The 144,179-nt window shown below is 40.7% G+C and overlaps 8 protein-coding genes across 19 annotated transcripts; 5 read left to right on the top strand and 3 right to left on the bottom strand.

Moving 5' to 3' along the window:
- Positions 1 to 3,748: 3,748 nt before the first annotated feature.
- cmss1 (cms1 ribosomal small subunit homolog) lies at positions 3,749 to 32,026 on the top strand. 2 transcript variants are annotated; one of them, XM_063887279.1, is made up of 10 exons: positions 3,749 to 3,907; positions 28,614 to 28,756; positions 30,160 to 30,231; positions 30,323 to 30,455; positions 30,549 to 30,608; positions 30,691 to 30,793; positions 30,882 to 30,942; positions 31,041 to 31,128; positions 31,215 to 31,303; positions 31,690 to 32,026. In XM_063887279.1, exons 1-10 carry the CDS (start codon positions 3,859 to 3,861, stop codon positions 31,771 to 31,773), a joined length of 882 nt encoding a protein of 293 aa, XP_063743349.1. In that variant the 5' UTR covers positions 3,749 to 3,858; the 3' UTR covers positions 31,774 to 32,026. The 2 variants fall into 2 exon arrangements, with proteins under 2 accessions (XP_063743349.1, XP_063743351.1); XM_063887281.1 differs by having other exon boundaries at positions 30,326 to 30,455.
- On the bottom strand, positions 7,636 to 10,398 carry LOC134867880 (filamin A-interacting protein 1-like). Its single transcript, XM_063888750.1, is given in 2 exon segments — positions 7,636 to 8,902; positions 8,904 to 10,398. Coding segments are annotated over 2 exon segments (2,226 nt in total). The 5' UTR covers positions 10,167 to 10,398; the 3' UTR covers positions 7,636 to 7,939.
- A 358-nt stretch (positions 32,027 to 32,384) lies between the features above and the next one.
- Positions 32,385 to 35,482, top strand: tmem30c (transmembrane protein 30C). The gene is made up of 7 exons (XM_063887278.1): positions 32,385 to 32,725; positions 32,989 to 33,105; positions 33,331 to 33,438; positions 33,969 to 34,059; positions 34,130 to 34,273; positions 34,352 to 34,564; positions 34,766 to 35,482. Exons 1-7 carry the CDS (start codon positions 32,534 to 32,536, stop codon positions 34,951 to 34,953), a joined length of 1,053 nt encoding a protein of 350 aa, XP_063743348.1. The 5' UTR covers positions 32,385 to 32,533; the 3' UTR covers positions 34,954 to 35,482.
- A 611-nt stretch (positions 35,483 to 36,093) lies between these two features.
- dcbld2 (discoidin, CUB and LCCL domain containing 2) lies at positions 36,094 to 51,671 on the bottom strand. Its single transcript, XM_063887277.1, has 15 exons — positions 51,301 to 51,671; positions 49,096 to 49,320; positions 46,981 to 47,118; positions 44,769 to 44,820; positions 44,608 to 44,680; positions 42,240 to 42,373; positions 42,004 to 42,044; positions 41,508 to 41,717; positions 40,791 to 40,915; positions 40,108 to 40,255; positions 39,881 to 40,012; positions 39,691 to 39,784; positions 39,299 to 39,348; positions 39,079 to 39,210; positions 36,094 to 38,039 (listed from the first exon to the last, which is right to left on the bottom strand). Exons 1-15 carry the CDS (start codon positions 51,401 to 51,403, stop codon positions 37,630 to 37,632), a joined length of 2,067 nt encoding a protein of 688 aa, XP_063743347.1. The 5' UTR covers positions 51,404 to 51,671; the 3' UTR covers positions 36,094 to 37,629.
- A 17,721-nt stretch (positions 51,672 to 69,392) lies between these two features.
- On the top strand, positions 69,393 to 81,598 carry col8a1a (collagen, type VIII, alpha 1a). Its single transcript, XM_063887276.1, has 3 exons — positions 69,393 to 69,487; positions 77,401 to 77,691; positions 77,992 to 81,598. The coding sequence occupies exons 2-3, from the start codon at positions 77,535 to 77,537 to the stop codon at positions 79,926 to 79,928; spliced, it is 2,094 nt and encodes a 697-aa protein (XP_063743346.1). The 5' UTR covers positions 69,393 to 69,487; positions 77,401 to 77,534; the 3' UTR covers positions 79,929 to 81,598.
- Positions 81,599 to 83,403: 1,805 nt separating this feature from the next.
- On the top strand, positions 83,404 to 87,747 carry jagn1a (jagunal homolog 1a). The gene is given in 3 exon segments (XM_063888117.1): positions 83,404 to 83,538; positions 86,226 to 86,329; positions 86,413 to 87,747. Coding segments are annotated over 3 exon segments (702 nt in total). The 3' UTR covers positions 86,876 to 87,747.
- A 537-nt stretch (positions 87,748 to 88,284) lies between these two features.
- On the top strand, positions 88,285 to 101,890 carry tfg (trafficking from ER to golgi regulator). Of its 2 annotated transcripts, none has more exons than XM_063888535.1 (8): positions 88,285 to 88,455; positions 90,573 to 90,786; positions 90,999 to 91,082; positions 93,688 to 93,834; positions 94,846 to 95,013; positions 95,108 to 95,257; positions 100,487 to 100,588; positions 100,705 to 101,890. In XM_063888535.1, exons 2-8 carry the CDS (start codon positions 90,603 to 90,605, stop codon positions 101,055 to 101,057), a joined length of 1,188 nt encoding a protein of 395 aa, XP_063744605.1. In that variant the 5' UTR covers positions 88,285 to 88,455; positions 90,573 to 90,602; the 3' UTR covers positions 101,058 to 101,890. The 2 variants fall into 2 exon arrangements, with proteins under 2 accessions (XP_063744605.1, XP_063744606.1); XM_063888536.1 differs by having other exon boundaries at positions 94,846 to 94,995.
- Positions 101,891 to 102,600: 710 nt separating this feature from the next.
- LOC134867189 (target of Nesh-SH3) lies at positions 102,601 to 128,590 on the bottom strand. Of its 10 annotated transcripts, none has more exons than XM_063887568.1 (23): positions 128,100 to 128,586; positions 121,286 to 121,465; positions 121,069 to 121,137; positions 120,834 to 120,966; positions 119,462 to 119,652; positions 118,740 to 118,780; positions 118,007 to 118,055; positions 117,133 to 117,198; positions 116,866 to 116,943; positions 114,302 to 115,288; positions 113,748 to 113,825; positions 113,157 to 113,345; positions 112,358 to 112,420; positions 109,657 to 109,725; positions 108,334 to 108,465; positions 107,868 to 107,957; positions 107,515 to 107,724; positions 106,841 to 106,946; positions 105,806 to 105,885; positions 104,812 to 104,841; positions 104,509 to 104,667; positions 103,831 to 103,953; positions 102,601 to 103,746 (listed from the first exon to the last, which is right to left on the bottom strand). In XM_063887568.1, exons 1-23 carry the CDS (start codon positions 128,200 to 128,202, stop codon positions 103,631 to 103,633), a joined length of 3,342 nt encoding a protein of 1,113 aa, XP_063743638.1. In that variant the 5' UTR covers positions 128,203 to 128,586; the 3' UTR covers positions 102,601 to 103,630. The 10 variants fall into 10 exon arrangements, with proteins under 10 accessions (XP_063743638.1, XP_063743639.1, XP_063743640.1 ...); XM_063887569.1 differs by having other exon boundaries at positions 108,340 to 108,465; positions 128,100 to 128,578; XM_063887570.1 differs by lacking the exon at positions 116,866 to 116,943 and having other exon boundaries at positions 128,100 to 128,584.
- Positions 128,591 to 144,179: the final 15,589 nt, after the last annotated feature.

The raw sequence follows: 144,179 nt of genomic DNA on the forward strand, positions 1-144,179 counted from the left end.
TACCAAGGAGAAATCATCAATATTAATAATACAATAGTTTAAAACATATGATTGACCAAACATGAGGTGACCAAAATACATAAGAGTGCACCTGCTTTGGAACATTAAGTACATTTTGATGCCAATACTTTTTTTAATAATTTTGAATTTTTTAGTATTATTCCAATTCAGTATTGCTTGTTTTAGTAACCTAAGTAATAGATCCAAGTACTTCTTCCACATTTTTTTAATATTTAAATATAATTAAGTCTTGACATTAAGCTTCTGCAACAACTACATTTTTGCTCTGTGTTTATAATGCAGCATATCTCCATGCGGGTCAGGCTCAGCCAGATGCTCATGAATACAGTTGTAACTTGGAGACCTGCAAGTTTACGTGTGCTGAAGTTTACGAAAGCTCAAGGTCACTTCCTGTTTATTTGCACTTGGTCACCGAATTGCTGTCAAGCTGTTGACTACTTGCTGACCCTTGGTTTTACCTGCAGCATATGAACATGACAGTTACTGTATTTCATTTTATATTCATTTGAATCATCATTTTTGTTTTTCAAACCTCATTAAAATGTATTTTTTTATGCATAACTTTATTCTCCTTGGATTGTTGCCTGATAACTAGACAAGGTTATACTGCAACAAAATTATTTAATGTCATTTATTGTATCATTTAACTGACATAGACCACAAAAAAATGTGCATTGCCTGATCAGCCCTTAAACAAGGTTTTTCAAAAAGTGAAACAAAGGATAGTATGCAAAATAATGACTGTACTAATCTTAGATACGGAAGAGATGCTCTAATTTTATCTCGGTGTAAATACATGGTCTGAGAACAGGTAGGAAATAGATGCCTTTAATGATGCGTTATAATCAGCACTGAACTTCTTCAAAGCCATAATTACTCCGAGTCCATTCTCACTTTCCTGAACCTCCCTCTCTTTCTTCACGTTCAGCAGCAGCAACAAATACTCAAATACTGTAAAAAGAACAGAAAGGAAACCAAAAACAAGTCCTTGTGATCATTAAAGAGAGAACGTGGAAGAACAGCTGCTTGCATGAAAAAAAAAATGGGATAACACCAATGCTCCACAGTGTGCAATCACAGAGGCCAAAGGAGACAGCTGTCCGCCTTTAATTACAATGAAGCTCATCATCGCTTTCACTATTTTTTAGCATGCTCGAAAACTTTTCAGACTTCTATGTTTTAATTTGGATCTCTTTGCATCTTAATTAATTTGTCCTGTGTTGCTACAGTTTTATTATAAAAAGTGTAATATTTCACCCATATAGATGTGAAGATCAGCATAGAAACAGCTTGGCTCTGTACCTATCCAAATAATAAAATCCTCCTACAGCATCTTGAAAAATGCACACGTCTAATTTGTTACTTTTATATGTACAAAAACTCCACCTGTAGAAGAATCGAGTCGATGTTTTTCCAGGGAAATATTAATCCTCTTATCTTCATTTTGTGTTTTCCTCAAGTCTATTTCCCAAAAATGTCAGACTTAATTTGAAAACACATGTACAAATAATCACAATCTTCTATTACAGCCTCTTCGTCAACAATAGATCTCACTAAGAATAAACAAAATGTTATCTCAACTTATAAAATCCCAAAGAATGAGGGTGATGTCAATGTTCTCTTTGTGTTAAAAGAAAAAATGTTTATCTGACATTTTATGATCATTTTAAGAGTGAACCCTCCTGTGGAGTTTACCCTTTTTATAAAACGCACTTTCTTTTTTACATATTTCACATCCAGGGTGTCTGATTAACGCAGGAAAAGCTGATTTTAAAATTTCACGAGTTTCCCTGGGGTCCGGAGAAAAATAACTGTGCTTTTGTACCGCATATTGTTCCTAGTGAATATGCAGCCAAACGATGAACAGAGAGAATGACAAATGAGGTGGATGCGTGGGTTTTACAGGAATGATGCTTAATTACATACAAAGCTGCCATTTAGAGTCCATTGTCCTCCCTGAATGTTGGCAGACCTCCGCACAATGTGTTGACTGTGTCCTTCCTTCTCTTTCTTGATTTGTTTTCTTCCCCCATTTTGAGGGTTATACAGCATAACCATTCCAAACCCCTTATAATTTCTCCAGTAATCAGTCTGTTCTTTTTCGGTGGCAAAGCTCTAATCAAACATCTCATAGCCTCTACCAGCCAGAAATGTGTTATTCCGACAGAAAAACAAAAAAGCATGCAATTACTCCCGGAGGACCAGTCCCTCCCTTCGCTACAGCTGCAGAAAAGAGGGCACTATACCAGACACGTCCTCCTCCTCTGCTCTTTTCCCTTTCCTTTCTTCTGTGTGACTGAAAATAAGACCATATATACACAAACCATAATGACAAAAGATTTCAAAAGTGTTGCGGAATTTACAATGTATAGAAATACCCAGTAAATTATTTCTCTCCTCATCTATAGAAACGTCACCTTATGAAAAATAATGAATGTCTTTTATAATTGCTCCTTTCAATATGCACATTTTCATTATGCAGTTTTATATCATTATTATTTATTGCAGTTTTTAAGTATTTTGAAAAGAGATCTATACATAAAATGTATTATCAATATTAGTATTATTATTATTATTATTATTATTATTATTATTATTTGAGGTTTATAATCTTATAGAGATCCTTTATGTGGTATCTAATTGAGTTTCAGAGAACAAAGGTAACTGAAGCAAAAGGATGCCTTAATTATTCATTAATTTCCAGAACAGGCAATGCACTAATATGTGGCATGTGATGGAGAGGGGACATTGTAAAAGTACACATTTAATATCATTACCTCAACAGTCATGTTTTTCCTAAGACAACTGATTCAATATATAACTGCTAAGACCTAAAGTAACTTTAACACAACATCTAGTAAATAATTTCAAGGTATTTATTTGGCAAAAAGACAAATCAATGAACACTTTTTAAAATTGTATCACACTTCATCAATAGGGCCTCAAAAATGGCCATCTCCTAAAACGTGTCTTCCGAAATCAAATGTAGTGAAGCATCCATCCTGACCCAGGTAGTAAAAAGAACACATTTGTAAAAAATGTAAACCCTTTTATCTTAAGTCAAGTCAATTGTATTTGTTCAGCCCACTGTCACAAATATGCCTCACTATTACTATTTTTACTTTCTCCCAATCATGTGGCTCATTTAGCAATAATAGTTCCTTTTAGCATATCGAAAAAGACTGTTGCTCAGGCATTCAGCTTTCTATTCTTTATCAAAATAAGACAACTACTCATTACTGAGATAATGGGACTTGCAGCATCGTAGTGTACACCATACTGTTTATAAAGATGTGTATTCATCTCGACATTTTTAATGAAAGCAGGCCAAGCAAAAGTCTCTCGTACATAGTAAACGTTAAAGCCCCCTATGGCCATAGTCCCATAACCTCGGAACAGTTACTTACCACAATAGGAAGGTACACTCTTATATGGTCTTCTTGTGTAAGGTGAAACCAATCATCATAACTATAAATTAAATAGTGTTCAAATGGTACTGTGGGGGGGAAATCTCCCGTTTTATTTGTTATGGTGTCCAGTTGACGTTTTAAGCCACATGTAGCCTATTTAGAGGGCCTTGATTTCGGAACACTTACTTATCACAATAGGAAGGTACTTATAAAGTCTTCTCGTGTATGGCAAAAACAACCCTATATCTATATTAAATAGTGTTTCAATTTTACTGTGGGGGAAAACAAAGTCACCCGTTTTAGCTTTCATGGAGCCCAGTTGACGGTTTTTAGCCACGTGTTTCAAACGTTGTGCTTGTGAACACACCCCTCGCATAGTCTCAGCGGCAGATTCGGATTGGACAGACTGCTAGCTTGTTTCAGGAAAATGGGAGACGACCTGGGTGACGAGTGGTGGGCACACGAGAATAAATCAGGTATATGGCTTGTCTTAAGCGTATCTATGTGTTGTGTGTTTCTCAACCGTGTGGTCCGGGAGGTTTTTGTATATGATTAAAATCGATTAGCTTGTAGCTTTGCGAGAAATATCGGTTGCTAACTGTAAGCTAACGTTAGCTAGTGAGTTGCTGTTAACTTTAGCTAACAGTAAGCGTTCATTCTGTAGACGTTGACGTCAGTAACCATAGTGACACGTTTAATACGCAACACCTGCGAGTTTCTGTACAACTTACCTGTGATTTGGACGGACAGAGGGAGTTAGCGTTGGTAGCAAGAGTTGGTACCAGGTGATGTGTGGAAACACGTGTGTTAGTTGTGTGTGCGTGGGTCATGACATGTTATGTTGTTCTTAAAGTTGTTTGTCATGCTCTGTAACGTCCATTTAACTTCCCAGTTAGCTGTTCTCCTCTGTCTTTGCATTTGTTCTACTGTGTCCATCTTCTTCTTAATACATCAACACTGATAGTTCCCTGCGGCTATTCTTTCATAGCTTCATGCACTCTGCATACCAATAGAGGGCACTCCTGTTCCTTAAGGATCATTGGCCTGATTACTTTGGACAGCGGTGTTGCTGAGTTTATGCTGTAGTGTATTTTCAAGGTAATACAAATCCAACGTTGTAATCAGTCGACAAAACAGACATATGCTCTCTGTCTCTTACTGGCATACAAACAAACCAGGGGTGAGTCAAGTGCTTTACTTATTGCAACGTACCTTTTTTAAATACAAGTTTTCCATTTAGTGTTATAGCTCTCCATAACGTTTCATAGGTGCTTGACATATTTAAGTATATTATATTTGATAGCATAAATGACTTTGTACATCAAAAAGCTACTCAGAAAAAATGAGATTCTCAAATGATATATTAGGGGTTGAACTACAAAATAATAATGTATTTTAGGCATAATCATATCATAGTAATAAACAGATAATATAGCAAATGATATAAATAAAGCATTATATTGTATCTTCTGCCTTATGAGTACTGTTATTTGGGGTAGTATTTGACTTTTTTTTCTATTGCTTTTAGTGAAATCACATTGAATAACATCCTTTTGGTGTACGGTACATATTCCATCTTGTTAATGGCTCCATTGCATTGGTTGAATGTTCCTCAAAAACAGGTTAAAATTCAACTCTCCTTTGAATTTGATCCATGGCACACAGTAGGGTATACAATAGCCTTTATTTCACATGGCAATTATGTATTTAAAATGACAAATGCCTTCATCATGCATGCATGCACACCTGAATGACTGTATATTGCACTAATTTGTGGTGGGAGCGGCGGTTCTCTGTCAATGTGCTGGCCTAATTAGACAAAAACAAGAAAGTGATACACCATCAATCGTGACGGGAAAGAAGGAATGAATCCTCTTGATCCTAGCCTTCCAATCACAATTCTTTAATCTACCTTTTTATTATGAAAGGTATTAATCTGAATCATTGGGCTGAAGTGTTTAAACATGTTGTAATCCCATGTCTGTTGGACATTCACAGCGGGGGTATTTTTCATGTATGCACTGAGATTTCCCATGTATCTGTCATGTATTGAAAGCTTGGCAGTTTGTTTAATTAGTTAATCCTTTGGTCCTGGGACTCCTTGTTGGACCAGGCGTCTTTACAGACCCTGGAGGATTGTGATTAGAAAAAGAGGATTAACTATCTGTTGTTTACCTAATGTTCGCCCGTGCAGACTGTCGCTTTATTGTGATAAGATGTCATAGTGTTAGACCTTTTTTAAAGCATCTATAAAAGCATCAATAGCATAATCACATAAACCAATGTACTTTTATTATTGATAGATGTGTATAGCTCTTATTTTTCTAGGTTAGTGCCTTTTCCCTGTCTGGCATCTCATCCCTGCTTGCATTATTTAAGCTGTTTGACAGAAAAGGCTGTGAGGCTGACTGAAAATTGACAAGACGGAAAAGCGAGTTGAAGTGTGTTAGATAGAGCATGGGACTGACTTTGAAGTCTTGAGAATGAAGAGGAGGTTCCTGAGAAGCAGTATGACTGTTGTGGCGATGTGTCTTGTGGCTAAATGCTCACACTGATGACAAAGACTCTCATGAGGCCTCTGTCATGCTCATGTCTGCCCAAAACTGTCATCAAATGCCTCATCCTGTTTCCTACTTGCCAACCGGTGATGTCAGTGTGGCTGATGTTCTCCAGGTTTGTCATCATGTACCTGATATCTTCCACCCTCTGCTACCCAAGTCTCAGGTTGTCCCCCAATACTGTGGGCTAGTTTCTTTTTTAGATGACACAGCTCATCACAATTCATATCAAAAGCTATTTAACGGGCAATTTATTCCAGCCACTGTAACCATGTATTTAGTGGTGTTGACCCTTTTAAAAGTTAGTCTCTTGTTGACTTAAATCCATGAATGCTGTCATTAAGGTTTTAGGGTTGATGCTAGTCTCTCATTTATTTAAAGACATTGGCTGATCTCAATACATATAATTGTCAAGTTGGCGTATTTATAGAGAACATTTAAAAGCAAATGTTGACCAAAGAGCTTTTAAGAGAGATAATGTTATGGATGATTAAAATGAAAAAAATCAAGACGATCATTTTGTCTAGAAGCCTACAACTTGTGAAACTCCTCGCCCTTACCTCATATGTGGGTTTGTTTAGTTAGTTGGATACACTGTGAAACAATATTTTACAACATAAATGATGTATACTGCTCCTTTATTAGCGTGCTACATCATTTCATTATTGTTGGCACCCACATTCATCTTTCCTCTCAATGTTCTAGATGGATATCCTTTTTTCTGCATGCCTTACAGAGCCATTTCAACTCCAGCAAAAAAAGTTGTTAGAAGTGGTTTAGTTTAAGTGTGTAAACATCGGATTAACAATTAAGTGAAACCTAGACCACTGACTAGTTTGATTCTTGGACTTTTGTGTTTCACATTCACAGTGAATGGTTATAAAGTAAGCAAATTGTCAAAACCATGACAGAAATGGTATCATTTTACTGTGTTGGGAGGTTTAGCTGGCAACAGGAGATGTGCAGATTGCTTTGCCTGCTGTGGTAACATAAGTGGCCACATAAGTGTTTCTTTGACAGTAAATTGAGGAAAGGCTGAGAAAATGTGTTAATGGATATATGCTAAAGTTGAAAATGGATTTGTTTTGTATGTCAGCTTTCAATTTTAAACATGTTAAGACTCTGATAATTACAACTTAACTTTCATAAGTTACGCTCAGGGAAGAATGTGCTTTAAATAGTCAATCCACCATAAAGCCTGAACAGACCACCACTAGGTATTCCAAGTTTAATTGTCAGAAAAACATGAGCTGAGTTTTCCAGTACATACTTTTGGGAGGTGTCACACACACACACACACAAACACACACATGGAAAGACACACACACACACACACAGTAATGAAGTATTTGCTGTGGTTGAGATACTGGCTGATTCACCCTTTTGAATGAAGTTTAGCACATAACCCTTTTCAATGGCAGGAGTTCTTGGTTTTCTCCCTTTTTATTGCATGTTTAAAATGTGTTAAATTAAGTCCTTGATGTGTGGTACTTTTAAAGTGTTGAGTTGGCCCTGGAGGGAGAAAACATCAAACCAGGTTTTTTTTTTTTTGTCTTTTCTGATTCCAACTATTTTCCACACCGGCCGGATAAATTATCAGCTATATTGATGCCAAGCTGCTCTCAAAAATAATCAGGGTAAATAAATAAAATCAACACAAACACTTTTAATGAGCAGGAAAAAAACCACATTAACGAAACTTGTAAAAAGCACATCACATATTTGGCTGCATTGAGGTCTCACATAACTCGCATACAGGCACTAAACACATGTCTTGAAGACACACTAACTACACAAAGTAGGCTTTACAACGGCTCTTATAAAACCCACCACAAAGCAATTATTTCATGATTGTTACAAAATACAACAAACTAGATTCTCGTTAAGCAAAGTGAATTGTTTTAGTTGTGTGATACAGAAATGGGACTGAGAGAATATATACATTCTCACCTAATCACAAAGGCCACTTACTGTTATATTTGAGGAATGTGCGGCTGTAGAGGTAGCAGGGGATATAGTGATGCTACTTGTAATTTTACCAACACCTTTGACATGACAGCCACTGGCGAGCACTTGAGTCCTTTGCTCATGCCGGAGATAGTATGGCCCAACAGGCTGCGGGATGCTGTGGGTAATCCCTGTCAGGGACTGGATGTACGGACTCCCCAGATGAATATGGATCTTGCTATCCTCTGTGGCGGTGATGCCCGGACTTGTATCGGTGCTGTTGGACCTCTGGTGTTGCCAGCTGTTTTGCCGCTCCGGCGTCTTGCAGTAAGCTTGACTTGCGGCCTCCATCGGCTCTGGAGAACAGGTCCGGACTGTAACGATCTGAATCGGAGAGTTGCTTTGGTCCGGTGTCGCAGACCGTGATGAATTTGGACTCAACACCCGTGAGATGGGTGTACCGTCAAGTGGAGAGATGGTGCGGTCGGGGCTTGAAGGTGGGGTTTTACAACTGACTGCAGACAGAGCTGAGTTCTGTATGATGGTTATCCTCTGTTTAGGCGAGGCTCCGCTTGTTGGAATGAGCGCCGTGCTGGTGTAAGACGTAGCTGCGTCTCCAGTGGGGCTGCTTATCTCCAGTGTGGCTGTGTTGAGGATATGATGCGGGGTTACTTTGATGTGCAGGGGCTGCCCTGGTGTGTGCGTTAACATCATCACCTCTCCGTTTGGGGGCATATCGACGCCGTCGGGCGATGGGCTGCTGTATGGGCTTATGTTATTATTTGCACTGTTCAAGCTGTTCAGGCTGTTGAAGAGGGACCTTCTTCTGTTCATGACTTCAGTGTTGTGGTCCTCATTCTCGCTTTCTTCATCCTGTTTCTCGCTGTAGTCAGGCGTCAGGCTATCTGCTGGCTCAGTCTGCACCTCTTTGGTGTTCTGGCACAGCTCGGTAAAAGTGTTGTCTGTTTGCACCAGGTGTAAGATTCTTGATTTGTCTATGGCGGTCGATCTCACTGCTCAGTTCCTTCATCTCTCTGGCCAGCTCTCTGTTGCTGGCCTCCTGCTGGGTCAGTTTCCTCTGCAGGGTGGAGTGATCTGTCTGAACCCTGCAGATGGACTCGTCTGTTCCCGTCAGCTTCTGGAGTTTCTCCTTCAGGGTATCCACCTCTCTGCCCAAGAGTCTTGACTTAACCTGCTCCTTCTGAAGCCGACAGAGGAGAAGGTGCTCCTGGTTGACCTCCTGCTTCTCTGCCTGCTCGTACCTGGAGAGCTCTCTCTTTGCCACCTCTAGCTCTTCAGTCAGAGCCTGAGACCTCTTCTGTTCTTCCTTGAACCTCTTTTTCAGGGATGCAAAGTCCTCCTCCACCTTTATTAGCTCTTCTTCCATCATCTCCTTGTCTTGTAGTCTCTTTTGCAGCATTTCTAGCTCCCGGGTCAATTCTTTGACTTTGTTGTCCTCTGTTTGGCAGTGGTGGTTAGCGTTGTTTGGAATTGAGCTGTGCGTATACTTCTCCTCTTTTTCTTTTCTGTTTTCCAAGAGCTGTAACTTTCTCTTCATTATGATTATTTTGTTTTGTAACTCTATGTTCCTCTCCTCCTCTGTTTTGAGTCTGTCTTGGAGCTCGTGTTTTTCCTCCGCCATACCCTTAATCCTTTCCTCTAACTCTGCCTTGGACCTCAGTGCCTGCTGCTTTTCCTCTCTCAGTCTCTCTGTCATTGATGTCAAATTGCTTTGCTCATTCTTATTCCCCTCCTTCCTGTTGAGTTTTTCCTCAGCCTGCCTGAGCTTCTCGGCCATGGTCTTCCTGTCCTCCACCAGAACTACGGTCAGTGTCCTGAGCTTGGCCAGGTCCTGTCGAATCACCGCCTCGCTCTTTCCCAGCTGGCCTTCAACTCCCTCTAGCTCTCTCACTCTAACTTTCAGTGTGTCCAGCTCACCAGACAGCATCTTTCTATCCTCTCTCTCTCGCTCCAGGCTTCCCTTCAGAATACTGCAGTCCTGTCTGCTCTTGCCCAGCGCCTCCTCTACCCTGTCCAGTTCAGTGATTCTGCCATTGAGTTTATCCACCTCAACTTTCAAACTGCGGCAGTGGCTGGCCTCCCTCGCGAGTCTGCGGTCCAGCTCTCGACACTGGTCCCACATACGAATCAGCTCCTCGTCCTTTCCCTCCATTTCTACGACCCTTCTCCTCAGTAGCTCGACCTCTGACAGCAGGCTCGGGGCTGTCATGGTGTTCTGGCTTTGGTTTAGGATGGAAACTTGATTTTGGTGCTTGTCCTTCTTCGCTCTGGGGTGAGCGGCACTAAACTCCTGCTGGATGTGATCAGTGATGGCGGTCAGTTCTTTGATCCGATGTCTCTGCTCCTCCAGCAGCTCGCTCAGACACTGTTGCTCGCTCACAACCAGCAGTGCAAAAGCCTTCAGTGAGGTCAGCTCGCCCTTTAGAGTAGACACTTCTCTTTCACTTTTCGTGTCCTTTATCTCCTGGTATTCTCTCTCCTTCACAATCAGGAGCTTGAGCCTGTGGAGAAAAAAAAAGGTGTTAAACTGAATGGAGTGGCCTGGATGAAATGTGTAATTGATTCTCATTTCAGCCTCCAAGGACACATCGTAGTATTTAAACTTAGCCTCTTGGCCACCCCTTTTAAACACAAATCATTTCCTAAGTGGTGCATTTCCAGCATATTTCAAAGAGAATTGAAATCACAATTACTCAAACATCTACAGAAGCTAGTCATATTTTCCTTTCTCTCTTGTACATCTGGTCTGTGTTTGTGCCCACCTGTAAAACCTAACTATCTCCCTGTAACTCTGTTATTTTGCACCTCTCTCCAGGCAGCGTAATGTTCCGTACATTGTTTAGACGATCACAGCAGATGGTCCCTTGGCAGGGATTGTTGGTTAATTAAGAAGTTCATCTCCCCCTGAGTACCCTCGACGATGCATCCAATCACCCTCCTTCTGTGCACCTCCAATGCTACCCACATTTCCCGCAAGGAAAGGCCGGAATTCCCCCTTGTTTCATAAGTAATTACATACTGGCTACATTCACTAAGTGCTGTCACTCCTCACATTTCCCCAGATGCGTACCAGTACTGTAGAAATTCATTTCATACATTCATGTGTTATTGCAATAGGGGCACACTTCAAAGACTTCTCATTCGAGGAGCGAGTGACTTTCTGGGAGTAATCTCACACAAATATGCCGACTGTTTGCTGATGGTGTGTGGACAAACAATACAGTGTTACATTTATGTATGTTCAAATTGACCTACTCTGACACATTTTTTCCTTTGCCAATTGTTGAAAACATTCCCACAAACTTTATAACTTTTTAAAAACATTTGATAAGTAGGAGGAGAGTTTTGTAGAAAGATATTGATTCAAGTTTTTAGGGCAGATTATATTCAGTAAAACATGAGACTGCATATTGTTTCTAAGTGAACAGCATTTTTTTATGTAATATTTAGAAACGGTATTGTTGCCATTAAGATACACATCACCTAATGCTTTAATGTGTATGTGGGAGTTAAATTGACAAAGGTCTTGAACTATATGGTTTATTTCTGGTATTTAGATAGAAAGCTACACAAACTGGAGTAAAGTCTTGTCAAAAAGACTTTTAATTATCAAGAAATTGTAAACAGTGATACATTTCAATTAGGTTACTATGTAGAGTTTCAGTCAGACTTACATAGTTTTTTGAAATAGGCAACATATTCTTAAAGTTAACTTTAGTTTTGTTTTATAGAAACCGGCGTTGTAAGAGGTTCTATCTAACAGATCTGAGCAGAACAGGACAGTTCTCACAAACCGCTCATCTTGCAGTTTAAAAGTTTGCCAATGACAACGTTTCTAAATACACTTTATATCTTTTCAGCTGTTAACAAGTCTTTTCACTGTTCCTACCTGTGCTTTGCCGTCAGTCTCTGTCCTTTTAAAATCCTTAGAGAATAAATTGTCTCTACTCTTTCACCTCTCCCTTTCCCGGAGATCCGAGTGATGTGGACATTCCATCCGGAAAACCAAACATTATGAGAAGTGCTCTGCACACTGAGACTCACTCGCAGTCAGTGGCGCCCATTACATCATCAGCAAGTCCTTATATGGGACTGAACAGGCACTTGTGTGTGTGTGTGTGTGTGTGTGTGTGTGTTTTTACTGGAGTTAAGCCCATTCCAGATGAGGTCATTGTGTAGCCATGCCAAAGAAGCTAATGGGAAGGACAGAATGTGTTTGTGTATGTGTGAGTGTGCGGAGAAAAGTAAAGCTTCAATCACAATTCAAACTTGAGAGACCAACACTCTCAGTTTGCACGATAAGCCTCCCAAAGATGTTAATGCGTCCTGTGTTCTGCGAAGTGTGTGAGTGTGAGTGTGAGTGTGAGTGTGAGTGTGAGTGTGAGTGTGGTGTTCCCATGTGTTTTAAGAAGAGAGACATGTTTTGTGAGTTGTAGCTGCTTTGCCTGGGGCCTGATAACCTGACTGAGAGATGACATCATCAGTTCATAGGCCCTCAATTACATCCATATGTCTCTCTTTCTTTCTCTCTCCTCACCACACTATCTCTCTATCCTTCTTGATGTCATTTTCTTCCTAACTTTACCTTATTGCTAGAAGTTATGAATTGCAATTTAGTTTGGGTAGTTTGCTATTTATACTACTTCCTTGCTATCATCAATTTCTTCTGCGTTCTCTTATGCTATTACTCAAATCAAATGTATGAGCTCAGTGGAGCAGGGAGGGATGACAGATTATACTCTCATTATTCTCACTGCTTGTCTCTTCCATCACAACAAGAGTGACAAAACTCATAATGGGAAAATAAATGATATTATACCGCGCTACTTGATGGTACTACCAGCGCTGCAGGAGAAAAATAAACATATAGGTCTGTGTGTGACGCACTTTCCCCTCCGGGAGCACTATGGCTCCTAGTTCCAGCTTTCACTGGGAAATATACCTCTGATGGAAAAAAAAATCTGTCGAGCAAAACCATCTAGTCCCCCAATTAAAGGAGAGCTATTTCCCCTGTGTCACGTCGTCATCACAAAAAAATGTACCAAACGGCCAAGGAGACACACTTAAACTTCATTTAGACATTTATGTTCTCAAGCATTTTTACACCAGGCATGGAAATCTAGAGATTGCTCGTATATGTTCAAAGAAAGCAAAGAGAGGTTGTGCAACAGTGCCTAACCTCTGTGGAGAAGAAAATCGGACCATAGTTTACAAATGTGCAAACAATGTCGCCATGGTTATTGAAAGTTTCTGTCAACAGCAGATTCAGCAGCCCTGTACTAACAAAACACATGTTCTAGAAGAAGAAAAGTTTCTAAGCCTTTAAAACGTTAAGATACTCTGTCATCTCTTATCACATGGCGTGATCAGCTTTCACTTTGACACCTTTGTTTCTATTGCAACACACTTAATCAGTTTGTTAGGACAACAAAGAAGTGAAAGGTAGAGCGTGGGTCTACAGCGTAATATCCAAATCTACTGTGTTTAGTCTCCACTCCTGGGCCTGGAGTTACTGACCACAGCAGTTCCTTGTGTTCATGCTGAAAGGCCTGTACGGTTCTACTTGTTGGCATCCCCTTAAACCCTTTTATCGATTCATTACAAATGTGACTGCCGGGTTTGAAAGCACCAGAAGTTCTAGAGGAGACGGTACGGTTAATACATCGACCTGCTTGATAACTTTGACGCTAATGACTTTATTATTTGTAAGAAAAAGGTTTCAGTAAGATGAGATAGTCCTCTGGCTGTGGAATGTGAAGGAGAAATCCTCATTCCTTGCCATTCCTTTCCACAGACAAACTCCCAAGCCAGAGTTCATGAGGTCCTGCTTTGCTTCGAGGAGGGGTTGGCATCCGCGTCTCTTGTCCTCAATTACAAGCACGATCGGATCCCTCAAAGGCTTTTCCAAGAAAACCCTAAAGACATTGCCTCTTATATTGAAGGAGCACTTTGGCTGCTGTTGTGTTAGCTCCTTTTTCATCCAGCAAAGTCATTTCGGGATATTGAGTTTTTTCTGTTGGTGCTTTCAACATATCCTCCAGTTGTACTTAACATAATGCTGTATAGGGTCATAGAGAAGGCATAGGGAAAGAGAAGCAGCTGCTCAGGCTCTTTTTCCTGGCTTTTGTCTCCTAATTTATCAGTATGTTTAATACAATTGAAGGAATGGCTAAACTGACCTCATCTCATTGGTACAACTAATAACAGCTTGTGTTCAGAACAGCGGTTCTGCTCTGAAGTGATGCACTGCCAAACTCCTTTGGTAATTTATACACTTATTCTTCCGACACATTATTGGCTGAGGCTGCAGATGGTGGATGTGTGCTGAGTGAGAGGGATGGACAGAACAGCTGTCAGTTTCCGCTCCGGCACAGTCAAGTTTACTTTGTCCTTTTCCTTTGAGCGCAATTTATTAAAAGTTTCCTCCACCACGGCCTACCAAGCCAGATTGTTTTTTCATCGACCGCTTGTTAGCCATGCTCGTGAGGCTCGAGTCCACATCGCACAGGACAGGAACCTCACATCGCAGGATGTGTGATGTCAAGTTAGGCACGTTATGCAACAAATCTGTACCTACCTGATACAAAAGAAAACTTTTTCCGTGACTAATTTACGCAACAAGGATGTCTGATATAGCTATAAGCTACTTGATATATGGACCCTTGAACACATGAAGTAAAATAAAACTCCAGGTTTGAGCTCATCCAAAAAAAGATTCACATTGCAATAACACATGAGAACAACATTTCAATGGCATTTTTGTTAGTGCAAAAACTAGGAAGAGGAGTCTGTCCCATGACAATAGGTGTTCCACCACAACAGTCAGTCCCCTTTTTTGAGATTGTATTTTTGTTGCTAATTTTTGTTGCTAACCAGAGCCCCTTCATTCTCAGACGTTGAAGTAGTTACGCACCAACATTAAACTGCCCAGATAAATGACTGCTGACTTCCTACAGCCTCACAGAGCCGCTAGCATGGCTGTAGACTTTGTACGTCTTTGTAGAAATGTTTTTGTAGATCGTCCTTTCTTTCCCTTCATTTTTACACACTTATTGATGATGTATTGGTGAGAAGGCCACATCAGTCTGGGAGTGAAACCTAATCTGGTTTAAAAGTGGTTTGTGGGCGTAGGGTAAAGCATGTGAAGAGTTTGTGATTCAGAGCTGCAGTGAACAGATGAGAGCAGGGATGTCTTTGGTGTGTCGAACATGTGTGTGTGGTTAATGTTGAGATGCTGTCAGCCCAGTGACAGACTATAGGAAACACACACACAGACTGAGAGCATGCTCTGATAGCTGAGGTTGGAACAACCAGATTGCTGCATTGTGATGTGCAGATGTAATCATCCTTTGACACGACACCCGGGATCATACTATGGCAAAAAAAGTGATTACATGCCGTGACTGGAACTTACCATATAGCTCACTGCTGAAACGGTTCATCTGCTGTGCACATGGCACCTTGTGGAGCTACTTTTGTAGGGAAATGAAAAAGAGAGGGTTGCTGGTTTTAAGCCAGGCAGAGTGGCTCAGAGCGTACGCTTTGAAAATAAATGGGGAGGGAGATTGCAATATAGTTGAAGAGGATTTGAAGTAGAAGTGGAAACTCTTTCAGTTAAATATTTAGGCTACTGCAGCACAGGATGGAGAGGCAGATGAAAGGGACAGGCTGTATCACCATGTGCCTTGTGTTGTTTACCCTGTAGATATATGCGAGCGTTGACTCGGCTCAAACGTTTTCGTGCCAAGCTCAGAGAAGCTGAAGCGCAATTGGGAACACAAAGAAAGGGAATATAAACTCTTTTTCAAGAGTCCCCTACAACACAGATAAATATACACAGGCACTGGAGCGTTGCTGTGTGGAATGATTGTGCAATGAGCACTCGGTTATTTATTGTATGTTAAGTACAGACACAAACTAAAACCTGTTGACGCAAGCCACCGACCAACCAATTAAAAATTATGTGACAAATTCAATTGTGGGTTTTTTTAAAACGCATGTTCTTAAAAGGAATTCATAAAGGAGGGCAAACCTGAGGTTAAAATCCTCTGTGTTCCAACAGCCAGGAATGTGTGAGCCACACAGGGTTCACACTGCACCACAGACATGCTGTCTACTCATATATTAATCATCATTAGGCCAAGATGAACCTCAAAGCTTTTATGTGTGCATGTTTAGGGCTTCCACATTACATTTGAATAGACAGAATTTCTAATAAACTTAATCACTCGACTGGCATGGCTATTTTTAGTCTTTAATTGTGTGTGTGTGCCTGTGGTGGATCAGTAAACGTTTTCGCTTTGGCGCATACATGCAGACAACTAGTCTCCTCCCAAGGCTGCGAGCCCAGAGCGGGTCCGGTCTCTACTTGGTTAGATTACAGAGTGGACTCTGACGGTACATGAGCTGAGGCAACTCGGGACATCAACACAACAGCCCCGATGCGGGCCTCAAATTGCATACTCTAGAAGAGCCAGAGACCACTTTCACGTTAGACCTAGCTGTACCCATAGGCCACATCTAAATGTGCTCTCTATTTCTGAAGGGAATCTTCGTAGCCACAAGCAAACCATTTACTTGGTTCAGAAGTAGGCTTCGTCCTGTGCTGTGTGGTATTGTTGAATTGGGCAGAAGGGTGCCACTTAAGACTATACGTGTAATTGCATGTGAGTGCATGTTTGTCTGTTTACAAGGGAGAGTGAACAGAGCCAGACTGGCCGCGAGGTTCGACCAAGGCCAGGATGCAATGGACTGTGTCTGAGTGGACTAACTCAAAGTAATGTTTTGGGGTCACATACATTGAGAATGGTAGAAATGCAGCAGCCACAGGTGCTTTTGCTCTGTCGCTCAGCCAGGAGAGCTTTACAGACCAACATAGACTCAAATAATGTAGCCTGTACAAGTGCACATCACAGAGCTCAGATCTGGCTTGTTCCAGTGTGCTGAAATACTTTAATCCATTAGCCTCTTTTGCCCTCGCTGTGAATCCTCATCTCTTCTACATCATAAGGGATTCTGGAAAGCATGTTTCTATAAGTCTAACTGCAAGGCAGTCTTCCATGTGGGAAATAGGAAATATCAACCTTATCTCTGCTTATGCATTGATCTTAACCTCTATAAAACCAACCTCTCTCTGTCCTCCTCCAGTAGAGTAGTCAGGCAGGTGCTCTTGTTGGTAGACTCCCTGTGGGTCCTGTCTTGCTCCTCAAGCCTGTGTAGGGCGTCTCTGTGAGAGCGGGACACCTCCAGGAACTGCTCCCGCATGCGTTCGGAGGAGCGCTTCTGGGCCTTCACCAAGTGGTTGAGCTAAGAAAAATGGGGAAAACAACACAGAGGAGAAGGGAACGCCTCTATGTATTTAAATTTGGCACATAAAGCTCTTGTTACTGTAAAACCACCTTTTTTTTAAGGAATCATTTGACCAAAGTTACAATAGGATGCATTTTCCCATTAAGCCAATGAAGTATGTCCTCTGAAAAGTTAGGTTTTGGAGATTAAAGATTACGGAGAGCTTCTTGTAAAAGGTTGTAATTTTTCAAAAGCATAAAACTTAACTTCTTTCACTTTTACAGGGAAACAAATCCTTATTATCACAAGTTTTATAAACGTTGCAGAAGAATAGATCCAGCACAAGTAACACCTGTAAATAGAAATAACAAATGTGTGCAACGATGCATCCGTAATAGATGCTCCTTTGTCTGACAGTAATGCATTCCCCTCATTTAATTTGATCACCCGCTCCATATGGTGTCTAGTTTCTTGCTGTAGGTACCTCAGCAATTGTTATTTTGTACACATCCTGCAGGTGGTCCTGCTGGGTCCACGGAGAGTCTCTCCGCAGGGCACGGAGCACCTTCTCCGGTCTGCTGAAACCATATTGGGCCCCCAGTCGAGCTGAATCTGTCTTCTCTGATTTCAACACGGCGATTACCTCATCTCTGGCCTACAGAGACAAACATTCAGTTGCTGGCTTTAATTTCAGTGTGTTGAGAAACTGCAGTCTGCACAGTTTGTGACTTTACATGAGCTGGAGAATTAATGTGCTTGTAGGCAATTAAACAAATCCTCCTACCTGCAGTTCTCCCTCCAGAATACTCAACAGAAACAACAAGTCATCGCGCGACAGGTCTTCTTTTTTGTGTCTGGCCTCCAACCTCTCTCTCTTGTCTCGTTTATGGGCCCTCTGAACAGTGATTTTAGGGCTCTGCGTCGGTTGGAATGGAGACTCTGAGTTGTGTTTCTTTAAATCATTTTGATTCCAAGAAACCATTTTGCCGCTTTTACCAAGTGGGTGCATGACTTTTGAGTTTACCTTGGAGAAAATGGAGAAACAGGGTAGATCAAAGGAGGCGGCTTAACAAGAAGACAAAGAGTAATGTGTGCTTCCGATCTAAGAGGTTAAACAAGGTCCTACACCGTGTCATTACAGTACAAGTGGTTATTGTATGTCTTTAATAAGGGACCGGCTGATGCAGATTATATAACTCTTTGTGGGCTAATCCAAAGTCAGAAGGCTTCTTGTCATCACAGTTAGTGTTACTGAAACGGAGAGGCCTGTGCCTGGCATTACTTTGTGTGAGGCTTATGTCATCTCATATTCTTACTCTTAGTACATTCACAGCAATCACTGTTAGCTTGGCAGACAATAGCGCTGAAGGTTGCCAGAAAGTAGGTCCATGATTACTAACGACATGAGAGCCAGAGATGTGTGTTATTGAAGCAAATCACATCAGCGAAACCGTGTTAGCTGGCCAGCTTCCTCTGACTTGCTGTTCTCATCCCATATTAAGAGAAAGAAAGAAGGCAAGCAAGCAGGTTCATATTAGCGCACGATGATGTAATCGTTCTGCTTTTCAGCTCTGCTTCTTCAGTCCAAGCTCTCACAGTGGCTGGGAACGCCTTTTATTCCCTAGTCGTTGATCAGGTTTCCTTAGTTAAGTTACTAAAGGCCCTTGTTGGAAAACACAACAAATTGCAAGATGATTGTGAAAAGCAAGTATCAGAAATGTCTTGAGAGGTACGACATTTCACTGCAATTGTTTTAAGGCTTTTATTGAGAGCACCTCAGACCTTTTAGGGGTGTTTATACAAATGGTGGCATTGCTTTCCTGTTTAGTAACAGCATTTCTCTCTCTCCCCTCTCTTTATTTGACTCAGCCATTCCTTCTCTTACACAGACACACATAAACACAGACAGGCAGCATCTTCTTCTTGTCATCATGGTCTAAAAGCAGCCTTGAGTCTTTCTTAACAAGATCAACTCCGGTGTAAAAGGGACAAACATTGTGAAAGAAAAAACACAGAACAGAAAGCCTTTAGCTGGTTCAAACTGTAGCCAACACCGTCCCTCGAATCCTTGTGAGAGTGTTGGCTTACTTAATAGATGGTGTCTACATAGAAGTATTTTCACTCGGCCTCTGTGTGGAAAGAAAGAGTGACGATCTCAGCCTCCCTCCCTTCCACTTGATACCCTCTCGGTATCAATCAGGAAGAGGGATGAAGCTGTCTTAGCTGTCCCTACGTTCCTTTATTCTACTTCTTTCCAGAGACAGGAAGGGGTGATACTGAGGCTCTTAACAGCCTGAGGAGTTTTCAATAGGTCACTTTTAGACTATCAAAACTGAGTCTTTTCAACATGCAGCATCAATCCCTAATGATAAAATGTACTGCCTTCACTCAAAAGTATTATATATTTGATTCATTTGGCATTCTTTTTCAAGACGCTCGGGTTTCTAAGAAAGAAGACGGTTGAGGGTGTAGATAAAAAGATAACGTGCTTCAGTCAGCCTTAAGAGGTTAAGTGCAGGGTTGGTAGATCAAGGAATGACGACATGTATGGAGGTGATGTGAGCTAATGATCGATGGCGTGTTTTCTCTGTGGGGGCCTGGGGCCTGTTGTCTTTGGATGTGAGTGTGTGAGTGTGTGTATATATTTTTCCTTTGTCTGATGGTTCTGTTAATGCGAGCAGTCAAGCTAAGACACGTGCCTCTGTGTCCTTGCTCTTGGCCTTCAATTGACTAATGGTGATGGTGTCTGAACACCTCACAATTCTCACACACGTGCACACACACAGATGGCATTAGTCAGACTATGTTCTTCTTTAGCGTCTAGACGAACACACACACACACACACACACACACACACACTCCCACACAATGCCAGGCATGTGAAAGTACCTCCAAACTTAAGTTCTGGCTCTGAGCCAGAGCCTGTCTTAATAATGGTTGCCAGCATTGTCCCACCGAGGGACGTCCGCTGGCAGGCAGGTTGGCAGCCGCACATGTGGCTGGCCATCTCTTGTTTATTTATCTGAACACCACCCAGGGCAGCATGCCTGCATCCCTCCTGCCTGCCCCTGTCTAGCTCACAAAGCCACCGGCTTCTCTCGGAAACATCCATTAACTCTTCCATAGCAGTGTCTCTAAATGAAACAGGGCCGTGGGCTGGGACGTTTGAAATGTCCCAACTCTTCTTTGACATTTCAAAGCAGCTCTTACTCAGCAGTTACCCCAAATTAGGGTCCCTCAGCTTTACGTAGAAATCACAAAAGCGCTAAGTTGGCACGTTTGTACACTTCGTCTGGCGCTCAGGGGTCTCAGACTACTGGCTCAGGAAACTCCCCTACCATACAGACGCATTTTGTTTTCACACTTGAACTTGTTGCCTTTTTTTTTTTCCAGAGTATTTATGTAATCGTCCACTAAGGATCCAAAAACTCAGGACAGAAAAATGACTGTTTCACATTGATCAAACTGTCCATAGCATGGCAAAACTCTTTCTTTCTCTCCTCTAAACCTAAAACAAAAAACACTGGACCAACAGTAATATTAAAGTATTTACAATCATTATGACTATTATAGATGTTTTAAAGACAAATGAGGAGTTATGGGCATTCTGTGCAGTCAACATGTGGAAGTGTTGTTGGTCAAGATACCTAAATTGCTCCTGTAGGCATATTCATGGTGTTGAAGGTAAGTGAGAAATAAGTGCAAGGACTAATATGGATTTGGAAGAATGTCTAGCAATCAGTCTTGAAGTGGTTTTATTCTGCTAAACATGCAGAACATTACGATACAAGGGAGTAGAAAGTGAGAGAGGAGCACAATATATATTTCCCATAAGTATTTCTCCCGCTGTCGGAGCAAACATCCTTGCACACGACCCCCAGGTAATTTAAATTGGAAAACCTCTGCCGAAGCCATTCATTTCCCACAAACAGCTCATATCCACTTTATATCCACCTGTCATTGGAGGCCGGCTCAGGCTATGCCCTGGAGTCCTCTTTGGCTCCCAGTTTCCACGGTCAAGTTGGCACATCACTCTGTAACGCGCACTCGGTATGTCTGATGTATGCTTTGGCAAGCTAGCAGTACTGCAGACATGGCTGGTAAGAGCGCTGTAAGGAGATAAATTATACACTCGGCGAGCCAGCTATGAGCGCAGGAGACGCACAGCAGCCCTTACATTCATTTTGTCACTGGAAATGTCGCCGTTGTACTTTATGATTATGAGTTTGGTTAGGCTGCGAGTGTAGAATAAAGACGAGGCGTATTAAATCACTATCTAAACAACATTCACTCCAAATGTTATCGTCACTACTAACTCATTTAAGTCTGATTTAATACCACGTACATAATATTTCACTCTTATTTGTCCATCTTAATTATAAACGAAAATAAATGAGAGACCACAGAATGCTTTTGGAAATCATTTTTGGCGTCTTGGCAACCAGTCATGTCACACATAGAGCAGATATGATTTATAAACATAGTTATTTTCTGCTTTAAACATCGTTCCCTTTCATTATTTGGATGTGTTTTTATTTGATGCGCCTGACAGAGAGTGTTAAATATTTGAGTATGGCTCCCATTTCACTTTCATTGCCGTTGATACGTTCTAAGTGCCAGATGTGGCGGAGTTCCTACTCTCTCTGCTTTTTAAAGTGCTCAAGGCTTTCACAAATGTTTGGGGTTGAGTTTTTAAGAGTACAAACACTTTTTATGATATAGATCGCTATGGTATAAGCCCTCAGAATCAAATATTACTAGATCTGTGAAGGAAGAGCGCACTTCAGGGCCATCATGTTCGTCTTTATTATCTTCCGTTATGATGGGGTTGGTTGTTGAACTACAACAAAATAGTGAGGGTGAGCCAAACAGTTTTATGAGTATGAGGTAATGTAGTACTATGCTGTGATTTTTATATAACTGAGCTTAACTTGGCACTCTTTGGAAAGTAATAATATTTGATTTATAGTAACTAGATATTTGAAATGAGACATAGCATCTCAACAAATGATGTTTCCCTTGTTGTTGTTGTTCTTCTTCTAAATTGATGCATTTGGTCATTTGTTTTATATGGTTTTGGATGTTCATAGGTGGTCTTTATACAATGCAGTGACTGAGCTCTATAAATCAAATTGTAATTATAGCCGTGGAAAGCAACAACAACCCTTAGTTGGTCGATGATGTAATGAATGATTGTCTTCATTGTTTTGTAATGATGTAATGTTAGTCCTCTAGAAGTTATTTATGTTGAGCAAGACTTCCTTGACAGAAGCTGATGATAAATTCTACTATTTACCGTTGAAGATGTGTGCTCTGGTGTCTTTGCTCAGGACAGGCGTGCACTTTTCACACAGACACATTTCACCCCTCTTCCGCACTGTGGTGTCAAGACGCTAGATTCCACACGTATTTTATCAGTCGTTTGAGAGATGAAAGCTTAAATGAGCTCTGGCCACAACGTTAAAGATTACATAAGTTGGAATTTGGCAAGGCAAGGTAAGAAAAGGGTTTCCTCATTTGGCTCTTGTTGAGGCTTAAGAGCTCTGGGTTCTTTACGTAACCCTCATGTCTCTGATTAGCACCTCCTGAGTGACATCATCCGGAGCTGCTTTCACACTCAGCCAGCCAGGACTCAATCTCATGAAGGTCAATGTGACTCCTAACAATATATGTATGAACCAGACCATTAGTTTAACTGTAACTACCAACACGTATAAGATAGACCTAGTCAAAGTCCTACTTTTTATAATTAATGGGCTGATAGAAATAGTTTGCACTGTGTCTTTAAAGTTGGTTGTGCATAGGTTGACTCAGTGCCATTTAGAGTTGGCTTACTCAAATTAGTGCCTGTTTCTTTTGTAGGAAAGGCATATCTATAATGGTGTTGTCCATTATAAAATATGCTTCAAGATTACTTTGTGGCAAGAAATCCATTTGATCCAGTTTTCTTGAGTAAATGAGACAAGATGTCCTGTCTTGTATATCCAACATATCTTATAGGTAATCATTGCTGGCCTTATTATGCATCCAATACTCCTCCTGCTGGTGATACTCCATCCCTGCACTGCATCATGTCCTAAGAAACCCTAGAAAGAGCGAGGATAGACAAATAACAACTCCTCCTACCCCTCATTTGGAAAGCTTGTAAATCTATTTAGACACCCTTCGAGGACTTAATCTAATCTTTATTTCAACTTCATTTAGGCAGTGTGAAAAGATGTACCATTAACAAGTCCCTGGATCAGTGTCACAACAAGGCAACAAGTGATTTGAATCCAAAGTCAAAATGTTAAGACAAGGAGCTAAATGGGCTGGACAATGAGTTTGTAACCATGGTGGGTTTCTACTCTGCCTCTCTGCCATTCCACTGCAGCCTGCTTGTTAATTGTGTGCATGCAGCCTTGAGTCCCCATTGATTTAACAATAACACATGCTCAAATTGTGGCTTAAGAGAGGAAGCTGCAGGCCTCCAAAACCAATAACTACTACACCCACTTGCCCACCCGCACCACTTCTAGGATCAGTCAATATCTCATGTCTTGGGAAGTGTTATTGATTGTTTACACTAGTGCTGATTTTAGTTTCATAGCATGATATTGTTTTTTTATAGAAGCACACAGCATAAATATTAGAGTCTCTCTAGGGGTGGAGGTCACCAGGACTGTAATGGGACTGTTTGGAGGATATATGGTTGGTCTTATACCTCTGTGCAGGCTACATTGGTAAAACCTATAGAGTTAAGCAATATGGCCAACATTTTTTATCCCGGTTTCATATTCCAATTACTTCATACTCTAAAGGAAATAACAACAGGGTAAAGCCTATTTTTATTAAATTCCTGTATGTCCTTTTGTAATTTAATTAAGAACTTTATTGCAAAATGAACACAAGAAATGATTGATGAAATATAAATGCATCTGTAAATGAATGATCATGTTGAATTATTTCCCAGCCCTATTAGGCACGGTGCCAGTTTACACGAGTGAGCACACCCCCCTTAAAAATGACTAACCCTATCTGAGTGCTATTTGTCTGGAACTGAAAATACCCACGGTTTCCTGTAACCAGTCGATTGATCCTCTTTACATCCAGTCAGCGCCACTGACCATCCATTAAAACATGTCACCCCTATTGATCTTCCATTCAAAAGAAGCCGAGTGGCCCCATTTTCCTGCATTTGAGCCATTGACTTTCATTGATCTATGGTTATCTGATCTGCAAGCACATCGCCCTGTGTGCCTCTGAACGCACTCTCTCTCCCTCTACTGACTCCTCCATCTGGAGCGATTGTGCCATGGTGTTCATCGTGGGTAAGGTTAAGGGGGGCCTTGTAGTCTGAGACCTTCTCATAAATCTGGTGTCTTTAGTCAACAATTAAGACGTGTTAAACGAGGTTCTGTGCACATCTTTCTTAGCTGATTAAGGTGCTTCTTAGTTTAAAAAAAAAGAGGTGACATCCGAGAGTAAAGGAGCAAACGAATTGAATATTTCCAGCCTTTTTAAAAGAGCAAAATAACAGACTGTACTGTTTCTTTATCAGAGTCAAAATGGACAAAGACACAACACCAATCATTGTGCTTCAGTCCCATGTTTCCCGTCTCGGAGCACTTTAGACTTAACTTGATTACCATTTTATTAAATCTAGTTTGCATTTAGTTTAACATCTTTGTCACAACTATCCATTAACCATTTTCAAATCTACTCTATTAGTGTTTATGTTAGTTAAGCCGTTAGCATCTGGTATCAATCTGAATGCAAATTTTGCAGTACGGCAACTTTCTTGCCCTCTAACTTAACAATATCTGCAAAATCCAATGCTACCGTGCCAAACCGTGGTGGTGAATTATTGGAAAACACTTAAACATCTCGAGTGTAACAGTGGGAGAACTTGGTCCAACAGTGCTTTTTTACCACTGTCATAAATATTATATGAAGTTATATATTTTGTAGAATGGTGTTTATCCCTCCCATAAAGAATTTACGAATGAGCAAATCTTTTTCTGGTGGTCAATGGCACCTCAACACCTTATTAACCTTTCTTTTTTTTACTCTAGCAGTGATGTATAGAGCCACTTTATGGCCGTGTTAACTAATCCTGATGTGTTTTACTTCAACCCCTTTATTGATCAGCTAAGCACATCTTTCTCAGCTCAGTTTTCTTGTCATTGGAACTGCACCGCGTGTCATTGATTAGTGATATGTGTCTTTCGTCCATGCGTGTTTTGAGGCTTTAGTAAGTCAGATGCTAATTATTGACCGATTGGATGTGATGATTTGATGAAATTACTTTAAATTGGACCCCGAAGCCTCCATAAATGTAAAACTCTCCTATAAAATGTTTCTGCCTTGGCAGCATTTATGAAGATGGAGAAAACCAAAGCTAATTTTCAGGCTATTACCCCTAACCTCTGAATGACCTAGCTGTAAATGTTGGGCTCTCTTATCTTGCATACAGGCAACTGTCCTTAAACAACACTTTACTAACTATAAATATAAATGGCCTCCATGTTAAATCAGCAACACATCACCTGTAAAGTAATACCTAATGGCTCCTTGACTAGTGTGCTGGAATCGTCCTTGTGCTATTGGCAGGATTAGAAATGTGTTTCAGGCTTAGCATCGCTATAGTCGCCCTGTCAGCAGCTCCTCTGGTGGTATTGGTTCACTTCTGAGCCCGGAGGCTTTTTGTATTGATGAGTATTTCACAGTTCAATGAGCACAAAACGGTCAAGTCAGGTGATTGCGTTCTCAAACTCAAACGCATCAGTTGTGCCTGTAGATATTGCAAATAAAACTAGAAAGGTGAACTTGTTGCGAGGTTTGTAGAGGTCCTATATACCAAACAAAGAATATTTTTCGAGTTTGTACTAAATTAAGAATGTGATTTTGAAACATGTTGTCCTCTGATTTAATGCTGATATACAAGTCCTTAAATGTCCACTACTTGTTCAGCTCGACTATTTGCTGTAAAATAGTTGCTAATGGGTTCCAATGTCAAACTTCCTCTCAGTTAGATCCTTTTTGTAAATACCAGCAGGGAAATACACTTACCTTCTGAAGGACCAGGGGAACCTAGACAGCGCAGTGGTCATATATAGACCTGGTCTTGGTCTTGATTATAATCCATTCATCTCCCAATATGTTGAAGTCTTCCTCACCTCAGGGATTAGTTCTCCGTCCTCCCTTTATCCTCTGGTCAGTGGCACCTGTGTATCCTCACTTTATTCGTCTTTAGAGAGAGAAAGGGATGAGTACTCGGAGTAGGAGAGTGGGGTAATGATTGCTTTGGCCCATCAATAGTGGGAGTGGTCTCTCAGTGTATCGCTGGACAGATGACTGCAACAAATAAGGCTGAAGCTCTTGGAGAGAAGGATAAAGTGGAGAAGAGGCGTGGTTATTGAATGATGGAAAGAAAAGGACCTGTGAGTGAGAATTACAGAGCAAGAGTGGATTAATTACCCTCATCAATGCTTCACATTGTCCTTTCTCTTTATATGGTCCTTGGCTGTAATGGTCTCAAGGAAGAATTGTTGTCAAATAAAAAGGAGAGGGATGTGATTATAAAGATTGGATGGATCAATCGTGAGATTGGAAAATTAGAGGACAAGGCAGGAAACCAGGCGTCAGATATCAATGTCTTCTGGGAATGCTCTTGAGCAGTAACTCAATATGGCCGCTGATCAGAGACATGTTGAACTGTGTAATCACTGTTATGCTGAGCTGTCATCGTCTTAAAAAAGGTTATTCTTTGAATGTGTTGCTTCAGTACAACGGATTAAGAAACGATGCTATCAGCAAACTTGATAACCTCCTTTTTATATTCAGATTTAGTAGTTTATCTCATGGTCACTGACTCTGCTATCCTATACTAAAATGGGTGGTCTTTATGGTGTCAAATACACAGATGATGGTGTTGTGATTGTTTATGAATTGTCTCAAAATTCATGTTCAATCATGGCAATACATTTGGTTGTAACGTGATCCTGTCACTGATTGTGGATACTATAATTCATAAGGCTGTATCTAACACTTGAATTGAACTGGGCTTGGTGTGCTTTCATTTTTTCCAATACATATCGTCTGTGTCCCCAAAATTCCTGATAACTCTCATTTGCTGTTACAACTCAGTGGATGGTGTGAACTGATTCAATTCTAAATCATTTTAGGTATCGAACTGTTGCTCTCTGAGGGTTGAGATGTTGCTCTGGCCACACCCCTCCAGTGAGAGCTCAGCAGGTGTTTTCCATCAGAGGTTAATGATGCAACAACCTTTTCAAGTGCTACTGAGAAGTAGGCTTAAATACAACATTCTTCACATTTCAAACCAACAGCCGCACATAAGGAGATCTCTCAAACATATCCTCTGTTGTTTTCAACCTCTCACATATTTTGTAAGCAACCGACTTAAAGGGACACCAAACCACAGTTGCTCCGTGATGAATGGACTCTTTATATTGATTTGATCGTCTTTCCCGACCACTCAAAGTGCTTTCACCCATTCACACACATTCATACAGAGGCTACCATACCATGTGCAATTCTCTCATCAGGAGTTATAAACATTCACACACCATTGGCCATGCCATCGCAACCAATTTTGGGTTCAGTGTCTTGCTAAAGGACACTTTTACTTGTTAATGGCAGGCATATTGAATTGTACATACACTCTCCAATTGGTGGAATAGTACTCTACCTCCTGGGCTGCAGCTCAGCCACACCGTCAATTTAGGTCCTCTAAAAGTTCTTGTTTTTGCCACTGACCAGCCGAGATAGAGGCGATGTCGACAGGATTAACTACAAAGAAAGCATGAATTTAAAAAATGCATGTTCAGGAAGAGCACTCTAATGAAATGCACAGATTTATTGCTTAGTTTACCCCGGCATCTGTTTTTAAAGCATTTTGAACAAGCATGCCGATATGCCAGAGGGTCTGAGCATGACGTCATAGCATGAGGCGAGAGGTATGCACAGAGAAGTGGTAGCAACAGAGAAGCTAAATATAACCACATGCTTGGCATCGGGGCATTGTTGTTGTTATCTTGGGGAAAGTTTGTGTTTACCTGCTTTTTCCGTAGTCACCAGAATGTGCTGGCCTGCAGGCAGACACTGACACCTGATGAGACGTGATGTGCAAACGCCAAATCTCTGCTACACGGGCCAAACTCTGGAAACAGAATCTAAATCTTTATGAGCTTGTAACCATGGGGAGTATGTTTTAATAGCAATACCGGATTTTGTCTTAAGTCGAAATGTGCTCCGTGCTGACTCGTTTTAATAGTTTCCTAATCTTGCACTTCTCCCTGTCGCAAGTTGACCAATAAATCTAGATGTGTAATGAGGTCATTTCTTTTCTTTTTTTCCCCCCAGATGCATCTGATGCAGAGGAGGAGACACAACAACAGAAAGAGTCAACAGAAAAAGGCCCTAAAAACACAAAGGCAAAACCAGAGAAGAGGAAGAGTGTAACGGAGGGAACCGTTAAAGCCAAGAAGAAGAAAAATAATGAACAGGTATCATCGTGTTCTTCCAACCCATTATTTTAAATTGTTAAGACGTTATCCTGACAGATTGAATATGTATATACAGGGTGCGATTTGACAAAAAAACAGAGGGGGGGATGTTTTTTTTTATTTATTCATAGACAAGAACATTGGACTTTTAACTTTTTATTTATCTTTTGCATTTTATTTATCTTTTGCACCATGTATGTTGAGTTGTTGGAGGAGCACGCGACATAAGATTTTCATTGCCAACATATACGCTGTATCTGCTGTGCATATGACAAATAAAACCTTGAAACCTGAAAACTTGCATAACTAGGGAGAAAAAAACGCTAAAAGTAGACAGGCCCTTTTTTCGGGTCCGTGGATTAGTCCCCATCACAACATGGCAAAACTTTTAATAACCCATACATGGATTTCTATTCAACGTCACAAAAACATGCGTACGCACTAACAGGCAGAAAGCACCATAGAACAGCATCAATGCTCTCCATGAAAAGACCCTCCAATTAACTTAAATCAAACACTCAAAATAATTCACTAAATAGCACAACGTGCTGTCAACACTCAGGGACAGGTCTGGAAAACTAGACAAAGTAAACAGTCGGCTCTGGTGACAAATTTGTGGTGGCTTTTTCATTTTTCCTATCGGGGCATTGTCTGCAGCATTTCGGCCCTCTTCTATCCACAATTCTGCAAATGGGTCCTGTAAAGTAAGATGATATGCTGCTCTGAACGCGTTTCATGTTTGGTTCAGCGCTGTTTTTCCTGCGAAGTTCCCGCACAAAAATGTTACAATGTTTTTGTGTTCGATGACGTTCAGAAATATGCACCGTCTGCCAGAAGGCTGCTGAATAGCCTACTCTGATGTAAAGACACTGAAGATCGTTAGATTTCAAGAGTTTAAGTAGGCTAGCAGTTAAGTTGCATTCATCGCTATCAAGGGGGGGAAATCCTTGTCCCCACCGGAGATAAAAATAATTTAGCAGAGGTAGGGATAGGAAAACCAGAGGGGGGGAAATCCTCACCATCCCCCCCTACAAATCGCACCCTGTGTATATATATTAAATGTAGTATATTAATAGAAATCTTCCTGTTATGCGGTGTCATGCTGTGTTTTCAGAAAATTTGAAAAATTAAATAAACCAAATTATTAAATGAGAAAGTAAAAATGACATTAACTGCTAGTAAAAATAGTAATTAATTGAGGTATGCTTATTTTAAATATGTTTTTGCATTTATAGCTCGGTAAAATATATTACATAAAACACAACTTAATAATTACAATTTAATTTAATTAACTTTTGCTATTTTTTTCCACTGAGGATTAATTAGGAATTATTTTATAACTTATTTAAAATGCTTCCAAACATCTGGTTAATATGTATTGTATGTGTGTATTGTTCTCACAGAAAGTGTCTAATATTCCTCCAAAGAAGGAGACAGAGGATGATAAGTCAACAAAACCCAAAAGAAAGAGGAAGGTGAGTGTGGGGACCCCTGCTGCTGCAAGGAGGGACAACATTGGGCTTTATCTCTGAGCATTACTGTACATGACTTTATTTTGTTTACCAGAAGAAGACCATTACAGATGTCTTGGCCTCTTCGGAGCCAAAACCAGGCTGTCCGGCGGACCTGCAGGACATGGTGACGCAGTACTTCTCCGACAAGCGTTCTGTGATCGAGCAAGAGGAGCTCGCACTGCAGGGTGAGTCAGATCAAGCCCCCTTTAACTCTGGAGCTCAGTGAATAGCTGCAGAAACACTGACTCACTAAGGTCACTGTGTCCTGCTTCCTCCAGACTCCGGCTTCCTGTCCTGTAATGACCTGACGCACACACTCTCATCTTATCTGAAACAGGGTAAGTGGTGTGCCACACTGAAATCCTCCATTAACTTTTGAACACACATCTAACTTTTATTTCATCTCCTTTATTTTGTAAGTTTGTCCCAAGTGGTCGAAGATTCAAAAGCAGCACAAAGAAACGAGTTCAGTGGTTCTGCTCATCGTCTGTAGTTCTGCCCTCCGAGCCATCGAGCTCCTGAAGTAAGTCAATCATCTGATGTGTATGTAGAGTATCTAACGTGACACCTGTTTTACTTTATTTACATCACTATTGTTGTCTTATTTCCAGGCAGATGACAGCCTTCAAAGGTGAAGCCAAAGCAGTAAAACTTTTTGCGAAACATATCAAGGTACGAGAAACTGTGGTTCATTGTGATGCATTTTTTTGTGTAGAATGGTACGTTTCACAGCAACGATAATCCCTCAATGTCTGTGTTTGTCTGTGCAGATAGAGGAGCAGGTGAAGCTGCTGCAAAAGGGCGTCACACACGTCGGAGTGGGGACACCTGGCAGGATCAGCGCTCTCATTGAGAAAGGTAGGTGTGAATGTGACAGTCTTTATTTAAAATAAGACCACAAGGGAGTTGAAGGGTATTTATGGAAACTGTCGTATTTGTTCCAGATGGTTTGAGCTTGAAGGCGTTGAAGTACGTGGTTCTGGACTGGAACTGGAGGGACCAGAAGCTCAGGAGGATGGTGGACGTACCTGAGGTGAGATACTGCCCCCTGCTGGGCTGAAAGATAATGAGATTCTTATGTATGTGTACTTATGCAAGGTGTTAAAATGCAGTACTCGGTAAGAACGGAGTACTTCTCCCACCACTGAGTTAAATGTGTGTGCAGGATAGCAACATGCATACAGTGAGAACAGTCTATTAGTGAAGTAGACCAGTTGGTGGCTTACTTCTTGTACAAAATTAGCATGATTTGAAATAAAAATAATTGGGATACTCCTATATTCTTGAGCCATAAAGAAGGGCTGTTTTTATTTTTTCATCAAAGTTTTTTGTGGAATTAAACCTAAATATGTTCTTTAACATACAGTATGTTTGGGATGTCTTTCATTTTTCAGTTTTAATTGTACGTGTCTTTTTCAGGTCAAGCTGGACTTCATGAAGCTGCTGGAGAATGGTATCCTGAATGGATGTAAAGAAGACAAAGTCAAAATTGGACTATTTTAACTGCACACACACTCTGCTGTGCGCTGATATTCCACACAACGCATTCATGTTTTAAAGCTCCGCACTGAAGTCTGATCACTACGTGCCGAGGGGCCTCATCCTGTTTGTATTCCCTTTGTGTCTCTGTGAAATCTGCGCTGTGCTTTTTTATATTTCCAGAGGCCGTTGTCAAATGTGTGCTGTTGTTTGTTCACTGTTGTTGTCCCAACACGACACCCCAGTGTGATGGATTGAATAAACGGACTGAAAATGAAACCAGCATCCTTTTGTTTGTTTAGTCTGACCTTGGGAAGTCCCTCCTACTGAGAATGTGAGGTCATGAGTTTACTTGCCCACTAGGATGGCCCATTTATCATAACATCCTTTGATAAAGCATTTTAAAGCAGCACAAAGGGGGGGTCCAGAACCAACAATTACCTCTGCCAGCAGATGAGATAAAATACACATCTGAGTCAGTGTCTAATGAATAAACAGGAACCTGTTGGTCCTGTAGAGAGGAAGCCAAAACACAACCACAAAATGAAGCAACAGAAAGAGTATAGGATTGTGGTTAATAAGTAACAGGCCACAACGGTCTCCCCCGCCCCGGCAAAGCCTGCTGGGTAAATCTCTTTTGGCAAGCAGAGTGTGGTGTGTGTGTGTGTGTGTGTGTGTGGAGGGATATCGCTGAAGTTAGGAACAGGAAGAGAAGACAGCAGTGCCTTCTCTGACAAACCTTTTCGAGCTCTACTTCTTCTGTCCGCATCCAAAGGTCCCTCTCATGGGAAAAGTGAAGCCTGGGCCACTGTCTCGGAGGCCGGACAACTCTGCCTTCAAACAGCAGAGGTTACCTGCCTGGTCTCCCATGCTAACGGCTAACACTGTGCTGCCTTTCTTCTACTTTATGGCTTTGATATGCATGCTGCTGGGAGTATGGCTGCTTCTCACAGTGCAGAGCACACAGGAACTAAAGGTGAGCGTGGGTGTTTCTACAAATGTCACTTTGGTATTTAGTAGTTTTACATATGAGGAAGTATCAAATAAGAGGAAATACTTTTAGTAAAGCGCAAATAGTATATGTATGTTAGAGGGAATAAGAGAGGAAAAGACCCAAGGCCCTTGTGTGCAATAAAAAAGGGAGTGACAAAGATAGGAAAGATCCAAGGTTACATTTTGAGTTCTGTAAACAGGAACAGTTTATTCATTTTACCAATTAACTCTCTCCTGTCTCTCCAGCTGGACTACACAGAGGCTGGTACGTGTGATATATGTTTTGAAAAGCGTAAAAATGTGAGCAACGCAGACCAACCCTGCTCCTGCACCGTGGTGTTAAGCATCAAGAAAGCATTCAAGGTAACAAGCTCGAAGTTTGACAACGTGGTGAACAAGCAACCTCAACCTTAGGTTAACTACCAAGCTGTTTGTAGACACCCAAGTAATTCTAAGGTCAAGTGTTCATTTTCACACCCTATACCCAACATGATCCAGTTCCAGGGCTTTGATTTCTTATCCATGCTGTAAATCTTAAAGTCAGTCAATGACAGAATTCAACCTTACATGTGAATCCTGCTGCTCCAGGGAGATGTCTTTTTCTACTACGGCCTCCAAAACTTCCATCAGAACCTCCGTAGATACATGGACTCCAGAGATGATGCTCAGATGGTGGGCAGGAAGAACAACTTAAAGGTAGCTCCACAATCATTTGCAGAAACGTATCACAATAACCATTACACTTTATTTACTTTGCGTGTTTTATGTAGACAAAAGCTGCTCCCGAATAGCTTGATGCAAACTGAAATGTTGTTTAGCCTATTGATACAGTCGTGGATTAAGTTTCAGTGCTTCTAATTAAGTAATATTACAGTGGTATATATTCATTTGTGCTTTTCAAAGTTTACTTAAAAATGAAATGTAGTATTTATGCCGTTCAGTTATTATTATTACTTAAATTCCGTAGAAGTAGAATTGTCATCTTGGAGTTTGTGGATGTTTAAGTTACTTTCTATACTGTTAGTATAATAAGAAACACATATTATTATTATTATACAAATACAAATAGTTATAGAATCATAAGGATATATAAAATCCTATGCAAGTAAAGTTCAAGCACTTAAGCACTTATACTAAAATTGTATAAAGTACAGTTCTTGATTACATGTAATTAGTACACCGCTGCTTTGATGCTTATTTAGTAACGTCTTTATCCTGACTGCTAGAGCCCGAGTACATACTGCCTGCCGTTTGACAAAGACAAAAATGGACTCCCCGTTGCCCCCTGTGGTGCTGTGGCCAACAGTATCTTCAATGGTAAGCACCTCTCCTCACATACGCCATGAATCATCACATCCACTCTCTTACCTCTCCTCCGTCCTCCCAGACTCCTTCACTCTGAGGTATATGGCACCCAGCGGTTCAGTGCTGGTCCCTCTGTTACGCAAAGGCATCTCCTGGTACACGGACAAAAATATCAAGTACCGCAACCCATCGAATGGAAACATGACGCTGCCTCAGGTGTTTGAAGGTAAATGAATGATGTAACCTTTGATCACACACAGAATCGGTATGAAATCATCATGTCTGATTTGAGATTACTACACAGGTACAGGCCGGCCTCTGTACTGGCAGAAGCCCGTGTATGATCTGGATCCCCACGACGCGACCAATAACGGCTTCATCAACGATGACCTAATCGTGTGGATGAGAGAGGCAGCCTTCCCCAACTTCAAGAAGCTCTATGGGGTTTTGTACCGAGCCAACAAGCCTTTTGTTAACGGTCTGCCTGCGGGGAATTACAGCGTCGACATATCTTACAGTATCCTTTCACTGCAATCAGATGTATGTTTTTATGGGAGCTTTGGTTAAATGCCCCATTGTGTGCATTTGTTTCCTTTGTCTTATCTGCAGCTAAACAGTTAAACACAAGCACATAGACAAAGACTATTTTAGCCTGGCTTTTTCCATTGAGCTTCTCTTTGTGATCACCTGTTGGCAGCCTTGACCTCTGCCTTTCCAGACTTCCCTGTGAAGTACTTCCAAGGCAGAAAGGAAGTAGTGTTGACCACGCTGACCTGGTTTGGAGGTCAGAATCACTTCCTGCCCATTGCTTATCTCGTCACCAGCTGCCTGATCCTACTGATAGCCGTCATCCTCACGGTGGCCTGGTGTAAGTTTGGGAAAAGTGGTAGAAACATGGAGGAATGAGGGAGGAAGACGTGCTCTGGCAAGCTGAGGAGTGGAAAACTATCCAGCAGCTAAAAAAGTAATAACTGTCGTGCTGCTTTCTGGACAACAAATATTAAAGGCAATGAAAGTTAAGGAGAATGGTTAAAAAGTACAGTATATATGTTGGAAAACCAACAAAGAATTAAGTTTGGCATCTGGTAAATTCATTTCCCTTTCAGCTGAATGACCTGCATGTGTTTGGCTGTCATTGTGATAGTGTTGCTCTGAAAACCCGCTGAGAGCTGGGTGTGTTAGCACAGGCGTTAAGCTTTCTTTACATGTTGATTTTACTTGTATTTTTTTAATACACACCGTGTTGTTCATGCACTGTTGATATTTATTGACATAATTATCTATTTCGTACATTATTTTATCAATAATGAACTCAAAACAGTCACTGTGCTGTGCAAACTGCACTTACAATGAAAGAAAATAGGTAATTTAACAGAACACTAATAAAAAACAAAGCAAAATGTCATTGTAATTAAAAAAATGTTTTAAAAAATCAGTTGATACCTTTAATTGAAGTTTATTTTGAATGTGTTTAAATGTTGGAAGAAACAGGAAGATAGCCGCTTGCTAATGCAACGGCACGCAAACCTTTCCCAACGCTCTCCGGGTATGTTGGTTCAGAATGGGAAGGTCTGGTTTACTTCTAAGGGTAGTTCTCAAGTCATGTATGGATACCCAGATTAGGGGCAGTATATCCTATTGAGCTTGGATGTGACATAGGGTGGGGAGTTTTTACCTTTAGGGCCCGCTGAGTCCCATCTTCTCTGACCTATGTAGTAGCCTTAAAGAAACAGATGGGCTGACTCCAGATACCCCAATGTTTTAGCACATACACTGAAAAGGATGTTTTCAATATGTCCACTTTAAGCTAAGGAATCATTTTGTGAATATCTGTCACAGCAGGGTTAGCAAGTGCTTAGGCCTTGTTATAATGTATACTAATTTAAAAGTGCACAGCCAGGCTAGCAGCTCTGTGAGGCTGAACTTTAGGCACAGCAGTGCTTTGAGCTGGATTAGGATAGAGGTGTGTTTACGAACCATTTGTACTGTCTGTTGTTGCATATATTTCCTGTTGCAGGCAAAAGCAAAAGATTGTAATAAAACCTGTTCTTTAAAAACTCTTTATTTATCTATATACAATCAGTGAGAGCCACATAAACACACACCTCTGTGACCAGGGAGCACCAGAACAATGTATGAAGATCGCCTCTGTTATTGAGCATAACCAAAGCAGGATCGGTGGCACAGCTGTGGGAATAGCGCCTTCACCCAGGTGAGGTTGTTATTCTGTGAAGTTATAAAGCAGCTTGTTCCATTTTTCTCCATCTGCCCTCCTGCCACAGAGCGTTTGGTCATTAGTACCACAGGAGAGGAATGCAGTCTAACTGGTGCTACAGACGATGACTGAACACAAACTACAATACAACTATAAGCCGCATCGATAGCCAGTCCGAAAACACAAAAAACACACGGGACTGAAATATCAGCTTCACACACATACAGATGTTGATGCACATAGATAGGAACACTCAAATGCATTAAGGACATATCAAACACCCATTTCAACACGAGACAATCACCACGATGCACAAAACCAAATCTAAAAAGTTCAAGACAAACAAAGAAACTCTAGGAAATGATCAGCTGTAACAGATTAACCCATCTACCTATTTGCTCTGTACCATTCACTATCAACTAGGCCTTTAAACACTTTATTTTCTACTTTTAAGACTGCTTTCATAGTTATTTGGCTAAACGTGCGCTGAATTGTGAAAGGTGGTTCTGTTATGAATTGCATAAACACAGAAAAAGGGAACATTTGGTCTTCAAAATCACTGGATTGATCTTCCCGTTCAGCCTTTTCAAGTTGACGTCTCTGAGAAGGTTCATTAAAAAAAAAAAGGTAACGTCAGTACGGCGTCCACAACAGTGCATCCTTATTCTTTGATGTGTAATCAGTGAGGGTAGTGGTGGGCGATTTTTAATCAGAGTTTCTCCTCATCAGCAGGATGTAAAATAAAAATAAATATCAGTAAATCATCTGAGAGTTTGAACAGGTTTTGCAGTAATGGGATTACTAGATCTATACACAATTTCAAGTCATGCTTTTTAAAACAAAGTAAGACAAAAACGTACCGTGGAAAACTAGAGCTTCTCTAGAAAAGGAGGAGTTCATGGACCGTGGATGGGGGCAAACTTAATGCAACTAATTCAGTAAGAGAACACTTTGGGTTTGATGATTGTAAATCATCGGGTACATTTCAGTTTGTAACAGAGGAATAATGGAAATCACAGTTTCACAGAATGCAGGAACTACTACGGATCACAGAACAGGGACAGAGTCTTTATCGAATAGTAGTCAGCTTCCTCCTCTTCATCCATCCCTCCCCCTCTCACACCTGGCACACACACATTCATCTTTGTGGTTTCAGTGATAGGACTGTAATGGCACTACACAAGCAGATTGTGACCATGCAGAAACATTTAGGCAATACAGACATCTCCACATGAATCTAAAGCTAAGGTAGTGTTCATTCAAGACTCGAGCCCGGGCTCCGGGGCTCACAGCTTCACACCTCCTCCGCTAACAACCCTCCGCTGGGTCGTGTCGGGGCAGATTAACGCCATGTGCATCCAGACTCTTCAGCTCTTTCCTTTTGGCTTCTGAGTGTTCCTCTGAGGCACCTGGTAGGTCTGATCCTCAGGGGGCGTGGCCTGTCCAGTGGCGTTCTTTGGCGTATCGTAGGCCGTCCTCCCTGAGCGGCCGCTGTCTGTCCGAGTGAGCAGGGAGGCGGGCCCGGCACCCATGAAACTACAGGGCTGGTTCAAAGTGGAGCCCCCTGATGGGTGGCAGCCCATATCCACCACAATGGGCGTGGCGTATTCTGATCCAGAGGCCGGTAAGGGTTCTGCGTAGGCGTGATACACGTCCTGTGAGATGGGAGCGTCGTACAGGTCAGGATCCGTGTATCCCGGGTCCGGGCCCTCATCTGGTTTAAAGGTTGACCGGGCACCTAACGTTGTGACGCCACTCACCAGGGGCTCAGCGTAATCTGAAAAGAGACGTCATTAAGTATTCATTTTATTAATATATGTAAATATGTAACCCTAATTCACTTACAGTGTATTGGTTACTTAATGTACATAATTCAAAGTAAGACCCAAAAACACAACATGATCATTAAAAGGCTCCTTGTTCAGATTCTTGCCATTATTGCACCGCAATGCAATGTTGTGATGAGCAGCTCTTTATTGTTTGTATCACAGATGCTATCCTAGAAACATTCACAGGTTTTATTCATTAAATAGGCTACTGTTTATTTATGTCGAATGTAGCTTTTTTTGGAGATAAATCTGACCTTTTCTGTAAACATCTGATCAGTGAATAGCTAGCCCTGCATTTCTAAAGGTACCGAGTGGAGATTAAGCAGCGTAATGGAGCAGCATTTTGATTAAAGTGCGCTGCTGTAACATTGATGTGGAAATATTAAATGTTTAAATTACAAAAACTTGCACTTCCTGCCAGGAAGTGCAGTCAAAATCAAACAAAACACAAACACTGGTGAACTAATGAAACAGCTGTTTGTCATTCCTTGTTGCAACTCTGTATACAACCGTTGGTGACTGTAATGACCTATTAAAGAAATAATTGCTGCAATAAAGGATGAGAAGAACAAGAACACCGCAAGCTGGTGCGAAAAAAAGCTGATTTCACAACATTCAAAACAAAGGTTTTGCAATAAACTGAAGACACCCCGTGCTCAGCAGCGCTTCTCCCCTGGGTGCCAGCTGGTGCCGGGTAAATCAAAGTTCAGCGCACACCAGGATACAAACTATTTTATTAACAGATTTATTAAAAAACATGAAGGAGCAAACTACACTTTCAACATGTTTTAGGAACGTTGATTTCTTCTGGTTTTGAAATAGTTTTTTGCACTGATACTTTGAGAATGAACTGAAGCTGTATTTTAACAACTGAAACTCCACAGGGTGCCTCGAGAAGCAGCTGAGACCTCGACAAATCTCAAGGAAAACAACTTGTCTGAATGCAGCGACCCAGTAGGAACAGCCACCACGTTGCACAGTTTTTACCTGCAGGTTCAGCATGTAGTCTGGGTACAGCCCCTCTCCCCAGCCGGCCCACCTCACTGCTGCTGTACCGAACTGAATCCTCCGTCTCTACCATCTTGGAGGGCAACAGCTGCTTCATGCTTTTCCACCAGTCTGCAGCAGAAGCACAGTGAGCTACAGCAGAGAACCCTCAACCAAACACATGGAGACATACGGCCTGTGCGGCAGACACATTACATACCTGTGCGGTCCCAGTGAGGGAGATCATATGTTCCGTCTGAGCTCTTTTTCCTATGAGGAGAGAGGAATAAAGTCAGACAATAAAACGTGTTTATTTTGTGTGCTGTCTTTTTCCTTCATATTTCGCATGCTGTGTACATTTTTCTGAAAATTTCACAAAATAAAATCCATGCTTAGCTGTGTTATGACATGTATATGAATCTGTCTGGGATAGGAGCTAAAATAATTAATTTGGATCATTTTAATGTTAGAAAAGTCCTTGAGAAATCTGATAAACCTTGGATTGTTTTTGAAGGTAACCTTGCATGACACAGTATGTTTCTCACTCCTTATTCCACCCATGCAATGAGCAAGACATCAGTTTTTTCTTTACATGATAATGAGAAAACACACCTGCTCCTGCAGTGCCAAGCACACACCACAATCAGGATGAGCGCAGTCAGAACCATGACCAACACGGGCACCAGAACTGCTGCCAGCGCCACATCTAAAAACGGGGCAAAAATGCCACAATAAGCATCAGACGACAAATCTGGGATGAAACAAAGAAAAAAATGCAATCGAAAATGTGGCGCCCCTTTACCAGCGGGAGGAGGCATAGTGGTGTTTCTGATGTCGGGGGGGTGAGTGGTTTGTCCAAAGAGAGGGGGACGTTTTGTACCCGCAGAAGGTGGAGTAAGACGATAGGGGGGAAACGACCTTGGTAATGGCCTCACTGTAAGACACATTTGTTCATATTAAATTACAATAAATGTTTAAGTTATAATAACATTTAAAAACAGGGTATTCATTTTTCATAATTCTACCAACCTGGATGAATTTCGCAGCCGACCAGCTCCAACTTGAGTGCTATTCTCTGGTGCCATTGGGTCGGATTTATCCTCACAAACCGCGCTTCGATTGGAGGAATGAAGTTATTCCTCACCTCGTGCAGGTAGTTGATGTTGCCTTGGAAAATCTACGAGAAAAAAAGAGAACAAACTCTTTATTTATGGCAGAGATTTTAACCCCATTCAAAGCCACGTAGTAGTAGTAGTAGTAGTAGTTAAGAGGGGGAAAAAGTGCTTGTTTCAGACTGTGTGAACGACTGCACTGTAAGCCATAAGCTGATTATTTTCCAACTTGGCAACTGTCCCCCCCCCCCCCACCCCCCCACACACACACACAATAAGAGCCTGAGAATCCCAGCAGAGAGCAGCTCCATCCCGACAACCCGCCACTAAATCCATATCCATTCATTATTAATGCCCGAGTGTCCCGACTTGTCTACCACAGCACTTAACTCAAACCACTGACGGCTATCATTTCCTGCCATAAACATCTCATAGTCAATACCGGTTGCTATGGAAACAGTCCAAGTATGTGCCCCTGCAGCTTTTCCAGTGACATTTTTATCCATTTGCACTAATTTGAAGTAAAGAAAAAAGAAAACCTAAAAGCCCATGATGCAATTGTTCAGCAAACAGGATTTATTGATTTGGTGATTGCATTACCTTGTCTTGTGTTGAATTTGCTTCCCTGTAGCTGAGCCACTGCTGGGCATCATTACTGTGCTGCACCCGGTACGCTGAGACGTAGTACTGGTATTTTCTGAGGGTGGAGCCGGTGGTGCTGATACCTGGATGAAAGGAGAGAATAGAAACAGGAAGATGATGTACAGTTTGGCTCTGGAGTGAAATACAAAGAGTCAAAGGCATGCCATCAGCGATGTGAGGCTGTTCTTAGGCACAGTGCTGAATGCTAATGTCTGCTTGCTGATGTAGCATGTTCACCACCAGCCGGTTAGCATGAAAAATGACGTCCTGGTTGTGCCAGAAAAAGTCAGGGGATCGCCAAACATAAGGATTCTTCCTCTGGGCCCGATGAATATCTTTACAATATTTCATGACAATGTAGTACTTGGCAATATATCCATATCATATCTATATTGTGATCAGAATCAGAATCAAGTTTATAGGTACGTTGGTGGTGGTGCGAACATAAACAATCTAAGAAATGAAGTTGTAAAAGTAGGTCAAAATACAAAGATAATAAAAGAAGTATTTTTAAGGAACTATTTAGCTAAATGCTAAAGACAAGTATTTATATTTGTATTTAAATATACAAAGAACCTTAAAAGCAACATTGTTTAGTTATTGTCTTAAATGTTTCTGCTCACATGGCAGAGAGCCTTATTCTAGAAAATGAAAGATGGTGTTGTAGTTGTGTACCTGTGATCCTCTTCTCCTTCTTGAGGTCCACCTGCAGCCACTGCTTTAGATCACTCTGAGCAGACGCCCAGGGCAGCCCCGCCCTTTTAAGCCGCGCCCCTGATGGCGCCCACACACTGTGCTGACCGATGCTCCACTCCCACTCAGACGAGGCGGACAGCTGAGTGTCCGCGACGCCACCGGACTCCAAACCAAGCGTCCCCAAGCAGCCTGCAAGCACAGAGAGGCACGCTTTGATATAAATATGTAACATGTTTGTATGCAAACCCTGTGACTTCATTAGACATATGGCATCGGATGAAAGCAACGAAAGGTGAAGTGAGAGAATGTTTAAAGTAATCCACTTCGGGTTTTGTGCTGCAGACTAATAAAATTAGGGACTCTAGGGCAAGATTTACACTCAATTAAAATAACAGATGTGGACGGTAATAATTACATCAACAGGAGAAAACTTTTACAGCTGCTCACGGTGCCCCAGAAAGAAACAAAAACTCACCGTTGGTCCTGAAGGTGAAGAGGCTGTTGGACAAAGTTCCTCTGAAGAGAGAAGTTTAGCATCAGAAACCAAAGATTAGTGTTGGTTTTAACCAATAATCACTTAAAAAATGAAGTGATTTTGACTCATTTGAAGTCATTTAAAAAGCAATTTCAAGCATAATTGTTTTTTTACAATCGGATTTTTAACCATTCCTTGCAATGTATTGTAGATGTATAACTCAGTCTCTCTCTTACCCAGTGGAAGTGACATTGTTAGCCAGTGTGGCCTCGTAGTGAGGGATGCCTTTGCTGCTCACCACGCTGATCCTCCCCCCCACAGCGTTGGACACCACGCCTGCATGGACGGCTGCCACACACACAGGAGAGGACTGCAGAGGGAGAGATGAGGCGGGATGAAGGGATGCTAGTTTTGCTATTTTATATTTCCATTACAACAAACTGCCACCACACTGGCAGTGAAGAGTGGGCAAATCGAATAGTTGAAAACAGCCAAGTTGAAAATACTATGTCTGCATGAGACAAAACAACAGAGACCCCGTGTTGCACCTTCACTCCTAATATGTATAGCAGTGCTTACTTTTGCAGCCTGAGTGAATGCTGTACTCCACTGTCTCAACCCATGTGTGTGGGGAACTATTGTGCGCCATTCTGTAAACAAATCATGAAGACTACTTAATGATTATGCTATGTTTCATGCCTTATTTAATCAATTATAGTAGGTTGATGAGAATTCAATGAGCTGAATTTGTTATTAGCTTTTCGCAGATGTATTGGTAATGTGTATGTGTTTACTAGGTTTGACGTCATTCAGAAACCGCATGTATTGCACATTTTGTCCATGTATTGATTGGTCAAACTATAGAATGTCCCAGTATGTTCTTTGGTCACATTTAGTAAAACAAAATTATAAAAAAACACCAATCAAAGGGATCTGTATCAAAATTGTTGTGTATGTAAAGTGTAAAAAAGAAGATCCGCCAATGCATCGTGAACTAGTTACCATCACACTGAAAACACTTGGAAGTAAAAGAAAAGTATCGGTTAGCACAATTAACAGTTAAGTTAGATTTCTGCAATATCTACTACGATCACCTATATAATTATTATTATTAATAATATCATAATAGAATATTTCATCCACAATCAGCCACCACTAACCCCTTCAAAGAAACAACCTCTGGCTGGGCTTTCTCAGTAAGAACATTTGCCACATAAAGATATTTTAAGCAACAAATCAATACCGAAGATAAGTATCCATGGTGGAAATGCAGGTGAAGTTCCAGCGTTACTTTAGAAAGACCATTTGCAGGAACAGGAAGTACTGTCCTACACTGAGCTCACAAAGAAGAACCTCTTAACCTTCAGACTGTGGCGGATAAAAAGCTGATGAGTCAGCATGATGTCACTTCTCCGTACAGAGGATACTGAGGGTTACTGACGCTAATGATTCACCGCCGGAAGCATTCCTGTCCAAACCTGCTGCCACATCACGGAGAAACAGACACAAAACACACACACACACACACACACACACACACACACACACAGACACACACACACACACTCCCACTCTGGTCACAAGCTCCTTCCCGTGAACAGCTGTTTGAGTGAGGTGGAATTTCATTACTGGAAAAGACCCGCACTGGAATCCACAGCTGACAAGATTGTGGGAAAACACTGGTGACCCACTGAGTGGCAAGCACATGTATTCACACAAACACACACACACACACACGTATGTATGCACGGCAGTCAAAAGCTGCCACAAGCAATCAACACTTGCCCTGTGACTCCTAAACTTCCCAAAAACACACACCGCATCCTAAAGAGTGCCATACCAAACCGCTAGCACAAAGCGTTGCTCCAAACCGCTCCCTGCCTCCAACTGAGGAAACCACAGTGACACACACACGCACACACACACACAGATATGTTGGATGTGGAAATAAAGATCACACACACCGTTTTAAGCTCCAGATAAAAAGGAAAAAAAGGAAGCTGCAGAGTCTGTTTTAAGGTGGGGGGGAACTTAAAGAATGCTTCAACAATAACGAGAATATTACAAACTGGTGACACACACCCCGCAAACAAAAGCCGGAATGATTCATTTGCACATATACAAAACCTTAGGCATGCACACACAGTTCTTCTCCAGCCTCTTCCTCACACTGACTCACTCGGCAGCTTATTGTCTCACACACAGCTCCGCTCAGCGCCCTCTTGCAGCTGGACTGGATTAGAGGCTTATTATTTTCGGCCAAAATATTATCTCACCTCCCTTTCACCCGCTGACCCTGCCCCTCCTCTGTTCCTGTGGGGCACCTCACTCCCTGAAGCAACACCCCCGACGCTCCTCCCTGTCCTCCCATCAGCCAGCAGCAACACACCCCTCCTTCCCTCGATATAAAAAAACCCCGAGCTCTGAACATGAAGTCATCAGCCAGAGCCTCGGCGCCCATGACCTCACGTGCTGCGGGGGTGCTGTGAGGTCATCAGTCCAGAACTCACATACCATGAAGCTGAGGCCCGTTTACAGACGAGCGAAAACCTACGAAAAGATGTGCAGATTTTTGGCAGATTGAGAGAAAAACTATGTGCTCACCTCTCTGTAGCCATTGGGTACCGTTCCTGAAATCTCCTCGGTAGATGTCAAGCAGCCTGCAGGACAGTATTTACTATGCAGAAAAAGAGACGTACACACACTGAATATATATCGCACAGCTTGATCACATAAATATCCACACAAAGCAAAACGTTATTTACCTAAACTCTGCCTCAGGGAAATCAGTCCCTTTGTCCAGGCAGGTGATTAGATCTGCAAAAGGCAAACAGACAGTGTCAGAACCGGTTCCTGTGCACGCTCCACAAACCTATTATCTCCCTGCTCCTCTCGGGCAACAGTACAACATTAACGCCTTTCCAGGCAATTCATGTACTTCATTATTTGGTATTTTCATCTTTTAAGTCATGAAAAGTGCTCATGAATTCTTATTTTTCTAAAGAAAGATTGGCTTTACTTCGTAAACTAGGGTTGCAATCATTTTCATTATCGATTTATTTGGCGATATATCCCAGGGTTACAAAAGACGTTTGAGAGACCTGAACCAAACTATTTTTGCTTGAAAAATGCGCTGTTTATCAAAAGCATTGCTGACTTTCTTTAGTTAGCGTTAAATGGTATTAAAATAATAATTTAATTGACAAAGAATTAGAGACAGCTATTTTTTTGGAACACAAATCATTGTTAATAACACCGTCTTCTCAATTTAATAGTCAGGGTTTATCTTGTGGAAATAGTCTGTAAAATGTAGTTTGATATAATTTTAAAAAAGACATTCATTTTCTTTCTTATTATGTTTGTTTTGGATAAATTACACACAAACTTGTAAATGATCAACATTGTGGCTGATGAATCATCCGTCAATTCCAAACACATCAAAGTCCTACAACACAGAAATATGTGTGTGGGGGGGGGGGGGGGGGGGACGGACCCTGATAACACAAGTGTTTCAGTGATGATGAGGTCCACCCGGATGAGGTGGGCGACTGGGAAGTCTTTGTTAACCCCGCGGTGTCGGTGGTCAGTCTCTGTGAGTCTCCACCACATTATCAAAAAACTCCTTTATCTGGAAAACCAACCAGTGAGTCAAACTGACAAACACCCCCCGACCACTGCAAGTCGCCATGGTGCCTGATTTACTTAGCTGTGTAAACTGTCCTCCCACGCTCATCCTGCACGATCAGTTACACGACTTGGAAAACACACACCAGTTATTTGAAGGGGAAAACTAGTTAAGTCCATTTGACCGCTTTGTTTGCCTTGCAGTGTGATTCAGCAAGCACCGAGACGACAACTTAGACACAATAATTATCCTCCTCTTCTCTTCTTGTGGCTTCAATGATCTGTTTCTCTGAAAATGTTCCACATGACAAAGCACGGCCATCTGAAATTGCAATCGCACTGTGACAACAACTTTCTTATTAATGGGAAAAAGTGTGTTTGTGTCTCACAGCAGTATCTTACCCTACTTATTAAGGTTCAGTGGCGACTAGAAAGACTGTTTGATTTATTCCTTGATCAGATCTGACATCCACCAGCTCTCCCACTGTGTTTTATTCATGCAACTTTCCATTTTGTGAAGTCTGGCTTTATTTAGATATTGCTGAGAGAATCTTAGTATCTGAATGATGCTGGTAGTGCCTAAACTAATAAGTGATTGCCAAGAAAATGAATCTCTAATAACTGATTATCTATCCCAGTGCTGACTCGTTAGGATTTTGTTAAATATGACCTTATTCATCCTTAAAATAATCAACTGTTCTGCACTAAATTCCTTCTGTTCTCACATTAAAGGAGGAAAAATACAATAGTTGGAGACGATGACTGATGCCCAGTGGCCTAATGACTCAATTGCGGCTGGACTTCCTGATATGTGGCTGGTCAGAAAATAATATTCACAGCACGGCAGCTCTTTATCTTTTCTGTGAGTTTAAATATCCTTTTGAATGGAAAGCAAACACCATGTCATAAATGCTCCTTTCATGACGACGGAAGAATCCTTATCAAGAAGCAGCAGACACAGTCTCCATTCAACTCATCTTTAACTGTTCCAGAAAGACAGTTTGCTACCAGTGATATGAGGGATATTTATGCAATAATCTGAAGTCAAATGCTCTGTCTTTTAACCTTTTTCCTTCTCTCCCCTGATCTTCCTTAGCAACAGTGACGTAATGCTTAGCAGCGGTGTGTCATCGAGCATTAATAACCTCTGAAATGTCAGAATTGACCAATCAGAATTGAGTATTCTACTAAGCCGTGAAATAAAATGCAACAATGCATATCACGTTCTTTTATCCAATAGCCCAATCAACTCTGGCGCTGGCATTTAAGATCAGAAACAAAAAAAGTGACCCCCACCCTGCAGACTGGGAGCTACAGATGATTAGCAGGTGACTGGCAGACAGGTGGAGTTACCTGTGTGTTCGGTGGTGGAGTAGGACAGGTAGAATCCACGTCCGCTGTGGTGGGTCCCGCTCATGAACTGGACCGTGACCTGGTGGGTGGAGGACTCGATCAGCTCTCTGACCTTCAGACCCAGCCCGCAGTACTTCACTGTTAAACGGGCAGCAGATAAAGAGGCAATGGTGAGACATAAAGGTCAGTTTACTTATCCACCACATCACTCCTGTCCTCCAACAGCTCCACTGGCCCCCAGTTCAGTTCCGTATTCAATTCAAAGTCCTCCTGTTAACATTCAAAGCCATCCACAACCTCGCCCCCCCATATCTGTCCGACCTCCTCCATGTTCCCACTCCCTCCCGCTCCCTCAGATCCTCTTCCTCCATACACCTGTCTGTCCCCTCCGCCCGTCTCATCACCACGGGGAGCAGAGCATTCAGCCACTCTGCTCCCGTCTCTGGAACTCATTACCACCCCAACTCAGAAACATGGATTCATTCCCCCATTTCAAAACGGCTTATTCTACTTGATGCCAATCCCTCTGTCAGCGTCTATTGTTTCTATTTTATTCGTTACTTGCATTGTTGATTCCTGTTATTGTCTTTGTGTGTGCATCATGTACGGTGACCTTGAGTGCCGAGAAAGGCCCCTTCAAATAAAATGTATTATTATTCAAATAAAATTTATTATTGCAACAAAAATCTAACAAAACATAATATATATGTACGGCTCATTCAAGACGTCACTTTGTTTCTGGGTCTTGCGATATCCTGTTTGGGTTCATTTTGCAATATTGATCTGCTTCCTGTATTATCCTGATCATTAGATGGCTACTTACTGAAGAAATCAATAATTTGACACAAAATATAGATGAGAAACCATGATTTTATCCATCAAAACTGAGCCGAGAGAGAACAGAGCATTGTAATAATGGCTTTTAGACGATGGTTATTAATCCTTCTTTAGAGGCTGTGTAATAAACTTTTTCAAGACTTTTTTCCATTAAATTCAACACTTTTTGAAACACTGCAAGGTGATTTCTTGAAGGGTATTAAACTAAATATATTTAACTACTTCTCAACACCTGATACACTGGAGTTTAGTTTTAGTGTGTCATATTTCACTGAAATGGCTTCAAATAAAGTTAAGTAAGATTTCCTCTGCAGAAATCAGATGAATTATCTATTTAAACTGGACATCTTTTTACAGCACCATAAAAATAAAAAAGGCCAATTACTTCTTCACCCACAGCTGGTTTTGTATAATATTTGACTCATAGTTAACTTAACTCTCATTAAAAGTTTACCCTGCAGCACTTTGGCATGAGAACAATAGTGACTGTCGACCTAATCATGTGGCTGATGCCTTTCACTGCGTTTACATGCGCTTAAGTAACCTGGCACAGCAGCAGCTTGATTTCTTAGTCATTATGTAAACAAATTACTTTGGATATAGAACGTATCAGAGTGAAAGTGCATTGAGGTGAAAGCAAAGATGTGAATTTCTCTTGTCTCCAGAATATTGCCTGCTTCACCATAAATTTAAAAAAATCAAGCTCTATGGCATCTCAAAATTATGCAAGCACTTATGAAACTCAGAAATGCACAGTCTGAATAATGCTGAAAATTAAATTACAGGAAAGAAACTCTTCCTGGAAGACGGCAGCTTAACACTCAGCTTTCTGTTAAGATCTATAAAGAATCTCTTAAGGCTGCATCCTCATATATCTTTAAAATAAATGTATGCCAGCATGGTCTGGGTCAATGGAAATTCTGTCAACTGGTCAGCTGTTTATACTGCAGGTTTCACAGTAAACACAAATGTAATATGTTCTCAATTGTCATGACCTTATTTTTTCTGTGCATTAAAACACAGGCAGTAACGAAGCTATATGCATGCCGGTTGGGAGATTGTAGTGTTCCAGGATGTGGTCAACCCTGACTATTTTACTAACTTAAAAGTACTTCTGATGCAGTATAATGCGAGTAGAATAACTTCCTCACTGGGTTTTGAATTTGACTTTGGCAAACACATGACAAAATGTTCAGTTTGGTGAGAACTAGTGCCAAAATTGGGGCTTCTATCCCAAATCAGGTTAGGTCCAGTGTAGAATCCGCTCGTGAATCTCACCAATCTCACTCCTCTCGGGTCCAATGCCGTTGTAGAGGCGGAGGTAGTTGACCTGGCAGTCGCTGTCTTCTATGTCCAGCTCTGCGAAGCGAAAGTGGACCCTGTTGCCACGCGGCACGCTGATCTCCCACTCACACACCGTGTTGTTTGGGTATGTCCCCGGGTAACCCAGAGATGACAGAGTCCCACTGCTGGGGCCAAGTACAGTGGGGCCACAGCCATCACCTGCAGGACAACACATACACTGAGCTTCAGGGGTAAAAGCATGCCGCTAAAAAAGCAACACAAGACAAGCATAAGTGTTTTGTTAAACTTATTCTTTATGAGACGAAGTGTCATCAAGAATATGTTAGTTGAGGTACTCTTCATAAGCCTTTAATGCAAAGTAAGTGATGGTTTAAGTATAAGGTAGTTCTTTATTTATCTTAAGGTTAAAAAATGGCATGAAAACACCAAAATCAAAACTGACAAGTAGCCTAGAGTCTATGTTGCCCGAGTGTGATATCATATTCCTCTGCCTCATTGACCTCCAGTGCAGACAAACAATATTAAAAATGCATCAATGGGCCACGCTGTCACATTGGGAGACATTCCCTCTTTATGATAAACAAAGCTCTGTATTTTATTACATAGACTTGGAAATGAGATGTGTATAAAACCACATATGAAATAGTTCCCAAAAAATGCAAAATTTCCAAAAGAATATAGAAAAACACGAAACGTGCTGATAAAGCAAACATTCAATTATTGAACAATCAAATTATTTAAGACATTTCTTGAAAAGAAAAAAGGCATAATTATCTATGTCCAGCTCCTTAAATGATAGGAATTGTATAGTTTATTTAGGGGTGATAGTCAATTACATATCTGTGGGTCAAACAAAATAAGACATTTGAAGATGTCAGGATGTTTAATTGACAAAACAAAACAGAAAGGAGAAAGAAATTGAAGCCCTCCTTAATAAATGCCAAAAGAATGCAATGTATTGTTATTAAGGGTTACAAAAGGTAATAATGAAAAAGAAGCTATCTGATCTTGTGTTTTTTTTCTGTTGCAGTTAAATACCACATAGTTAGAAATCATGACCTCAGACTCTTTAAGGATAGTTTGTTTTTGTGTCCTCTGAGCTGTCACAGACATTGTGTGTGGACACACACTCAGTCACGCTTCATGGTGCTAAGTGGATGTTCTGTGGGCCCAGGGGTTATGTAAGAGCCTCTCAGTGGACACTGTCCAGATGAAAAGGACAAAAACAAAGCTGCTTCCCTCAACTCTGACTCACAAACACTGAACAACTGCATGGCATTCAGCAGGAGTTCAGATTACCTTCCTCAAGTTTCCTCCCCTCATGCGCCAAAACAAATCAGAGCACAAACCTAAATCTCTCCAACTGCATTATCATAACACCTAATCAGATATCGATATCATCCCACCAAATACCACGAGACACTTTCTGTGAAAAACTAAATTGTAATTTATGTGAAATTTAAGAGTTATGACAAACTGTGTCCACGTGTTTACAGTCTTACCCCCATGCTACCCCACCCCCAATCTCGCACCACCTGAGGTTGGCTGTGGGTTTAAAACAAACTACTAAATATACGTATTTAGGTAGATGAAAGTAAAGTAACTCGAATATAATCAAACATATTAAGATTCAGTGTTTATTGCTGTTGATTCACGGGAACCTATGAATAATATGGGCTACCTGGACCGAGAAACAAGGCTACGAGTTGCCAAATGTACAAGATATCTTGAACCCAGACTCCATTAAGAAAACAGGCTATTTAAAAGGTAACTCGCTTATCAGGAAGCTTAAATACGTGAGGGACTACGACTTTAAACTTTTAACAATTCAGTTAAAGCCATATGTTAATTCAGCTAGCAACTGATCCACCAAGCAGCCGTTATTGCTTTACAATCTGCTTTTTTTAAAGAACCGGTTTGCCTGGTTTCACTAAACCTGACTCTCACCATGACGGGCGGCGGCAAGCAGTGCAAACCAAGCGGAACTCCACGTACACACGGCCATGTAAGGTCGCTTTTTAACTCTGGGGGACAATAACAATGTAGCGTTTCCTTCAGCTCATCTCTAAAAACACTTAAACCCCCCCAGTGTTCACACTTTGGAGAAGCAGCATGGCCGCAGCGGTGGTTTTACGCACTGGGTTTCTGCAGTTGTCACCGCAGCTGTGAGGCACCAACCTTTCTGAGCTCGACAGTCCTCGGTGGTGAGGATGATGAGAATCGACAGGACGAGAACCCCGGCCCCTGTCGGTCCCCTGCCCACCATTACCGCTCTGCCCATAGCAGCCTGCAGTCTGAATGCATAATGCTCGCTTCTGGACCGGCTGCACCGCTTCAACCTGTACCGAGAAGGTGGGAAGAACAACAAAAAACTATTCCTCGAAAGCGAGCGGTGTGTGTTTTCCTCCTGAAGGTGACTTTTGCTTGTCTTCTTTCACAATCCAGTGGTTAGCGACACTCTCACTATTGAGGTAACTACTCCACACACACATACACACACATCCAAACTGTGTGGAGCTACTTCCTCCACCGAGGCTCCTCCTCCTGATCTGGGATACCCGAGTCCCCCAAGTGGTCTGAATGATCCCACATCCACCAACACCCCTCTGACAGGGGTGGAACAAGTATTCAGATCTTTACTAAAGTAAAAGTAGTGAAAACACTCCAACACAAGTAAAAGTCCTGCATTCAAAACAAAGATTTAGAGGCTTTATTGTCATAAACACAACAAGCCACAGCAGTTGTTGAAAATCCAAATGGTAACTCACAGGCTCCTCAATAAAGAACACTTAAGACATAGAATGACAAGTATATTAATAAAAAGACCGTCACTCACTGGGGCACTTGAATAAAAGAAGTCATTGTTTAATGGCACACCTGTGTTTTGCCTACTGTGGCATATGTTGTCCCATCTTATCAAAAATATTAAATCATGAAGCATTTCAATGTTGTAAGTGGTCGAAGTGTTAAAGTGCCAAAAAAGGTTCAATATTAGATTTTAAAAATACATGAAATAAATGAAACAGACAAAATGTAAACAGATTTATTACATAACCCAATAATTAAAACAAATAAATTGCTATTAAACGTGTTTTTAATCTTCTTTATTTAATACAAATGAAACTGTTTAATTCCAGCATTTACTCGGTTATATTTGGTAATTAGTTGTTTTTTTTGTAACCCATCTTTGTTTTGTCAAGGCCAACAGAATCGAGCCAGTTATGGTTTGTGATTGGCTTCTCCTGCAAAAATATTGTGAATTTGCCCCAAAGATGAATGCAAAGGAGGAAAAGTGAAACACAGTTTTTGTTACATTTCCCCTGTTAATGTAGATAAGTATTGTATGCACGCCTTATAATATTGAAGAACACTTCTTGAATAAACATTCCTTGATACGTTCAGTCTCTGATGAATAACAAAGCAGCAATAATCAACCTAACCATTGTGTTGTTGTTCATTCACTGGGACTTATGTAATGACTCCTGTGTTCGTGGAACTCAGCAGTATTATAAAAATATGTGTTAGGTAATGCACTTATTGTCCCACCCTCCCTTTATTATTCCTTTAATGTGTTTCTCTTTGAGCTGTGAGCCTCTACTTGCACACCCAAATCTGTCACGAGAGAACCCATAAATACTGGGATGATAAAGACTGCCCTAATGCATAGTTATTTAAATAAGATTGTACATAAATACGTTTGTCTGAGTAATGACTTGGTGAAACAACAAAGACTTAGCTTTATTCCTGAACTGTGAAGACGTAAATTCATGCGAAGACCCTTATTATTGTTCTGCAGAACACCCTCACTTAACAAGGAGCTCCCACTGCCAAGAGTAACCAATAGTAACATGTAGCAACAAACACAGTTTTTAGCCTGTAGCCTGTGAGTAATATATCGGATGATTCTGAGTTTTCATTCTGTGTGTGTGTGACTGTGTTGCTAAATCTCTGTGAGCTGACTGTAGGCAGATGTCCATGAGGGTGTAAGAAAGTGTAATGTTCAGAGAAGCAGCCAAACAGTCACTCATGCTGAAATGGTCCACTCCAACAGTCTCTCCCATACACACCCTTTGGCTGTTTTAACATTCCCTATCTGTATTAGTATGACACATTTGCACAAGGGCACAAGGGGAACTCCAATATATTCACAACGGCAGGCTTATCCAGATGCCCTCCCCCTGAGGGGCATTCTTACAAATTCCCATAAAACTCAAATATAGATAACATACTATTATGTAGGTTTGGAAAAATATATATAAAAACATGTTGAATCCAATACAGTGGAATATCCCTAAAGCAAATGGTATATTTGCAAAGATACTTTGTGTATGTTGACATTTGCTTACTTCCTCATTGTTTGAGGCCCCAAAGATGCCAATGTTGTATGTGCAAACAGCAAAATGTACATTCACTATTTTGCTTGTAGCTTTGGTGACCAACCGGGCTTGCACATTATGAGTGAATGGGACAATATACAGAAACTACCAGTGAGGGGTTTTATCAGTGCCAAATAAGAGAAATATTTCACAATGATATGTTATATGCATTGTGCTTGAACTATGGGTATTCAACAGCTGAACAGTCTATTGCTAAAAATTAAAAAGCGCTGCATAAAATATACTTGGTATATAAGTATAAATGACTCATCTTTGTTTTGGAGCCATGCCGGGGATTTCTCAACTGGTTAATTTTATGATACTGGCAAAAGAATAAACAGTGCTTGTCATTATAAAGACTGTGATACACTGTCACTGTGAGGACCTCTGCTGGAAAGTATATATTTTGTGAAGAAGGACCTCACCTAGAAACTAGATTGTGCCACTCGGTGGACACAGGGTATTATAGCATGCTGGCAACAGATGGATGTTTTGCGGTTGTTTGTGGCAGAATCAAACACTCGTTCATTGTCTCACACTAACCGTTTCATAGAATATTCCTTTATTTTAAGACGAATCCCCGTACCATCTACAGTCTTATCTGAAAAGAGTGATTCTCATCATTCATGCTCACGGCTTGAAGGCATGGTTTAAAAAAACTGTGTGTGAGTTTGATAGTTGAGAGGTATTGATAAATATTTTCCCTGTTTTTTTCCCATGGGAGATGATTTGATAAAGACTTGGAACGGTTTTCTGGAGAAAGAGTCAGTAAGCGAGAGTTCAGTCATCACATGCCTGGATCATGTCTGTACATGCTTCCCACTATCAACTCGAACAATACAAGGAACAATACCAAAACACACTGGAGGGTAAAATGACTGCAATCAGAGGCAATATTGATATCAACAGTTATTATAAAAGGGGCCCTATTATGCATTTGGGGGGGTTTCCCTTTCCTGTCGTGTGTTATATAGGGTTTCCGGCATGTAAATGGTCTGCAAAGGCTAAAATCCCAAAGATCCCTAGGCTAAGGGCCAGGACATCTCTGAGCGGTTGACCAATCAATACATAGTGTCTTTGTCATGTCTTGTATTCCTCTTTAAAAGTGACTTAAATACTATCATGTAGTGGAGTGAGCCATTAATACTGCCAGATAGAAATAGCAATGTTACAGTATACCAACCCACCCCGTAAAAAAAGAACCGAAAGGGAAGTAGATATTGCAAAATGTTGAAAAGTAAGAAGTTCAATTAAAATTCACTCTTTATTTTAAAATGTAATCTATTCATTCGCAAACCACAACAGGCTGTTATCGCATGATTCGAATGCCTGAACAGTTAACAGGACTCTGTAAATAACAACGTGATTGTTGCTTACAAAGTATAACATGAAATAATGCATGAACTAAGTAGACGTGAGTATATGTGCATGAAATAGCAGACAGAGAGTTTTGTATTCATCATGTTTACAATACTCAAAGCTATGCTTGGTATCGGTAGTTTTAATAAAGTATTGTTCTGCCCATCCCTAGTACAATGCATTTCATAAGATATCACAGGAGTATTCACTTCCTTCTCTCATGTTGGACTCTTCAATTAGTCAAATTCATATTTTATTCCAATTTTAATTACATTTTTACGGGTACACCAATATTTCAATGTAAATATTGCTATATTTGATAGTATCTTAAAATAGTTTTTTTATCACAGTTCCAACTTTTGTTTTATTTTGATGTATGTATATGTATGCACCATAACAACAAGACAAATCCCTCGTATGTGTTAACCTCTTTCTGATTCTGATTCTCTTTGTGAAAGGAAGTCTTGTGTAATGGTGTGTGTGTGTTAAGACAATTTAACTCTAACTTATTTCTGAGTGAGGAGATTAGACAACACTTAAAAACAAACGCTTTTGAGCAGCAAATAGAACAGGTAAAGAATCAATCTCTTGTCGGGTCATAGGTTCACTCGTATATGTAGTAATGACCACCTTTGAAGGCCACAAACAAAAGTGCAAATGGCTCGAGGTTATAGGAGTTTATTGATCTGCTGTTGAGGGAAATTAATGGAATTTCCTGCAAACGTTCGAGGTCTCAGCATGTAGCTGTTCTTGAACGGTCAGCTTGAGAGGGTCAACAGATGCAGGGGAAACCTGATTGGTATTCTGGGGCACTCAGTTGTAAAGAGATGATCGGACTTTAAAGAATTCAGCCAAGGTCCTGACAGTGACCCCAGGTCAACTGTTTCCATGGTGACTCCAGTGAGGGTGCTCTGAGTCAGGACTCTCCCTCTGTTAATCCAAATGAGTGTCCTCCAAATCGTATTTCAAGGAAATGCATTATATGACAAAGCTGCTGACAGGGAATAGATTTTTATTGAATGTATTTATTCAAGATTTAAAGTAGTCTTTTAAGTGTTTTTACAGACAACTTGTTCTGTTCCGGGAGTAAAAATTGTGCTCTAAATATTATCTCCACTGGGAGTCAGTATGGGGCACAGATAAGTGCAAGTCATCTGTGAATTCAACTTTCTTTTCTGTTCTGTTTAAAATGAATAAAAACCCCAAGCCTCCTGTTTTCTCACCAGAAATATCCCAAAACTGGGCGAAACCACTTAAACTTGAGAGTGAGATTTCCGTTGCTCTTTGAAGGTACAGCTACGGGAAAAAATCAACAGACAAAGTTTTCCTAAATCCCAATCTCTACATGCATGGCAGCAGTGTCTGTTGAATACTCATACAGAGAAATGTAGTTTATAGAATACAATTTCAATAATAATAACACACCTATACTGTAAATAGTAAAACCTGAGAAACTGATAATACTGCAGTGGTCTCTTATTTTTTTTCTGGAGCTGTATGTCCCAAATCTTCTGTCTCAACCCACAGAGACCTAAGTGAGGACAGTCTGTCTCTCCAATAGCAACAGGTTGAAAAGAAAGAGCAGATATTTGTTAAATAAAAAAGGCGATATCTCTAATTCTGCTGCTTCAATGATGATACTTTTAACTGTCCATGTTGAAGTTACAGTCATATCTATAATATATGATGTTGATATACATACACGTGTTACATTTCATGTTATAAGGCATTTGAATGATACGCTGTTGCCCATGAAGTTGGAATAATTTTGTTTTCAGACACATTCCAGTTTTTATTTGTATTTACACACACAATCATTTCATGAGAAGAGGTCCAACATGTTTTATTCCAACTTTATGGGCAACAGTGTACTTTGGTTCAGGACTAAAAAGGCTAAAGTGCACTGCTCACAGTCAGTTACATTTTCAAGGTACATGTACATTACTAGTTCAATTTTTAGATGAATATACCTGATTTAACTACATTTGTCCAACGATTGTTTCTTACTGCAGTTAGAACAATTCAACATATCTTATAAAACAGTTTGTAAATTATTTTAAAAATATGTTCCACCTGAACACATGAGTGACCCACATAATCATTATTCCCCATCTGACATTACTCAGACAGTAGACGCTCTGTGTGTGTGAATCAGTCCGTCTTTTCCATGCATGTACCTTTGTATGTGTGCATGCATCTGAGTATATATACAAGAGCTTGTGAGTTATGTGTCATCCTCCATCCATCATCACAGAGTTAGGCAGAGGAAGAGTACAGTTTAAGTATCTAAGGGTTTGTGGTTGTCCGTGGTTGTAGAGATGTGGAAGGAAGCTACCGGTTTGTTCCATAATTCTTCTTCCGTTGAATAAACATGTGTGACTTGATGCGTCAGTCCCGGTATCCTGTCCATGGTCTTATGGGAAGATCATGGCCGGTGGTCCGTCGCTGTATAACCATTAACCACAGCGTCTGTCCACACCACAGCACCCTCCAGTGGGACAGTCAACATGTGTACATACATCACCGCTTCCTACATCCCTCTGCACACAAATAGACAGTTTATGGGAGACATCCAGCAGTAATTAGACCTGGAGCACAGATGGTTGCCTTTTAACTTGCTATCGTTTTCACTGGGAGCTCTGGGAACACGCTCTTTTATACGTGAAGACTAAATAATCAGATCTTTCAAACCAGGGGTGACTGTTAGCGATGGATGACATTTGGCCTCAACTAGGATCTTATCTTCACTGGGAATACACATTAATAAACATCTGAACAAGGAGCTCATTTCACATTGCAAAAACACAAAGAAGACATTGTGATTTAGAAAGATAAATTATAGTGTTGATATATTTTAGAGAGCTGACCTATGAAGGTTTTAACAGGGGGGTTGGTCATACATCATACCCTGAGTTATAAAACTGTTCCCTCACAAAAATATCAAACGTTTAAAAGTATTTCACAGAAATGTAGGGAAATTAACAATTATTATAAGCCCCCACTTGCATGTTTAACTGTGACATTCAAGATATCATAAAATAAGTGTGTTAATGTAAGTGATCAACTGGGGAAATCTCAGTGTGATATCTATTAATTGTATCTTATTCACTGATAGTGTCTCCCCTAACAAAGTTAATTAACTGTTTGTGAAAGAAGCAGTGCTGTACATTTAGGCTGGTTTAATCACACCTACAGAATGTTCCTTAATCAGTTCAGAATCCCTCCTCTGCAGCCCATCTCTCCACTTCCTATTTCCTTCTTTCATTGCTTCTCTGACCTCTGATTGTCCTGTAGTATATAATGTCAGGAATTGTATTTGTCCATCAGGGTTGTGCACACTGCTGCCTTTTCAGCAGAGAAATACCAAAGAGAGTCACTTCCGGACACAAACACAACAATTAGTTGCTTTATGCACAACATACAAGGTGCAAATGTTACCCTGAAATAACTTTCAAAATGTATCTCCAACCTTTTTTAACAGTTAAAACACAAACACACATATGAGGTTTCTAATGGAGTTTGTATTAGAGATCATATCAGGGATGTGACTGCCCAACATGACCCCTGACCTTTCCTCTGGCTCGGTTTACTCTGATTGAGGAGGAATGTGTTTCTGTTGTGTATCCCTCTTTTTCTGCGTTGGCAGTGCCACATGTCACACACATACACACATGTACACACCCACGTGTGTAATTCTTGTCACACACAAACAGGCATGCAGCGTTGTTGAATCTATTAATCATCGGCAGGTGATGAGCAACATTTCTGACATTCAGTTGTTCCTGTCTTTTATCAGCCGAACATCCTCTGGTTGCTGCTTCCTGGATGTGAGTAGTTGCTGCTTTTCTCAGTTAGAAATCACTGTAATTTAAATAAGTTTTAAGCTTTATGGACTTTTTTTTTGCACCATTGGTTGAATAAAATTAACAATCTGGAGAGCTGACCTTGGAATTTGGACTCCTTTCTGACATTGTATCGACCAAACAATAATAATTTAAACAAACAAAGAACCAATAGATCAATAATGAAGACAACGGTTGATTTCAGCTCTAAGTTGTACTTTTTATATCAAGCAATAATGTGTAAATGTGTGAAAATGTGTAAATCAGCTTTGTATTATGAATAGATCTTCAAACCAATTATTATGGGTTCATTTTGTTGTGAAATCACTGTTGTGCATTGAGCAGCCACACAAATGCAAACACTATTGTTTTGGTGTGGGTTCAGGACAGCTTTTAGTTTAAAGTTTCTAAAACCAAGTGAGTCTTTTTAAATTGTGTTTTATTCTACTTTTCTGTGTGTCAGTATCTAGTCTTGGTTCGAGGCCCAGAGCTTGTCTGGTGGCTGAGATCCTTGAACCTGAGCTGAGCTGGCTGTCTGGGTTTTTGGACACATTCCCTGTCCAGGTGCTGTGTATTTTTCTTTTTCATTCTGCATCAGCACCTCATGTAAACTTTTCCAGGCCAAATCCACTCATTATTTAAACACACAATAAAAGGTTTCATCTCCCTGGCAAGCGGCCAACTACCTTTTTTTGTTTCTCTTTCAAATAAAATCAAGTCTAACCTTTAACTCTGCTCATCTGTCCAACTCAGAAGAAGAATAAAATAAATGCAAAAATCCTATAAATGGTTTTACAATGATAAAGGCAACAGGCAATTCTGGATTTACGGTCAAACTCAGCTGATATCTGGAGTTGATATTTCTGGTTCTTCTGCAGTTTCTAACGATGGAAGAGAGGCATATTTGATGGGTATTTAATCTTCCAAGACAGAGCAAATAAACTGCAATATCCATACTTTTCTGAGGTTCAGTGGTCAACTCGTAGGAGGTCCGTCACACTCAACTCCCTCGTACTGTATATGGAACATGTTTGCATCTGTGTGTGTGAGAGTGTGTGTGGTCTAATGTTAGTATATGTGTTTTTCAGAAGCTCCACTCATTTCAAAGCAGGTTTTATTGTTAAGACAATCAAAACAGACACGTTGAAGGGAAGTCAGACAGGAGCCTGGTGAAGTGATATATTATATATCGAGTTTCTCAATATGTGTCAATCACTTACCTGCTTTACACAAGTAGATCTTAAAATAAATAACACATGTGAAAAAAGCCGAATTCAGCCGTCGGTATTTGAAAAGAAAAGTCAATGAATGGAACAATTCAATGCTCTGCAGGTTTAGAAGACATTTTTCATATTTGCATGGACATCTTAAGCATAGATAGCCTTCTGGCACATTCTCATGAAAACTGATTTACGTGCTTTGCATTTATAGCCGACAGGACAATGCTGGTCAATGCAGGCCAACACTGACATGCAAAACACACACTTTACTTTGATTTTATTCCAAAGTTGTCAATGGAATTAAAACATGAATTCATTTATTAAAGATAAAAATATAAATATAATTATTTAACCTTAAGACGGGAAAAAATAACACATTTTCAGTGTCTCTGTAACTTTGTCAATAAGTGGTTTTCCTCTGTATGAATGTAATGGTTCATCGGTGGATACTCCTTCCCGAGAAGCAGAGTCAGACCGTAGAGATAGTTTGGTTTTGGTGGTGATATTGCACTTTAACTGAGAAGAGGACGGTTATATCTGTTTACAGAACCTGAGAGCCAGAGAGGGATTTTGGCAAAGACAGTTGTACTGAGTTTGGTTTTCCCCAAAAATGTTTTCATTCAATGTATTCTTTTGTAATTTATGAGCAACACCTGACAAACTGATGCACTGACTTAAAAGCCTACAGTGTGAGACATTATTCAGAGGTAAATGTGCTAAATTTCTCTCAGTAACATATTTGATTAATAATGTATTGCATCTTAAAACTAATTTGGCATCCTTTGCTTTCCATTTTTAGTGTGAGTTTGTGTTTGTTAAATGTAATCAAACAAATTAGCACTAACAACATTTCTGTAGACGTTGTTTCCATGTCCCAGTTTTTAATTCCAATGATGAAGCTGCATTTATTGCATGCATGTTATACCTGGCATATGTTGCGTTCCAAGCCATGGTTTGACATTAATGATGGCAACAGTGTGTGACGGGTGGAATATATATTAACCATTATATATATTGGCCATGTGGGACTATGGACTGTGCATTAACTGTTCTCCCCAGCTTCCAGGAGTGCCAACATGTACAGTCATTTTACAGAAGTGTTGAAGAATCCTGCTCTGGAGTACACCATATGTATAAATGCTTGTTTATTCTTTGCTTTTGCCGGTGAGTACCTCATAGTCAAACTGCTGAAGCCGGAGCTGTCCTGTCCCCATATGCTGCATGTGAGCACGCTATCTGTTTGTCCCAGGTCAACACTGAGTCCTATGAGCATTCCACACATACTAACACCTCACTGCAGAATACCCTACCCACAATGCCTTTCAGCTAGCACCTGTGTTTATGGCCCAAGACCATACCCTTTCACCCAGTGGGGAATACAGCTTTATTTTGTGGGTTAAAAGAAATAAATACAGGAGAGTCAGTAGAAATGCTTAGTCTCAAATGTATGGGACAAGACCCAACCATGTATGTGGTGATGTATACTTTGTGTGTGCTGCTACTTCTCCAACATCTGTTGTATGGCAAGTTGAAATTGCCTTCAACCCCTGACCTTTCAGAATCTAAATTCTGCCATGCTAGTGCCTTGTGTTTGTGCACAAGCATGCATTCACCCTGACCTTCCTATGTATCCTAAAACTCATCGCTATGCTTAATATCAAGCTGTGGAATTAATCAAGATCTAATGTAAGCTAATCTAATGAAATCAGTGAGAGAGAAAATGAGAGAGCAGCTGAGTCTCATACAGTATATAAAGATATTAGAAAGAAAGTTTGTTGTGTGGCTACGGTGGAAAAGTTGATGTTTACGCAACAAAATACAATGGCAACAGGCTTAGAAAACATGCACATGTAACTTAAACGTCCTGAAAGACACAAAAACATCAGATGAGCGTGCGTTGAAGACTGTAACCTTCCTCAATAAGAAACAAAAAGTTCCATGTTTCAATTTTGTTTTCGATACTTCGCAGTCTTTATTACGTCATCTTGTGACACCCTTTTATTCTTTATGTTAGAACGTTTCTGTTAATGCTGGAAAAGGGCTGGGATCTGTACACAAGTGACAGGAAGTGTTGCCTGGGAGGCTCAACGCTTCGAAGGAACATCCTCTTGCCTCTAAATTACCCATCGAGCAATGAGAGATACTCTCAGGCAAACAGTTCATAAATCAGAGGGCTGATTCTTAGAGCTGAAAACAATTCCCGCCTGCACACAGTGAGCAAGATTTAGCACAAAGATATGAAAACTATTAATCACACCAACAAGGCCAACATCAAAAAGGTTACTTGTGAAGTCTGTGTGTGTGTGTGTGTGTGTGTGTGTGTGTGTGTGTGTGTGTGTGTGTGTGTGTGTGTGTGTGTGTGTTCATGTCTAATTGACCCCTTGCTGTACAGTTATTTAGATAAAAATACCAGATTTCTTAGCGAGCCAGATCTATTCCAGTTATTGATGCATGTTTTTTCCAATGTCAAAGGTCAGACAGGCAATAGTTTAAGAGTAATTCAATACATGAAATCAGTTAATTGGAAAGAAACAGCCTAGGGGAGGACAGATGAGAACACAGGCCTGAATTACCTTTTTAATCTCTCTATGGTTGAATTTGTTCTATGCCACTTAATGCCCCCCATTCCCTCCTCCATATTGTGTATCTATCACTCACTCGTTTCTCCAACAAATCTGTACAGTAAGTCAAACGTGACAGCGGTCTACAGACAGTCTGCCTCGCTCTGACATGTCTCACAGTTTATCACTCATAGAGCCGTGTGTTTGCCATGTTGTGGACACAGTTCTAGGAACAGGGCAGTAGTACCAGAGTGTGATGAGGGAGTATGGGGGGTGGGGGTGACTGTAGGGTGTTTGGGATTATCCAGCAGGTGTGACTTTCCATTCACATGAAGATCTTTTATAAAGACAGAACTTGTGCTCCGAGGTCACAGCAGAAGAAACACATTAAAGGAACAGTTCATAAATGTTGGTTCATGGTCATTATAGCTCAATATTCATTAAATCTGCAAATTTTGACTCAACACGACTTTGAGATGATGTGAATGGTCAGCATGGCATTAGAAAATGAGATGAAATGTGCTAGCTAGTAAACTTTAGGGCTGTGGGTATTTCTGATCTTCTATTTATCCCAGACTCCTGTCATAATGCTAAGCTAACATGTTCCCTAACACATAGTCAGAGCGCCAAACCTGTTTTGTTCCAAACCCTCTGCGGGTTAAACTGTGCCAGATGGGTCAAACGGAACCAAACCAAAACTGAACGTTGAGTTATTTTAACATAACAAACATAATGATTATAACCCAACACCACAGTATTTTTGTAAAACCAATCAAGTAGTTTTTCTGCCCAAACAAAACCAAGCTTTTTCATGTGAATTCATAGTGTTACCAACACGGTTTACTTCCACCAGTTAAAAAGTGACACCAGGAGTCATTGAACGGGTTGCAATTGGTATCATTTCATCTCAATCTTAGCAAAAAGACAAGTGCATTTGCAAAAAACATCACAGTTCAACCATCAAGACAAAGATTTGACAAATTCATTCTGTTTTTGATGTTGTATGAAATATTTAATTTGGATAAACTGCTCTTTTTATGTGGGCCCATGAGAGAAGAGAGCCTTTCACATTCAACCCTTTAAACATGAAGCCACCTCATACCTTGTTAAATGTCGTGTCTGTCTCTCGGTAGAGTGATGTCATTACTGGACAGCCCTGGGTGAGAGAGGGGAATGTTACAGCTTGTTGATTGAGGCAAAGGACTGTGGGGTGGGTGTTGTGTGTTTTTTAACATGTGAAAGGAAGAGACTATGGAAGGGAGGCTGTGCACGTGTTTGTGCATGTGTACGCCTATGTGCCTGTATGGGGGCTCTACTGCAACACTGCTGTGTGAAGCCTTGTCTCGGGACAGGCCAGCTGTGAGCGGGGGAGTGTGTGGACCCACCGTACATTCACAGCAAACTCACAAAGCTAAATAAGCCCACCACTCACTCTGAGAGACAGATACATGTACAGTAGGTGCACAATTATCCCTGGGTAGACTGAGTGGAGACGGCGCTGTTTTGGTCGAAGTGACCGGTCACAATGGTTGGGCCTGAACCATGGGAGCCTGCAGTGATGGATAAATTACACATTTAGTCCCTCTTTGTGAGAGAATTAGTCAAAATATGTGATGAAATAGTTGATGTTGTCCATAACCCCAATTTTGTAGCAGATCAAATATATTGTACATATGACAGATGGATGATTATTTTGAAATAAAGTAAAGGTTGTGGGATTTTGACCTCATTGGAACGCCTTATATCTGAAACCCGACAGTGCACATTTGTTTCATGGGGTGGAGGTCTGTGAGAGGGGGGAGGTGGTGGTACAAGTCCTGGGAGCCCCACTGCGTGAGCAGCAAGCTTGTTTTCTTAGAAAACTGAATAACAAACCTCTGGCCTTGTTGGTGGTGAGAGGGGCATTTTTGAAGTGACACAGGGGACTCTTAAACTCAATGATTTATTGCCAGGCCAATGGTAGGGGGCAAGGAATGAGAAGTACCCACCCTGAGTGGAGCAGGTGTGGGCTGAAGGCTGTGACAGGATGGTCATCATGACCTGTGATAAAGAGGGCACTATTGAACCATAGTGTATGTCACAAATATTTCCTATAAAAAGAGTGAAATAAAAAATATAACATTTATTTTCAAGGCACCTTACGACCTACAGTTAGCTTGCTTCTGTTTGCAAGCTAGCTATGTAGCACAATGAGGGATACACTGTACATTTCACTGCCCCTATCCTATATCCAGTTTGGTAGAAAAAGGAAAGTAGTAGAGAGAGAACAACCATTACTTTCAAGGTAACAGGTTTATTCATGCTAGCAGCTGTAAAGTTGTGCTGTATTGAGTTGAGCTAAATGCTCTTCGGCTAACTAACAAGCATTGTTTACCATGTTCACTATCTTAGTATAGCATATTAGCATGCTAATGTTTCCTTATAGCCTCTAAACACTTTGCATTTCAATGGCAACGCATCCAAGAGATGTTACTGTCTAAATCAAAGTGTTGAACCAACTGAAGCCCAACATTGTATACTTGATAAGAGTGAGGTTTATCCAATGTATATGAACGTGGATTGTGCAGTAGTGATATAGATTTAATTTGTGACGAATTTCTAAGTTTCTTGATTTACTGGGTTGGTTCAGTGTGACCTCTCGGGTCAGAGAAGGAAGGTCAAGGTTCACTGTTCTGGCCACTGGGGCAAAAGTTCAAAATAGTAAAAGTCTAAAAAGAAAGAAGCTGATCACACACTTGTTGAAAAGCATTGTGGGTATAACCCTGATTTACCTCCCTGCTGAAAGATCCCCCAGCAGCCGGATGCCCGTTGGTGACATCATGAAGAGGTAAATATTAACTCAGTGTGAGATCAGAATCTGGCAAGAGGGACATAAATATTTTCCCACTATGTTTAGGTAATGATGCAGGATGGGGACACTCTCTTTAGGAAACACTGACGCAATTAATGACAAGATAGTTAGTATACAGTCCTCTATTCTTAGTTGGTGATACAGATTAAAAAAGATCACTTGTATTTTGGTGTTTTTTTCTGGCCGGTCTAAATTCCACAGCTCTCGGTCCCTATGGACGAGGTGACACAGACACATTCAGATGTTTACTCCTGTTTGAACTGCAAATTCCAAGATTGCCTCATGTTGAAGAGAGAAGGAGTAAGGAATGTGGCAGCCTTACAAAGTCAGATGCCATAAACTCATCTAAATATGTGACAGGGACCATGGGATAGCAACTGTTGAACTGTTAAAAAGCAGATCCAGTGAGTTGCTGTGGTGATCGGCTGATTGTCTCCGCTTTATGACTGTAAAAAATAAACTCACAGCTTTGCAAATTTAAAGAAAAGATGCATTTACAGTTACCATAATGCCCTAAAGCAGAAATTGCTGTGATTTAAACGCAGCAGCAGACATAGTTTGAGGAGTGGAGGTCGCAGAATATGTTATGTGAAAGTTGGGGCGTGAGCAAGGGACAGAATGATAAATGACAAAGTGGACACAGACTGCTCAGGAAGTAACAAATACATCTGATAAGCACATTTCCACACATTGACAGGCATACTGCGTCTTATGTCTAAAATGCCACTCTGTCTGGCATCTACTTGTTTGGATTGTTACTAGGCAGTATTTATAGAGCAACCAAATGAGTGTTTTCATTCAGCCTTTAAGTAGTGTTCCACGGGAACGCTGAGGCAAAATAACAAATACCTAGTGTAACTCTCATCGAGGGGCTCTGGACAATGTCATGCATAATATGCATCATAAACTTTCTCAGGGCAAAGAGGAGGTATGCCAGCTGGTAGGAAAACAAAGACACTCGTATACTGCGAGCAATTCTATGTTTGGGTATAAGTACACACAAAAATATGTGGGTGATCGTTTGTGTGTGTTTGTGAGCACCCAGTTAGGAAAAATGTCCTCCCACTCATATAGTGGGAAAGAGCATCGTGTGTCGCTGCAACGCTACAACAGTATTTCTTTAGACTGGCTTTGTATTTGAATCCCTTACATTTTGACGTATGGTTTATGCAAGGTCATTTTTGTTGTAGTCTACACTTTGTATAAAACCTTATAAGTACTGATTACAAGGACAAATTGATTGCTGATGTGAGATGAGTCCCAGTTGAGGGTTTTACTGTATACTGAGTCGGTGCAAAGGCTCTACTTACACATGCAGCAGCTTACAGTACAACAGGTGAAGGCCGGATGGTGGGAAGCACTTGCGAGGCCCATTGAGGCTTCATTAATGGAACAGGAAGAGAATTGAAGCACGAGGGTAAACACACACAACTCATTACCCACTGGCTATCGTGTACCTTTCACGCCGCAACTCTAAGTGTGTTCCTGTGAGTGTGTGTGTGCTGTACTTATTGCATTTAAATGAGTTGTATTTGAGTGGGCAGTTGGGGAACAATTACAAGCTATGCTCCCAAGAAGATGAATTGTGGTACTTGATCTTATTTTATGTGTTACCTTAAAAATACAAACATTGCAGCAATGACGCTTAGATGACTCATGCATTTTCAATGTTATCAGCCGATTAAATTGCAATTATCAGTGGATATCATTAACGTTTTAATAATAAGTTAGGCGTGCCAAACTGCACCTACTACGTTGGAAAAGTTAACTTCCATATGAAAATGCAACAAAAGTCTTAGTTTCATTGAAGAAAAGATTGGGCTTTGAGTTAAACAAAAAACTACCTTTTAAAGTTAAAGTAAAATTGAACCTTGTTAACAAAAAGACAACAACATATTGTTGGGACACAAACACCAGTCTTCTTGGTAAAAGTCCAGTAAAAGCTACTAGTAGGTGTAGCAGGCCGCTTCTGACCCATATCCATGTGGTTGCTTTTTAGAAAAAGGCCTTTTAGTGCATTTTTACACAGACATCAGACAATGTAACTAATGGACTTGTGTTTCTTGCCCACACTTATCATTATACTAACCTTTTGAAATCCCTGTCAACATCATCAAAAATGACTGACAGTAAGACAGTCATGATGAGAGCAGTAAGCTGACTAAGCTGACACTTGGCTGTGGAGATGCAACAGGACATCCACCCTTTTACACCACTGTGTCACTTTGGAACCGCATGCACCCACTATCCCTCTCACACACACACATACACACAAACACACAAAACAGCCACCCTCCGCTAGGACACACAGTGGCCTCTGTTCTCTATCTAAAATCACAAGAGCGATTGACGCATAGGAAATTAAAGAGAAAACACACGGTCATAGCGGAGGTGCAGAACACAGGGTTGTGCTGTGTGTGTGTGTGTGTGTGTGTGTGTGTGTGTGTGTGTGTGTGTGTGTGTGTGTGTGTGTGTGTGCGCGCTGTTTAATAGTTGGTCGCTGAACACGTCAGAGTTACTAAGTTGTCGTGGACAGGTGTCAAACCTGCCCTGGAAAGTGTCTGTCGTCACACACCAACAAAGGCCCTCTGAGAAAAAGCGTATTTTTAGTCCACGGCTGTGACTGAACTGACTTCTTCTAAGTGCTCATCTGACACCTTTTCACCACGTGTAATGCTGAGTAATGCCTTCACACTGGTGCCATGACAGGTGTAAATGCACGGATGTTATTTCTCCCCCTGCTTGGCAACGAATGCAGATGTTGAACTTATGATGGGGGATAAGGAAACATATGATCGAAACAGACTTTTGTTTCTGTCAGTAATATAATTATTTGAAGATACTGTCCAACATTTCCAATCACTTTTTACTTACAGAAAGTAGCATGTAACAGAACTAATAATACAAAAAAATTACACTATTGATGCATTATTGTATAACCAATATACATAATCCATTCACATTGGCGCCCATTCAGAATTCATTTTACTGTGAGCATGGCGGACTACAGAAAAGCTTCATGTTTTTTTAGATTATTGCTTAATTTGAAAGTTAATTCTAAGGTTTTTTACACTGTTTTATTTGCTAAACTCATATTTTGAAAGGCAATAATGTCATATTGTGTAGAAACAGTATCAATTATAAATAGACTCCATTTAAAGTGCTTTACAATTGTGCTCTCATTCACACACCAATCGCAGAGCTGCATGCAATTGGGCTTGCTCAAGGAAACTTTGACATGCACATAGGAGGGGTCTGGACAAGAGGATTAAAGTCATAATTCTGACTTTTTTCTCAGAATTGTAAAGAAAATTGCTAATTCTCTTTTGGTCAGATTTCAAAAAGGTTTCCACATGTGGCCATAATTGTCTTCGATAGGGATCAAACCACCAACATTGTATATAAAAGACAACCTTCTGTACTTCTTGAGCAAAAGTATCACATATAGGTAGGCTACTGACATTCCACTAACTCAGATTAGCTTGGAAATAAACATATTTGCACAATTGTTCAAATGCAGTAAATATTGTTATTTAGTCTTAAAGGCCTGTCAATGTTTCATCATATGCTTACGTGTGTGTGTGTGTGTGTGTGTGTGTGTGTGTGTGTGTGTGTGTGTGTGTGTGTCTGTGTGTGTGTCTGTGTGTGTGTGTGTGTGTGTGTGTGTGTGTGTGTGTGTGTGTGTGTGTGTGTGTGTGTGTGTGTGTGTGCATCCACACCTGTTTACCAGTTGTTACCCAGGTGTGTGCCAGGACAGGTGAAAAACAGCTCCAGTGTGTCTGGGCTCATACATGTGAATAATGAATATGCTGTGGCCCGTTTATCACAATATTAATGAGGGAAACATTCCTCTTTATCGTTGACATCCACTGTGGGCGCCTAGCAGGGGCATGTGAGCCTGTTTCGCAACTATAAATTATGGTATAACTTTTTAGGAGGTTAAATTTACTCTCAGTCCATCCCTCCTTTCCTCTCTCGCTCTCCCCCACCCACTGAGTGGCTCCACCCTCCAGCAGATATAAGCTGTGTCCACAAGGTGTGCGTCTGTTATGAGCACATTTCCCAGGGTTCCCTCTGTGTGGTTGTCTGTCTTCCTGCTTTTCTGCTTTTAGTCTGACTGCAGTGATTATTCCCCCATAAACGGCCACTCACAAAGGTAAGCACTGTCTTATTCTCACTTTATCCTGTGTTTCAGTTGCTTTGATTTTCTGTTAGCAGTTTGTTATTAATGCTCTTTTCTTGGTGCATCTCCAAGATATTATTATTATTTACACTAATTTAATGTTCCATGAGTTTCAATGTCATTTCAAAATGTGCTTTGCATCCAATTCATCTTTTCAATTGGTGGTTTTAAAGTTTGCTTTCATTGTCATTTGGCAGAAATGCACGGTCAAAAATATTTGTTAAGATAAGATATACTTCATTGATCCCAATTTGGGATTTCCTTTTGTCACAGCAGCATGTAAACAAGGCATTGGACACAATGTGAAGATGAAAAGGAATACGTAAAATGAACATATGAACAGACATAAGCATAAAATATAAACATCTCAAAATAGAAAATAAAAACTTTACCTTTAGAGTAAAATATATACATAACAGTAGGAGACAGTCTGTCAAATATACTCTATGAAGGGCCAATTACAGCTAAAAAATATAGAAGTACAATATTATTAACATTAAAGTGGATTAATATTGTCTTTTTATCTTTCAATAATGGGATTTTTTACTTCAGCTTGAGATTATTTAAATATACCCCATCATTTGTGAATATAGAACGACGGATAAAATGTTCACAAAGGTTTTCTTATTTTTAGAAATATTTAGAAATAGCTTCTTTTTAAGTCAAAAGTCATTTGTGAGTTTTTTTAAGTGACAGAAACAAAAGGAAAGTATTTTGGGCTCTCTCGCTAAAAGGCCTCATTAATGTTGCCTTTAGCTGTGGCGTTAGCATCATGCACGTCATCATTCTGCAGAGAAGAAAGCAGAGAGTTAGCAAGGTGTTTCCCAGGCTGCTGCATCCCTGGATATATGTGTTTGCTTTCTCCAGGGCTAAAGTATGTGCTGCTCATCCATCTGTGAGATAAATGTTCTGTGTGCATGTGTGTGCCAAAAGCTGAAGCCAAACTGTAAGAAATACGTGATGGGGTAAGAGCAGCAGTTTGGTGAGAAGAGTCTGTAGAGCAAACACTGTCTGTGGCTCAGAGCAGCTCTGTCTCCATGGCCTGCTTAGCTCTGGAAAACCGTTTCTCTCACGTTAATCATGTGTTTGGTGCCTTTTCAGTCACAGTGACTATTACATTATTTACTTTCTAAAGGATGAAATCAATTTATTTAAATGTATGAATAAAAATAATAATTCTCATGATCAGATATTCAGATATTCAGATATAAAGACTTCACATTAAACATGTCAGTATGTTGGTTCATTTGAAGCTGGAAAAGGACTGAACTCATTTTATTCAGACAATGTGGTTTTTCCAAACCGTTGACTTCAATTTATACAGTAAAATCAAACCCTAGAGTCTAAAGTGATTCAGCTGCATTACTGTACATTTAAAGAACGTAAGGAAAAAAGATTCAGTTTTTGTAATTCTTGATCTGATCTGTGCGTATTATGTTCATGCACCAAAAAGTACACCGTATGCTGTGTACAAACAACATTTCTAAAGGGTTTCAGTGATCATCATCTTATGACATATTCTCCCTGTGTGATTGTGTTACATTATCTTCTTCTTTATTTATTTCTCAATCAATTCATTGCAGAGAATAAAATCAGCAAACAGCTTCTGCAGTGACCTTAGTGTGTGCTACGACAGACATAGATGGTAGTGTGCACAAGAAGTAACCTTTCAAATGGAGTGTTTGCTTCCCTCTGTGCGCATACAACATTTTACCCTCCTGTGTACATTATTTTTGGAAACTTCAGGAATGCACCGGACAAAAGGAACCAATGAAAAGAAAGAATAATGGCAGGGTAAAGCAGAGGGTCAGAAGTAAACACTTTGCTCATTTAGCTGCACAGCTGTGGCAGTGTGTGATTGTGTGTGTGTGTGTGTGTGTGTGTGTGTGTGTGTGTGTGTGTGTGTGTGTGTGTGTGTGTGTGTGTGTGTGTGTGTGTGTGTGTGTGTGTGTGTGTGTGTGTGTGTGTGTGTGTGTGTGTGTGTGTGTGTGTCTGTGTCTGTGTGTGTGTTTGTTTGACAGAGGACATTTGCAGCTCAACTTGAAGAGGTGTTAATTTTACGAGGTGTGCTTTGTGATAAAAGCTGCATTTAGGGAGGCGAGGAGCTGCAAATGTTTTTTTTACCCTTTCACTGAGAAACCACAACTTCAGTGCACTTACCAAGATTGAGTGCAAGGGTATACTGCTGGCTTAAACATAAATTTGTAAATGGTTTTGTGGTCGCAAGGAGGAAGGAGTGTTTGCCAAACATGTTCAGTGGGATTATTTTAAATACTAGCTTTTGGTCAGGCTGCAGAAGGGGAAACTCAAAGACATGGTTGAAAAAATGGATAGTTTAAGGGCTCAAATCTAATGCTTCCTGGGCAAACATAAAATACAAGCTAACTAAGTACTTATGAGGTTTACCCATGTAAAAACAATAAATCAAGTTATGGATTATCGATTTCTTGCCCAGAATGTGATTATAACTTTTTAACATTTCATCACTACTGCACTTTTCTGTGGTGCATGTCTCTGCTCTGCGGTTCAAAGAGACATGCAGTCCTCCAATGCAGTCTGCAAGGTCACCGAGTGTCTTCAGGTCATTGAACCGGGATGTTTCCAAAGGGAGACACAGGGCCAGCAAGGGCAAATAGAAAAATATGAGGCAAAGGTGAGGACGGTGCAGAACAGGCACAGGTCTGTTCACTCAGAGGCTCAGGAAGAAAGGGAGACGGTGGGAAGAGAGATGTCTGAATTTGACAGCAGAGAGAGAATAGACAGATGTGTCTGGAGACACAGAGCTGATATTTCCATCTGGAGAGATTAAAGGTGATTTTTTGGAGGAAAAAATGTTGGCCGTCCCGTCCCATCAGCTGAGCTCTGTCGCTGTGTGTGTGAGCGTAGGTGCGTGGGTTTGTGCATGAGCAATATGAATCCAGGACACCAGAGACAGGTGTTTCCATGAGTGAGGAATCTGCCAAAAGCTGCTCTCAATCATTATCTGTATCTCTTCTTATGTTCCTGTCCAACATTGTTGAGTGTTGAGGTCTACGATGCAAGTTTCAGCAAAGTACAAAGAAATGTAACTTTTACATCGATCACACCATGCTGGGTTTCACAGCAGCATTACAGCAGACACGGTGACAAAATGAATGCAGGCTTTCTTCGCTTCTTTCTATCAAAATCTCTGTCCTTTGTACAAAAATATGATTATTTTCAAGCATTTCAACTTGACTCAATAATCTATTTTAGATACTGTAGTTGCAAAAAGCTCATTTAGGATAGTTGCATTTCTTCATCATGTTTTAGGTTTCCTTCCAGTGATGTCACAATGTAACGGTATTAATTGTAAATCATACACATATATAATAATGTGTAAATAATCCAATATGCAGGATCTTGTTTTGTCTCACTCGCAACCCCCAAACACCCAAATGTATACAATCATTTGCCAAAAGAGAGAAAACGCACAATTGAAGAGTTAAAATTGTAGTGATGTCACATTTTCCATAAATATCGGGATGAAAATCTGTAATAGTGAATTTCAGTTTTTAATACTCCCTCACCACCTCCCTCCAAGCATGTCATGGTGAATCCTAGATGAGGCTGAGGTTCATTCCACATATTGTAGTTCAGATAACCTTTTTTTTTAATGCATTTGTTCAGGCGGTTGCCAGCTGCGGCAGTTTTATTGAGATACTGGAGATCTCACCTTGTATAAATCGCAGTAGCCGACACCCAAGCTTTTACTTGGCGAAAGTTGACTCAGCAAAACCCACATCTTACAGACACATGATTCCCATGAGTCCTCTCACGTCGCACACCTGACAGACAATTTACTGTGCTTGGTTTATGACAAAAAATATGTACATCTGGACGTAGTCGGGGAAACAGGGGCAAACACATGCACACACCATAGCTTCAATGTGGACTACTTTGAGGTTTGCTTATTTTTGAGAGTGTCTGGACCAGGGAGGACATGCTGAGAGCTTAGTGGTGTATGACCAGACACACATGATTTGGCAGCAGATGTTAAAAAATAAGGATTCAGACCGCAGATATTTCTACATCAATTTCCCCCTGGGCTGTGGTTGCATGGTTGATGTGTGGGCTTAAATATGATTGACAGGACCCACCAAAGGTGATGGATGTAGTGTGAAAGCTTTATGATAGTGTAGATTATTTACTATTTCACTGTGCAATACTGTACACAGATCATGTGCTTTTTTGGTGTAAGCTACACTAGTGGCATGGATGTAGGGATGAAATATCACCTCAGATGGATTACTGACATTCATGGTCCCCAGATGATTCACCATGATGACTTTAGTGATCCTCTGACTCTTTCTCTCCCGCCATTATCTGCTCAAGATGTTAACCGGTAGAAAACTTTGGTTCATATCATTACAAGTACAACTAATGGCGTTCCCATCAGCCTCATATGATTTTTGTGTTCCCTGCTTATTGGTAAATGTTAGCACTCTAACCTGCTAAACTAACATGAGATGGTGAACTTGGTTAACATTAGCATCAGTGTATTAACATTAACATTTTGAACATTTGAGCACCTTGGCGTTATTTAGTTAAAAGAGTTACTAACTAAGATGAATACAACATTTAATTATACAAAGCAGGCAAATATCAGAGCAATACAAATCAAATGTAACTTTGATGTATGCACAACCATCTGGTTATTGCTCTTCAGAAATAGCTTCAGCTTGTTTTTCAAGTTGTGATCCACAAATATGACACATAAACACTTCGATGATGTGTGTGCTTTTCTTTAGTCTTAAATGTATGTGTATGTGTGTATTTTCCTGCCTACTGAACACACAAAGTATGGTGTGTGTGTGAACTGAATGGGTGACATCTGAAAATGTAGAGCATGGTTGCTGTTCCTGATTGTCATCGTTACAAATGACCTCATGTCAGAGATTCATCAAAGAGGGAGATAAATTGTTTTAACACAAACACAAATGAGAGCTCACAACACCTCACTCGCGGTGACATTTGTACAGGACTTCACGTCTGACATCATTAAGGATGACACTGGTGTCTTTAAAAGGAAAGTGTATTTGGCCTAATGGACTTCTTTATAGTCGCATTTGTTGAAATGCTTTATTTAAAACCTGGAAACTTGTTAGCTAATGTTTGAGTCACATTTCTGAAAGTGGCCCTGCTGTGTGAACAAGTCACTCTGGAGTCAACACTTATGTAGAATAATGTGTGGGGAGAAATGCTCACCAGGTAAGGACAGGAGGTGTTTCCATCACTCAGCGGTCCCCATGACAACGTTACCGTGTTGCTATGTGACACTGAACAGACCCCCGTTGTACGGCCCGTCTGATCTGTGTCCGCAAACGTCTGTCAGGATATTTCCAACTCTTTAAAAAACACATATGCATTCAAACACACACACACACACACACACACACACCCTGCTGGGACGTTCCAAAGACGCAGTAAACCTGTCCTGTTTATTTTCTTAAACCTTTTAATGTATATAAATAACTGTTAATGTAAGGCTAAATATTACACATCACTAAAATCCATGATCATGTATTCTCAAATGTTATTCTAACTTGTTTCATATTCACTTGTGAAGTTAGAGAAAACCCTTATTGTGCAATGTACAGTTGCAGTTAGTTGTTTCAAGGAGTGTAAAACATGCACCATCTGAGAAAGGTCTGAAATCAACCCTGAGCTGGTCAAATGTTCGAAAACTATTTTTATTCAGCATACACATACATTTCATTATTGATTTGGATAGATTTATACATCAAAAAGGATTTTGATAATCATGTCCTCCTGTCAATAAGACAAAATGTGCTCCTTTTTCCACAAACAGTGTTTGCTTTTGATCGGTTTCTTGACTTTTTGGCAAAAATGTGTCTGAATATTTTAACCTGACATGCTTTCGGATCAGGGGACATTTTTTCTCTTAGAAGTCTCTCATTTGAACCATACATCATATATACAGGTGTACAGTGTCAAGAACTGTGAGTGAAATCAGTTCTAAATTAGCAGAGTACTTGTGATACATTTTACAAGGGGTTTGAGCATGTGATGTCATCAGTATGTTAACCTTTCATTTGTTAAATTAGGACATTACCTTTCTGGGTTTGAATCCAAGAAACATCCTCAGTCCTTCACACTCAATCTTTTGGATCAAAGCATTATACATTTTTAACTGTCTCTTTCTTTTCATTAGCATTTTTTTCTTACCATCTCCAATTAGATACTGTTTTCCTACCACTGTCAGTTGTAGCAGCTTGGGAACTTTATCACAGAAGATAGAAAATGTCTGTAGTCTATAGACCTCATATTGTTGATATGGATACTGGGAATAGACCACATCTTACACAAAGCGGGCAAAAATAGGTAGCAGTTCTTGTTGGGAAAACTCAGCAGCATTCCTCCACAGCCTTTGGCATGTCTGGCTCCTGTCACAGTGGAAACAAGCTGGGCTTATTTGAAAGGCCAGCTCTCATTGCGGGAGACAGTGGCACGGTCGTGTCAAAATCACCAGTCCAATGAGAAAAGGTCAGAGGGCGGAAAAGATCCAAAGAGCCAGTGATGGAGTGGACACTTAGGATGCGGTTTAGGATGCAAATTAGAAGAACTACGGATGAGATGGCTGTAATAAAAATGAATGTGACAGGAGATGCAAGACTGGGATGGAAATGGCACTTGTGTAGAAAAACAGAAAAAGCAACCACGCAGAGGAGCGGCTTATAGTGAGGTATTCATTGGTTTTGGAGCCAAAGAAAACCCCTTTGACTCGCTCTGTTACTGTCCATTTAAAGCAGAACGCAACTTTTGGATTTTATATAATGTATTTCTGGGACTTGAGGATTTTTCTTGTACTACCGACAGACATCTATATGTTGCTTTGATATTCCTCATAAAATACTTCAACCGCCTTCCTGTGTCACACTCTGACTTGACATTTGTGTTACGATTTCTTTATTGTTTTGGGCTTTTTTCTATGTAAAATATCTGACTAAATATGTTGCACTAATGGACGAACAACAAGAATGTTCCTATTAATACCAGCAGGAGTGGCGTGTGCACACCAGTGAGTTAACTGGAAGGTGGCAGAAATACTTCACAAAAAGAAAGCAATGTGTCTGAATGCATGTAAATACAAATGTTTTAATATCACATGTTTATGTATATGTTTGGACTGTGTGACTGATTAATTAGTGCAATGGTACTTTAGTTTATCTTGAAGTGTATATTTTCAACAGGACATCTTTAAAAAGAGAATATTTTACGCTTAGTGTGTCTCCCCCTTCTGGACACCTACAGAAGGTGCATTTTATTCTAGCCTATCGTGTTCGAGTGAACTTTAATATAATGGCAAAATTGAAATGAACACACATTTCAAAGTATTGTTCTCAGATACCATCTTTTTTAACCTTTCAAATTAACATACAGAACCCCTAAAATAGTAGACATTCTAAGTTTAATCAATCCCACCACAAATCAACAACACAACTAAACTATACCTTAAACACATTTCAATATAAGGAAAATACTCCAACATTTGAGAGTTTTCAGATGTTACCAAAGGTATTTATTATAATACTTAATACGTCTTTCCAATAACCTAGCCCATTTATTCCAAAGTTGAGCAGAACAATAAAACAAAAACACTTTTGGATTTTTGTCTGCCTCTGACAATATTACATCCAGTGGATGACTGACTGCTAATAATGGTCCTTTGTGCAGCTCCAATGTAAATCCAGCAGAGGGAGACAAATATCCTACAGCCTGTATTTGGCAAATGAGTTTCTGAAGAAATGCTAAACCGATACTATACCAATGTCTGATCTACATCCTTACTAATGTACATGAAATGCAGATCACATCTCATCTTTTCTTGTCTTCCTTCCATACAGGCCTTGGCCATGCCTCCCCTCCCTTTCTTTCTGACACTGCTACAGCTAGCAGTACTCATTTGTGTTACTGCTGGAGCATACTATGGACACAAGCAACACCCTGGGCAATACCAGCCAGTGCAACACATCAACACATGGGCAAAGAAGGCTTTCCCCAACAACAGTACCTCGGCAAAGAGGGACCCTATATGCAGTATCCCCACTACAGGAAGGAAATTCCCCAGATGCCCATGCACAAGGGCAAAGACAATGCTCGTAAAGGAGGCGGCTATAATGGGGGCCAAGACAAAGGTGAAAAAAATCAACATGTTTATTCCCATTAACCAACAATCCTTCAAAAATATACATTGGTCTCTTCTTGAACAAATGTGACACTAGTTCCTAATCAACATTAATGGCGCAAAACTTTTTTTAAATGATTGAACCATTGTTTGTTTTTTCTTGTATCGAGAATACATTTTGTTGGGAATTATTTAACTGAGTGTCCATTGCATGAGATTACAGTATATGCCCTGGCTTAACAATCAAAGCATTGCCCATATTTTATCAAATTAATAATTTCCTGTTGAATATTTATCCAATTTCTCCCAGGTCAGACAATCCCTAGTGGCGCTGAGGGAATTCCCCAAGGAGACACTGGCCCAGTCGGGCCACCTGGACCTGAGGGACCTGCTGGACCTCCTGGTCCTCCAGGGAATGGACAGCCCGGACCCGAGGGACGACCAGGACCACTAGGTCCACCAGGGGGGCCTGGAATTGGAAAACCAGGTTTGCCAGGACTTGCAGGCAAGCCAGGAGGAAATGGTGAGCCTGGACCACATGGAGAAATGGGCCCAAGGGGTGAGGAAGGGCCAGCTGGGCAGCCAGGGCCTCAGGGTCCTCCAGGACCTCCTGGGCTCCCAGGAATAGGTAAACCAGGGGGACAGGGATTACCAGGCCAACCAGGGCTTAAGGGGGAGCCAGGTCACAAAGGTTTGCCAGGACTACCAGGATTACCAGGACCTAAAGGAGACAAAGGGTTGGGCCAGCCAGGACAACCTGGTCACAAAGGGCTCCCAGGGCCCCAAGGACCTGGTGGCCCAAGAGGGCTGCCTGGTTTTGGAAAACCTGGTTTGAATGGGGCACCAGGGCCTCTTGGATCACCAGGAGATAAAGGACATCCTGGGGAGCTAGGGCCAGCTGGGCCACCTGGTGAAGGAGGGCAGCCTGGCCCACCAGGTTTACCGGGTCAGGGAAAACCAGGTCAAAATGGCTTAGTAGGGCAGCCAGGTATGCCAGGTGGAAAAGGTCATCCAGGACCACCAGGTTTGCCAGGAAAGCCAGGACTTCCTGGATTTGGTAAACCAGGCCTCCCAGGACCAAAAGGTGACAAAGGTATGGGTGGGCAACCTGGACCTACTGGACCGAAAGGAGATAAAGGCCATGGTGGACTGCCTGGTATGCTTGGATCTCCTGGACCAAATGGTCAACCAGGTCTTCCTGGCCCTATGGGAACCCCAGGTGGTTTAGGTGCACCTGGTCCTAAAGGTGATTGTGGAGAAGTAGGACCCAAAGGCATTGGAGGGTTCCAGGGTATCCCTGGTGCCTCTGGGATTCCTGGTAAGGATGGTCTACCTGGAGATCGTGGAGAGCCAGGACCAAGAGGTTCACCAGGACCAAGTGGAGGGAAAGGAGATGGTGGCCATAAAGGTCTACCTGGTACCCCCGGATCTACAGGACCACCTGGGCCAAAAGGACAAGGTGGATTACCTGGTGATGTAGGACCTCAAGGTCCTAAAGGAATCCCAGGAATGGATGGCACAGCAGGTCCAATTGGGCCTTCTGGTCTCAAAGGTCCAAAAGGAGATAGCGGTGTACCTGGTCAACCAGGCACTGCAGGCGAGGGAAACCCAGGTGTTCCTGGTCCCATAGGACCCCAAGGGAAAGAGGGCCCATCAGGACCCCCTGGACAACCAGGTCAACCTGGCCTCCCTGGACCACCAGGCCCAGCTGGTGCATCTGGTCTGTCTCCTGAGATGGCTGGAGTGCTCTCTCAAATGGGCCCTGGACTAGATGGTGTTAAGACTGGTGGCTATGGGAAGAAGGGCAAATATGGAGGCGACGGGGCTGAAGTAATAGGGGCCAGTGGGCTGGAAATGCCAGCGTTCACAGCTCTTATAACAACTCCCTTTCCACCTGTTGGCACTCCAGTCGTCTTTGACAAGCTTTTGTACAATGGTCGCCAAAACTACAACCCCGAGACAGGAATCTTCACCTGTGACATGCCCGGCATTTATTACTTTGCCTACCACGTTCATTGCAAAGGAGCTAATGTCTGGGTGGCTTTGATGAGGAACAATGAACCAGTGATGTATACATATGATGAATACAAAAAGGCTTTCTTAGATCAAGCATCAGGGAGTGCAGTACTACCTCTACAACCGGGGGACACTGTGTATATTCAGATGCCCTCAGATCAGGCCTCAGGACTTTATGCTGGACAGTATGTGCACTCCTCGTTTTCTGGATATTTGTTATATCCAATGTGAAACCAAACTACATGGATAGAGGTGCTTCTGTGAGACCAAAGTGGGAACCTGTTTTGTATAATATAAACATTATTATAAACCACCAAAGATTTAGCAGTCTTATATAATGGTAAGTCAACTAAATATTGACCTCAACAGCAGAGATGAGAGGAAAAATCAAAAGTCTGAAGGTTTGTATGTGCAGCAGCTGTTATACTTTAGCCTTATAGCAACATCATTTGGAGAGCTACGATTCTTTCTTTTACAGCTTTGAAGATATAATAGAATGTATAAAAAGACATTGAAAGAACAGACAAAAAAACTATTAGCATTTTGTACAAACACATGAAGGGTATGAAGGGTACAAGTGTATGCAAAATAAAACAAAACAAACCAATTCTAGATACACAAAGCCCTATTTTGTTCCTGCGACTCTTCAAAACTGGCAGCTACCCATTGTGGTGAAGAATGTGAAAAATAGTTCAAAACATGATGGCTTACTCATTGCAGTACAACACTTAAAGCGTGCATGCATTCAATTATATAAATCAATAAATGTCTCTAATGATAATTGCATGCATCTCAAATGACTATTTAAAAACGGAAAATAGTGTGTATTATTGTATACACACTAATTCAGATTGTTCACGGACCAATCTCTTAATCCCCAATGTGGATTAGCTAAAAATACTTACATTAGCAAATTACAATGTGGCAGTAACCTAAATGACTTGTGTAATCCTTAGCATAATAGGGTCAACTGGTATTGGTGGTGAATAATTATATGGCAATACATTTACTTTTGTATGAGCACAGAAAATTAGGGAGTCAAAAAAAAACAAAAAAAGATCACACCCATGATATATGTGGCTGACAATTGCTCCCAGGAGTGAGATTCAATAGGTAAGAATGTAATATTAACTCTATGTTTTAGTGTTTACGTACAGGTTTATGGGTGTAAAGAAACAATTCTTATGTGCAAAAGGTCAAACAAACATACCATATTGCCCTGACTTATGAAAACCACTCCATACACTATTTTAAACATGACACTGCAAAAGACAGAAAGGGTCCCGCTACAGTATACAGCTTCTCTGTGTCATCCGGTAAGCGCCGTGATCAAATAACTCTGCATCTAGGTTTATTTCAGAGCGAAATCATTTTAGGAAAGAATTCAAATGAAATGTATTCTTACTTACTCTTTTTAATTTAAAATTCAACTGATTGTATTTTGTTACTGTTTTGTAAGGTTAATCCATGTTTAGTTGTAATGGCAGTATAAATATTCATAAAGCATATCTTATTTGGAAAACTATGGATTATGGAGACACTTTAACAGTGGGACCAGGTTCTCTTGCCTCTCTGACACGATTTGTTTTTGTGAGGAAAACAAATTCCCACAGCATCCTTGGTGAGCTTCATTTGGTTCACCTTGCTGCCAGGTTTAAAGACAATACAAAATACATTTTTATCGCAATTAACTCAAAGCAAGCATTGAATGTTGCAGCAATTCATAAGAATGATTATGTCAATAATTTATTATTTTATCTGCCGACCCCTTGCATGCTATGACAAGGACAAAAAGCATGACGCATTTAAAGGAAAACAAAATGTATATTTATCCTTTTATCATGGTGCTAATATTGTCGTTGTAACCAAAGATTTAATGTCTTACTTTTTCATTTTTGTTATTATTGTCCATTTTGTTTTTCTAAATAAAAAATGTTTAAATAAAATAAAATGTGGTTGACATTTCTTGGCTCACTGTAAGCGAAATAACTCAACTTGACTGAAGATGTCATATAATCAAAACTTTACTAACCTCACTGTGGGGGGCTCTTCCTAAAGAGAGAGGTGAACTATCACATCCTGTTAAAATTATGAATGGCCAGTCAGAGGTGGAAGAAGTACTCAGATTATTTACTTGAGTAAAAGTACTCAGTCACAAGTCAAATGTCTACATTCAAAATTATACTTAAGTACAAATAAAAAAGTATCAGCATTAAAAAATACTTCAAGTATCAAAAGTGAAAGTACTATAACCATTTTAACCACCATATATTCAATATATATATACATATATATTCAAATGATTGTATAAAAAATATTGTTGCATTCATGTGTTCATCACTTCAATAAAGTACTTGGTAAAGGAGGGGTTTATATGAATGATTTGGGGTATCTTAAGTTTTAATATTGTTATATAATGTGAGCTGATTTTTGTATTATTAACTATTAACCTAAAAATTTGATGCATTAATGCGTTTATCAAAGCTAGTAAAGAGGCAGCTAGTGTTAATTAACTCACAACTCTCATTTCAAAAGCCTGCAAATAAGGTGGCCAATACTGTCAAATTTAACCTGGCCAATTTTAGGCACATAAGACCATACCTGCCAATGAAGGCTGCAATGCTCTTCTCTCATTTTCCTTACTGCTTAACTAGCTGGTCGCAAGCTAATAAAACAACTTTGCAACAAATTGAATCTCTCTATAAGCGAGCACTAAAAACATTGGACCGTAACGCAAATAGTTATCACCATTGTCTGATAGTGAAAAAGCATAACTTGTTTAACTTTGAAAACTTTATACAATTCTCTGATGCCTGTCTCATTTAAGGTACTTCATGGGCTTGCTCCACCCCCACTGCACCAATTCATAAAACAGAAAGATAATGTCAATAGAGTAACCAGATCAACCGCCAGAGGGGACTGCGTAGTCCAGTACAGACAAAGCAAGTTTGGACACACAGCCTTCTCAATTAGAGCCACCAATTATTGGAATGGTCTGCCCAATGAATTAAGGGAGTGTAACAGCCTTACAACTTTCAAAAGCAAACTCAAATTTTGGATTAGGGAACATCATATCTGTAACCACATACCAAATGCTTAAAGCCATGTAATGTTATTCCTCTTTCCCTCCTTTATTCATACTGTAACCTACTGTATGCTGTAACTTTTATGTGGAGGGTGTAGTGAGAGGCGTGCATTGTCTGTGTCTGTTTGATGTTGTGTTTATGTATTTTTAATTATGGTTTTATTTGTTATCAGTTTATGTATTTGTATATCTTAGGGTGCCTTTTAAGATCTGGCTAGGGACAACAGATGGAAATTAGCATAGCAGCTAACTCTGGCTTATTTACAGCAATGTGTCTGTTAATCAATGAGCACTGTCCCTACCAACTAAATACATAATAATAATTACTTTGAATACTGCAGGGTAGCTTGTGAATTTGACTAAAGGTTTACATAAAGTCTTACATTAGTCTTTATTATATTTCAGATCATCATCCAAATCTGAGCTCTACTACATTTATTTAATAAGTAGTTACTAATTATTAAATAAATGTAGTAGAGTAAAAGTACACGATTTACCTCTGAGTTGTAGTGGAATAGAAGCAAAAAATGTAGATACCCAAGTAAAGTACAAGTATTTGAGTAAGTCTACTGAGTTACTCTCCACCATCGATCATGATCACAGCTGTGAGACGAGATGCTGATGCTGCGGGGGGAGTGAATCGACTACCACGCATGCGCAGTGGGGCTTGCAACATCTGTCATCACATCTTTTGTTAGTACAGATTCATTCAACAACGAGCTCTGCCAAACCTTACGGAAATACGCAGCAGTAACGGTAAGCATTGTTAGCTTTTAAGATTGTAAATGGCGTCTCACTTTGTTGTTATAGGTAAAAATATAAACGCCAGTCGAAAACTACACAACGTAACAAGATCTGTTTAAAGGTAGTGCTGAATTAGGTTAGCTAGCAACAGCAGCTAGCGTGCTAGCTAGCTTTGATAAAACAGACCCACTAATGCCTGAAATTACTCTTGTTTTCAATTTGAACCGCTGGCAGCACTTCAGTATTAGAAGTCAGATCGGTCTGACGTATTATGGTTGATTTTATGTCCTTTTTAACTTGACTTTCTCCTCTGATTTCATCGTGTATGTATTGTTACACCTGCCACTTAATCCAGTCTCATACTGTAGTTAAAATGAGTACGCTAACAGTGTCAAATGTTAGGTTTAGGTCTAAAACAAATACTGGATCAATTAAATAATCTATCAAATAAACTGTCTTGATAATTGGTTGATGGTCTGAGTCATTTTCAAGCCAAACGTCCTAATCAAGGTTTTATTTCAAGGTTTTATTTCAAGGTGTTATTGGTCATATGCACAGCAGATACAGCGTATATGTTGGCAATGAAAATCTTATATCCCATGCTCCTCCAACAACTCAACATACATGGTGCAAATAAGATAAATAAAATAATGCAAAAAGAGAGAAGAATATTTACAATAACAACAATAAAAATGTAAGGATGTGAAATATATACATATGTGGAATACATTGAAAGTATTTAAATACACTGTACAGTAATTTAAATACTTTACTCTGTTGAATGAGGAGGTATGGACAGATGCATATATTACGTATAAACAGATGTATATGGCAGATATGTATAATATATAGATATGTATACTATAAACAGATATGTATGGCAGATGTGTATAATATATATATATGTACTATAAACAGATATGTATGGCAGATGTGTATAATATATATATATATATATATATATATATATATACAGTGGGGCAAAAAAGTATTTAGTCAGCCACCAATTGTGCAAGTACTCCCGTTTAAAAAGATGAGAGAGGTCTGTAATTTTTATCATAGGTACACTTCAACTATGAGAGACAAAATGAGAAAAAAAAATCCAGGAAATCACATTGTCGGATTTTTAAAGAATTTATTTTCCAATTATTGTGGAAAATAAGTATTTGGTCAATAACAAAAGTTCATCTCAATACTTTGTTATATACCCTTTGTTGGCAATGACAGAGGTCAAACGTTTCCTGTAAGTCTTCACAAGGTTTCCACACACTGTTGCTGGTATTTTGGCCCATTCCTCCATGCAGATCTCCTCTAAAGCAGTGATGTTTCGGGGCTGTCGCTGGGCAACACGGACTTTCAACTCCCTCCAAAGATTTTCTATGGGGTTGAGATCTGGAGACTGGCTAGGCCACTCCAGGACCTTGAAATGTTTCTTACGAAGCCACTCCTTCGTTGCCCTGGCGGTGTGTTTGGGATCATTGTCATGCTGAAAGACCCAGCCACGCTTCATCTTCAGTGCCCTTGCTGATGGAAGGAGGTTTTCACTCAAAATGTCACGATACATGGCCCCATTCATTCTTTCCTTTACACGGATCAGTCGTCCTGGTCCCTTTGCAGAAAAACAGCCCCAAAGCATGATGTTTCCACCCCCATGCTTCACAGTAGGTATGGTGTTCTTTGGATGCAACTCTGCATTCTTTCTCCTCCAAACACGACGAGTTGAGTTTTTACCAAAAAGTTCTATTTTGGTTTCATCTGACCATATGACATTCTCCCAATCCTCTTCTGGATCATCCAAATGCCCTCTAGCAAACTTCAGACGGGCCTGGACATGTACTGGCTTAAGCAGGGGGACACGTCTGGAACTGCAGGATTTAAGTCCCTGGCGGCGTAGTGTGTTACTGATGGTAGCCTCTGTTACTTTGGTCCCAGCTCTCTGCAGGTCATTCACTAGGTCCCCCCGTGTGGTTCTGGGATTTTTGCTCACCGTTCTTGTGATCATTTTGACCCCACGGGGTGAGATCTTGCGTGGAGCCCCAGATCGAGGGAGATTAGCAGTGGTCTTGTATGTCTTCCATTTTCTAATAATTGCTCCCACAGTTGATTTCTTCACACCAAGCTGCTTACCTATTGCAGATTCAGTTTTCCCAGCCTGGTGCAGGTCTACAATTTAGTCTCTGGTCTCCTTTGACAGCTCTTTGGTCTTGGCCATAGTGGAGTTTGGAGTATGACTGTTTGAGGTTGTGGACAGGTGTCTTTTATACTGATAACGAGTTCAAAAAGGTGCCATTAATACAGGTAAAGAGTGGAGGACAGAGGAGCCTCTTAAAGAAGAAGTTACAGGTCTGTGAGAGCCAGACATCTTGCTTGTTTGTAGGTGACCAAATACTTATTTTACCGAGGAATTTACCAATTAATTCATTAAAATTCCTACAATGTGATTTCCTGGATTTTTTTTTCTCATTCTGTCTCTCTTAGTTGAAGTGTACCTATGATAAAAATTACAGGCCTCTCTCATCTTTTTAAATGGGAGAACTTGCACAATTGGTGGCTGACTAAATACTTTTTTGCCCCACTGTATATATATGTACTATAAACAGATGTGAGTAGACATTCACAGCTTCCAGCTTCCTGGTGTGATAATTTGCAGATGTTTCCTATATGTGAAAGGAAATTCAATGCGCTTTGTGTGTCTGTAGGTTTGCCTCAACATGACATCACGCGTTGGCTTCAAAGCTGCTGGTACCAATGGAAGTGAATTCAAGTACAAAGAGAGGGTGTCGGTCCCACAATACCAAATGAGGCAAGTACCTGTCATGTTTTTCTGATAGTGGCATTACCCACACGTATCGCTAACACCTTGTTTATCTGTTGTCGGTTTCACAGTGCTCCCATGAAGTCAGAGGTTCGGAAGTTAAACCTGGTCCATCTGCTCCTCTGGCTGCTGGTGGCGGCACAAGTGACTGTCAGCCACTTCAACCTGGTGTCACATGACATAGTGTCCATGCCGTACCAGTGGGAGTACCCCTACCTGCTCAGCCTCCTGCCTCTGTTCTGCAGTGCCCTATCCCTTCCAAAGAACAATATCAGTTACCTGGTCTTGTCCATGATCAGCGCAGGGCTATTTTCTGTGGCACCACTAATTTACGGTGGAATGGAGATGTTTCCTGTGGCACAGCAGCTCTACCGCCATGGAAAGGCCTACCGATTCATTTTTGGCTTCTCTGCAGTGACTGTTATGTATCTCATCATGGTGGTGGCTGTTCAAGTACACGCTTGGCAGTTATATTACATGAAGAAGCTGTTAGACTCTTGGTTTGACACCACACAGGAAAAGAAGAAGAAGTAATGGAGTGTAAAAAGCTGGACTGGGAAAAAACTGTGTTTTTAACTTAATTTATGCATCTTATTTAAGTCTATTTATACATCATAATTATCACAGGCAACTAACCTTAGTGACCAGTTTTTTTTCTGTGGATGATCCTGGCTTATTTTCTTTATCAATATTTATTTAAAAAGCATCAATTACACACAAGCAGGAGTGGCATCAAAGCAACTTCCATAAACAAGGAATTCCGTCTACTTTTTCTCCCTTCATCGCCAAGTTTGAACTGCAGCTTAACTGAAAACAAAGAAATGTGTCATTTAGGACCAGGAAATGTAAGTAATCTCTCCCAAATTCATATGTAGAGGTGTTCATACATATAGAAGTGAATTCAAGAATTGGGACCAGATTTTAAAGCACACAGAATATGTCTTTCTAGCAAGGAGGAGATTTTCTCTGAATTTGACAATTTGTTTTTAAAGATATTTTTTGAGGGCTTTTTGCCTTTAATCAGATAGGACAGTGGAGGACAGGAAAGTGGGCGAGAGAGTCGGGGTGGGATCCAGAAAGGATCACGGGTCGGGAATCGAATCCGGGTCGCCGGCATACGGTGCAGGTGCCCCAGCCAGTTGCGCCACGGCCGGGGCCTGAAGTTGACAATTTGATTAGAATTGCTTACTCTACCTTTAAAGAAGCTAGGTTTATGGTTGCTACAGATGTGCTGATGCTGTCTCTTATTTAAGTCTACCTCTCATAACACCTCTTTTCCAGAATGCATTTCAGCTATTTACATAATAAAGATGGTGATAAAAATAGCTGCTTGTACTGATATATTTTCATGTTTTCTCATTCAGCATCTGAGAGCCAGCTCATTACTCCTGTGTTTCTGAATAAAATATGCGTTATAAAGAAAATACAAATAAAACGTATGCTATTCAACTTATTACATTTTATTTTTGATTATATTCAGAGGTGGAAGTACTCAGACCTTGTAGTTGAGTAAAAGTAGAACTACCAGTTACAAGTAAAAGCCCATTTCCCGAAAAATATACAATATATGTTATTATATTTATTGATGCATTAATGTGTGTTTAAAGCTAGCTGCACCTTTACCAGCTTTGATAAACACATTAATGCATCAATAACTTTAATCACAACATGTAATTTATTATTCTTATGTGGGCCATTTTGCCTAAGGAGTACTTTTAACTTTGGTACTTAAAGTATATTTTGATGCTGATACTTTTTACTTGAGTAACATTTTGAATGTAGCACTTTTACTTGTAACAGAGTATTCCTACACTGTGGTACTTCTACTTTTACTTAAGTAGAAGATCTGAATACTTCTCCCATTGCTGCTTTACAACACTGATCATATATACAATTAGGTGATTCAATCACAGCCACATCACACGCACTTCGCTCCAGATCATCTGCGCATGCGCACGATGAATGCCACGTACTGGTTGACGTTGACAGTCTTGGAGGCTTGGAGGACACTTCCTGATGCTGGTACCCGGGTCTAGCTAGGCTAGCTATAATATCTTAATTTCACGGTTTAGGGAAACCTGTGGAACAGAGCGCGGCCAAGTCGTCTGATTCAGGTAAAATACCTTATTGTGTGATTGGTTCAGGTATGTTATGGAGTAGTTTAAACCACACAGTAGTTCCCATCCTTTCTCTGTTTGAGTACTGTTGCTAGCAAGCTAGCTATGTGGTTAGCTTGCTAGCTAGCAACGACTAATGTTAATTTAGCTACGCAGCGAGCTAACGCTTAGGCATCTAGCCCAAACAGGTGTGGAGACTGATTCATAGGAAGTTACATACGAAAAGAACTGACATTGAGATTTTTTTTATTCTTACGAAAGACAGAGTTGTTATTTTACTGTGTTGAAAATATGCCGGTTTACCTAACGTTAGCTCAGAGTGCCATTTAAAGGTAGCAAGTTACACAGGAAACAGGTTTATACCGACCGATTGCTAGAAAGTGAAAGTAATAATAGTTAGTTTACTGCAATGAAATTAAATATTAAATATACTAATGCTTCGAACTCCTCATTTATAGTTTCTAATAACACAATTGACAGGGCAGTGATGAAACGGCCTAGTTAGCAGTCACTGGTTATGTTTATGGGCCACTGACAGATGACTCTGCGAATGAGCGTCTTGTACCGTCAGCGTTATCCACACTCCAGTGACAATTTTAACGTCAAAATCGGATGCAACGTTACCAAACTTCGTCGTTAAACATTTGCTTTAGCCACTTTTGGCAGAAACCAGTTTGTCGTTTTCCCTATTTAACATTACTGTATGCTAAATGTTAGCTACCACACAATCCCTAGCATCCGGCTAATTATTCATCTAGCTAGCACAGTGAAAGCCGTAGCGTTTCTGGAATTAAATTCACTGCTGTTTATTGTACAGCCTTGAACATCAGTACTATACGTCATAGTAAATCCAACTGCTCACTACAGACCAGTGGTGGAAGAAGTACTCAGATGAATTAAGTAAAAGAAGCTATACTATATTTCATAGTACTTTGTTACAAGTAAAAGTCCTGCATTCAAACTCTTACTAAAGCAAAAGTACTGCAGTATCAGGATCAAAATATACTTAAAGTAAAAGTATTATTGCGTGAGGGCCAATTTCAGAATCGTACATATATTGAGTTAATGGGTTACTATTATTATGATTATTAATGTGTTTTAATCACAGCTGGTAAATATGAAGCTTATTTAAATGACTTGATATACTTCTGCTGGATATCTTAACCTCTAAATATAAGTCGACATTAATAAGCTAATAATCTAAATCTAAGAACTAACTAGAAACTAAAGCTGTCGATTTAATGTAGTGGAGTAAAAAGTACAATATCGGCTTCTAAAATGTAGTGGAGTAAAAAGTACCTCGAAAAGATTCAATACTCATTGTTGAAAGCTGTGATTATCTTATCAAATTGGATAATATTTGGGGTCAAAGTCTGTAATCTCATACAGTTATCTTTGCCACCTCACAGGGTGCTGTTTGACCCTTAGACCCTGCAGTTCAGGGACACTGTGTGATGTTGTTACTCCATAGGGATAGTCTTGATTAAATTAATTATAAACAGACTTTAGAAATCACATCACTGCCCGGCGGGGAGATGAGGAAGAATGAGGTAGACTATTCAAATCAAATGTTTAGTAGAGAGAAGTTCTCCCTTGATCTTCGGTCAAAGAAATAAGACAACATATGGGATCTTCTAATTTGAACATGCTTCCATATCCCTTGTTGATGTAAGAATTGCATTAAATAGTAACAACTATGTAACCACTTTCAACAACCACTTCACCTAACCTAAAAACACAGACCCAGCGCTTTTTATTCCCAAAGATCGATTTGAATTGTATTTAGTGCATAAGTGAGATCTTTCAATACTGAGCAGAGGGATATTATATAGTTATTTCAACCATAATCCTGCAGTTCTAGTGGGGTGCAGCATTACACTATTGTGAGTGTATGCTGTTGATGAGTTTTTGTGACCTTCACTCAATTTTATGAATGAAAATCTTTCTTCTTTAAGGATCAATAAATAACCACATCCAATCCAACTTAACTGTTCCCAAAGTGTCATACTCAGATAGGTTCCATTTAGCATTGAGAAAGTACACAGGACACTAGGACAACAGGCTTGTTTTTATGAAGTTGTTATCAAATCTTCTTTTCCTCTGACCATGTTCAGTGGTGGGAGCAGAAGAGGTCGGACGGCACCATGAACGGCCAGCTGGACCTAAGTGGGAAGCTGATCATCAAAGCCCAGTTGGGCGATGACATCAGACGCATCCCAATCCATAACGAAGACATTACCTACGACGAGCTAGTGCTGATGATGCAACGTGTCTTCAGGGGAAAGCTGCAGAGTAACGATGAGGTTACCATCAAATACAAGGATGAAGGTGAGGCAGGACATCCAGGGCCCGTCGTCCTCATTGGTCTCAAGGGTCATAAGGGTGATTGTCGACCATAGGTTTTCCTCTGGTCGTCTTATTTCTCAAACCAGTTCAAAGTGTATGTGACTTACTAATAACTTGACAACCTAATCTTTATTTTTGGCAGAGATCATTTCCTATACACTGAATAATCTTTTCTTTAATTTTCCTTTTTCTAGATGATGACCTCATCACCATCTTTGACAGCTCTGACCTCTCCTTCGCCATCCAGTGCAGTAGAATACTCAAACTGACTTTGTTTGGTAAGATATTAAAGCCTTTTCTCTTACCGATCAAAAGACGTCCGCCACCATGTTGTGTGTGAACTTGGATATTTTACATCATGTGAAACTGTCATCATGATCAATTGTAGACCAAGATGTCTTACATCAACCAGTCTCTGGAGGGCAGTCCAGCTTATGTTTCAAACAACAAACCTCAGCTCTTCTCTGATTAAAGGAAAGTTGTCTTCAATCCCTTCTTAACCATTTGGGTTGGACAGTTCTAGAAGTTTCTTAGCAGCTGTTGAGCAAAGAAAAAACATGACGGGCAGAAGATGGTTGTTTTCACAAAAGCCTTTTTTCCTGTTATACTGGTTCCTAACTAAAAATTGAAAATATGCACCAGCTCACACAGTCATCCAGCGGGCATAACAAGAATAAATAATATATACCAAACCACCGCCTTGCCCCACCCTAACATGTGAGGAAGACTGAAATAATAACACGTTGCATTAGGTTTTACAGGAAGAAAATAAAGGTGTTGCAGTTAAACGAGTATACATCGGTTAATACTTGATCTCAAGTATGATTTAAAAATGTTTGTGAATAGGAATACTTATTCTGCCTGGTAACTAGATGTCATATATGATAAATGTATGTGCAGCTTTATAAGTAAATGGTGTTTTCTGTCTGTTTTTTTAAATAAACCTTAATATAAACTGGATCTGAAGGTGAAGTATATTCCACCCATTTATTTAAGCTATTTCAACTTATCCGTAGGGATGCAGGTGGCTGAAGCACTGAATTATACTGATCAAACGACCCATATGTGACTGTTTTCTTTCAATCCTTTCTCTTCAATACATGCCAATTCCAGGCCATAATCACCTCATGATCAGATTCTGAAAATGTGAAAAACAACTTGTTGTTTCCCTTGATTATGTCTCCCGGCTCCCATTTCTACATGACATGTGTTTTTATTCATGAATTATTTCCTATGAATGATACTCGTATAAAAGGCAGGGCTATGTCTCAGTGTTTGACTTTTTGATAGTCTAAATGATGTTCCTTCCTGCCAGGTAATAAAATTGCGGTATAGAATTACCAGTAGAGGAATATATGCATAAAAATCAAATTTCAGGATAACGATTCTACAGAATATTGATGTGGAAAAAGACACTTCACAGTCCAAGCACACCAGGAACTTGGATCTTACAAATGTAATACTGTTGCCACACTTTTAAACTCAAAATTGCTCACACTTACTCATTCTACTCAGGAATATAATGGCAACATGATGTTTTTCCTATTCTCAGCTCCCCCTCAGTTTGTTCACCTGTAAAAGCAATTCAATTAGTTTGTTTTGAATAATTATATTATTTCAAAACAAACATGCATAATAGCCTCATGTGGAATTCATTTTCTTTGAACTTTTTTCGAAATGCAAAACAGGCGAGAGTAGACAGGATCTTGTTGCCCCATGCGTCTCTGTTCAGCATTATCCACTCGAACACAGAAACTTATGTGAGAAAAGAATGTCACTAATCTCAAAATCATTCTTGGAAGTTACAGTCCCTTTTTATAATGGGAACAATAAAATTGGGAAAATATTGAATGACTTTCGTGGCGCAGGTCACAAAGTGTCAAAGGAACTCTTAGTCGTCCCACAGAGGGGCATTTGACCCATCTTAGTGTTAGGAGCAGTGGGCTGCCATATGTACGGCGCCCGGGGAGCAGTGTAGGGAACGGTGCCTTAGTCAGGGACACCACGGTAACACTTGGTCTTTCGGGACTTGTACTGGTGACCTTCCAGTTCCCAGGCCGAGTCCCTATGGACTTTTCCACCACCGCCCTGAAGACCTTTTTCCTGTGTTGAGAGCAGATTGGTTGGAGAGCTTCATTTGATTTCATTAAGTTACCACGAATACCCAGCGCCCTTTTGTTGGGCATTCCCCTGCTCCATTGTTCCTTGCTGATAATAAAGCTCTCATTCCCTCCGTCAGCCTGGCTGCTTTTACAAATGGCTTTGTGGTTTTAACCATGTGATCGATGATCTCAGTAATGCCAAGTATTCAGAGAGTGGAGTCAGATTCACTACTAGTCATTATTCATAATTACCTCGTACTTACAGTAGAATTAACAGCTTTTCCAGGTAACTAATGAACTGGAATATTATGAGTATCAAAACCACCTAGCTGTTAATCATAACGTATAGTTACATTTATAAATCTAAGAGTGCTAAAAACAATGTGTTCTTTTGTTGTGTTATATAATGGATAACCTCAATGTAAAGTGAGCATGCCTCTCTGGCTCAGCAGTGTATCGTCAGCTGTTGGTCCTCAACAAACACACATACAGTCTGACCCAGATATTACTAGCAGGTCATGGCTATAACTCAGATCCAGACTACTTTATTTCAAGTGGGAAAGGATTGTATCTCATGAGATCAAACGAGATAGCGTGAACACAGAGATGAACTGGGGACTGTTGTCCTCTGTAAAAGCCATCAGGAATAAATCACTCTCCTTCAGGTCTGACCCACAGATGGATTTGGCTGTGCCGACATGAAGAAATGTTTGGCTTTGCTCAATCCCATGTTTGACTTTGCTCACTGCAACCCTTTCTCTTTATCTCTCGTTATCTGCAGTGAACGGTCAGCCGCGGCCTTTGGAGTCAAGTCAAGTGAAGTACCTGCGCAGGGAGCTCATTGAGCTCAGGAATAAAGTCAACAACCTCCTGGATAGCCTGGAGCCCCCAACAGAGCCGGGCCTGGCTGCTACAGCTCCCGACAGTGGTAACCATTGCCCCCAAACACACACACACACACACACTTTAGAGGTAGACCTACTCATTTGCAGTGCAGAAATGCTTAACCACGTTTGAGATTTAGAAACGGTGTTAGCATTTCATAGTTTGTCCAGCAGAGAGCACTGACAGGTTGGTTTTTCAGTCGTTAAATGTCCTGCTTAGTATATATCTTGGTCACACAAGAAAACAAATATAAAGGATCCATATACTGAGGTTTTTGGTCATCACTACTAGCCTTTAAAAAACACTGTCTGTTAATAAATATATGCAATTTCTTTTCACTACAAGACTCATAACTTCTGAAAAGTAATGTACATCTCAGACTGAGATTAAAAATCTATTAATAATGCATGTATATCTATTAAGGACAATATACATTTGTTGGATACGTAGGACACACCTTGCCCCCGTAGGCAACAGTATATTCTCTTAGCATAATCCAGGCAGTCGGATTAGTGTTTGGGTTTAATTTTTGAGATCACAAACCTTCAGTGAGGTCTGTTATTCCCACTCATGGGGATCACCCTTCCTTAACAAAACCTTTGATCATATTCCACATGCTTCCTGCCAACGTTTAAGATCCCACAGCACAGTGCTACCAGAGTGAGAAAGTTTATAAGGGTCAGTCATTTAACAACTGGTTTTATATAAATATTTACTGGTTTTTTATCCAGTTTGATTGTGGTGCATAGAGACTTACGCACAAACCAGAAGCCTCCCTTCCCATGTTATCATAACTGTTGTATTAAATCTTAGTGCTGCCATTTTATATTTTGGTGAGCTGTAACTTTTTACAGCTGAAAAAGTGATTTGGCTGGAAGCAGTGAAGGGGGGGTGATCTGCAGACGGCAAACAGTTGGATTTGTTTTCTAATGCAGGAGTGTAATTAAGGTCTTTAGTACTAAATATGTGTGTTCATATCTGTTGTTAACTCAAAGTAATGTTGCATACATGCATTGCTTTACAGCTGGTTCTTAAAGGTCTCTGTGGTTTTTAGAATCAGTGGACGGACGTGAAGGCAAGCTGATGGCAGCAGACCCGTCAGTGAAGCAGGCCACTCCAGTCAGTGCAGCCAGCATGTCAGCCTTCGACCCGTTAAAAAACCAGGACGAGGTCAGCAAGAATGTCATCTCCGCCTTTGGACTGAGTGAGGACCATGCCCCAGGTATCGCACCTGAGCATACTTCAAAAAATACAAGACGCTTTGCTTCGATAAGTGTATATCTGCCAGGTTAATCATTCTTCCCTCATCTACTCAGCTCCACCAGCGTCTCTGTCACTAGAGGAGCGTTCAGGAACACCTGACAGCATCGCCTCCTCCTCATCTGCAGCTCCTCAGCCAGTGGCACCCCCCCAACCACAGGCTCCCTATGCCGGAGTACAGCAGGGCCCCCCAGCTGCCATGGATGGTGAGACACAACCACACACATCTACTCATGAAATCCCATATACCCACATGCCATATTGAACACATAAATAGGTGAACACACACACACTGATAGCGTCCGAGCGACCACAGGGAGGCTGTCCGCCCTGTTAGTGGTTAGGAATAACAACTTCTCCTATGTTGATTCTGTTTTATGGAATGTTTTTCCTACATTACCACAAATGTTGCCTCAAAAAACATAAACCCAAGCTCTTGGTTTGGAGTTGGTCTGTCTGGGTTCTTTTAAGCCAGAAAAGATATCCACTGGTGAGGTTAAGATGGTGTGATTAGATGTAAAGGGCAGGTAGTAGTTCTTTAAAATGGTTAGCATTAGTAGTATTGGTTCATGCTGGAGTAAATGTAAAACACCACCAGCTAGACAGACATGTTTTTCCTCTCTCAATCTTTTGCCATAATTCACAAGTTACTCGGGGAAATATCTGATTCATACGCAGATACAAAACAGATGATTTCCGGTCGTTAAATGCAGTTTAATTTGATGTTTATTCAGAGTTGTGCAATACCAGCGATGACTCTTCCAGTGAGTGTTAGTAGCTGTGAGCATCTGCCATATGTATCACCCCGTCCAACTTACCCCCGCCACCCAGTGTTAAAAAGATAAATAACAATAACCAACAATACACATAAACGGCTCCTACAATACAGAACAGTGAAACATTTGACTTGTCACAGTGCCGTTTTTATGATGTTCTTCATATGGGTTCAATCCTGTCTCAATGTGGTCATGCACGCACAGTACGTTCTTTACTTTGGGTTCACATCTGTGACTAAATGATTTAGCGCATGTTCATGTGCAGCGGTCAGTGCGGCCCTGCTGTGAGATTTCATTTCACACCTCACTTGACTGAGTCCACTCTGAAAACAATTACACGTTCAAGTGAAATTTAGTGTTCCTATGACAGGTAAATATTAAAGAATACACCAGACCATAATACATTACCATTGTTTGGTTAGCTGTGTTGATTCAGTTCGTATTATCTTTTATATCTCAGTGGATTACAGACAGTATCGCCAATACTGAGCCAGGTATTAAATTAGATTAATGTTAGCAGAGTGGAGGAGACCTGTTTTGATATGAGAAAATAAAAGCACATTTAAATTAAAGGAACAGATGTAGGAGCATTACATATATTCTGTACCGTTTGCAGTTAATAATGTACAGTTTACTGCATAAAAGCAACTACTTGTTCCTTGTTTTGGGGAATCAGATCCAGTGACGCAGTTCATTGAAGGAGAAATGATGCTTGAGTCTCACCACTGTGGAATCAACATCCTTTAAACAGGACTAACTATTGATTTAGGGCTTTCCTTCCTCAGGAGAAACCCAACAGTTGTCCCCTGTGTGTGATCTTTAACATGGACATTCTGGACCCAAACCTAAAGACTAGCCGAAGATAAATGAAAAAAGGATCCGGCAGTGTATTGGCAAAAACAAACATGACTTATTTTACTCTACTCAGCACCACGCTGGGAAATGGTGTTCTGTGCCAATCGCACAATTCTTTCCAATCTTTTATCGAATTTAACTTGAGGGAATTCTCTGGCCTCCTCCTCCTGTTGTTGTAAAGAAAGGCCCCGGCAGGTGCAGCCACAGAGGTGACGCATGTTGTATTTGTTTACTGCAAATAAAGTGAGTGCATCGGATTGTTTTCAGATTGTGGTTTGGCTTCGCTCATGGAGGAGACCACTGGAGCAGAGGAGAGGCCTTTCTGTGAGAGCTGTAACTTGTTCTCAGAGCAGTCACTGCTGACTTGACAACACCTGCAACACTGGAGATTAATCAACGCACATGTGGTATCACTATCCCCTTTTAACAAGGGGTTTGTGGTTTGGTCTCTCCGCAGGGCTTTTTACCGTTTAGTTGATCCAGATGAACACTTCCTCAGTCACCAGGTTAGCCAGCTCACCAGCCAGCTGCTCGTGGTTCAGTTTGTTCCCTTTAAACACGAGAGCTAGGCTAAAAACAACATACTTTTAACACCTTTTTTTAATCCGATTTTTTGTCCTTTGATGGTCCTTTTCATTATTTCAATGAACATTTCAGCAGTTTCTTTATCAGATAGTCTCATATCTTTCCAAAAGCTTCCTTACAATGTGACTAAATGCTTAAAAAAAAGCTAAAATCTAAAAGAGAGATGTGTCCTTATGGGTCAGTGTAGCAATTCTGCATTGATTTTGAGTCATAAAGTCACATAATATGGAAGCTTTTGAAAAGAAATGCAAGAGCTTTTAATCACAAATCTTTTACATAAAAATATTTGTGTAAAAATGATCTAAAATCAAATAAAACGAGGTGTGTCCTGATAATCCAGTGTAATAATAATAATATTGGGTACAGAAGTCTCTGATTAACCCTCGACCTCTCACCTCACTCACTAATGTTAAACAACCTGCTCAAAGTTATTCATTTGGTTCAATAAACGTTTCAAATATTTAAATAAAGTGCTTTGTTCCCTGAATTAATATCAGTTCAACAAGCAAGACAGGAGGTAGGCTACTCAGAGCTCTCTAAAGGCTTGTTATTACACGCTGGCCGCTCTTCATAAATACCTTCCTGTGATCTAGAAGGTTGTTGCACATCTCCGAGCTCAACGTGGCAACGCATAGTCTGTCCTCTCTTTGCAGTTTCACTTCTCAATGTCTCTCTTACTTCCAAGGCTGCAGATGGTTGGCAAACACAGACGTTACTCGATCCTGCCCGCCTCTTCTCCCACTCCTCACAATATCACTGTCTCTGGCTGCAGACCGGCCGCCTCAAGGCACATCAGCCATAATGCATCAGAGTGTATAAAATACGTGGGATCGGATGCCAAATGAGTGTGTACGGTCTTTTCAAAGCTTAGGTTACTTTTCACTGTAGGAATGCTGCCAATAAGATCCATAAGCAGATGGTAAAGATTTCAACCCATTGTCTGTCCCTTGGCAGTACGTGTGTTAGACATACATAAACTGTAAACACGTGTGTGTAGCGGCGTCTGAGACTGCTGCCTGAGGCTCTTTATCAGATGGGCAGAAATGTGTTGAGTCCTTTTCTTTTTTTAAATAAGAACTTGTTCTCCTGACAGGCATGTTTAAAGGTCACTAGATTTAGAGCCAAATACTTTTTTGTTCCAATGAACATCATTTTCCCAACTTAGGACTTTTTTCTCCTGTAGCCTTGGCACGGTCTTCAGTGAGCCCCTCGCCGGGACTCTGGACTCCCGCCAGAATTGAGGCGTATGTGAAACTTGTTTGTGAGCCTGCTAGATACAATTTAAGGCGGTCACAACATGGTGATCGTTTAGGGTTCCCTCAGAGGGAGCAAAGACACCAGTCAGTGTCAGTGTCAGTCTCTTCCATCCCCACTTACTAAAACTTTGTCAACCTGACGAGTGAGCCTGAGTCACAGGAAGGGACTGCATTTGTGCTTTTTCCACACGCCATTTTCACTCTGTGCGCTCATGGTTGTTATGTGCACTGGTTTTAAGATGTACTAAATGCCACAAGTAAGTAGAGTGGTACAGCGCAGGATGCATGTAAAGTTATATAAAGTTTGGAAGAGTCCATTCATCCCTTTCTGTCTTCTAAAAGTAGAGCAGTTTATAGCTGATTGATTTCAAAAGCATAATCCCAACCCCAAAACCCTTTTCTCTTCTCTGTCCTGTGGGCGCTCAGCAGGCTCATAGCTGAAGTGAAATGAACTGCCCGGGCTGAAGGTGTCTCGCAGCCATGCGTCCTTCCATCACTCTTACATAACACACATGATGGATTACAGGCCGGGGAGAACAGGAGGAGAAGCCAATTTAACACACATGCCTTCTCACACAATAAAGAGTGCGGTGTTCATGTTAAAGGTGCTGTCAGTGAGATAACAGATGGCTGCCACATCACATTAATGCTTTTAAAAAGACACCACTGTTGCTAGATAAATATTTAGTTGTCAAGTGTCTCCCAGAAACAATGCAAGGTTTTCTGACTCCTGGTTCATCTGCAGAGTCGGTGGGACTTCCATTGTGTGTGTCCCGTATGCACTGCTCTAATGTTTTGAATTACTGGACACAAAAAAAGGGAGTGATTTCTGAGTGCATTGAGGTTTTCTGACGGTATATCATTTCATAGGACTCTTTTCAGCCCTGCTTTGTTCAGACTCTCAGTAATTGTAAAGTGTCATGTCGGCCCTCCCACAGAGTGGAAAATCAGCACCAGTTTAACCAGGGCTTAAAAAACCAGTGAACCCTGGTGCGGCCGTCTTTCATTATGCCGTCCCCCTTTGTGCTTTTCATATGTCGTCAGCCCAGTTTATATGCCAGGCAGGAGATTTGGGAGAAAAATTCAGACCTTGTTAAGGGAGACCAGTCGTTTGCCAAGTCTTCGCCTGCCTGCTGAACATTCAGGCATTCGATGGAAAACTTGATGAGCAAATTTTAAAATAACTAGGAAAAAATAGTTTCCATGTTTTTGAAACATAAAAAAAGACGTGCAACGGCGTCACTTTAAAGGAAGACCAACTACTCCTCATCCTCTGCAAATGTTGCCGTTGAATGTTGCCTTTGTGTGTTTACATCTGCTCCGGCATGCAGCTGTAGCGCAGATACTTCTTACTGTAACGCCCCAACCATCGGCATCTGCGGGTCCTGCGCTTTTAGCAACAAATAGCTGTATCAAAGTGTTTGCAGCTGCAGCAGTTGTTTGTTATTCGGTCCTGATCAACAGGTGTTTCCCTGGAAAAAAACAGATACCGCTTTTATACTTACTTTTCATGCATCTTGGACGGCTTTCAAATAAAAACCTCTTTGGCTATGCAAAGAACAAGATCCAATTAATAACAGACAATCGTTCAGAAGGATCTGTAGTGGTTACTTACCTGACTCTGTTACTGCCAACTTTTAAATGTTGTATCCAAACTTCGTCCAGTTTGCAGAATGTTTTCGTTTTTTTAGAGACACTTCAGTGGTTTGTTATTCTGGTTATCATCAATACAGGCTTGTAGATAAACACCTGAATTATGTTTTCCTGGTATAGGTCTTGCACTCAGGTGAAACCCAGCAGATGATTTGAATGACGGATACATGTTTGCAGAAGTGAAAGCTGTGGCTGAAAACAAACACAGATCCTTTAAAGTGTGTGTGGAACAGTCATCATGGCTGGTATTGTGAATCCTGCTTGTGTTTTTCTATCTGTATACTGATGACTTGTGTCCCTGTCTCTTCAGGTCAGATGTACCAGCAGTACCAGGCTCCAGGTGGATACCCCCCCCAGCAGCCCGCTGCCCCGCCCCAGCAGCCGCAGCAGCAGTACGGTATGCAGTACTCTGGTAAGAGCTCAAATGGTCAGAAAGAAAGTAGCTGCTGAGTCGTAGAGTCGTGGGGGATCTCTTTATTCTGGAGTGAATTAAAAAGACTCACCCTCCCTCCCTCTTTCTCTCTGCAGGATACAGCACTCAGCCAGGAGCCCCTCAGCCGGGCCCCCCACAGCCCCAGGCCCAGCCCCAGCCCCAGCAGCAGCAGTTTCAGAACTACCCAGCTCCCTCCTCCCAGGCTCCAGCCCCCGGTGCAGCTCCTGCTCCGGGCTTCCAGGGGGGCCAGCAGCAGCCCCATCCAACTCAGGGGGCCCAGCAATATCCCCCAGGAGCCTTCCCTCCCCAAAACTATACCTCCCAGGCCTCCCAGCCTGCCAACTACAACATGCCGCCCAGCTCCCAGCCCGCCGCAGGGTTCCAACCCCGCCCAGGATACACCCCGCCTCCAGGCAACACTGTCACCCCCCCCACCCGGTCCCGGTAACCCATACGCCCGCAACCGCCCCCCTTACGGCCAGGGCTACACCCAGCCCGGCCCTGGGTACCGGTAAAAGAGGATAGCGGATGATCCTCACACATGCCCCCCCAATCCCCTCCCTCTGTGTGGCTCCAACTGTTTCGAGTGGGTGCAGGAAAACGCTGCTCTGCATCCCCTTCCCTACAAAAATATCAAGTCCAAACCTAAAACAAGCAACCCCCCCCCCCACCCAGTCTGATGGTTAGTGTTCGTATGCTGTCTCTCCAACACAACACTCTGCCCTGCTGTCTGTTCTCTGTGTTACTTCCCCCCTCCTGCCACCCCCGCCGGCCCTCTCGTATCTGTCAATATGTAAGTAGTCTGTATGCGCACACACCTGGGAGACCAAATCAGGCTGTTGCACACCGCTCTGTACATGGTAATGCTTCATTTTGCGAGTGAGATCAGCGTCCACGCGTGGTGCCGATGACAGATATCTCAACCCGGTCGAGTTTACTATGTATAGACGCATTTATATGACACTATCTAAATGAAAAGTTACCCTTTTGTGCTTTGTTTTTGCTCTGTTTGTTGTTTTTTCTCTGGATCTGATCAACTTCACCACCATGTCGGTATTAATGATGTGTTAATGAAACTGCCCCATGTCATGTCATGAAGAAGGCTTCTTTCGTTCAGCCAATTATATATCATCTCCAGTAAGGCTTGCTATTCCTCTTTTTTTCTCTTTATCTTATCACTGGTTTTTACTAATAAATCAAGTTCCACCCTCGAGTGAGATTAGTTGTTTATGTATAAAATGTAACATTTTTTCTTGAACCTAATAAATGATTTGAGACCCAGTTGGAGAACTTTTTATCTTTTCGTTTTGATCTTGTGTTGCTGTTGGACGGCACGTTGTCTTTCTGTCTTTCGCTTAACACTCTCTCACTTTGTGGTTTCTGAGTTCATGTCTCTGTTAAGTTTGGCTTCTGCTCTTCTTCTCCCCCACCCAGATTTTGGAAAACTGTAGTAATGCTGGTTTTCCTATTCACTTTTCCTGCCTGTGGGTTGTGGTTGGCCTGGGACTTATGGCATGGGAGTATGCGGTTGATACCTCCATGTCAAACTGTCTCTCTGAGTCGGAGGAATTGAGCACATAGGGTTTATTAAAGATAATTTACGAGAAGTGTGTTTAGCATTGCTCTTCACCTAGCCTGTGCCAAACCAAAATCACTCTGTTTAGATGAAAATAGCAATATTGGTGTAGTTAGCACGTTGTTATGGATTTATTACTCATGGTTGGATAATATCTACCTGTGGAGTTGAATCCATATGTGTTTGATCCAATTAAGATCAAAATTCAAGCACAAATGTGGTGCAAATGGATCACTCCATAAAAGGAGAGGTTTGATATTTCTTTGGAATAGCTTTGCTCGCTTCGGAGAAGACGGAGATCGCATATCGAAAACTTCATCTGACTCTTGGCATAGAAAGAGAACAACTGCGACACTTCCCAAAATGTCTTGCATAACCGTCACCAGTAAAGTCATTGAAGTCAAGCAGGAATGAATATCAGTAAATATAAAAACAAGATTTATTGCTGAAAACAAACAAACAAACATACATTGGGCAAAAACAAAGGCAGTCAGGACAGATGTGGAAACAAACTGGCACTTTCCCTCCAATGATTCATAGCTTTATGTACACTTTGTTGTAAGTTTGAACACAAAAACATAAATTATGAAATGTAATTTTGTTTCCACGTTGAAGATCAGTTTAGTTATTTATATATATATGTTATTTTATAAAATAAAGGACAAGACTCAGCATCAAAAATACATAAATCTTTCCAAGTGAGTCCATAGACACGCTGGGTTCGAGCTACATAGCTTTCTAAAAATACAATTTGGCTAAGAGCTGTCTTTTTACCTGAAATGTATCAAACTAAATGATCCCTGGTACTGTATTTCACTCCATATACATATATAACAAAAGGTTTAATACTGTGCAAACTGCAACTGCTAATAATCCCTTAGGGCCAGCAGAAGGTCCATTCTGCATGTCTGTGTGTACTTGTATTTTACAAAGTCCAAATGTACAATGAAAGCATAATTGGTACCGTGCTGTATACATATAACACAATGTGTGTGCTCACTGACATGCAAGTATTGGGAACAATTTTTACTTCGTCATTTCAAAAGCCCGAGCACACACAGAATATTCAATAACGATCCCCTTTTGATAAATAATATCATACAAGTTATAACACTTTGGGAGCCAGCTTCCAACCATTTTCTCTGTAATTATTGTATATTCAACATTTTTGGTTCACTCAAACACCTGCATTTGTTCGCTGAATGCATTTTTGATAAATAGAGAAATCAAAACAAATGTTACAAATGCACTCAGAAGAGTTTTGTGACACCGAATAGTCGTGTACAGGTTCAAACCCTGGAGAAAGGAGCTCAAACAGACAGACCCATCTACAGTGTCCATGGTAACATGACAGAAAGGCCCACCTCCCTTCAGGGTAAGGCAGGCGTCTTCTTCTTCTTCCTCCTTTCCAATAAAGGAATCTTTCCTGGAAACCGCTGTGTGTTTTACCACTTCCCAGGGATGGGCGTGCCACACTCGTACCAGCCTACGTAAGTAACGTGTGACTTCCCCCCGATTTCTCCAAAGTGGACGGGCTCCTGTCTCATCGCTCTGTAAAACCCTGGGACAAAGACAGAGAGAGGGTATAAGAGGCTACGTATTATAAGACTTATTATTGGTTAATGGTTATAGGTAACTAACATACCTGGCCTGGTTGGTAGCTGGTCAGCAAACATCTGGGTGCCGGTCCGTCCATCCAGGAAGGAGTCCACAAATTGACAATGGTCCTCTCCGTGTCCCGTCTGATCTCCAATGTTGTAGAACTTCCCTAAAGAGAGAAGAGAGGAAGAACGTTTCTAAATAGATCCTACCACATTATCAATTTGGAATCTGGGAGTTGATATTATCATGAACTTGAGCTTGTAAGAAAATAATCCAGCCGTGGTAAAAAGTCTAATCTGATCCCTAAATCACTTTTCTTTCCTCATGAAACTAAATGGACATTTTTTAACCTTTTCGTGCTATCTCATCAACCTAATCCAATATTTATCTGGCCTACTATACTATGATTTCTAATGACATACTATATTATTATTTATTCCTCCCACTTTTTTAGTCATACTATATCATGTATTATGTAAGTATCATTAGTATTTTAAACATTTTACATACTTCATGATGACCTTTTGTAAGGGATACCATCATTTTTTTGTTAACTTTTAATGACCTAAATGTGTTTTTATGACATGCTATACTGCTACTTTTATTAATGACTTATTATACTATTAAAAAAAGTATAGTTGATCATGAAAAAAGAAAACTAATAGTATAGCCTGTAGTAAAAATCAGGGTCTTCTTAGTTGATTGATGTTTCTGTGATTACCAGTGAGAGAGTCACTCAGGTAGATCTTGTATCTCAGTGAGTTGCACAGCTGGATTCCCACAAATTTCCGGTACCAGGTCCTCTTCACAAACTGCTTTCCATTGCATTCAGAGTAGTCATCAGATTTGAAAGGGAACTGAGTCCAGATTGCATCTTTGCCTGTGAAGAAATCACAATAAGTGAAGTCTGAATATAGCCTACTGTTTGTTATCTGTATAAACAGGATTCAAAACTAGTGAAAGTTAAGCATTTTAACTTAATTTAGCTGGAACACGCTGATAAAAAGAGAAAAACCATATTCACCTGAAACATGTTCGCTCACTCGTGGATCCGCTGCAAACGGGAGATTAAGTTGCAATGAAAAACGTCATCAAAACAACACGCACATTCATAAGACACCTTCAATCATCGAGCAAGACAAACACAGACTTGTATCAGGGCCAATTTGGCTCCATAATTGAAACATCCACTCCCAACTGGCTGGGCTCTGATTGCACGAGGGCAGGAGGCCAATTAGGCAAAGCTTTCACCTCTCAGTGCTGTCATTTGGATTTTAAAGGGGCCCGTTATGCTTTTGGGGTTTTCATGTAGTGTGTTGTATAGGTTTGTATGCATGTAAATGATTTCTCTACCCCATACTCCCCCCCGCCTAATACGCCTCCATTGGACTCCTTTGTTTACTTCCGTGACATCATTATGTTTCGCTTCTATTGTCAAAGCGCTACGACGAATTGTACATGATACGCTAAGGTGCAGGACATCGACCCAATCACAGCAGAGCTGAGTGATCAGAGCGCACTGGGCTCTGGTTTCAGACAGAGGGTGAAAAGAGGTGCAGCAAAGGGTCAGCAGGAGAAAAATAAAGAGCTTTTTAAACAAAAAGCATGGAGACATGTCACAGTAGAGGTAGAAAATACTAATATGAACAAGAGGGCCCCTGTAAAAACGCAACATTTGATTAACTCAGGGCTCATATTCAGCCTGTTTATCTAAGGGTATGATATGCCTCTGTTAGAAATGAGACTCAGAAGACATCTGGTGAGCTGACGAACCCCTTGAGTCCTAATCAGTCAGACCCCGGTGCCATGCTGAAATCATTACACTAACAACTGCTTAATAGCCCACCTTCTGAGAATTAAAGCAATGCTAACAACAGCCTGATAATGAGAAGTGTATACAGTGGGATTAACAAGCAACTAATTAGTGTCATCTGTCAGAGCAAACACGTTCAGGTTTATCAGGAATTTCCTGTGTTAAGACTTCAGTTTATAGAAATGACATGGTTTGTGAAACTTGCCTGATTCTGTGCTAAACGAAACAGGATCACTGGAGGGTCCCGCTCCCAACTCATTCTTCGGTGTGACTGTGAATTCATAACTGAAATAAAGTAGGAAAACAAAAGTGAATAAAAAAGTGTAATTACAAATTTGAGGAGTTATTAATCGTAAATTCCTCCCAACGTCCAGAACTGCAGCGCTTAATATTTTCATGCCTTTGAAAGCTAAGAATGGGTCACTCACACGCTCACACACACACACGCTCACACACACAGATCTGATGGCTATTCCATCTGCTGCATTCAGATGTCCTGGCAATAGTCGGTCCAGCAAACCCAGCCCAGGGCAGGGTTCTGGTGAGTTTTGAGACTCCAGATGGGGAGATCTAATTAAAAACTCACTGAACCTTTCCTCCCAGATTTTGTGTCGCTGCGAGACGTACAAGTAAATCAGAACATAGCTTTTAAAGTAGCACACCGATATCCCTTCACTGCCATTTAATACTCCTCTCTTGATGAGATCTACAGTGAACCTTACTAATGTAATCACCCAGCAAGCCGTTCAAGCATTCAGTCTTTGTAAAGGTGTTATTTAAAAAAAGAAAACAAGGTAATGTAGACACTAAGTGTTCCTTTACTTACATAATGACTGCCTTACCTTCAATTACTCTTCATAAAACAATCGCAAAGTCCATTCTTATTTACATTTAGAAACATGCACATTCAAGAAGTCGCCTGCCTTTGCACATACATGTTTTTTCTTGACATGTTACCATCAACTGGTGGAAAGTGGAAGCCTGGGACACTATAGACATGCATACATATCCGTACAAAGTCCCACTCAAACACAAGCTGCTCGATACTAGAGGTAAAAAAAAAAACTCCACAGGGAACCTTTAAGCAAGGTCTGTATGAACCACCCTCATTGTAATGTAAACATGGTTGGTTGTTCCCTAACTATAAATAGTAAAATACCTGAGCAATTAAAGGGAAAATATAGGTAGGGTGTTTTATTTATTAATGTCTGTCTGACATAATATGGTGTGAGTCCCATACCTGCTCTCTGGTTTGAGATTCTCCACGGCTGTGTGTGTCTGGTTGGTCGTCAGGACGGACACCTCCTCTCCATTTGGTCCTTTAGTTGTGGATACAACCTCGTACTCTGAGAGAGAAAGCAGGAATCTTTTAACAGCCACAAATTACACAAACTCACTGCAAGTTGACAGTCCAAAAGGTAAATGTAAGATACCAATGAGAATGGTGAAGAAGGTTATGGTATTTTGAGTTCATTTTGGGAAAAGGCCTCTGAAACAATCACAACATTAACTCGTAATAGTTTGTAGTGGGATGAACACCACCCAAAAGGAAACTCAAACACTGTCGGTATAAGTTTGTTATTAGTAACCCATAAGCATTATAAATCATCATTAACCTTAAACCTACATACAACCATTATTTACAACCCTTTATCAGCCAGTAACATCCATACAACGTGCAGTCATGATTGGCGACACAGCTTGATTGAGTTAAAATGGAGTTATTTTCCATTCGGTGCTCATTTCCAAATCAAAACTTCCAGGCAAGTAGAAGAGGGTCCAAGCACATTGGTGACATTCTGACCTGAACGCTCGCCGACTCAAGGTGTTAAGGAAGCCACTAGCTTTGCTGAATAAGGGCAGTTCCATCCCATTTCTTTGAAAATGTCAACCTTACGTTTGTTTTTACTGTACCTCTGGTTTCATTGTCAGATTTCTGCCAGTCAAGAATGACAAAAGACGGGCAGCCCTCCACAGTGACCACAGTGAGGTTGGAGGGAGGGATGCGGGGAGGACCAGTCACATTCTGATCCCCACCCTCCTCATCAGGGAAGAAACTGAGGGAGGAGGTGATGGAGCACGGCTCATCTGGCTTCTTATCCGTCTTGTAGATCACATGGGGAGCTATAGATGGGAATCATTCATGCATGTTACCTTTTCCACTCTTTAGGTTGTCATGCATTATTACTGAGTGAGAGGAAGATGATTTCAATGATGAAGCTTTTAAAACCACAGTGGGGATGTAAAACAACAAGATGTAGTCTCACCTATAAAGCGCGGCTTGCCCATGAAGTCTACGTCTGACGCAGGCAAGGGCCTGAATATGGAGGAGTTATCATTGATGTCAAAGCGGCTTGCTGAAAGGGAAACAGAAGACAGGGGTTGGGAATAGTTTGATGTGCCAGCAGTCCCTGGAAGCTCTCCTTGTCCTCATTTCTGCAGCTCTGGCCGAGGTCAACGCCCGGCCAGCCCAGCACCTGCTCTTTGTCTACCTCTCGATATTCAAAACGTTTTGATTTCTTACTTTTTTTACGTACTACTTTACACACCTGCAAGTTCCATCACCATGATTATTATCTCATGCATTCACTCAAAGTCATATCCGTTTTTCAATCGTATTTCGTTACACTCATGGAGGAAGTCAATTTTGCATGCAGCTATGAAAGCTTTTATGAAAATGAGACATTGATTATAAACAACATTCCTCCTAAGATCCATTAAATGTTTATTTACTCGTACTGTTTACTGTCGGGGCAGAGGTGGTCGTCTGCTGCTGTCTGCGCTCTTGCTTGGGCTTGGCTGTGACCGGATGAAATGGCTTCAATATGGACTCCTTGTCTCCTTGTTTCAGATCCATGGGTTTATCTGAGGATAGGGAGCAGCAGGAGAAGGAGAAGCGATCAGTTTTTCACACTCATCCTCTGACTCATAGTAACACACACAGTTGTGATCCATCTGCTCTGGCCATCTTCACGGAGCAACCCAGTGGCCTTTTCCTGGCGGCTGAAGGACCAGAGATTGCTTGTTGTGTAATCTCTCTTGTGCACTTTAAAGGGGAAAAAGGTCTGCCAGAATACATCTGCGAAAGACAAAGATGCCCAGATGCTCAGGACCATGCACACACACAGAGGCCTTGTGTATATCAGTGCACTTATGTGAGGACAGAGAGATATAAACAGAGGCAGAGATGAGATGAAATGTTACGAGGAATGCTGTTTTGTTCATTAGTAAACCCTGCAAGCCATTTTCTGAAGTTGTAAGCATTTTTATATTTGCAGAAGATAGCCTGAGCCAGTGGTTCTCAAACTATAACGAAGGGCGTGGAGGCATTGCAGCAAGACTGACTTGACCTAGGGGAAAAATGTGCAGTGGAACTAAAGTTGAATAAATTGGATTCATGTGGGACTAATAAACAAACAAGAGTGCTTTCACGCTAGTAAGGCTATAAAAAGTGTAGCAAGCATTGTTCAAACCACAGAAAATATACAATTTTGGTTGGACAGAATCTTTTAGAAAGGGAAAATAAGTGATGCTCATTGAGCAGTCATGTCAAAAGAAGTCAAATAGTCACAAAAAAAGGTATTGAGTTTCAGGCTCACTGTCAATGTATCAACCCTTTTGTCTTTTTTGTCTTCAGCCTCTGGCAGTTTGGATGAAGTTTAGAGGAATAGTTTGGAATTTAGGGAAACGTTTATTCTCTTTCTTGCAAATAAATAAATATATAGTCAGTTTAAACAGACAGCCTTAAGACTGGAAAAAGTCTGGCTCGGTCCAAAAGTAACAACATCCTTCTACCAGCACAATAAAGCCAACAGGTTATTATTCATTTAATCCATATAATAAGGTGTGAAAAACTACACATTTTCCGAAAGTCTGAGAGAAATTCAATCGCTTTTCAGAGGGCTTGGATCCATGATATAACTAAATGATGACATGAAGGAAACGTTTGACAACCACTGGCTTAAGAAGCAGTTTAAGTCCAGCCTTCCCCTCGCTTGCTGCAGTATATCAGACAAGGTGCAGCAGTGTGGAGTGCAGCATCACTGTCGCCCTCACCATTGGCCCTAGGTTTCCCCACCAGGTTGGGTCTCTTGTTGACAGGGATAGGATGCAGGACTGCAGGGACTTGTGGGAAAACAAAATTCCATTTCAGATTAAGAATCAAATAAAAACAGAACAGGTGCTGGGCCCTGAAGAAGAGATACAAAACTGAAAACAAGTTTGGTTATTTAATAGTGCAATAATAATGAAGGAATGTCAAGTTTATAGATTCAGAAAGAGAGAGAGAGACATTAAGTAGGTCAGAAGACTGCAGTAATACTGTGTGCTGAAAAATGAGTGTGCAAACATGTGACATAATATACAAGCAACAATAAAGCACATAAAAGCCAAGCAGATTGCATGTAAAACAATGAACAGTCATGTTGCAGCCACATTTGAACTAATGAAAAACATGTCCCTGTTTAACATCGAATGCATGAAAACCTGCGCTTTAATCACGGACCAAAATTCTTCAGAAGAATAACTGAAGAATTAAAAAAATCCTTAGTGAATCCTTAACAGGAAAGTGAGGTAGCAGGTTCAACAACTTTGGGTGATTTTGACTCCCTTGTGTGAAAAATTATACCAGATCAGATGCTGTTTGACCATCATATTTTCCACTAAATCCCTGCACCATGGAGAACACAATAAAATAAAGATCGCGCCAAGCTATGAGACGAAGACCAGATCAGTTGAACGGCTTTAATGAGGAATAAACTCTCTCTCCGCTGAACTGGATAAGTAATCACAAGGAGGCTTTGTAATGAAAACAACTTAGTTACGACGAACTGTAAATCTCAGATATCTTAACACTACGGTTGTGAAATGATTCAATGTTGTTAAACAAGGATAAGCCTCCCTGAACACTTGGTTTGATACCATTGAAGCGTTGGTTAAGCTCTGGGAGGTTTGACACAAGCTGATTTCATTACACGTTTCATATCTGAGTTGCTAAGAGATAATCCATTTTAACTGTTGGGATTTATTTCCAGAGCGTCAACTCCCTTCACCGTTTGCCATTCTCTTATCTCAGAGATTCATTTCTGGTCAACAACATTCTGTTATTGTCCTATTGTTAAAACCCAAAAGCTCCAAAACATTTATCTTGGCTTCGTTTCCATCCATTGACCTCCCCCTGAGTCGGCATAAATCGGTGATCTCTGGCATCTACTCCCAAGAGAAAAACAGTTGAGGCTATCAAGATGAACTGTAACAACATCTGCCCACAAGTCTCTCTGATTAACCAAAAATACGTTCATGGGGGCCTCTGACTCACACGTGGTATATCTGACAGCTAATGGCAAACATATGCTCATACAGAGAGTCACACTATATGGTATTGCAATCATTTAAATGCAAGTCTCAAGATAAACAAATCAAAAAGACGGGGGTATTCGAACAGTCATGGTCAAGAAATGAGAACAAGGCCAGCCTGATGTAATATAATAAGACGTGATGTCAACACTGCATGTCAACAATGTGTCTACATAAATATATAATGATCTGGACGGCGTTTCTAGAGCGAGTGTGTTTGGTTTGATGTCTCACAGTGAACCCCTAAAACAGCAGGCAGACTCTCTGAAGTGCCAAACGCCTCAGGCTTAGTTTTGTGATGTAAAACAGCAGCAGTGGTGTGAGCACTGGTTTCTCTCAGATAGCTTCATCTTCAGGGCAGGAATGTGAAAATAGATGCAATCATAACACAAGGATTTACGTTCAGTCCAGAAAAATATTCCCACTGAAACACATACCAGTGTCTCACATCCCTGTGGTTTGTTGCTTTTGCAACAAATGCTCAGATGGAGGGGATTCATAGATGGACACTGTCCATTACACACCTGGAGTCTACAGTAAGCAGAACTTTGAACGAAATTCAAATTGAAATGCCAATGTGAAACTGAGCACCATAAACCTGTCAAGGACAAGCTAATTTGCGCCAAAAGCAAACTCTGTACCATTTTCTTTGTAAATTACAAAGTTACAAAGTGCTGTGAAAAATACCAAGTGTTGCAAGTCATTTACTGCATTTTTTTTGAAAGGTAGAAACAGTCATTAGGAGCTTTATGTTTAAGTGCTTTTGCAGAATGGCAAGCAACATTATTTTCTGTAGAGCTGCTTCCAGAGAGCCATGTGACTCCTTGAAGACCTCTGAAACTGTCAACGTTTCCAGAAATAACACACACCAGCTGTGACATGGGACTGAAGCACAACCCCTTCTTCACAAATACAAATTTCAAGGAGTTAGTGAAGCATCACCATTAATACATGTGGTCCAGACATGGTTTGCATTTCTACTTGAAATGGATTCAATTACTCTAATTAACTGAGCCTGCCTGGCAGAAATGGAAACAATGTGATTGCCCAAAAAAAAAAAGGACAAACCACAATCACCTTTCACAACAAGCAGGCTAAAGCTATTCTCAAACAGATTCACCAGGTCCATATGGGCAGTAGACTAAACAATGTGGAAAGGTATATGCCAAAATTGGAATTTTTTAATGCTTCAGTCTCTGTCAAGTTAAAGCTACTGGGACTATCGGACAACACAGATCGCAACCAGACACAAAACGCCACACTGACAGACAGATGAGAATCAAAAAGCATGGATGGATTTAGACAAAAGCGCAGATCGGTGTGGCTGCTTGGGACGGGACATAGCGGTGCCTCTTAGGTTAGTGAGTGAGGAACGCTGAGAGGTGTCTCGGTTTGTCTTTACCAGTTTTCTCTCTGGACCACAAATTAGGAAGAGCATTTCCCCTATGATGCGCCCCACCGGTTGCTAGAGGGAGAAAAAGGTTGGTTATAATATGTTTTGTGTCACTGGGACAAATAAATACTAAATAGGAAGAAAATGCCTTTCTTATCATTCACTTTCTTACTTGTGTGAGTGAAATTGATATTAGATACATGTTCGTGTCTTCAACCTGGTTTTACAGATGTTCTGGATATACAAATAGAATTGCCATGACTAAAAATCATTAATTTCATCCGTTGACAGTTCTCACTTTATCCTTCTATTGCTCTTTGGGGAGATAGGGAATGTGTTTGAGAAAAGAAGAGATACAGAAAGAGAGAAATAAAATATAAGAGACTGGCTGTGGCAGCTGCGCTGTCTGCACAGTGCTTGGCTTGGCATGGTGGGTATAAAATGTGGTGTGTCCTGGCCAGTGCTGTGGCCAGATTTCCCAACGGGCCAGCAAGAGGGACTGTAAATCATGTTAACGATCCTGACCCTAGAGACACGCACAACGAACACATGTGGCAGAGCGTGGAGAACATATGGACCATGAGAGGAGGTAAGGTTAAAGATCATGCGGGATGCACAAGCATCCAAATGTCTATTGTATGCATCCAAACACACATTAAGTGCTTAATCACGAGTCATGAGTTTTATTCTTATTTTGTAAATCCAAAGTTGCAGAGGAGAGTGTAAGACAGTGATGACAGAAGAGGATAACCTGAGGTAGCTACTTGGGAAGAGGGAATAAAAGAAAAGGAAGTGAGTACTCCATTACCCCCAGGTGTGCTGGAGCTGTGAGAGTAGGTCAATATCTTGGATGGAGGAAATGGCCTGCCACTATTACGAGGGTTGTGAAGAGGAACCCGGGTGCGCCACAGCGTGGTGTTTCTTCCTGCTTGAGGAACAGATGAGCTAATGGGAGAACGAGGAACTGCAGCAACGAACGGCTTGAGGACGCCAGTACCTAGATGAGCAGAAAGGCAATTTGGGAGGTTAGGGAAGATCCACTTGCGACAGCTTGAGTGCTTTACCTGGATGGAATAAATGAAAGCACATCAAAGAAAGAGACTGTAGAAAAGTGGACAATGGATGAAATGAAAGAGAAGCATAGATGAGATCGAAAGCCAGGCGAACTGCTTTGGTTGTGAATGGGGCAGGAGTGAGGTGAGGGTGCTTGGCTGAAAATGGAAGTACACATAAAGGCTGGGGTAATGACGTGGTGGGGTGTGTAGGGTGGTAGGATGGAGATGAAGATGGGAATGCAGTTATAGCATCCAATGGTTTGAAGTATAACTGAAAGCATTGGGTTCCATGTGACTTGACGAAAGCAGAGATGGTGATGGGACAAACTTCACACGGTGTTTACCCTGATTGTAACTACCAGCCTTCTTTGTAGCCAGGGCAGGTCTTGGCAGAGGCTTGCCCTCTTCTGGTGGACTAGGAGCTGTATGGAAGAAAACTCACTATTTATCTAACAAAATACCAAATATATTTTAGTTTTTTTTAAAGGGGGCATAATGGAGGTAAGGGTTTAGGAGAATATAGTTGGTTTAAAATCGATACAGCAGGGTATTTGTTCTGATCATGATATCCATGAAGAGAAACGCCTTTGTTTAATTGACAAAGCTGACCTCTGACAGAAGGATTCATTAAAACGGCACGTTGATATGTACTCTCATTTTGGTTTACCGATTGAGAAAGTCATGGTATAGAGTAGTCCAAAATTTCTAGATTGTTTGGTGGAGGATATATTTTAAAAAGCTCGACAAGATCACTTACAATTCTAGTGAATGTACAATATCTATCCATTCAAATTAAAAACAACATTTGAATCATTATGCCCCCTTTAAAGATTTTAGAAAAAGGTCTTTATACTTGTTTGTGTGAATTAATGATAGCAAAAAAAAAAAGGGTCTTTACCCGTAGAGACTGCCTGACTTGGGGGGACCTTGGTGGGATCAGAGAAGGTCCTGGTCTGAAAATGAAGCCCAGGTTGAGGTTTTGGCAGGGGCGGAGAGGGTTTTCGTTGGGGAATAGGTTGAGAATTAGATTCAGGTTGGGCCTGGTTCTTTTTTGGAGGTTGTGTTTGGGGCCTTGGCTGAGTTTCACGGGGTGGTTCTTGTTGGTTTCCTGTTCGGGGCTTTTGTTCAGACTTGGGCTGTTTTTTTACTTTAGGTGGTGGTTGGGGCCTGGGTGGGCCATTTAGTTGAGGCTGTGTTTTGGGAATGGATTGGAAAAAAATGGTCTTTGGTTTAGTTGTTGGTTTGGCCTGCTGCTTTGTGTTTAGTTGAGGCTCAGGGTTAGTTTTGAGTATTGGTTGTGTTTGTGGTTGACGATGTGCCACAGGTGTGGGCGGGGGAAGTGTGAGAACTTGAGACTTGATTTGGCTCTTTTTATGGGGTTGTGTTTGAGGTTGGACCTGGTGTTTGGGCTGCAGTGTCGGTTTACGTTGTGGTTCAACCTGGAGATGTGGTGTGGTTTGAGGCTGTGATTGGGGGTGATGCTTTGGCCAAGATTTGGACTGAGGTTGGGTCTGGATTTCTGGTTGGTATGTTGGTTGGGGTAGTGGTTGTGGTTGTAGTTGGCTCTGGAGTATGGGCAGGGATGTTTGTTGGGGTTGTGGATGAGGCTGAGCCTTTATCACTGGCTTTAGTTGAGGGATTTGGGTTTGGGGATACGGTCGTGGTTGTGGCTGATACTGTGGCTGGAGCTGGGGTTTTGGTTTTGGTGGGGGTTTTGTATGAGGTTGGGATTGGGGCTTTGGCTGTTGGCTGTTGTGCTCTACATTTTTCTGGAGGGCTGTTACAGCTGCAATGGTGGCTGTAATATGTGGTGGAGGATGGGGCTTGGGGGGTAATTGGGCCTCCAAGAAAGGAGGCAAGACAGATCTGGAGAGCTCTCTTCCTCCTAGATTGTGTAAGAAAGAGAGAATATGGCCATGAAGCCAAAATACTGTGCTGTAAAATATAGTTTCAAAATATACTTTAATCTGACACAATGAAATAAAAAATAAATGAGATGTTATTGTCTATAAAATGATGAAAGAAAGACATAAAGACAGTTAGGGAACAGCTGAAATGTAGATCAGCAGAAGTACCAAAAGCTACTGGCCTGAGAACTCACAGAGCTAATCCTGGACTTAAGCACAGGTTACACAATAACTTTTACCTGGCACATGTCTTATGGAATTTCAAAGGCAAAGAGACCATATGAGGTATTTGCAATGTAACAACCGTGTTACTACCAACAGGCCTAGCTACCAGGGCCAGGACGCCTGTGAGCAATGGCCATCCAAATCCATTGGCTGTGGACTAAGACACATGAGGTTTTAATAGTTGCTAAGTGATTGCTTGCTGAGAGATTTGATGGACCAGTCTAAATTGATTGTTCAATCAGATCAGATGCTCACCTCAGGGATAGAGAACAACAGGGCAAAAGAGAAGAATTCAGAAAATATGAGAGAAACAGAGAATTGGAAAGCAAAGAAACCAATAGATAACATTAGGTTCTAGGTGTTTGGTGCCTCTGCTCAGTGGTATCACCATGTAATGCTTTTTGGAGTTGTTGGCAAATGCATTGGAATTAACCAACCAACCAAGAGCAGCAAAATGGTTCTTTCCTGTAATTGCCAAAAAGAAATGGAAACTATAACCGTGTCTAAATACTGACTGATTCCTCCAAATTAACCAATGAATACTTCATTGAAAAACTGACTGGTGCAAAATTAATTATGGAATGACGAGGGTTGCATCCTGTATCAAATTCAGGCTGCATGTAAAAGGAGGTTTTGTAAATAAACAGGTGTATTTGGTCGGATCAAGATGTATCCAGGCCCTGAATTGGGAAATTAGCTTTATTTAAGTCCTTTATTCAATAAGAATTAAGATTTCTTTCAAACATCAGGAAGGATAAGTAGAAAAGGACATAGTAGGACAGTGTGAAAGGAGATCAGAGAAAGGTCAAATTCTGCTCGAGTTCCTGTGGGAGAGAGAGTATGTCTGGTGCATGCAGTTACGTCATGCAGACTTCACATCACCTGCACTGCATTGAAAGCAAAAGCCTTAGTTTTTATAACTTCATATTCAATTCAATAATGGTAAAGATATAAGAAACAGAGAAAATGAGGAAGTGATCTGAAACGCACGGTTTGGGTTATGAGATGAAAATGTGGTTGTTTATATGGTTTAAATCAGTGACTGTAACTAAGCTTTGTTGTTTTGCTAAAATGCCATGCAGCCAAGGCCACCTACCTTACACTCTTAGGAACTCAACCAGCTGACACCATCGGTTTCCATGGGGAGGGGGGGGGGGGGTTTAGCTGTACTGTACTCACTCAGAGCATGCTACTCTTACTCATGCAGCTAAAACAAGAGGCACTGTTTAGCATTATCAGCCTCCCAAATTCAGTCCGCCAAGTCTATGACTGCATACAGCCTAAATGAGAGCTTGAAGCTTTGTTAAAATGAACCATGATTCACTGTTACCGATTGGCTTTTTGGTGACAACAGGCTGTGTGGGTCCAGGGGTCGACAGAGATTCCTTTTTAGTAGTTGTGGTGGGAGCTGAGAAATATAGTTTACGTTAGTGGACCTGTGAGAAAAGTTCATGTCCTGCAAAATATCAATAAAACTGGTGCATGTTCATTAAACAATAAGCAGGATAGTGAGGGAGAAGTAAGGTTGAATGGTCAGACATAAGGTCAAGAGTATTTCTGACCTTTGAACTCAGATTTAGGTCAGAAAAGTCATTACCAAGAGTTGTCCTTGGGATTATTTTCCGGTTGAGGGGCGGTCTGCCCTGGGTCCTGTTAAACGGAACTGACAAGGACAAGGGGGGAGAGATTTAAGTAAAGAAGTCACACATTAGATGTCCTCACAATCCTGAAAAAAATATGTAAAGGAATTATCAATCTGAACTTGACATCTTAAGATTTGTTGGCCACACGGGGGCATCAAAAACAAGCTGTGAACCCGACATTAACGTATTACCACATTTAAAGTTGATATGATGGAGAGTCATGTCTCTGGCAAAGTGGGAAATGCAAGTCACATATTATTCCTTCTCGTTGTCGTTCTGATTTTTAAGCTATAAAAAAAACTTTGAATATTTTGCAATCTTCACAAGCTAATAGCTAACTTTATCTGTCTGCTGTTTGGTGCAGAGCAAGTAGTGTACGCAATGGGTTATCATCAAAAACTCAAAGTGTGGACAGAAATACTACTGATGAAATAGTTCAAATGAATTACACTGAGGTTAAAGATGCTGTAAAGGTGTAGGTCAAATACATACTAAAAATGACCTTTCTTAGTTATTCAAACTTTTGAATCCCATCATCTGGGTCACACAATTGGAAAATGGGGCATCTGCAACAAACCAGTTTTATAATAATAACTGTGAATTAACAAAAGTTACACTGGATATGCCGAGGTCTTGTCTGCAAAGATGATAAATCAAAAGTTGTAGTTAAAATTCTTCCACTGCTGAGATTGAAAGCATGGGTCACTGAGAATGACTGAAACAAATAACACTGAGCAGCCATAAATCCCAGCGTGTTATACAACACTGCTGCTGCATAAAAAAGGGTTCAGTGGGTTTGACCGAAGCAGCATCTCTCTGTTGGCTTACCATGGCGTGGAGAAAAGGGGAAGGAGTGTGGACCTGGCGGTAAATGTTTCTGAAGGGTGACAGAAAAAAAGACAAGGGGAATAATTGGTTATTAGTCTTTGTAATGACCACCACCAGTCAAAGTGTCAGAATACAAACTGGGTGCCTTCTCTTTCTCTGTGTTGCATTAGTTTTAGGCCCTCTACTCCATGTCGAATTGGTAAAGTCCCTGGTGAGAAGCTTGTTATTTGAAGTTTCGCTCTGGAAGGGCAAGTGTTGTGGCTGATTCTCAACAGCTGGGATGTTTTACGAGTGCAAAGCCAGGAGCATGTGACACATCAGACCTCCACTGTCAGTAAATCAGTGCCACCTTTCCCCTCTCAACTAATTTCCACATGGTGATCCTTCCTCCTATATCCGGCCTTCTCATCTAATTTTTTATCCTTCTCAAAAGTTAGCTAGCTACAGACTGCTTCCTGGCTCGGCCGGTTCCTGGCTGCAGTAGGCTGTTTCCATTCAGCAGCTGGATGGAAAACTAATGAGACAAACAACCCTGAGAATAGCATAAGCTGACTAAAGTGTACAACATGGACTCTAGCGAGCTTTGCCTGTTCCAAATAAACACTCTGTTCCCAAAAGTATATGAACTGTACCTGAGAAGTCTCAGTGCTCTCACATCACATATCCATACAACTCTACAAAAAAACAGCTCCATATCATTTGTCGTTATTAGATAAGAGTGCCCAATACATACCTCAGGGTTATTGGGATGTTTAATGATTTTCCTTGGCTTATCTAGAAACATGACACAAGATAAAATCAGTAAAAATAAAAAAAAGTCAGCTCAGTGGAACAAATAGAAACTGAAGTAACAGAGCAAAAACACATTGCAAAACCATATGCCTCGCTCGAGATTAATTCTGTCTCAGTCGTGGTTTAATACAAGTTAAACACAAAGCGGTTTTGATTCTGTAAGATTGGTTAGCATCTAGTGCATGTTGCCAAGAAAATAAATACCATGAAGCGATACTTCTGTTATCTGTCAAAAGTAGCACAGGTTTATCTTAATTAAACACGAAAGACAATCTAAAACATGTGAGCACAGACAAGCAGAAATGCTGTGCTATATATTATATATTCTGCTTTAAAATAGGACAGGGCCAGAGTAACAATAACGAGATGTGACAATGATTAAATACCGGATAAGGTTTCTGACAACTACTTACTGTAAAAAATAAGTTTTGATCTTCACTTACTTTGATGGCCTGGGACACATACATACTTTCTGTAGTTGAAATACATTTAAACGTGTAATGGTCACTGACATAAATACATTTGCACAGATCTTCATGATTCTGATCAACATTACTTTCAAAGAAACTTGGTTGATATAATGTTTCCACAGCCGAAGCAAGAATACTCATTGAGTTGGTGTGAGATGGACGATATTGTAACAAAACTGACTTAAAAACATACCGTCTGTTCCTCCTGAGCTGATGTTGTGAATGACCGGCTTGCTCCACACTCCGGTGCCATCCTTAGAGTTGGGCTGGACACCAAACTCATAGACCGTGTTTGGCTTCAGGTTGTCGATGACCGTGTCGCTAGTTGGGCAGGTCTGGTAGTTCCACTTCCTGTGCCTCTCACGATAACGCACCGTGTAGTGTCTGAGCCGAAGATAGAACAGACAGAGAACATGAAATTCAAACAGTAAAACGTCTAATAAAAAACTCAGACCGTGATAAACATATAAAGAAGTACTTTAATGTCACCGTAGAACTGCTGAGTATTTTCAGACACCCTAACATGCTGACAATGATCTGAAACTGCAGGGGTTTGATCTTAGTTTATGCTCAATTTAGCTCTGAACCCCTTTCGAAATTGTCCATCTCAAGTTTTTCTAGTGTAGTTTAAAGTTGCACATTCCTGCATAAACTGCAATGTCTGGATACAATGCTTTGATTATGTGGAGAGCATTACTACTCTTTCCACAAAAGGTGAAACGCATGCATCTACTTGCTTTATTCAGAAAACACATATGAAACTAATAGTTAAATTCAAAACAAGAATCTGTTCCAAAACTTAGAGTTTGATTTCTTCTATCAAATGCTGGAAGAAAAACTGCGTTCAGATGTTGTGTGGGTAGTGTGACTCCTCTCCTAAACACCTGTGTGCTCAGCTTGTTCTGGATCCACTGCTGCTCAGTAACCTGAGAGACTTCAGGGAATAATTTATTGTTCATGCATTGATTCCAGACTCTCTGCAACAACTGCTTGTGTGGGAAGAAGAGAGTGAGTTATCTGTTTCTATGCTTATTAAGATTACAATACAGCCAGTGTGCATGACAAGAATAAGCTGAAAATCCCCATGATTTAGAGTGATTCTCTTTCAGCACACCTTTACACTGTAGCATCGGTCTCTTGTGTCTTTGCTCTGTGGCAGAGGTGTTTAGTACATGTCCAAGAATAGTAAAATAAGTGTTAAGTAAACATTGTCTTAATTAATCCAGGGATACTTGTCTGTTCATACATGGAAACATTGTTAATAGCTAGTTTGGCATACTTTTTAATAATGGCAAGTTTCCAAAATGTGGAAAATACAGGGGCTCAAATCCACTTTTGCAGTTTTCCCTTTCCTAAAGTGTGTTACATAATTGTGCATGTAAATGGTCTGCAAAGGCTCAAATCACAAAGGTCCCTCCAGAGGGAGTTTCTGGAGTTTTCAGGCAGTATGAGAAAAAATAAAGAGCTTTTTGAACATTAAAGCATGGAGACATTTCACAGTAGAGACACAAAATACAAATATATAAAAATGCGTTATAGGAGAGCCCGTTAGCGCCTAAGCTTACCCCTCCTCAAGACAGTCATTCATGACATTGCCTTCATAGGGAGTTTTCAGCAGGGTCCCCCAAGACAGGATAACTGAAGTGGGCGTTACCGATCCAATGACCAGGTGAAGCGGCTTCTGCAGTTCCACTTTACCTAAAAAACAAATTAAGATTTTACCAAAACTCCATGTCCACCGTCAAGTGTCACTTTAAGGATAATGGTTTTTTTAATTACATTTTCGTTTTATTTATTTACCTGTGCAATGCTTTTTCACATCATTGGTTGGGATAGGCTGGACGGCGATAAGGTATTTGGGTTCAGCATCTAAACACAGATGAGGAACAGAACAAATCAAATGTTGTAGACACTCATCTATCTCTTTCAGCCATGACTAAGAGTATTGCATGCATGAAAGCACCTTCTCATTTCCAGGTCGTACTTTAAAAAGGTATATATCAACGGCTTCTCTTACCAAACTCAGTCTCGTACGGCTGTCCGTTCTCTGGCAGCTGAATAAACTGTTTGGAGAACATGCTGCTGCCATAGCCCAGGATGTAACCCTCTAGCTTGGTGTCAGCGTTGGGACGCAAAAACTTCATCACGATGGTGTCTCCTGTGGCGTTGATCCGGACTTTCATATTCTGACGTCTCACTGTGGAGGCAGGGGAGGAATCCATTAATTGTTGATTTTAGAGAACATCCCCACATGCAGGACATAGACATTTGCAAGAAGGCCTAAAGGTTTCTGCACAAGTCAGTCCATTGCACATACTGTATGATCAAACCAGGCTTTATGTCATTATGGAGCTTCATCACAGCAAATGTTAGACAAAAGGAGAGTCAGAGATTCTTATGACATCAAATAGAGCATTTTTCATGCAAGTTTACATGGGAAATGTAGTTTAAGATTATAGATCTGAAGCTCAAAATATTAGTCACAAAAAAGGAGTGTGAATCTATACAAGCAGCATCCATAGAATCAAAAAACTAATAAAAAAGGATAACAAGAAAGGAAATACTGCACAATAATGTGGAAACTGCAGTTCAATCGACCCTAAAACCATCTTTTTTATGCGTCTTTCTTCTATTTCAGTCGTGTTTCTTGAAAAAAGAAAGGCAGCATGTGAGGAAGACTTCAAGGAGTTACACAACTGCTTCTGTTTTCCAAAACTTCTGTCTTACATTACATGTGATGTCCACTCAGGGAGTCCATGCTATCAAAGCAGAGGCGTAAGTCTAAAACGTATGAGAATAACACTTTTTGCTGTGGATTTACTGCTGGATGAGAACACTGCTTATACACGTTTGTAATTTTATGCACAGTACACACATTTAGCATATGCCACTACAAGCATAGTTAACTGTACACACGGGAGCTTTTACTGTAGATGTTAAGTACGTGGGGACACGATACAGCTGTGCTTATAAAATGCATCTAATGTTATTTTTATTGAAGAGGCATTGTTAAAATGTGAGGTCGACTAGATCTTTTTGATTTGACAAGAAAACGGTATGATGTAATACTTTGTCTGTCTGTCTCTTCCACAGAAACACACTGAAGTCACTTTTTAAGAAACCACAAATCGCCTGCATAAATGGACTTGAACAGAATAAAGTCCTAATCAGCAGAGTCTGGGGACAGATATTGGATGAAGAAAATAATCACAGGATGAATCATATTGAAGCAAAACCAGCTCCACTTGTTCTGAGAATTCTGATCAGACCGAGTGGTAAGCCACTTGGCAAAATAGTACATTTTTGTTTTGAATAATGGATGATCGTTTTTTCTTTCTAGTATTTTTTGTTCGGCTTCTATGGTTGAGCAAGAGGCTGTTCCTCACTATAGTTACAGAGTTAGAGTAATTTGATTGCTTCTTGGATGTTTTAAACTTGGTGAAGTAGCCGAAAGTCCAATGAGCTTGCATGGTGACGTAGAGGCAGCTTTTAGAGACATGTGCCTTGGTGTGATTGATGTATTAGCTTTCAATTAAGGTTGAAAGAAATGAGGGGTACGTTGGATGTAATTGTTATTCTAAATGTAGTTGACGAACATAAACATAGGCCCTTATCCGTGCTGGTTTATGTTAACTCTTAACTTGTGCTGCAAGTATAGAGACTAGAAAAACAGCTCTAGGACTCTGCAAGAAACAAAGAATGGATGAGTTAGCGTATTTTTCCTCTCATCAGTTGCTTCTATTATGTGGCTTTCAAAGTGAGCCAAGAACAAGCCATGCTAACAATTACCTAGTTTGTTACAGGCATGCTAATAGAGATCAGAAAACTCAAAAGTGGGACTTAATTGCAAAACAAACACGAAATAACCACCTCTGTGCAGACTTGGCAGATGTTTGCTTAGCAGTAAAAGAAAGATATAAAAAGCTTTTCAAATCAAGCCTGTTTTGCATTTAGGGTTGTTTTAATGAAATGATTGCGGCCCTTCATAAATCCAGATTGTTATAAGAGAAGATCCATAAATTGTAATTATGTTTCCATCATATCATTTTTCTAAGCAGTGGAACTCACCAATGAGTCTACGGGGGCCTAACATTACACCCTTCTGAGTCTATGAAGCTAAAAAATATAGACTTTCTGCCTGGATTATGGCTCCTACTATACTCTCCACAGCAAGTCCCTGGCTCATATTTCAGCATTAAATGAAATAGTGGAACTTTTCATGAGGGATACTGCCAGCAGCTGCCAGACGCCAAAGCAGACACTGACAGCGAGAGAGGGGGAAGCCCTGGATTTGAAAAATACCCTCATGCTTTCCCAGTGATATGTTTCCTATCAAAACTGCATTTGTTTTGAATCTTCCATCAATATTTCCGATATGACACGACTGACTTTGGCTGCGTTTGAAACATTAGGAAACTTTTGGCAACGCGAGTCAAACTCCAGTACAAGCAAACACTGGCTGAGTCCCACGACAGCCTCTCTAGAGCCCGGCCATTTGGCCCACACACTGCTTAGGGACTGTAAAGACTAATCAGTATTTCCAGAGAAAAATTAATAAAACTTTAGGAACAAATCCAGTCACAGTCCTGATAATCAATCAGCTACAAAACAGAGGAAAACTATTGACAAAAATAAAGTTGCTAAGCTACAAAGTAAACTTGTGTATGTTTGTGTAGATGAATATCGAGCAAATCATTGAGTATTTGGATTAACATTTTCCTGAGGGGCTGCTCTGCTTGTCACATTTAAACACATGAGATCAGTAAAGATTTACAACCTCATCAAAAGACGTGTACCGTATGTTATTGAATCCATAATCTTACCATTACTGTAACAACTTAGATGGATTAGTGATTGAGCCTACACCGGGTGGAAAAAGAGGATTTGTGACTGTAAAGAAAATCAATGAAACAACCACAAAAAGATGCAAAATCACAACTACGAGACACAAAAGACCTTCAAACTGACATAAAATGATAAGCAAGAGGTGCAAAGCAGTCACACTTTAACTTAGCAAACGATCCAACAACAAATCCCTTCATCTCTATGCTATGGAGAGATGGTGACGGATTCTGCGGACAGCATCACAAATGCCATTCCACCTCACATACTTACACAGTATGTTAATGTTATGTACTGTAAATCTCATAATGAAGACAAATCGCTTCAATTAAAAAATCATGACATTTTCGGTCTGCAGAGAATATAACCAATTCATCCACGATTACTGTACCAAATCCATCAAATCGCCCGGAAGTCAGCCAATAAACATGTCAGATTAGGCAGTAAACAATGCCACATCATTCAATAAACATTTCAACATTGCATTTTTCCTCTTTCGGGCCCTAATAGCTAGAGGATGTAATCCCGCTGGCTTGAATAGCAGAAACACCCACAAACTGGAAACCGAATCTTGGCTCAGAGGAGCGGAGCGGCTATCTTGGATCATCAGCAGTGATGGATGATCCCCCAGAAAAAGGGAGTAGGTTAACTGGGTTGTCAGCAGAACACTTCACTCACTTTGATCTGCTGTGAAACAGGATATTTATATGTCCTATTTGGTGTTGGAAAATCAATGTGAAAACGGGCCTCATGCATGCGCAAACAACAATAACTTCTGATTTATTGTCTGACATTATCAACCCGCAGAGTTCCTCTATTGGCAGCTATTGAATTCCCCTCTGTCTCTCTTGGTTCACATGTGGAGGAGTGCATCAAAGTAAACACTCTGAAAATAAATACACTAAGACCATGTCAAGATTTTTCCACTCGAGCTGATGTGTGAACTAATGCGCTATAAATATCTAAAGCAAAGCCTCAAAGAAGAAAGAAAAAAAGCGCTCGGAACAAGTCTACAAGGCCTGTTTTGTTTTCGATATGTGCAATGGAAAAGAGGTTTTCCGTTACTTGTTGAAATGAGTGTGGTTATTTTAGTGGTGACACAGAATCATGAAGTCATGTCAGTTTTTTCGAGCAGCTGAACATCACAGCTGAGATCTGCAAGCCTGTAAATCCCCCTGACTAAATGAGGGTATTAAACTCTTAATATTGGTGCAATATATCCACCCTACAACCATCACACACTTTCAATTAAATGGACTTTAGATGACACCCTTCCTGAGTGATTTAACGCAGCTCTGGGGTGCAGTATTTCAACCTCTTGGGTTTCCGTCCTGGAAGACGAGAGGTGAAAGAGGAGACTTGGCTTCCAGCTCCTCGGAGGCTGACACGGATGTTTTATGGCCTCTTGGTGAAACACTCACCTTCATTTAAGGCAATGAAGTGTGAAAATCTCTCTGAGCTGCATGCCAGCCGGAGCACAGAGGGTTGAAATCATTTAGCTGGTGAGCGAACGACAGCTGAAATGACCTATATAATCTCCGATGGGAATATCCCTTACTAAGTCCTCTGAATGCACGTCATTCAGCGGGGGCCTCTTTGATCCCCTCCTCTGGTATTAAGCATGTCATTGGTTCGCAGGAGGCCTCACCTTGCAGCCCAGTGGGAAACAGTCGTCCCTGGGATCGTTCTCCAATATTTTCCCTCCACCTTGGCAGCTTCCACGCAGGTTCCCCCGCTCTCACACAATAAATCCCCCCTGTCAAACTCAACAGAGCCACAGCTGTTTTCCCCCTCCCTCGTGGCAATGCTCCATCCCATCCCTTTCCTCCTTCACTCAATCTTTGCTGTCCTTTATGTGTCAGCGACCATCTTTCCATCCTTGTTCGACTTCCTAAAGTGCTTTGAATTTATCTCTCTTGTCCTCTTATCTCCTCTCCCTCCTTCTCAATACTGTTTCTGTACATGACATGTGGCCATATTTTATTTGGCTCAGCAGTAGTTTCCAGGCCATATATTGTTCTGAAGGGGTAGTGGTAAATCAGGTTTAGTATTGGATTGAAATAAGGAAATTAAAAGCCTTGGGAGGTACAGATCATCTAGTACATAGACTTGTCAAATCGGATACCTTCTGGTGTATAATCCTACAGTATCTATGAGATAAGAAATCATACACTCATTGCATAACATGTTTTTTTTACCCCAAAACCAAGACCTTGATCCAAGAAGAACAGAGATACAGACGTCTAACACTCCTTCCAAAGCAAAAACACACACTTTCCTTTCATCTGGCTCCCAAAGCTGCACACTGAGATGTGTCTGCACGCCAAGTTCGGCCGGCCAGTTACACACTGGAAGCTGCCTCTTTCTCCACCTCTTTATATGAACTCCAGTCTGCTCACCTCAAATCTCTTTTACCATCATCAAAAGTCTTAAAAGGGGCGCCAAGTTTAACCCGCAAAACAGATCATGGCTGCGAAGCATACAGTAGATGGAAAGCCAGGGTTCTCTTGTGTGTGTGTGTGTGTGTGTGTGTGTGTGTGTGTGTGTGTGTGTGTGTGTGTGTGTGTGTGTGTGTGTGTGTGTGTGTGTGTGTGTGTGTGTGTGTGTGTGTGTGTGTGTGTGTGTGTGTGTGTGTGTGTGTGTGTGTGTGTGTGTGTGTGTTGATAGAGCAGTGAAATAATGAGACAATATGAAAAAAGTTAGTGGAAAATGCTCTGTTTTCCAGGGATGTCGTGAGAATCATAATCAGATAAAGGCTCGATGCGTTATAATCTCCTTATTAAAGGGAGTCTGCCTTTCCTTTATGGCATGTGGTGTGGGGGGCAGGGAGGGCAGAAAACTTTATGTTTACTGCTTTGTTTGTGTTTCTCTGCAGGTTGTTTTATTAGAAGAGGGTTACAACATATAGAAAACAAAAAGAGGCAGTTAAAAAGTATTTTTCCCGAGGCGATGCATGAAAATAATTACTGACAAACTCCTCAGATCCCCTGTTGGTGGGCAGAGTTCCAGGAATGCCATTCCACCATGTTGTCTACAAGTCTAACCCTTGACCCACAACCTGGAAACACTTCATTACACCCTGCGAGAAGCGGTAACTGACCTGTTTCACTGTGTCTGCTCAGCTCGTTTCAGGGAAATATGGATAAACCACGGGGATCGTAAAAAATCGCGCTCTCTAATAGAGGCAGGGCTCAAGAGCGGAAAGCTCATTTTCCGTTATGGTTTTAAGTTCAACAGCAGAAGTCAGTATCAAATCCACTTATATTGAACATGACTTATTTCATTGAATCCCCCACTGGGTCTGTTTAGTGTGCAGGGGGACACAAAATGCTGAGAATTGATTGCACTTGGTGCAGAAACAAAAAAGCTTCAACAACTTTAAGTCACACCATACATGGGAAACTGAACACTCTTCTATAACTCATTGAAACAGTTAAACACTGAAGTGGTGTTAATATCTTTATGTTTGCTAAGGACATAATTTGGTACGCCACTCTTAAAACAAAACCTTAGCATGACAAATCAAATCAGACTCCCTTAACTCCCTTCTTCATTATTTTTAAAGCCAAGTGTGGTAATCCAAAAGATGTGTGAGGATAAGAGCTCAGCTTAACTGTTGTGTGTGTGTATTTTAGGGGACTTTTGCACACCAGAAGCTGCCAACTTTTTATGATGTTACAAACGACATGTGTCAAACTGTATCCATCACTTTGCAGAAACTGGTTACTTATGGTTAGAAAAAAACCCTTTCTCTTGTCATGCATCCTTGAAACAAATTTAAATTGCATTGCATGCATTTGGCACACGGCAGAGCAAGGCATGGAAAAACCATCAGTGCATCAAAGGGCTAAAACAATTACACTGATGTTCAATTTCACGTGCAAGGACCCACACGCAGAGAAGACTAACAACACACCCCTTCACATGCATTCGCTAGTTATGTGGATTCCTCACTGGAAGACATCAACTTTAATGCAGGCGTGACCTACCTCTGCTCCTGCGGGGCGTTGAGGGGCCAGAAAGAACTATCCCAGCGATGAAGACCACAAGGAGAAGCACCAGAAAGCTGTGAGATTGTTGCTGCATCCTCATCCTCGCTGTGGTTGTCTCTGCGCCTCAGGTGTAAAGCTGTCAGTGATCTGAATGAGCTCAGATCAGACACAGGAATAAAAGAAGCCGTCACTCCTCGCTGATTGAATGAATCGAACAGGTTGAGTTAATGTGAGTCGGGCTGGGTGTCTCTGGAGTGGCTGGACTACTTCTCTGAGCTGGTGGCTCTCAGGACTAGTGCAGCTCTCTGGACTGGACTCCTGGCTGCCCCTGCACCATCTATACCTCTCTATAATGGAGGGAGGGGACAGACAGAGTCAGACACACACCCACTCCCATTACCCTCCTCCATTTTCTTTCACTCTCCATCCCAAGCTCTTTTTCTCTGGAAAAGGGGTGAGTTTTCTCCAAGCTTCCCTCCCTCTTCTGTCTTTTTTTCTGTTCTCTTTTTTTTTTTTCAAGTCTGGTGTGTCCTCAGCAATCCTACTTTCCATCTGCAGAGGCCTTCTGACACTTTTCATTGTTTCTTTCTCTCTTGCTGGTCTCACACCAAGCACTCTCTGTTTTGCTATTCTGGAAAACAGATTTGAATGGAAGAAATCTGGTTTTACAATTTTTTGACGTACTCACTTTCTACAATATCTGCACATAGCAAAAATCACTTAGCTTGGGTCAGTTTTGATATGCCATTACAAGGTTACGTTAGGAAACAGGCCTGGGAAACAGCTAATGGAAAATTGAGCATTTATAAAATAGACTTTGGTGTTCTGCATGAAACTCAGATCGGCTACACACCCATTCACCGCCATGACATCCGCAACCTACTTCCTGCTGCATGAGGGGTGCAATACTTTCTGTACGTTGCATTGGACGTACATCATGAAGTGCAGAGTTGATCAATAATGTAGTTTGTCCTTCAAGCCGACCTTTCATTTCAATATACTGTACAACATTGGTTTGCTAACTGTCAACTACTTACCTAAAGGATGCATCTGCACAGACGAGGTGTTCAGATAAACGTTACCCTGGTTTATATTCTTCTCTAGCTAGTACTACAGGAATATAGGATAACTCATTTGCAAAAGCACACAATACACAGGACACATTTTTCACAGAGGGAAACAAGAGATCATAACAGAGAATGGGGCAATAAACTGAAGACAATACAGTCATGCGATACAGTAAGTGCTAAAGATGAGCTGAAGTGATGTCAAATAAAGTCTTCTCCAGGTTTCTGAAACCATGATTTATTGTTTACACAAACAAACCCTGGGATACTCAAAACAAATGCCTGTAAACACATGCACCCTATTACTGTGTGCATGTATAGGGGGGTTTATAACGTGGAATATGTGCCCATTTAGCTTCTTTTAACAAGCAAACACACACACACACACACACACACACACACACATACACAGCAGTGCATATCTTTCCTTTCCTAACCCTCCAACCAAAAAACTATTCAAGCCTGATTCTAGACTCAACCCACAGCCAGGCCTAATATAAGCTGTTAAAGTTGGGAGGACCCAAGTTTGGGTCCCTAGAAGAAGGCAAGTCCATGCAGCATGCAGGACTCCAGATTTATGTCCCCACAATGCCATATAAAAACGAACACATGCTTTAGTCAAGAGCACATGAAGACTAATTGGAACCGTCACAAGGGCTGTGTGTATCCAAAAAGTTAGGAGTGTACAGAGAATGTCTGCCATTATATTCCATGGAAACAATGTCTCTCATTATCTCATCTATAAATATATTCACTGCCAATGACAAAAGACACATTAACATCACATGCAGCGCAGACCAGCGCAGAAAAACATGGCATTTCCAGCCATGTGTCGCACACTTCAACATGACTCTCTGGTGCATCACAAACACATGCTGGCTGTGTTGCATCATGGGCCTTCTTTGAAGTCAAACTAATGATTTATGAGTTTACAGCCAATGAGTTCAGTGAGTGTTTGCGTCTCCTCAAGTAGTTTAATGGCTGCGAAGCATACAGTAGATGGAAAGCCAGGGTTCTCCAGGGTGTGTGTGTGTGTGTGTGTGTGTGTGTGTGTGTGTGTGTGTGTGTGTGTGTGTGTGTGTGTGTGTGTGTGTGTGTGTGTGTGTGTGTGTGTGTGTGTGTGTGTGTGTGTGTGTGTGTGTGTGTGTGTGTGTGTGTGTGTGCGTGTATGTGTGTGTGTATACTCCAACATCACCGCCCTCAAACGCAGTTGATCGTACTCCACATGTCCTCACACGAGACAGGAAATGATGTTGCGCGCCAAAGGAGGTGTGTCTCCCGAGGAAGTCCCTGAACAGATTGTTGCAGTGGAACCCCGGCCTCCATCACGCCAAAACCCATTAAACACAGATGAATCAGTGCACTCTGTAAAAACGATAACGAAAGGAAAACATTCGGGGTGTAACCAGCGCCAAACCTGCTTAGTGATGAGATTTGTTTGTGTACGAAGTCAGACTGACCGCGGTAACCATGTGAATGATTCACCATTGTTTTGTTTTTCTTCTGGGACATTTTCATGCTCTTGTCTTCCCAGTACCGATATTTTCCATTTTGTGCATCTTTTGCACTTCTTAAAGCTCTCCATCAACTTTTGACCCTTTCAGAATTAGATTATACAATATAATAAGCTATAATAAAATACGATGTATTGTTAAATATTAAACCGGGGATTCCCAAGTTTTTAAGTGTGTGACCTCTCCCTCCAGATGTCTCCACTGAAGAGACTCCCCCTCTAAACTTTTCAGATGGTTTCATTTTAGAAACTGTTTGACTTCCAAAGTAGTAAAATTGTCCCAACTTTAAAAAAAAAAAAAGGGTTAAAATAGGAAAACTGAAATGCAGATTTTTGTAGAAGAACTTTGTTTCTTCTTCTTTTCTCTTCCATTTATCATCTCAGCACGCTTCAGATTGTTGTGGCCCTTCGGAAGAACGCAACTGTACATTGGCAACCCTAACTAAACTACTGATCTGTGTACATTTTCACATTGGGCTATTGGTAGTTTAGTACATTGCTTGAACATCATTACTTTACAGATTCAAGTTTTCCAAAACAAAATAGAGGCCAAGTTTATAAACGTTGTTGATACAGATTACATCAGTGGTTCATTTCTTGTTACCCTTTAGAACCCTGCGGTTTTTAAAGGAAACATTTGCATGTCCAAGAAACGTCACTCCTGTTGCAGAAAGCAGAGCATGCTAAGAGCCCCTTCGCCTATTAGACAGGGGACAGGACGTTTTGTAAAATTTCAAATGGACGACTCTTTCTTGAGGTTTCCAGGCAGACTTTCAGCTGTCTTTTTCAAGTCTTTAGGTTTACCTTTGATCAGTATCATTCACTTCCTTCTGCTCTGGTATCTTTTATTCCCCTCATGCAATCCTCTTCCAGCTTTTCCTTCCTCCCTAGGGGTCTGTGAAAGGTGCATAGGTTTGAGGCAGAAAGATCAGACACGCTGTTTTCACACTGCATTTCCAATTCCAGGTTTTTTTGTCGTTTTTTTAATAGCTTTTCAACGCATCCGCAGCTACCCCTGCCATCAAGCGCTGCACAGCCTGTGTCAGGGTTGGGTAAAAACAATGAAGGAAACAATAGGAGGTTCTTATCCAAAAGAATAAAGCCACTCCGCTCCCTGATGAGACATCACCTTTACTCAGGTGGAAAAGCACTCACCAAAATCTGAATCTGACATGTTAAAAGATCATGACTTTTGCATCCTCCTGGATTCCTTCTTCCAATAGGTGCAGGCGATTGGAAAATGTTTGCTTGCGGGCCAAGAGCAGAAGGTCTTTCACGGCTCTGTCAAGTGTGTGCAAGTCTCCTCACCAGGACTGGTTGTGATTTTGAGTATGGAAAAAGACAATAATTTAGATATTTTTTCCACTCACTTTTTCCAATCTTCTGATGCCATGAATGGAGTGGCTTATTAAGTTACCGACTTCCATACCAGGTCAGAGCAGTTTGAGGACGAAAATGTTGCAGACATACTTATACTCATGCCTCACTATAGAAATCACGCGCCTCGGTGCATCAGACCGTTTCTACATTATAAACCATATACTGATACATATACTGAAAGTATGCCTCTGACTTCTGACCCGACTCCATATTTGGAAATGTATTATGTGCCTGTCAGGTTGTGTGGTAGTGCAGCAAGTCTGGTTTTCCTGCCAGATAAATGGGCCCAACTCGGCATTCTGAAGAAAAGTGGAAAATATGATGTATGGAAATATTCTTCCAAATATTCACACAGTTTCTAAGAGGTCACAGGCTCAATTGTGTTTCACTTGTGCGTCCATTATGTGCTCTTCTTTTTTTGTGTAGATAGCAGATTGCTCTGTCAAGTTGCTGATAATAATATTAAATCATACATTTAAAAATCACAGCATTCCTTCGATCCGCCCTGAGGATTACTTCATTGCTGATTACTGTAACAGTTGCGGTTGCTGCTAAATAACTACACAAAGTTAAAACTTCACAAACTCCCACACAATGAAGGTGAGTAACATCTGTGCATCTTTCTGCATCTGCAGAATATTTTTTTAAATGTCCAAAAATGACATACCAGTCAATTCTTTACACCAGCCAGGACCAATAATTCCTTTGTGAAAATGAGAACTACAACTGCAATATGATGACGTTTGATAGACAGGCCAGTGTTATTGCCAACTGCCATGTGGCAATCAGCAAATCTTTCTTTCTGGAAAGCCTACGGGGACAGCCGTATTGTGGATGATGAAGCAGAAGGATTTAGGGGGACTAGAGGACAGAGAAAAGAGACAAATATAATTCATCAATTCTAAATTTGTCTCAGAGAGCACAAGAGAGCGACCAAAAAGCTCAATGTGGTTCTCATTTTGTGTGCCTTTCTTTGTATATTTTTGATGTGCACGCTCACTGTGCCTGTGCAAGCGTGCATACTTTATGTATGCAAGGGTGCTTAACGGGATGGATTCTCCATCTGAAAGATAAATAACCACATTACAAGGGAGGATCAGGCGTAAAGCTTAGAGCTGACAGCAGATAGGATACTAGACAAATCCAAGGGCATTAAGCAAGAATTTGGCTCTGATTTGCCGATACAAAACACACAGATGTCTGCATCATAACTTTTTACACACTTTCCACACTGCTACTGCACCGTTATTATACTCTCAATAGTTTTACAACCTGCAATGAAAATGTGCAGACTGGCCTCTGTTGCACATATGCTCTTCTTCAATTAAAAGACAAAGAAATATTCATCATGCTGCTGTTTGTCTGTGTGTCTGCTGAAGGCAAGGCACATTTATTTATACATATACATTACGTAAAAGATCTAAAGTATCAACACAAACTGTAAAAACACCACAAAATGACACTCAAATACAATTCAAAATAGTCAAAAGAATAGGTTCAACATGTGACTGCATGCTAGCAAGTTCAACATAAAAGGACCATGGCCTGAAGACAGTTAGCTTAGCATAGAAAAAGCATTTAACATTTTGACCTACATTTTTGAAAACTTACAAACGAAATGTAGTTTTTATGTGCAAATTAAAATGGGCTTCAAAGCAGATGGATGGAAATACACCTAGTTAGAGCTTACTATCAACATTTCAGGAAGAAAGTGAATACATGATGTCTTTAACAACAGCCAAAACGTAAGCTACTCCAGCTAAAGCAAACACATTTGTGAATATTATAACAGTATACATAATGGGGTCAGCTGTGGCTCAGGAGAGAAGACCACCAGATTGATTCCCAGCTATACCAGTTCAAAAGTCTCCATGATACTTAAGCCCATTTTACTCCTGAAGGCATAGGTATCGTTGTGTGAATGAAGTCCACGTACTCTCCATTTACCAGCGCCATAATGAAAAAACAAACACAACTTCAGGCTCAATGAGGTGTGTTTTAACAATTAACCATCATGTATAAACACACATGCAGCATTCTCCACCACTCCATCAAGCATCCAAATGCAAAACACAGGCCGCTCAAACAGGGAAAAAGGGGCATCCTTGACAATAGTTAAAACAGTTCTACTTACGTAACACATTTATGACTAAAATCACAAAGCAGATGCACATCATGCTAAAGTCATTTCTTAAAGCCCTGACACATTGAAAACCGCTCACCTCTGCTTCATTTCAAGTAAAAAATCCAGCGTCATATTCGGCTTTTGAGGTTAAGACACATTTCAGGAATAATGTTTAATGGTGGAACATTGGCGGGCTGTGAGAGGGCAGCCGTGTACTGTACGCCACACGAGAGCTGAAGAATGGGTCAGTGTGCACACGGCGGAGAAAACGCAGGAGATGTTCAGAAGCCAACAGATAAACTGTTTGGATGTGTTTGTACACATTTCTTCATTCCTGACCTGCACTTCATCGTTTGTGTTATTGTGAAAGTTGACACGGCACTTTTGTCTCCAGGAATAAAGCAAACACTTTGAGATGACGTTACAGCTACAGGGTCTGCTGTCCCTCGATGAACAAGTGTTGGCAACCTATAAGTTTAATGCATTTTTAATGTTTTCTTATCCGCAGGCCTGTCACTTGACGACGGGAAAATTAATTATAAGAAATCGATTCAGTGAAAGACATAAAGAAAACAGCGACTTCTGATTGAAGTGTGTTTCTTTTCCTGGCTTGGTAATATGATTGTTCTAAAGCCTTCCTTGGTCTCGGCCCCGTCTTTGTTCCTCTGGGTGATTAAGACAAATAAACCGCAGGATCAAAATAAGACAGGCTCTGGAACACAGGAGGGAGGAGAGATTTGGGCATATTTAGCACAGCTCAGCTCAGTAGATGAAAGCAAACGGGATGCCAGTGCACTGGACTGTGGAAAATAATCACCCACTCCACACCACATCATTTCACACTTACCGAACAGAGTACACAGTTTACAGTAAATGATGTAGCAGCCTGAAAATCTGCACTTTCTGCAAGAAACGAATGGCTCCTTCTTTCCATTTTTCTAACCCTATTTCATATATCTGTTAAACCATCTGGACTGTGAGGTAGAAAAAAAAGGGCTTTTCCAATGAAGAAATGCACTTGGATTGGAACCAGAGTGAATCAACATGTGACAGATGAAGTAAGAGGCACTATATGGATACACAGCAGTCCTTGTTCGACCTCACAGGAGATACATATAACTCTCAACAGGTGTCTCTGTAGGGTTTCATCAATTCATCTTAATGTCAAACAGTGGAAGTTTGGAGAGCTGGTTACTGCATTGTGTGCTGGCGTTCATGAAATGATAGATTGAGGGAATGAAAGAAGAAGAGACAGAGACATTGTTAGAGCCATAGAAAACAATATTTAGACATGCTGTGCCCTGTGTGAAACCGAAGTATGAAAAGAAGCACATTTGATTCAAGACGGCCCCAAAAACGTAGGAAAAAGAAGAATCATACATGAAAAATCCTTATTCTTTGCACAGAATATTAGGATGCCCTTCTCCTAATGAGTTTATTTTAAAATATGGAAACACCACAAACAGTAAGACAGTGCTGTGTGAAGTTAAACTACCGATAGGTAGAAATAGAAAAAGTACTATTTTAAATCATTTTTGTTTCAATAACGGTATCAAATGACCCATTTCAGATTAAAATACACTGTATCATTGCGTAATAATATTCATGTGCACATCACTAGTGTTGCAGCAGGTAAATGCAGGGCCAATTTTAGAGTGAATTTCCATCTAGAGTTCAATAGTCCTTTTGATAATAATGACATCCTGATTTATTTGTCGATTTATTCATTTAAATGTTGAACTTAAATAAAGTAAAAGGTTATCAGAATTGTATTTAATTACACTACTTGAGTAAATATACTTTCGATCATTGCCCTCTGACTCTCAGCACACAGTGGTTACATACTGAAGTCTGGAAGTGATGAGCTCATCAGGGACACTGCAACGTTTTGAAGTGAAAACACTCCTCATAAGCAGCATGTGAAGTGAATCAAGAGGACAGCTGATGACGATCCCCTGAAGCACAATCGTTGCTTGAAGCAGCATTCCTGTGGCAGAGGGAAATCCTCAAACTGACAGAGAGGCTCATGAGCCAGTGGTCTGCGGTTGTTTATTATGTTTTCAATCTCCCCTAATGACGAAAACACTCCATTCTCATCCACATGGACTCACATGGAGAGTGGATTTTCGTCTCTGTAGGGGAGGATTACAAATGATACAAGCTGGGGAAGAATTGGCTCCCTCGCCAAGGCACAGAGGACTGGATGCATTCGGAAAATGTTCAACTGATGGAACGCTGCACCACCCTGCAGCTTCAAGAGCAGCAACAAATCATTTCACAGAATGCAAATGGATGTGAGGGATTACGCACTGGTTTACAGTGACAGCAAATATTCTGGGTTTTTAAAACCTTTTCCAACTCCCAAGTGATGACTTTTACCATCCTGCAAAGAACTTTACAGGGGAAAAACTCAAGAGCATTGCTATCCTACCTCATGTAGTATAAACTCAAATTTGAGAGCAATGACTCCTAAATTATTATTAATTATTTGGTCCATAAAAATAAATGACATGTCGGTGGTTCTGCATGTTTTACTCCATTAACTGCTGTTTTACTTTCCTTTTTCCAAAACACACCACAAGTTTGTTTTAATTGATTTTCCTCCTTTTCCAGGCAGACAGGGGTTTCAGTTTGCTGAAAAAAAACAAAACTTGGAGAAACTTTTAATTTGCTCGAGTTGTAATTCATCATGAAGAACATTTAGCTACCTCTATTGTATTTTTTTGCAAGTTCCCAGTAAGTTATGTTGACATAAGGTTTTGTAAGCAGAAGTTTTTTGAAAATGTTTCATCAAAGTTAAATTCTGCTTAAAGATATGCAATACTCAACTCACTCCATCCACATGTTTTATACTGTAAGTACATTAAAGAAGGAGCACGTCTTGGGTCTGACAGTGATGTAACTCCAAAGTGCTCCTCAGGCACAGTTAGGAAGCCTCTGTCACCAAAGAAGGAATGAATCCCCCAAAAGTCCAGGCACATTGCTTCATACAAGTTTAAAACCATTATTATGTCCACATATCCACCACACATTTGGTCTTCCTCAGGGTAAAATAATCAGACACAGAGAAAAGGGATTAGTGTCAACAACAACAATACCATTAACTTCATCCATCGTCCAGATGGAGGAAACACAAGTGAAAACCATCAGAGATTCCTGGAACAAATCTAAACCTCACCTAAACATTCATAAGCTCCTCCAGCATCGAGCAGAGGAGTGAATGCATACACACCTGATAGGCTGCCCCAGTTAATGGTCCTAGAAAGGGCTGCAGTGAACTGCAGATAACCTGACTTTATGTGCAGCATGTGGGAGATATTCTCCATGGCAGCAGTCAAGGCCAGCTCTGTAATGACCATGCTAATGCCTGATTGCATTTAATTGGATACAAATGAGTACATTATCCAGCAATTTAGCAGGAGCCATTATTACATAATACATCACTTCATTAAGAGACGCGGTCTTGGGACTGGGATGTCGCATTCAAACACAAGTGTCCTCTCTTTCTCTGTTTCTCTCAGGGAATTGGATACTCTGCGCTCTGGAGAGGAGATGTGCTGCTAGCGTAATAAACTTTGATTCCACGCTATACTGCTGAAAGATTCCCGACAGAAACAGGCCAACATCTAATTGGGTCTGGAGAAGAGCAAAATTCTAACTCTCGACTCTTTTTTTTATTATCCATCCCTGTGTTTCTCATTAAAATAGTTTCCAACCACTGAAAAGAGGATTTGAAACAGCCAGCCTCAGGTAGTACCTGCTGAAACATTTGCCAGACAGTCAGGCTGAACTCTGGACCCTGGGTCTGGTGTTGGAATCTTTCCAAAAACCCTTCAAACGTTCAGCTATTAGTCTGAGTCTCAACCATTTAGTTGCTCCTCTTTTTAATCCAAAAATTACCAATCATTCTGCATGAAAAAGAACCCTTTGTTTCAGAAAATGTGTGGTAATTATGATCAAAATCAAATAGTAAACATTGTTGATTGCATTCATTTATTACATCGACTTTGAGAGGCTGAAGGAATGGTAAATGGATTGAATTTATACTGTAGAGCATTCTTTTAGACTTTACGACCATTAAAGCCGTAAGAATGATGACCACAGGAAGCATGGGATCTAATAAAAAAGCAAATCAATCAAACCTGCAAAAACCGATGTGACCATACTCTCCCGCTTAGTTTCTCATAATTATTATGTACAGACTACAATATGGCATTAACTAAAGCTGAGCAGTCGTCGGTGGCTTAATTTGGGGACTCCAAACAATAAGTCTTAATATTTATGCACATCCTGCCTCAACAGTCAAATTAAAGGTTATCTAACTAGTCAAAAATCTAGGATTAAACTGATCTCAAACTACATGTAGAGCATTCAACTACCCACACGACCCATCAAAGCCTTCATGAAGCTCCACGAAGGTTTTAGGAGAAAGATGAAGGATCACAAACAGAATATGTATCTTAAGGGGATAGTCCAAGATAGTTTTATGTGTTTTTTAAATAAAGTGCTGCATGTTGGATTGAAAAACCATAAAGCTAAATTCTTTGACGTAGAAGTGTGTTTCTGAGATGCAGTTTATTGCTCTGATTCCAGTCCTTGACACACGTCTGGACAATGATTGCAGAGGCCGTAGAAGGAGAGAAAAGAAAAGACATCCAGGTCTAATTGTGAGCAGGTGACTGCCGGTGAACAGTCGACAATTCGGAAAAACTGCCCCCTCTTCCAAATGCCACAGCCACACCGACTGGCCTGTCTCCCTCACAGGCCTTTTTAATTTTCCATAACATTCCTTAATCCACCTGGCCGACTCTGCACACACCATACCAGACGCATGCAAACATACACACACACAGATGCACATACTTTCACATTTTGTAGATGGATATGTCTGGGCAGCTTTCATTGGTGCATGATGCACGCAAACATAGCGTAACAAACAACAGAGAAAAGATCCGCAACAATCAGAGAGTCAAGGACACACAGAGGGCTAAATTACATACTGTAGCTGCATTGTGTTACATTATGCATGGTTCAACATACAAGACTGGGTTGTTTATCTTCGGTTGACAGGTTGGTGTGTAAGCCACAATCTCTTGATTACACACATTGGTTAGAACCTTGAAAGACTTGTTTTGGTAACGGACCATCTGGTTTCCATATGTCTGTCAGAAGCAACTCTTACTTTTGGCGGGAAACCAAAAAATATCAGCATTGCTAAGCTCAGCACTTGACTGAGGGGCTCGTCGCTTCCTGAAGAGAACAGAGACCCCTCTGATCTATTTAAAACCTATATACAGTCCATGTTAAAAACCCAACACGAAGATGGATGCTTCATGAAAGCGCTGTAGCCGCCAAGAATTGATTTTAAATAAGTGTAGCTGAGCTTTAAAAAAGAACAAGTCATGTTTTGCACCACCTAACTCCAAGTGCACATGATCTAACTCTGCACCTTCCCCCATCAATGACAAAAGTGATTAATAGCATGTCTTTTTCTATTATTGAGTGAAAAGAGAACTTAAATACAACTCTCATGTCTGTACGTTAGCTATAAAGCCACAGCCATCAACCGGTTAGCATAGCTTAGCACAAAAACTGGATGCAAAGTGAAACTGCTTGTTCTCGGGTAGGTATTAAAATGTACCCCACAGTTGCATGTTTAATAAGAATGAAGTGTACTAGAACACATGTGGGGTTTTAGGGGATTATGTAAGGCTATGTGTTGTGTTTTGGTTTCCTACAAAAACCAGGAAGTCTCAAAATTCTCGGAAACTGTCTTTGCTTTCGAAGGTGGATTTTGTTACCTCATTTAAAAGCAGTCCGTAGACCATTTACCAAGAACTGTCCATGAATGTTGGAAGTTTAAGTAGAGTAAAGAAAGATGTGCCTTTCTGTTGACATATGTACTGAACTTTTCAAGGAAACTAAATTGTTTCAAGACAAATGAACACAGATACAACTTTTATTTTATTCCTTATTTCCACAAATCCCTGAAACAACACAAAGATTATTCAAACTCAATAATTCGTATGAGGTTAAGATTAGTTCAGACACATGCTTTGAATAATAAGAGAGTACCCTCTGATCTCTTAAAGCCAAGCCAGATCTGTCCTCAAAGTAATCTGATTGGAGATGTCGTGTCACTAGGCCAGTTGGACCCGAACACAGCTGCGAATGTGCCTGGCTACAATATCATTTAAGATTTTCAAAGCCAGTGGAGAAAATGCAGTAGATAGGGAAGTTAACACGAGAATAGGAGGTAAAATAAGAGGGGAATCGGTTCAGACAGAGTTGAAATAAAACATTGACCTCTTTGAGAAAAAAGCCAAGTGGATCAAGAGATTCTCTAAAAGGAGTATTGTAATCGCAGAAGATTTAAAACATCCCCCACTTGTGGCGCTGAAGTTTGTTTCTGCTTTAGATTTGTTAGTAAGCCATGATTACCTCCTCACAGGGCCATGTGTCTAAAACATTATCGCTGAGCACCACAGATATGATGAGAAAGACCTCAAAAGAATGGCCAAGCAAAACAAACCGAGCGAATGAAACTGAAAATCACTTTGTCATCCTGGAGTCTAAATGCCTTCCCTTTTTAAGTATGTTAAAAGACATTGTTTGACAGTTTGAGTAGCGCACATTGTCAAGAATTTGATAAGGAGGTCTAAACCGTTCTCCTGTCTAATGTAAAGCTACAGACAGTTTACATAGCTTAGCATTAATACTGACTGGAAACAGGGAAATAGCTAGTAGCTCTGTCTCCCCAGTAATTGACATTTCACTTTCTTTTACTTAACTTTTTATGAGAAAAGGGCGCAAAAGAACCTTTGATTTGCTTGTAGTCCATCGAGTTACTAAATACAGGACTATTTCTTGGCATGGTGCAGTGATTTCCTGTCTTACCATTCTCTTAAAGGTCAAATTTCCCTTGGTGGTCCAGGAAAAACCCTTATAAACTATATATAATAGATGAATATATTATATTAGTAGAGTCTTAACTGCTTAAGGAGACAAAGATTAGTGATGATACCGAGTTCTTGATAATTCAGTTTGTTTTATTTTGCATACCTTTCTGTGTAAAGGCCTCATATCTACAGTACATACTGATGTGAATGAATTTGGCGGGAAATCAGTCCCTTCTGTATGGGATTTACCACAAATTTGACATGACTCACTGTTATGTAAAGTATCAGATGGAGAAAACTTGGGTGTGTGTCAGTTTCACTCACCTTAAAAAAATCAGTTCATGAGCATGAATAAATCTCATGCAACATTTAGTGTGGTGTTCGCCAACAAAGATCCTAAACTGAAGCATTAAGTAAAAACAGTCAGTGACCTAGCATCGCTGCAGTAACCTGTCTGTCATTTACATGTGATCTTTGACAGAGTTTTACAGACGGCCCCACAGGTTTAATAACTGTTCTCAGGCCCAGGAAAGCAGCTTGCCCCAGGAGAAATATAGAGAAACGCAATGTCACGTTCAACTGAGTTTTCTGCTCTATGCTATTGCACAATGCAGTCTTTCAACCTATCACATGAGGATAGTCCATTTTTGTGTCCCTTGGGTGAAAGATTAATCTGAGGCATGTACGTTTTACCAATCTAGTAAATCGCATGCCATTTGTTTAGGTGGACATTAGTTGGGTGGAAAAACAGCTGAACAAAACTGGATGAGCAACTTAACACCCTGGAGGATGACTGGACAAACATTCATGATGCAATAGTGCTTTTGACGCAAGCAAACCCTATGCTTATTCTGAGACTACTTGAAATAAGGCATTTGTCTGTCCTTAGGCATGTGTTACTACTGTTTCACTGAGCAACCAGTGTACTAGTTTTTCATTTCCATTTAGGATGGCTCAGTTGAAATTGTTTGGAGTCCTGCGTTGTACGAGAACATACTGGTGGTTTCACTGACTATAAACAGTGGTTATCTTACTGTCTGAGCATGCAGGATTTTAGATTGGTTTCAATTTCAGGCTCTATTGTGCATTCATTTCAACAGTCATTTCAACTTCAAAAACTTTAGCTCGGCCAGCAAATCGATTACAGGAAACATTTATCTGGCTTCATTTCCTCCCCAAGCAACATTGATGATCAATGACACAGTTTGAGCTAGGAATGTTTTGGAAAATCTCTTGAAAATGCTTTCGAGGACAACCTTTTTAATGCAAAAAAAGCAACAAGCTCACATTACCATTTCCTTGACATCCATGGTTGGTTATTGTTCGTCACGACTACTCACTGATTAAACTTAAGGTAATGGCAATGGACAATAATCTGTGGCCTTGTCTGTATAGTCTTGTAATTAACTACTGCTATAAAACACTTATTCAAACTTGTTAGTGTAATCAAATGGAGGAAGGCAAGGCTAGAACATTTAAGGACAAAAAAGCCAGAAACCCCCTCAAAAACAACTCCCACCACTATTTCTCAACAAAAAGAGCCCAACAATGAGGAAGTATTTTTTGAGATAACACTAACCGATTTCTACTGATTGCTTAAATGTCAAACGCCAAGTAGGATTATTCAAAATTACAGAGAAACAAAACATAGGATCCTTAGAGGTAAAAGGTTTATAGAATTAAAAAGGGTGTAAACATTTAGAGGAAGTTGAGTAAAAACATATCGAGTCTCTGCCTGTTGGTGTTATATCCAATGGCGTTTGTGTTTGGTTCAACTTGTTGCTGATGATGAACAGTCTGATGGTCCTGCTACTGTCTGCCGTTTACAGACTTACAGTAAATTAGACTTTCCAGCTGCTCCCTCCACATGAGCAGAAGGTCTCAGAGGGGCTTTTGGTCCTCTCTGGTTTCTACACCTGCAAGCTGTCTCAGACTGTTTTCCTTTTCCACACAGTGTCTTTCTCTTCCAAATGAGGCCTTGAAACGTCTGCCAGCAGGTCAATCATCACACACACAAGACACACATCTGGTGAAAAATCTAAATGGTAGGGGCGCCCAGTAACTGAGGCTGAGATCTTAGAGGCCCGGTTTCGAAATCGATCTGCGGACCTTTGCTTCATGTCTTCCCCTCTCTTTCCCCCTTTCCTGTCTATCAATTGCTGTGCTATTGAATTAAAGCAAATCAAAGCCAATGAAAAACACTAACTTTACTTTATTTTGTGCAGAAGTTTGTACTTTCTGTGTTCTGTTCCACAAGTAAGAAACCTCATTCAATATCCCATTATTCTCTCAATATTTACAGATAAAGGTAATATTTTAAAACACTTTTTATGATTGTTTATTTAATTAGTCATATTTTAAGTGACACGAAAAACACCATTTGCTATGATCCCTAGACCTCTGAATTTCCAACATTGGGGTAAAATGGAAAAGATTAAAAGCTTGAAAAGTTTGTTGACTTCTACAAATATAGAAGAAATCAATACACCGATGGAAGTTCTCATGATTTCTTCAGCTCGCAAAGTATTCATTTAAGTTTCATCTCCATATCCAGCTGTAGTTGGTGCGGATTTGCCTCAGTGTGTGGAAAACAAACCCCAGAAGAAACACACTTGGTTTCTGCAGGATAGGATAATTAAACGCTGAATAAGAGATTGCATTAAGTTACAGAAGCTAACGCAACAGACGTTACACATCGTGACGTTATGACTTTGGCTCTTTATGGTTTAGCAGGGGATGCCAGTGTCAACAGCTCAACATTTGGGTCAATGTGGTGAACAGCAGCTCGAGTTTGACTTTGATCATTTCACATTTTAGACACTTTGATGTCAGAGTACATTTGGAAATGATTGAGGGTTGTTATTCCGCGAAGAAAGACTACCAAAGAAAATAAAGACAGACATTTATGACTTTGATCTAAACGTGTCCACAATCCTTTCTTGTCTTCCCTTATAACAGTCAGAACGAAGCAGCCAGTTACGCAACAAAAACAACAAAAGCTTCTGGATGATCTCACAAAACCAATACCATAAAATCCTCAACACATAACAAGAGAGCATTTATTTACCATAAGGGAGTTATTTTGTTCCTATA

Source organism: Eleginops maclovinus, chromosome 7 (assembly GCF_036324505.1).
Source record: "Eleginops maclovinus isolate JMC-PN-2008 ecotype Puerto Natales chromosome 7, JC_Emac_rtc_rv5, whole genome shotgun sequence".
In the NCBI taxonomy this organism is placed as follows: Eukaryota; Metazoa; Chordata; class Actinopteri; order Perciformes; family Eleginopidae; genus Eleginops; species Eleginops maclovinus.

Bases quoted from the DNA above. Each gene is read 5' to 3' on its own strand.
- dcbld2 (XM_063887277.1), bottom strand. From the start codon at position 51,403: ATGGGCAGAGCGGTAATGGTGGGCAGGGGACCGACAGGGGCCGGGGTT. The intron at 44,821-46,980 runs GTAACTCCACCT...TGCCTTTTGCAG, and splicing joins CTCCACCACCGAACACACAG to ATCTAATCACCTGCCTGGAC. The intron at 40,916-41,507 runs GTACACAACTAC...CCTTTCATCCAG, and splicing joins GAAGGAGAAGAGGATCACAG to GTATCAGCACCACCGGCTCC.
- tmem30c (XM_063887278.1), top strand. From the start codon at position 32,534: ATGGGAAAAGTGAAGCCTGGGCCACTGTCTCGGAGGCCGGACAACTCT. The intron at 33,106-33,330 runs GTAACAAGCTCG...CTGCTGCTCCAG, and splicing joins GCATCAAGAAAGCATTCAAG to GGAGATGTCTTTTTCTACTA. The intron at 34,274-34,351 runs GTAAATGAATGA...ATTACTACACAG, and splicing joins GCTGCCTCAGGTGTTTGAAG to GTACAGGCCGGCCTCTGTAC.
- LOC134867189 (XM_063887568.1), bottom strand. From the start codon at position 128,202: ATGAGGATGCAGCAACAATCTCACAGCTTTCTGGTGCTTCTCCTTGTG. The intron at 118,781-119,461 runs GTATGTTTTTAA...TCATGTTTCTAG, and splicing joins CAGCTCAGGAGGAACAGACG to ATAAGCCAAGGAAAATCATT. The intron at 109,726-112,357 runs GTAAAGACAAAC...TTTTCCCACAAG, and splicing joins GTGGTCCAGAGAGAAAACTG to TCCCTGCAGTCCTGCATCCT.
- tfg (XM_063888535.1), top strand. From the start codon at position 90,603: ATGAACGGCCAGCTGGACCTAAGTGGGAAGCTGATCATCAAAGCCCAG. The intron at 93,835-94,845 runs GTAACCATTGCC...TGTGGTTTTTAG, and splicing joins TGCTACAGCTCCCGACAGTG to AATCAGTGGACGGACGTGAA. The intron at 95,014-95,107 runs GTATCGCACCTG...TCATCTACTCAG, and splicing joins GAGTGAGGACCATGCCCCAG to CTCCACCAGCGTCTCTGTCA.
- col8a1a (XM_063887276.1), top strand. From the start codon at position 77,535: ATGGGCAAAGAAGGCTTTCCCCAACAACAGTACCTCGGCAAAGAGGGA. The intron at 77,692-77,991 runs GTGAAAAAAATC...AATTTCTCCCAG, and splicing joins TAATGGGGGCCAAGACAAAG to GTCAGACAATCCCTAGTGGC.
- cmss1 (XM_063887279.1), top strand. From the start codon at position 3,859: ATGGGAGACGACCTGGGTGACGAGTGGTGGGCACACGAGAATAAATCA. The intron at 30,943-31,040 runs GTACGAGAAACT...TTGTCTGTGCAG, and splicing joins TTTTTGCGAAACATATCAAG to ATAGAGGAGCAGGTGAAGCT. The intron at 31,129-31,214 runs GTAGGTGTGAAT...TATTTGTTCCAG, and splicing joins CAGCGCTCTCATTGAGAAAG to ATGGTTTGAGCTTGAAGGCG.